Source organism: Vombatus ursinus, unplaced genomic scaffold (genome assembly GCF_900497805.2).
Source record: "Vombatus ursinus unplaced genomic scaffold, bare-nosed wombat genome assembly UNPS02000577.1, whole genome shotgun sequence".
Taxonomy (NCBI): Eukaryota; Metazoa; Chordata; class Mammalia; order Diprotodontia; family Vombatidae; genus Vombatus; species Vombatus ursinus.
Genome location: NW_020940355.1, coordinates 19,170,612 through 19,307,290, shown reverse-complemented (window position 1 = coordinate 19,307,290; position 136,679 = coordinate 19,170,612). Strand labels below are relative to the sequence as shown.

The 136,679-nt window shown below is 38.2% G+C and overlaps 2 protein-coding genes across 4 annotated transcripts; both read left to right on the top strand.

Moving 5' to 3' along the window:
* The first annotated feature begins 18,660 nt into the window (after positions 1-18,660).
* On the top strand, positions 18,661-74,231 carry DSP (desmoplakin). 3 transcript variants are annotated; one of them, XM_027837698.1, is made up of 25 exons: positions 21,926-22,462; positions 22,559-22,621; positions 38,443-38,548; positions 41,398-41,546; positions 42,926-43,100; positions 46,788-46,916; positions 47,815-47,865; positions 49,690-49,851; positions 50,873-50,977; positions 51,368-51,463; positions 52,111-52,236; positions 52,800-52,952; positions 54,104-54,258; positions 55,706-55,832; positions 57,657-57,858; positions 58,278-58,498; positions 61,248-61,414; positions 62,133-62,271; positions 62,663-62,856; positions 63,496-63,658; positions 63,986-64,069; positions 64,470-64,577; positions 65,229-65,327; positions 66,604-67,101; positions 70,213-74,231. In XM_027837698.1, exons 1-25 carry the CDS (start codon positions 22,356-22,358, stop codon positions 73,429-73,431), a joined length of 6,798 nt encoding a protein of 2,265 aa, XP_027693499.1. In that variant the 5' UTR covers positions 21,926-22,355; the 3' UTR covers positions 73,432-74,231. The 3 variants fall into 3 exon arrangements, with proteins under 3 accessions (XP_027693433.1, XP_027693364.1, XP_027693499.1); XM_027837632.1 differs by lacking the exons at positions 21,926-22,462; positions 22,559-22,621 and adding an exon at positions 18,661-18,794 and having other exon boundaries at positions 66,604-68,898; XM_027837563.1 differs by having other exon boundaries at positions 21,924-22,621; positions 66,604-68,898.
* Positions 74,232-83,426: 9,195 nt separating this feature from the next.
* Positions 83,427-108,627, top strand: SNRNP48 (small nuclear ribonucleoprotein U11/U12 subunit 48). Its single transcript, XM_027837461.1, has 9 exons — positions 83,427-83,639; positions 86,528-86,641; positions 87,074-87,134; positions 87,835-87,909; positions 97,923-98,111; positions 98,481-98,602; positions 103,235-103,353; positions 103,896-104,060; positions 107,343-108,627. Exons 1-9 carry the CDS (start codon positions 83,463-83,465, stop codon positions 107,380-107,382), a joined length of 1,062 nt encoding a protein of 353 aa, XP_027693262.1. The 5' UTR covers positions 83,427-83,462; the 3' UTR covers positions 107,383-108,627.
* Positions 108,628-136,679: the final 28,052 nt, after the last annotated feature.

Here is a 136,679-nt window from a genome sequence, read left to right as displayed (position 1 = left end):
AAAAGGAGGTGGTCCAGGCATTAGGTGAGAGGAAGGGTTAATAGATAGAGAGCTTGCATGCTCTACTGGTACCCAAGGAATATCACCAGACCCAGGGGAACACCTCCAGCATCTTGGGTACATCCTCTGTGGAGGTTCTATAGAAAAAAACATAGATGACTTGACAGTTGCATGGATTGAGGAAGGAACATGTGGACAAGATCATTGAGGTATTCAATATTTGGCTGCTCACATTTGTTGTGATTGGTATCATGTTTACATAATTTAAAAAAGTATTTTGAACTGTCATAATCCTTCTTCTGCTCTTTCTCACTATTCATATCCCATCAGACATAACTAATGTTGTAGTTTGAAGGGAAATTATGTAAGTATTGGGGAAGATGAGGGTAAGAATAAATTTTAAATCCAATCCTAATGAACATCTTCATTAATCACATTGCCATGATTACGGCAATTTTGGGATTGGAATCATTGGGTCATGAAAAGAACATCAGATTTGGTGTCAAGAGATATGGGTTCTAGTCCCAGCTTTAAAATTTAACTAGTTACAGGTAGGGAGAAATCATTTGACTTCTTAAAGCCTCAATTTCCTCATTAGTAGAGAAGACATTAAGATAACACTTGTACTATGTAATAATGTTATTGTAAAGAAAGTGGTTTGTAAAATGAAGTGTTGAACCCAACTCAGCCACTTACTATTTGTGTGATCTGAGGGAAATCACTAGATGTCTCTACCTCAGTTTCCTCTTACATAAATTGGACTGTGTGATATGCAAGGTTCCCTTCCTCTCTAGATCTTATTTTCCAGTCAGTGTTTTGCATAGTAACTGGCACATAGTGTTTATTAAATGCTTGTTGACTAACTGACTCTAGGACTCCCTCTGCTTAGTACTTATGAGTTATGAGATTTTTTTTTCCTCCTCTGCTTTTGATCTGTTAAGTTCACATGTAGTATGGCTAAATCTGTTTTCCATTGTGTATATTTACTTATCCTAACTTGGAAAGGTTTGAGCAGAAATGATAACTCTAAAGCCTCTATATTTGAAAAGCGCCTGTTCTGAATTATTTTAAAGAGGGAAAAGTCATACCGCACTGGTGAGCCGGCTATCCTGTGCTTTCTAGCTTCTAGTGTTTATGACACTACACTAGATACTGTAGCACCTGTGTCCTGCTGACCATGTGTGTGCAATCTCTGAAAAGCAAGGCACGGATAGGAAAGTAATAGAAGGGGCCACTGACTTTTCTTTAGGAAACAAAAGATCGTTTATTTATAATGGGTTGACCAGTATGTAGGCCATGTGTGGTAGGTATGGACAAGAGAGGAACCCCTCCTCTGAAATATCTCATTTAACACAAAGAGTGGGCATGGCAGGGGAATGAAGTGGTCACATGAATGTGACCTAAGATTTTCATCATCTAGATCTTAGAATATTTGGCTAATGGCTCCTGGGGTAGTAATTATCAGGAGTCTAGAGAATGGGAAAAAGATGGAGAAGCGCTCGTGGTATCAGTTAGCATATCACATGCTCCATGACAGCAGGGACCATCTCTTACTTAAACTCTGTATCTTCCTCAGGACTTGACACAATGTTGTAGACATAATCAGCATTTGATGAATGTTGTATGAATGAGTGAATGAATAAAGAGACTGGATTAAAAAAAAGAGAAAAATGAAGTGCTTTATAAATGAACTTTTTATTGTGTAGAACATGAGCTCCTTGAAAGCAACGATTGTCTCATTTTTCTATTTGTATCCACAGTACTTTGCACATAGTAAGTGTTTCATAATTGCTTTATTTATTTATTCAATCAATCATTTATTCATATAAATGATTTAGAGGTTGTTTTTATCTAGAAATAGCATGTATAGTGAATAGAGATGGTCGTGGACTTCTTCAGGAATAAATAAAAAATAATAGCTAGTATTTTTATAATACTTTAAGATGTACACAGTATTATATATGTATATGCATACATATATACATTTACATCTATCACACACATACATATATACATATGTATATATCTTATTTTCTTCTCATAATAATCCTGGGAGGTAGGCACTATTATTATCCCCAATTTACAGATGTGGAAACTGAGGCAGATGGAGGGTAAGTGACTTGCCCATAGTCACATAGTTGTTAAGTGTCTGAGGACAAATTTGAACTCATGTTTTTCTTGAATTCAGATTTAGGGCTCTATTCACTGTACCACCTAGATGAAGACCTGACTTCAAATCCTGCCTCAGGTTCTTACTAACTTTATGACCCTGGCTAAGTCACAACCTGTCTGAACCTCAGTATCCTCATTAGTAAAACAGAGCTAATGGCACCTACCTCATAAGGTTGTTGTGAAGAGAAAATGGGATGTTGTATGTAACTGAGCTTCTAACCTACATGGAAGGAGACATGACTCCAGATTGGCAGACAGAATGTTCAGGTTGTGTACCTGTGTTAAGTCCTATAGTTGGTTTGTTTTGTTTTGGGGTTTTTGGGGGGAGGGGTGGAGAGAGAGACATATGCGGTTCTAGACAGTCAACTGGAGGGATACAAAAACTTTAAGCTGCAGACATACAAAGGAAACTGGCTTCTTAACACTTCTTTTATTTCCAGTTTGCCTCTGAGACACTTGCAAGACTTTCCCTAGGATGAGATTAAGCCCTTCATCTTGGTTTGAGCTGAGATTTTATCTCACTTACAGCTAAAAAGTGTATTTTAGTGTATTCTTTGATATCTTCTGATAAGAATAACTTTTCTGATTTCTTTTTGCTGTTTGCTTGGGTAAATGGGATTATACTAACTGCTATTTGTTTTTTGTGATTGTGTCTTTTGTGGGAATGATTAGCTGGTGAATGTAAACTCAGAGCTACCAGAGCTCATACTACCTTAAGAGAGACGAAAGAATGTTCAGCTTGGAAACTCTTAATTATCATACCCCTAGACCAGAGAGAAATATTTGAGGGAGATAAATATAATCCAGTCTGATACCCTTTTCAGAGACTAGAGAAAAGAGCATCTAGTCTCACAGGGCTCCTGGGGTCTGCCTGTTCCTCCCCACCCTCTCCTCCCCATGCTAGCTTGCTGGTTCTATGGTTACCCTGGACTTCTCTGTGGAGAGGGGTGGTCCAGATTCCAGAGGTATTTATCTATGCCATTCGTGAGTCACACCTACACATTTATATAATCCATGAAGGCATATAGATATATCTTACATGACCACACATATCTTAAATGTATATGAAGTACATTGCAAAAATTAAGTGCCGTGTAAATATGGGCAATTATTATCTGATTTCCTATCTCATTCTATGATATCTTGTGAAGGCTTGACAGGCTCTTCATGAACACTTCCAGCACCAGGAAATGAATGACCTCAAAAAACAGTCCATTCTCCTTATTTTAGAAAACTCTTAATTTTTAGAAAACTTTCTTAAATAGGATTAAAATTTGTGTCCTTGTAACTTGGACTCATTATTCCTTTGAAGACTCCTAGAATAAGTTTAATCCTTCTTCCATGAAACTGCTATTCAAATATTCGAATGCAAACAACACTATCCCCATCCTCTAACCACCACTAAATGAAAGACAGGGTCCAAAAAGCATTATTTTGACATTTTACTTGTTTGTTTGTTTTTAAGATGAGAAGAGTTAGAACACTAGTGTGGTCAAAAAGGAAAGTGTGGAAAGGTGCAGAGAAATTAAAATGGTCAAGAAATAATGAGTTGTGATTGAACTTGGCAGCACTGGATGAAGGCTACTCTAAGAAGATGCAGTGGAGGTAGTTGATGGAAGGGAGTCACTTGGAAGGTTAGAATGTTGAAAGATTCTAAGGAGTGATTAAGAGTTCAAGTGTGTGGCTTGCACAAGCCCATAGCAAAAGAAAGTGGAAGGGCTATTTTAAGTAGTAGATAAAGGGGTATGTCCTGACTCTGTTACTTTCTAACTGTGAAACCTAGAACACGTCATTTCACTTCTCTAGAGTTGCTTCATGTATAAAATGAAGATGATGAAACTACATGACTCTAAGATCCCTCCCAACTCTACATCTATGAATCTAAGATTCTTTCTTCTCTAACCTGAGTAGGTTGCACCTGGAAACCTGTCTTCATTATTAATCAATTCATTCAGAATGAAGCATGTGTGCCTACAAAATAGTATGATTGTTTTATACAAGATGTGACACTAAGTATTAAATAATAAGACTTTAAAAGAACTTATTTAGTTTGGACTTGAAGGAGAGTTCAGTTTTGGAATGCCTCTTTGGAGGAGAAAACTTCATTCAGAACTAGGAGACAAGCCACAACATGAAAACTAGTTTGATCACTTTACTTTATTAATCACATCTCACATTTACTGAGTAACTCCTATGTGCTGAGGGAGAATACAAAAGCAATTAATGTAAGACATAGTCCTGCCCTCCAGGAACTTCCAATCTATTTGGGGAAATGATATAGGCAACCCATGAAACAGTGAGGAAACAATTGGAAGAAGTCTGATATAAAAACAAATGTGATAGTCTGAGTGATTACAGCAAGTAATAATCAGGAGATTAGAGAAAAGAGGTACCAATTTGTATACAATAGGCCTTGTGGAACAGATAGGATTTGAGCTGGACTTTAAACAGAAGGGACCTAGCATTCCAAACTGAGGGAACCATATGAGCAAAGGCTTGGAGGTGGGAATATGTATATTAACGGGTTGGTGAAAAGATTGATAAGCCTGGAGTGGAGAGTTTAAACTAGAGAGTACTGGGATAAAAGGTTGGATTAATAGATTGGGGACTGATTACGGAGAATCTAAAATTACAGGTTGGGAAGTTTAAATTTTGTCCACTAGATCATTGGCGAGAATTGAAGATTTTGGTACAGATGAGGGACACAATGAAATCAGTGCTTGAGGAAGAACATTCTAGGGTAGCATGTGAGATGCACTTGACAGGAGTGATTAGAACCAAGGAGATGTTAGGATGCCAGAATGTCTAAGATTAGAGGAGTGGTAGTAGGTATATAAAGGAAGAGATGACAGGGCAGCTGGGTGGCTCAGTGAATAGAGCACTGGCCCTGAAGTCAGGAGGACCTGAATTCAAAGCGAGTCTCAGACACATAACACTCACTAGCTGTGTGACTCTGGGCAAGTCATTTAACCCCTGCCTCACTTAAGAAGAAATAAATAAAGAGATGGATACAGGCTACTTTTAGAGAAAATGAAGAGGACTTGGTGGCTGACTTTATTTTTTTTTGAGAATCATATTCTGAGAATTATATTAATTACTATTTACATAGTGCTTTAAAATTTACAAAGTATTTTACATTTATTATTTCATTTGGTTCTCACAACAACTGTGTGAATTAGATGTTAACATTATCCCCATTTTGCAGATAAGAGAACCGAGGCTGAGAAGGGTTAGATGACTTTCCCAGGGTCACACAATTAGTTAGTGTTTGAGGCAGAATTTGAACTCAGTTCTTCCTGACTCCAAATCCAGCACTCTATCCATTATGGAGAGAAAAGTTAAACATTGTGGTCAAGTTTTAAATCCAGGTAAAATCAAATAAATGATGATGCTACTGACAGAAAGCAGGCACTTTGACTGCAAGTTTGGCTTTTGGGGAAGATGAATTAAAACAATTTTAGCACCAGAAAAATGGCAGTCAACTGGAAAGAATATAAAACTGAAATGATTAAGGGGATAAGACTGATGTCTAAATTTATAGAATTGTAGGAATGAAGGCAACCATGGGAGTCCATTTAGACTGTTTCCCTAATTCTGAGTGGGATATCTACCTCTTAGGATCTAGAAGAGACCTCAGAGACTAGCTCATCCAACTCCCTCAGAGAGTTGAAAAGCCTTCATCTCAGCCACACTGACTCGGTCCCAGAGGGTGACTCCTAGATTCAGTGCCGGGGGGGGGGGGGGGGGGGCAAAACTTGTCATGGGGGGGATGATAAAAACGGTTAACATAGTTCACTACTGTAAGTGGGTCAAGGGGGATGAGGACAAGGAAGAAACTGTTGATTTGGCAAGTAGAAGGTCACTAGTGATGATGGAGAAAGTTTTAGTAAGGTTTTGGGGTTAAAAGCCATGAGGTTTGAGGACAGAGTAGGCAGGGTGGAAGTAGAAATTACAAACCTTCAGTACTCTTCCTAGAGTTTTTTCATGGAATGGGAGAAGAGTTCTAGGATGAAGACTTGAGGAATTGAGAGGTCAGGTAAAGAATGTTTTATTTTTTAGTTTAGTTTAGTTTAGTTTTTGTTTCTTTTTTTTTTTAAGGCTAAAGGAGAATAGACCATGTTTGTAGGAAGAGGTGAAGGTGTTAGGAGAGTGGGAGAGTGACAATGAGAGAGATAGAGGGAAAAAAAAAGCATAGTAATATTCTCTTTGCCTATTCCACTGGGTTGTTGCTGTGAGAGGATCAAAGTGATAATATTCCTGAAACCACTCAGTAAATTATTATATTGTCATATGTTGGTTAAAGTTGGTTTTTAAAACTTAAAGAGATATTGTGACTTTAATAGACACTTTCAGAATACAATTCTAAAATAGAGTTTTAATGATGACTCTGTGATTAGTATGTATTTTATCTTAATGTGATTTTGAGAAGTTCCTTTCTAATTATCAGAAAGATTAAAAATTATCTATTTTTTACTATATATTTACTTAGGGATTCATGTCATGGAAATATTGACTGCTTTTTCAGAAGGAAGGTAATTCCAACAGTAAAGCATTACATGTATTTCTTCTTAGTCAAAATGGTAAAATAAAGAGCTATTAAGAGATGACAAATAGCTATCCCTGTTTTCCATGGTGGGAGATGAGCTAACTTATTTGACTCCACCTGAAGCCAAACTGCTAAGTAGCTGAAACTTCTCTAGGAAGCTGACAATCAGGTTTAACAAGGCTGCTGCAGTTCCCCACACCCTTCTCTGCAAGACCGAACATTTCTTTGGCTCACTGAAACTGTTCTCCCTCTCTGATTAGAACTATGCCCCCCCCCCCCCCGCCCCGAAATTTGAAAAGTTACTCCCTCACGTTAGTGCAGGCTAAAGCCTTCCTTCTGGAATAATCCAAGATAGTCACAAATGCTGGGATAGACAGTTCTTGGCAGAGTTCTATTACTTGAGATGACTATCAATTTAGACACCATTTGCAGAAAATTTCCTTTCCATCTTCTAACTCCTCATACTCAGAGATTGAAATGAAAGTCAACAGCCAAAATGCAGAGAGACAAATTTTTGGACATGACACTAATCACACACACATATTATGTGTATGTGTGTTTATGTATATGTATATATTATATATGTATAAACATATCTACCTATATTATATGTACATATATGTATGTATATATTATACGTTATATGTTATATATGTTAACATGTTGTTTCCCTCATTAGAATGGGAGCTCTTTAAGGCAGGGACTGTGTTTTTGTCTTTTTTATCTCTGGTACTTATCATAGCGCCTATAACCTAGTAAACACTAAATAAATGCTGTTAATTGCTTTCTCCAGTTCTTTGTTTGTTTGTTTCTAATAGAAGATGTAGTTGGGGGATAGGAAAGGAGGTGATAAACAAAAAGAGAGAGAAGTTCATTGAAAAATCTTTTAAAATGCACAGAAAAGAGAAGCACAGACAAGTAGGACAGTGTTTTGAAAGTAACATGTGGAATTTATCATATACCTTATATAAAATGGAGATTGACAGTTCCATGTACCCTTTTTGTTCTTTTTGTGTCCTGCTTTGTACATGAAAATGCTCATTATTTTGCTATTTAAGTTCAGAATAAAAAAATCATTATCATTATTTTTGGTGAGGCAATCAGGGTTAAATGACTTGCTCAGGGTCATACAGGTAGTAAATGTCAAGTGTCTGAGCCCAGATTTGAATTCAGATCCTCCTGACTCCAGAGCTGGTGCTCCATCCACTGTGCTATGTAGCTGTTTCTTAAAAATTAATTCTTTAAAAAGAAATGAAGCCTACACATGGAAAGTAGTTCATCTTTTTATACCGAAATAATCTTTTAGACCCTTCACCCAATTTTACTGAGATCACTGCTTTTATAACATATTATCTGTCCATTTACATTCTTTCTTCCTGGCATTGGAACTTTCTAGAAGTCATTGGGATGTTTCTTTATGGGATAGTGAGATCTCCAGCTCACAAAGGAGTTCCTGATTCCATTGGTTATTGACCCCATTGTCTATGAGCTTCATAACTTAGATGGTCCAGAGAAAGCTTTTAGGAGAGCATACTAAAAGATGAAAACATGTGCAGAGTGGGTTGACGTCAGTTGACTACTCCTCATCCCACACTGGGCATCTATGCATTTCTGAATCTGGTTCAGTAATTGTTTTAAAGGCCCTAATCAGGATGATTGCTGGCTGCCTCACCATTGCCTCAGCCTCTCCCTTTCTCAGCAGCCTCTCTATTCAGTACTGTGCATACCAGTCTCTCAGAGGACACCATCATTCCAATGAATCATTGCCCAATTGGGTGGAGATTTTTTGCTTTCTTGCTTGAGGCCCAGGATCTCATCAGTAGAGCTGTCATGTTTTGGTGCTTGAGTATGGAATAAAAAAATAAAATAAAATTAATTTTTAAAAGGAAGTGAAACCAGCACATTGAAATAAATCTTTTAGGCCCTTATGGTTTTTTTAGGGAAAAACAGACACACATTTTTGTGCTCTTAGTTGAAAGTACTAATTTGTATTATTATTTGGCATCTATTTGCATGCTGAATTCATAAGCCCCTAATTCTAGGAATAAAAAGTAAAAATAAAAAACCAACCAATCACCACCAAAAAAACCCCAAACAAACAAACAAACAATTAGTGTGACTTGTTATTTCCAAACCCAACATTAAAGGTATTTTATATAGGGATTAGGGAAAAAAGGATTAAAGCTGCAAATAGCTATTCACCAGTTCTTACTATGAGGGATACTCTGCTAGTATCTGCTCAATATTGAGGCAGCTTAGTAAGTGGAAAGAGCATTGAACTTGGGGTCAGAATATAGGGAGCAGCTGGCCTCTTACCAGCCAGCAGTGTGACCTTGAACAATCAGTCATGTAACTCTTGGAGCCTCAGTATCTTCATCTGTAAAATGGAGAATGATAATACTTCTAGTAATATTTACTAGGTGTTTTTCTGAGGATCAAATAGGATGATGTGGGTAAAGTGCTTTCCATTAGCAAAATTCTATATACATATTAGCTATTATTACACTGTAGATGTGTGTTTACCATTTTGTGTCCTGCTTTAGCTGTTAAGATCACTGAAGGCATGTACTATGATTTCTCTCTACCCATCCTTCCCATCACTAACATTGTTTTATATAGTGGTAAGTACACATGCAATTTTTCCCCCAATAAATAATAATCAATGTTGGTAATAGCAATATTAGTTGATGGACATCCTAATTTCCTACAAATGGTGAAGCTTCTAGCTAATCAACCACTTTGAAGATAAAAAAAAAAGTGAGGCTTATGCTGTGGAGAGAACACGCACCAGTGTCCTGGCCCTTTAATATGTCAAATCAATGAATTTATTTCAATGCTAAACAAGTTCTGCCTTTATTTCTGACTTAATGTCATGCAGTCCTGATATTCAGCTTTCTTAAAGAACAGAACGTTTAGCTCTTCCATAGAATTTCAGATTAAAATGAAATAAGCTACATGAACACAAGTAGGAGAACCACATGAGCTGAAGAGGAAAATCTGTGACCAGCTTTGCCCATGAACATGACTATAAAATAATGAGTCTGAATTTAGAATGTGGCTTATAGATATTCAGTCACATCACTTTATAGTTAATTAACCTATATGTTTCTACACAACTCAACATGCATTTATTAAGTATTTACTGTGGGCCAGGACTGGTGCCAGGAGCTGGGGATACAAAGGCAAAAATAAAAATCCCTACCTTCAAGAAACTTATATGTTACTCCAGCAGTTCCAACAGGTATGCAACTAAGTAAATATAAGGTGACTGGAGGAGAAAGAATTCAAAACTTGGAGGGGACAGGGATCAGAAAAGGTTTCATAAATGAGGTGGCACCTGTGCTGAGCCCCTAAAGATAAAGGTTTTAAGAGGCAGAGGTGAGGAAGAAGGCATGGGGGACAGCCTGTACAAAGGAACATACAAAGGAGATTGTTGTTGTTTGTCCATCATCCTCGAAGAGGACCATGACATGAGGAAGGTGATGCCAGGACTCACAAGTGAATTTAAGTGAGGGAGGGCTCTGCAAAGTCACCAGCCTCCTTCTCTCCTCTGGAGCCATCTGGGTCTAGTGACAAGATATAGATCAGGACCACTGGAGATGGCTCCCCACAAGGGAGATAGCATATTGAATAAGGTGAATAGAAGTAAATCAGTTTGATTGGGATGCAGATTGCATGGGAGGAGGAGCAGTAATGTGAAATGGAAGGAAAGAAAGGTTAAAGCCAGATAGTGAAGGGCTTTAAAGGTCTAACTAAGGAATTTGTACTTTATCTTGGAGGTAATAGGAGGCCACTGAAAGATTTTGAGTTGAAGAGTAATGGTCAGACCCATGTCTTAGAAATGGAAGAGAATGGAAGCAGGGAAACCAACTGGGAGGTTATTATAATAGTCCATGCCAGAAAGCCTGGCCTAGAGTAGTAGCCATATGTTTTATTTTCCATTAATCTATGACTGCAGCAATTTATTTCATAGTGTTTGGTTAGTGATCTTTATAACACTTTCTTATTATAGGCATATGTATGGGCTTATTTCTTAGCATTTTATAAATGTAAGTTGTATTCTTTACTCTGGGGAATGTAAACAAATTGATTTTGTTCACTAGAAACATACATATATATCATATACATTTTTATGCACACATACATATACACATTATTCATGACTGTTTTCAGAATTTGGGCCTTCACCATTTTAGGATCTTTGTGTATTGGAAGTTTAACCTACTTTTCCTATAGTATATGAGCTAGAATTCATATGGAGAAGAATCCTGAGGAGAAAACCACTAGGGCCTCCACAAAGTCTTTGATGCTTACTTGAGACAATAATTCAAGGCTATTCTTCTGGCATTGGCCAGACAATTTAAGTTGTAGAACTCCTCAAAAGACCCACATTCCTGTTAATTGGCTACCATCCATTATTCCTTTGTGGTATTAATTGTATCTTGCTTTCTTGTGCTTTCACCCCTAAAACAAGTCTGGAAGATCTCCTGGTTTCAACAGTTATAATTTCATAGATAATTGTCCTTTTGGGCCCCCAAAGGCTCATAACACCTGAGATCATAAATCATTTTCCACATTTCCACATAGCCAATTGAGAATTATTTCAATCACATTTCCTCATGCCCCTCAACCAATTACTATACTCAGAGACCCAGAAACATAGATGGGGAAACTGAGGTAATTAATAGTTAATAAAAAGGATGGATTACCTCTAACATATGTCAGAGATGAAACTTCCTTGTCAAAAGTGAAATCTGGGAAGCCATCTTGGAGATGCTGCCAAATCATTGTACCACTTCATTCTGGATGCAGAATTGGAAGACCAGAGCAGCATTCTTCCCAACTCCCTAACCAGATGTAAAAAAAAAAAAAAATAACCTCTAATGAATCTCTTTTGGACATATAAGTTTTAATGTGGGCTTCTTTCTTTCTAGTGTTGACACTGAGTTACCACCATAATCTCTTCTTTGGAGAGGTATTTGCTGCCAAATGTAGGAATTAAAATGGGTAAGAAAAAAATTGTCCCCTCATTTTAAGCTTCCTTGAATTCATACAAAGAGACCCTACCCCCAACAGTTGCTATATTTACTTTTTGGATGTAGAGAAGAGGTCAGGTATGAGAAGTGTTGTTTGTGAAAGAAAGTAATCACTTCCAAAAGGAAGTAGGTCTCTATGAGAGCAAGAAGATGGAAAGAAGGTGAAACAAAAAGACCTAAGATGAAGGGAAATTTGTCAAAAATAAAAAATATTCCAGAGGAATAATTCCTAGCTATTAAGATGCCAATATTTAAATAAGCTCCATGTCTACCATACTTATTTCTTTAGAAAGAAAAATAGCTACTGCTGGTTTCACATCTTTTTTAAATATTGGTATTTAAAATTGGGATTCGGCCATGTCTCATTTTATTAGTCTCATCATATCTGACCAAGTAAATTAAGCTCTTAGTGGAGAAAGGTCTTGATCCATTGACCCTTGAGTTATTGATTGAAAGTGCTTCTTCTCCACCATTCTGCTATAGGCTCAGTTATGCCATGAGAGTGAGGCATAATCAATGGATAGCCCCTATACTTAACTGGTATCCTCCTGACGTCAAGAAAAAGGTAGCACACCTCATAGACTTATGGAAGGATATGGACAAGAGTCACACAATAGGAGTAGACAATCTGTATTGTTTGATGGAACATTCACATTGATAAGATCACAGACCCTTTTAAGTATTTGAGAAAAATCAAATACAAATTCTGAACTGTTGCACTCTGGACTAAGTTGTTTAGTTGAGTTAAATCCATTGTTTCGTTCTTTACCTAGGTATTTGTCAATATTTTTAAATGTTAAATATCTCTGTGAAGAAATTTGAGCATAATTTGAGCAATAGCTGTCTGCTGTCCAAAGATCAACTTGGCACTGTGCCCAGGTGGTCATGACTAGTAGGTTGGCCACTTGGCCTGTAAGTTCCTCAAAGTGCTCCTAAACATGGAACATGACTTTGATAAGTCATCCTGTTTCTGCAAAGAATTAGCTGATTTGGTTCTTAGGTTGCATTTATTGTCTATATGAGCTCATGCTATATTTATCATAGGGATCATAAAATATGGAGCTGAAAGGAGTTTGTTGACAATACAATGTTGATCATTTAAAATATTTAAAATATTTTGTGTCATTGGGTATCTCAATTTGTTAGAACTTTACTAATACAGCCAAAGTATAAAGCAGAGATAATATGTGGACCAGGTAGCTTCATTCTATTTTACAGCCACAAACTTCATACTTAGGCCTAATTAATCATCTCACAAACTTGAACTATTGATTGAAAAGTAGAGGTAGGAAATTACTACAATTAAACAGTACAACAGTAAAACATGTTTGTCCTATCCATGGTAGGTGACTAGCGTCATTTTCATATGGGAAAGACAGAACATCCTAGTACTTGCTATATTGGCTTGTATCAGAACAGATCAGGAACACCCTTGCTCTGGCTGATGAGTTGTCCAAATCCACTGGATGAGATGATAAAGTATGGACCTTTGTTAGACTGAAATACCTCCAATGGAGTGGGCATGCACATTTGGCCCCTTCCTGAAGGACATGTATTTTTGCTAGGAGGGCATGGTGAGAGCCTCATTGATTTGATGAGTCCTCAAAATCCACTTGATAAAGCAGCAGGAAGTGGATGTTGTTACATTGGAGAATCTCCCATAGAGCTGGACTTGGCCTCTTAATTTGGGGCTTGTTTCTTATCTTGAGCTTTGACTGTCCCCAGTGACTGGTACTGTCTCCTGAGGTTTCAACAAATAAGCAAAAGACAGTTCAGCAAAATCAACTAGCATATTATCTCTGTGATTCATGGTTGACTGAGGTCCATGAAGACAGACTGGAAAAATTTGCCCTTCTCTGAGAAATACAAAGAGAAACAGCTATGTCCATTGTTGTTACATTTCTATGGTGGAAGAAATAAATAGATGTTCTAAATCAGATACTCAAATTGTACACTGAGTATCTTTTCTAGAGAGAACCTGTTACCCACATTCAGGTGAAATCACAGACATGAGCTATATCTAAATATTCTTTCAGAAATTTCTCTAGAGGGGTACCTAAGGGTATTGAGACAAAAAAAGAGAATCTTGCCACCACCCCTTTTGACAATCAGTTTCCCAAGGATCAAATCTGGGTCTACAAGTCTAGTCTCCTATGGGGAGCCTCTGGTCCACAGGGTACATTGTGGAGACTCATCTAGGGTATGACCTTGAAAATAAATGCAAGAATTACTCCTAGACAAATGATCTGAAGATAGGTGGAGCCATTTTTCCTTGGCTCTCTTACAGACCATAGAGGAAGAACTTCTCTGACAAGAGTTCCTCCTTCTTGTTCTCAGTCATCCAATCAGCAGAAAACAGCTCTAGTCACTAGGAACAATCAGAAAAGCTCAAGGTGACCTCCAGAAAGGCATATGTCCCTCAGTAAGGGGTCAAGTCCAAGATAAAGAAAAGACAGTAGAGATGATTAAAAAAATAACTGACATCTTTATTTGAATGGTAGGAAATATTTAAAGTCACTTTTTATAGTAGACATATTGTAATATTTCAATTTTGTACAATAACTTGATCAGTAAGGACACTTTAGTCAAAATATCCTTCATGGTACTGAGTCCTATGTGACATTCAAAGTTTCTCTTCTAGGCCTTTGCACAGGAAATGCCCTCTCTCCTCACCTCCTCCTCTTGGAAATGCTACCTCTCTTAAAGGCTCACCTCAAGAGCCACCTACTTTAAGAAGTCCACAATTGTTAGTGTTACCCTCCCCCCATCTGTTTTTTTTTTGGTTTGGGGTTTACTTTGTTTTATCATTAGATTTTATTGGTGCCTTTTGCTTTCATATCATTTTCTTCTCTGAATGACCCTTCTCTCCCAACCCAGTGAGCCTTCCCTTGTAACAAAGGTGATTGATTAAATAAACAAACAAAAAAATTCAACTATGTCAACCAACACAGAGACCACATCAGACACTATATGCTTTTTATTTTATTATCTATTCTATATTTATCTGTGAACATATTATATCTTTCTCCAGTAAAATATAAGCTCTGTGATGATAGGGACTATCCTTTTGTATTATATCCACAGTACTGAGGCATAGGAGGTACTTACTTAATGCTTGTTGATGGTTAATGATGGATTGTATTTTCTGGACCTGTGATTTCATTAGTGTAGCGAACTTACCAATGCAAATGGGTACTGTGTCAATAATTTATAGTCTTAGAGAATAACCTAAATAACTGAGAATATAAAGGAACTGACCACAGTCACATATATTTTGAAGTTGATAGTAGCTGTTAGAAGCGGGATTTGAATTGAGATCTTCCTGAAACCAATGCCAGCCTTCAATCCATTATTCCACGCAGCCAGTCAATGATGGAGGATATTCCTTGATATTATAGGCTTTTGAATAAAAGAGCTTAAGTGCTACTTGTGATCTAGTTCCTTCAAATCTCTAATTGCATTTCATACCTCTCCTAAGCAATTATTACATTCCAATTTGTAATATAGTTATGTGTCCCTCCCTATCTTATCAACCCAACTATCATTTAAATTCCCTGAAGACATTTTTGTATCTCTCATAGTGCCTCTTGCCTATAGTAAATGCTAAATATATGTTCCTTGAATTTTATTTTTCACCTTCTGTGTATGAACTAATTGTATGTAATCCAAAACTTCAAGATTTCTATTCACCTCAATTCACCTCAACTATTTACTTCTAAACAGTTACTTAAAAAACAAAATACCACATTCCTGTTGGAAACTTCAGCTAATCAAAGTTTATAAACTCTGCCAGCTCAGCTATAGCTTTTCTTTCTTCTTTCTTTCTTTCCTTCCTTCTTTCTTTTTTTTTTTTTAAGAAAAATAGTACTTAATTCTGATTGTGTTTCATCAGTAGTTTTCCATTTTGGAAAAAAAAAGTTATTTTTTAAATTAGTTTATTTATTTTTAGTTTTCAACAATCACTTCTATAAGCTTTTGAGTTTTAAATTTTCTACCCCTTCCTCCCCTCCCCTCTCCCCAAGATGGCATGCAATCTGATATAGGGTCTACATACACATTCCTATTAAACATATTTTCACATTAGTCATGTTGTAAGGAAGAATTGGAACCAATAGGAGGAACCACAAGAAAGAAGAAACAAGACAAAACAGAAGGGGGAAAAAAAAGCAAATAGCATGCTTTGATCTGCATTCAGACTCCATAGTTCTTTCTCTGGATGTGAATAGCATTTTCCATGAGACTTTTGGAGATGTCTTAGATCCCTGCATTGCTGAGAAGGGCTAAGTCTATCAAAGTTAGTCATCAAACAACATGGCTGTTACTGTGTACAATGTTCTCCTGGTTCTACTCACTTCACTCAGCATTAAAAGTTAACATTCATTATCAAGCTTGTTGACTTATGTAAAATCTTTTGATTCAAGCTTCCTTAACCTCTTTTTGTGTCATAGGTCCCTTTGGCAGTCTAGTAAAGCCTACGGACTTCTCAGAACAATGCTTTCAAATGAATAAAATACAATTTATAGGATTAAAAATGAAACCAATTACATTGGAACATAATTACCAAAATATTTTTTTAAAAAGCTCATGGATCCCATTAAGAACCCCTGCTTTATAACTAGTTTTAACAACGATAAAACGGACAGTTTCTATTTGTTGACATGTAAGGCTGGATTTTGTAATCTCTAGAGCACTTGAATTTATTTATAACCATGGGAGAATCAGAAGGTGATGGGGATATGAAATGTGCTATTAAATTCCTATTAAGCACATCATCATTCAATTGAATCTGACTCAACAAACATTTATTAAGGCATGTACTAGAAGCAAAGGCACTGACATTTTTATTTGGAAAAAAAGGAATGAACTTTTTCATCTCAATAGTTATTTGTCTTAAATTTCAATCCTTTGCCCCTAACCCTGTAATCTTGAAGTTGTGAAAATATTCACCACCCAGGCAGGGTGACTGTTCATTCTAAGGCCAAAAATTTTTCATCTGTGTAGAACAGAGACTATTCTTTATCAAGAAAATACAAAGCTTCCATGGAATTTTGAACAAATAAGGAATTCCCATGTTCAAGGTATGTTGTTTCTATAATAAATCCAGAATGTTTCTGATTCTTTTTTCCTGACTAGCAAGGTCATCTCTTCAGTCAGTCAGGGAGAGAGAAAGACTGTACCAGTGATTTGCTCTTATCAGCTTAAGGGGAGGTAACCATAAGTGGGTGGAAAAAATAGCTGACTTTAGTAGAGTGGCTTGTCAAGAAATGCTTAGCTTCAAACTGTGGATCACTGACTTTTAAAGCCACATGGTGAGAGATAGCTTGGCCCAGTGTCTTGGAATCAGGATGACCTGAATTCAAACCTGACTACAGGCATCTACAGTTTTTCAACTGCGGCAGCTCTGCAAGAGTGTAAGTTGCAAAACGCTTAGTAATCAATTTGCAATGGTAGAGGGAGTTTCCTAACCTGACTTTTCCTGCCCTGATGAAATCACACGTCCAGACCAAAATAGCAATAACACCCTAATATCTTATGCTGAGTAACTGAACACTCTTGGATCACTGAATCTGAAAACTCTGGATCTGAAGGAACTTTTTCAAATATGTTTTCTAAACCTCTTAGTTTATAGGTTTACAGGTTCAGTAGATAGAGGACCAGGCCTGGAGTCAGGAAGACCTGAGTTCAAATCCGACCTCAGACACTTGACACTTACTAGCTGTGTGACCCTGGGCAAGTCACTTAGCTTCTGTTTGCCTTGATCTACTGGAGAAGGAAATGGCAACCCACTCTAGTACCCTTGAAAAAGAAAACCCCATAGGCAATATTGTCCTCAGATACTCACTGTGTAACCCTGAACAAGTCATTTAACCTCTGATGGCCTGTTTTTTAATCCCATAAAATAGGGGTAATAATAGCAGTACCTACTTCCCAGGGTTGCTGTGATGATAAAATGAGAAAATGTTTTTATAAATCTTTTTTTGCACTTTGCAAACCTTAAGGCAATATATCAATGCTACTTATTACATTATTATTACTATAGATGAGGAAACTGAGGTCCAGAAAAGTTAGTCATTGATTCATCACATAGTTTCTATTGAGGCAGTTAAATGGCAGCGGATAGAGTACTGTACCTGGAGTCAGGAAAACTTGAGTTCAAATCCAGCTTCAGACACTTATTAGATGTGTGACTTTGGGCAAGTTACTTAACCCTATTGGTCTAAGTTTGTCCAATTGTAAAACTGTATCCACCTCATTGGGTTGTGGTGAAGATCAAATTAGATACTATTTGTAAGGCACTTAGGACAGTGCCTAGCACATAAAAGATACTTAACAAATGCTTGTTTCCTTCCTTCCTACTTAGTAACAACTAGGACTAGAAGTCATGTTTTCTAATTCTGTTCCTCTACTATTCCTTCCTGACTCAAAGTTAGGTTAAATATGGTGAACAGAGTGATAAATATAAAGACCCATGGAGTTTTTTATTTCTTTGTGTATGTGAGTTTTTAAAGGACATATTTTTGGGTGATAATATCTAGTTAAATGTTTTTACTTTTAATTATTTAATCCAAGGAATAAGAAAGCTAACAGAATACTGCTGAGTAGAGACACTCATAATTAAGAATCAAGAAATGAGCATTCTGATGTATATAGATATCACATTGAGAGCAATGCTTTTTTGAACTATGTCCATTTTATAGACCACAAATTTTTTTAAATTGTACCTGCCTCCCCCTTCCCCCCACCATTATAATGCCTCTGGTGTTGCTGATCTCTTTCTTATATCCTCTCATTTCTTACACCACTCTTGGCAGACATATAAAAAGCCTTTCAGGATCTCAGGGTCCTCAGCAACGCTTCCGCAGAGTCACATATTAAAGGAGACAGACCAGTTCCAAGGGAGGCAGTTGGAAATGTGATGAGCTTGGGGAAAGGATACAGAAGAACTTACAAGCAGGGAGATGTAGTGGGACAAGTGCCTGACCTGGATTCAGGAGACCTGGGTTCCTCTCTCAGCCCTGATACTTACTAACTATATAACTGTAAGTTATTTCACCTCTTTTCCAATTTCTTTTTATGTGTTGTCTTTACCCACTAGAATATAAGCCCCTTGAGGTCAAGGATTATCTTTCTACTTGTATTTGTATTTCCAGAGTTTAGCATAGTACCTGGCACATGGTAAATGTTTAATAAATGCTTATTGACTGGTCTTTATGAGCATTGGTTTCCTCATCTGTAAAATGAGGATGGTATTACCTAGACAACTTTCCCCCCAGGGCTGTGGTGAGGAAACACTTAAAGTAGCAAACTTTAAAGTAGTAAAGAAATGTAAGTTATTGTTAATTAACAAATATTTACGGAATGTCTTCACTGTGTAAGAGAATCCATTACTCTTTCTTCCTTTCTGTTCTTCTACCAATATACAAATATACTTTGGAAAAGCATAGACTGAAAAGACATTTGGGTGCTGGTGGTTTAAGGGTTGTGAGTAGCTCTTTTTGGTTGTAAATTAATTATTTTTTGATACCCCAGGATTTTCTAGAGATAAGAGGAAGTCACCTGTAAATAGTTATCTTTTTGCCAAAGTTTATCCTTTTTTTTTGTAGTATTGCCATTGCAAGCAGCCTAGCTAGTGTTCCTTCCTTTTCCTATTAGAATATTGAATTTAATAAATATAAATTCAACTACTTCATATTGTTGTCAATACTGGTTCACTTGCAGAGATATCGTACGCTAGTCAGTTGTTCAATATATTTCCTTTATTGCTTCAACACAGTTTGTTTGAAGGTTTCTATCCTTTAATGAAAACTTCCTTCTAAATCTTGTCCTGAGAATTGGGAAGCAGTGGGTGGAAGAGGCAGAGGCAGATTTAGGTTTGAATCATGTAAAGAAAAGCTTTCTAATAATTAGTGCTGGCTAAAATTGGGATGAGGTACCTCAGGAAGCAGTGGCCACAAATGAAGGGCCAGAAGATCACTTTGTTGTTGTTGTAGTTCAGTTGTTTTAGTCATGTCTAACTCTTCATGACCCCATTTGGAGTTTTCTTGGCAAAGATACTGGAGTGGTTTGCCATTTCCTTCTCCAGCTTATAGATGAAGAAACTGAGGAAAACAGGGTTAAGTGACTTGCCCAACAGTCACACAGATAGTAAGTGTCTAAGGCCAGATTAGAATTTAAGGATGTTGAGTCTCCCTGACTGGAGTCACAGCACTCTATCCACTTCAACACCTAGCTGCTCAGAAGATTACTAGAAATCTACAAATGAAGGAAGGCTAATCACTTGTTAGGAATGTTATAGAAGAGATTGTTGTTCAGGTATATGTTGGATTAGTTAACTCCTAAGGTTCATTCTAATTCTGAGAGCTCATGATCCTGCATTTAGCAACCCCAGACTTTTGGTTTCTAGGCTATATCCAGTAAGGGCTGTCCTGAGTGTGCAGAGTCTATCAGTGATACAGGCATTCAAGTAGCATTTTAATAGCTACACTACTGCATAAACATCTTCTGAGATTTGGCAGAGGAAAGGGACTCATTTTTTTCTTCATTCAAAGAAGCCCACAAAGGGACATATATCATCAGGAGAAATAACACCCACCATAACTATTTTCTTCTTGGAATCTAGATATTAACTAATGTTACTTGGGAGAGAGAGAACATTACTATAGAGATCATTAAATCTAGGGTTTATTACTACATGCTTAGGATGTTTTCCAACATACTAAATAAAATGAAACTACAAAACCAGAAGCTGCTTGTAGCTTGGACTGTCATATGGAAGGAAAAGAGGCAACCCAGAATAAAGTGGGGATTACCAGCCTGAGCTCAACTTTCACCAACTAGGAGAGTGGCCTTGGTCAAGTCATTTAATTTCTTTGGGCTTCAATTTCTTATTCTGTAAACATGAGATTAGACTAACATCGTTAAGATCATGGAACTTAAAAAAAATGGAAGGAACTTTACACCAACTAGTCCAACACTTTCAAAAGAAGGCGAAGAAGAAACAGATACTTTCTTACTCTAAAGTTTTGTGAATCTAACACTGTTGCTAGTGGAAAGAATACTTCTGCAGATCACTGTGATCACATACCATTAAGAAAAAATGGGCTTGGAAAAAGGCAGCTTTGGATGGAGAAGTATTGGTAGCAATAAAAGTGCCATAAGCTTTTTCAAAACTTGAAGAGGGTTTTTTTTTAATTCCTCCCTAAAGTCGATGCCTTTTCCCATTCCCCAAATTAAGAAATTGAAATTAACTTTGCATGCACTTTGTACTTACATATCTACCTAATATTCATCCAATAGTATGTAAGTTCCTGGACGGCTGAGACAACTTCGGCTGTCTTTGGCCCCAGCTTCCAGTTCAGTGACTAGAACATAAGAGCTTAGGAATTTTAGAATTAAATTCAACATTATTTATACTCAATTGATAACTTTCTTGAAGGATAAAAACCTTGCATTGTGTTCTTAGTGTATCTTATTGGGAAAAAAAAGTAAAACTCAAAGGAGATTAATTATTATTGCCAAAACTGATTGACTTCTCCAGGGACTGGTGTCCATCTTTCTAAAATAATCAAGGAAAAATAGACACATTAAGGAAGGTAGCTACCAGGATAATTTGAACAGAAGATCTCTCACCCACCCCACCGCCATTTGATAAACACTTCTTCAATTGGCATCCTCCCGTTTTGGAAAACCCTGGGTAAACCTCTAAAGCTGGGATATTCCATTGATTGTGTTGGCAGGAGAAAAGATGCCCCAGAAGGCGCGCTATGTTCTCCCCTCTTCTCATACCCAGCCAAGAGCTTTCTTGTCTTAGGATTTTTTGCTTCAGTCGTTCCTTCAAGAATCACCAGCTCAAAGGGCTGAGCTATTTGGGTAGGGCTTCAGGTGCTGAGAGGAACGGAAGGAGCGAAGCCAGGACAGGCTTGCAGGCTGGGCGGGCCTGGGAGAAACTGTGGGAAAGGACCTGAACAGCCTGCACGTCTGTGAGACCCCCAGGAGCAGGGGGAGGAGCTGGAAGAAGACTGGGCCAGAGTTCTGGGTTGCTAGGTGGGGGAGGCGCGGCTGGGCTAGGTCGCTCCACCGCGCCTGGGTGTGTTCATTAAAAAAAAAAAAAAAAAGACCGACGTAGAAGAAAAAGAAATCAGGCAGGTGTGGCTTCGCCTTTCCTGTGCCAGCGGGGAGGAGACTAGCCCTCCACCACCGACCAAGACCAACACCCAGCGCGCACCTAGCTTCTCTGCTCCAGCACCCACCCGAGAGCAACAACTTTTTCTCCTCTCTGGAAGCCAGCCCTCGTCACCACCACCGCTGGGTGCTGCACCTTTCCCAAGCTCTACCCCTACCCCGGCCCGGCCCCCCGGTGGGGTTTTCTTATCTCCCTTTTGCTCTCCCTTCCCCTCTTCGACCCCTGCCGTGTACCCAACACTGCCCCCGGAGCAGCTGAGAGGAGAGAAAGTCAGACTCAAAAGAGCTGCTGTCCGCTCCTGCAGGGGTCTTGGGAAACTTATTTTTTTTAATTGGTTAAGCTCCTTTGATTTCTTTCTCGCCCGCCCAACTTTCGCTTATGCCTCAGTCCTAAGTCGCTCTATTGATTTTTGGCGAAGATGAGTTGCAACGGAGGATCCCATTCGCGGATCAACACCCTGGGTCGAATGACCCGTGCTGAGTCCGGCCCGGACCTACGCTGTGAGATGACCTGCGGAGGAGGTGGCTTCGGTGGTGGCGGCTTCGGTGGTGGCGGCGGTGGCAGCGGCGGCGTCTGCGGCGGTGGCGGTGGCGGCGTCGTCTGCGGCGGGGGCGGGGGATCCAACAACAAGATGTGTTACGTGCGGAGGTGTACCATGAACGACCAGAACTCCGACGGCTATTGGTGGGTACCAGCAGGGCAAACTCTGGCCCTTCCCGGCGCTCGCTGGGGGCCGGGAAGGAGGGTTTCTGGGGGCTTAGATACGTGTTCCGAGAGGGGACAAGACATTTCCCCTTTTCCTAGGTAGAGAACAGGTTACACAGGGCCAACTGCCATTATACTTCCAAAGAGCCTTGATTTCATTCTTGTGGGTACTTTCACCAAAGACAGAGATCTCGATCTTTTCTATATCTTAAGAAACGGATTTAAATGCCCTAATTAAAAGAAAAAACAACAACAAACCAGCTTCCCCCTCCACACTTTAAAAAAAAATGAAATTAAAGGAATACTGAAAGAAGTAAAGCAGAGGTCACTTTTCCTGTAGAAGCCAGCGGAGTAGTCTAGCCTAGCCCGTACATTGCCAGGGTGACTGATGGGAATGGTGTGGGAGGCGAATGTATGTGTTTCACCTACAAACTTAGAGAGGAGAATGGTTTGGTTGGGACTCCTCCGCCTTTGCTCAGACACAGTGGGTGTTTGAAATTAAGAGATCAACTCCTCACCTACCCGCGAGAGGGGCGCGATCTGGGAATCCGCTTTTATTGTGGTTTAGAGGAGGAAGCTGGGGAGGGGCAGAGGGTACAGCTGTCATGTATCCAATCCGCCCTCATAACTAAACTACTTGGGGTCTATTGCGGAGGAGGAGAGGGGAGGGACTTGGTGGGAAAGATGTGGTTTTGCCCCTGGGTTGTTGTTGGAGCTCGTCTATCTCATGTTTGTCATTGTTTCCTAGTACCTGGCACGGTACCTGGCACTTAGTAGGAGCTTATTAAATGGTTTTTGATTGGTTGCTTTGTTAGGAGACCAAGATATGATGTTAAAATGAAACCGTCCTTCCATAAAATAAGCATAAATTTTAAAAAATTACAAAAGGAAAAGAGATTTCCTGGTCCCCCACCCCTGACCCCTCCGGCTCTGGTGTTTAGAATTGGGGTCGCAAATCTGCCATGAGCCTGGTCCCAGTATAGCTCAAATTTAGTTTTGTTATTCACAGGGAAAGCCCAACGAAGCCCCCTAGAGTGCCTTAGGCAGGGTCTCCACTACTGCTTTCCTGCAGAGCCAGTGTAGGAGACGAAGATACTGGCGAGTCTTCTCTTGGCCAATGTGCTAGGAATCCCTTCGTGTCATCCCCATCCTCTCCTTCATCCCCAACCCCGGGGCTCATCCAAACATCCTTTCTCCCTCCCAGCCCCTAGAATGGGTCAGGCGCTCCTCTCATCCCTTCCCCTACCAGAAGAAGAAACTGAACCTATTCACGGTTTCGGAGGCATGCACCAGAATGTTCAAATTAAGAGGGAATCGAACCTCTAAGGGACTTTCAGGAAAATTGGGAAACCCCGAAGTCATCTGTATCTCCCTGGCCCAAGCCCCCAGATGCCGCAGAGTTCCGCACTCGGAGGCAAGTTGCCCGATGACAATCGATGCCCCAGCCACCCCGGGAAGGTGATGACTTATATTCTCTTTTGCGATACTGATAAACCATAAGGAAAAGGGGAAACGCTTTAAATTGGTGAACAGGGTATCTTTTGCTTGGTGCCATAGATCCTGTACCATCAAGGGAAGGTTTACAGGGCAGTAGAGTCTCCCCAGCAAGTGTGGAGAGAGTTATTGAGAGATGTTTGTAACAGGCGATGGATGGGCCGCTGGCCCTTTCCGCCCACCTCCAGAGTTGTTGTTAACTCTTGGAATGGCGTCTGGTGACTCTGGGAGGGCCACTTCCAGAGCTGGAAAGCGACGAACAAGTCGGATTATATGTGGGGAAAGAGCTCAGCTAATGTGATTTTCGTGATCAGGTTTCTCATGTGTTTTTTGGAGTGCGGAGTTTATAGTATATTCAGTATTCTGTTAGTTTCTTCACTTTTACTAGTTTGACCTATCTCTTTCCCCCTTCCATGTCCTGGAAAAAGGAGGATCTGGGGTGCTTTGCTCCTTGTAGTTAGGCACTGTGACCTTAGGCTGGGGTGGAGCTGAACCAACCTGAAAACACTCTTTAAGATTTTTGGTTTGATAGTAATTTTAAAATATGTGTGGGATTACTAAAATTCTTAAACTGCTTTCCACTTGGGTCTAATTTCTTTTCGAAGTAACTTGTTTGTTCTAGATATTTTTGTGGTTGGCCAAAAATGTCAATCATATTAAAACTACCTTTGTCTGAATTAAATGAATCGGGGATTTTTCAAAGAAAAAGAAGCCAAGCAAAAGAGGAATGAGGCTGGGATTTTCCTGTAAACTTTTTTGTGTTGATTATTGAATTTTTAAAATAATTTTGCCAACTTTAAAAGTCTTGCTCTCACCCCCTTTTCCTCATTTTTCCTTCATGTTACCTATATTCAGGATACACATTCTTTTTCTTTATCCATGAATTTGCATTCAGTCAAAATTTATAGAGAGGTTCTTGAAAGTCTTTCAATATAGCAGGGTTATTTACTACTTAGCAAAGTTTTATTTCTTGAAAGACAGTGAATGTATTAATTTTCTCCTCTAGATCTAAAGCCCAGAAAATGCTTCCTTAAAATGAAAAAATAATCTCTCATGTTAATACAATATTTTTATCTTAACTGATTAAAATATTATAGAAAAATTATTTGTGTTATAAAATTCTTAATAGTGATTGATAGCCATTAGTTACTGATAAAATGTTCTGGGAGATAACTCGTGTTTTTTTAAACGCCTAACAATTTCTTTTGTCCTGTTTTTTTTTTTCCAATCTTACTCCTATTTGTGAATTCCTTTAATAATATCAAGATTTACATATTCTGTTGGTGGGGAAACAGACTTATATAAATAAATAACCTGATTTTCATGGAACATTGTTATTTTATCCATTGGCATTGATTTTTCTTTTTAAAAAATGATACCTGTAATGCAGCTTGGTTTGATGTTACTTGGCTCGATGTGCACACAATCACAGGCTTTATTTGACATGCATTAGCATGCTCTCATTCTTTTAGACCTTGTAATATAATTTTCTTAGACCTGTTCTAACCTGTATTTGTGAGAGTTTAGTGGGGATGGGATTATCTAGGAGTGAACAAGTGGATCATGGAAAATAATAACAAATAACAAAACCAATAATAATAACTTTTACTTTTTATGTATAAAATATATATAAAAATCATAAAAGTGAATATAGGCATTCACTTTTTTTATACATCTGTAAACAATGACTTGCACATTTGGGAAAGCTACTAGAGAAGCTATATGCAGTCTAAGTAAAGCTTACTCATACAGTGGGAGTTGACCATCTGAACTTAGTGTTCTAGCACTATATTGCCCTGGCAGTATCAATATCAGGCTTAAAAAAATCCTTTTCAAAAAAATTTTCTCCTCAAAACAGTAGGTAAAAACATATTGGAGTTAGAAGACCTTAATTGAGTTCCGAGCTTTAACTTTCACAAGGGTCATTTTTCACATACAAACTGTACTCTTTCCTGTTTTGAGTTAAATGCTTTGCAAGCTGTAGAACAGTGAATAAACATAAGCTATTGATTTTTGGTAAGGCTTTTTTCTGACTATTTTTTTAAAGTTTCTCCAAAGAAAAATATACATATATAGTTTTACATATTATAAACCACTTAAAAAACCAAGGGCTGAATTTGTTAAAAAGGCTGTTTTTAAGATTACGAGTTGTATGACTGAACTAAACTAGTGACTTTCAAAATAATGGGTAGCTTGACAGAATTTGACCTTTTCCCCAGTTTGGTTTGTGTAGAAGCAACTGAAATACACCTTTCCTTCCATAATACGTATAAGATAATTGCATTTTGTCTTCATTTAGTTTTCTAATGTCTATCAGATTTTAAAAGAGTATTTTTTTTTAATGGCAGCATATGTAAGTAATAAATCCTTTCCCATCTTTAGGTTGAGTAGAAGCTGTGTAAGCTGCATATAACCCTTTCTCTGCACGGTGGTTAGACAGTACATTGCTATAGTGCTCAGTAAATGTTCATTTAAAAAAAATTTGGACTACACCTAGAAAATTTAACTTTGAATTCCATTTACATGGTGGTGTTTGAATATTTTCTTCCATTTAAATAGAATTAACATTGTTTTCATCAAAAGAAATCACAATTATATGCGATGCAATTTTATCATAACAAAAACAAGATAGTAAAGTGAAATACCATCCAGGCTAGACTGAAAACTCAGTCAGATACTTATATCCCTCCTTGATGTCAAGATGGATTTGCCCAAAGATTAAAAGCAAAACAATTGAGACATGTGTAGTGTTAATAATTGTTTTGCCCTGTGTAGCTCTTTGATATTTCTTCTTTTAATTTCCATGGTTTCAAAATCCTAAGGTATGCTATTAGCTTGGTATATAAGTCATTTCAGCTTATTTATGAGACCTATAAGCATAGAGTCTTAGAACCAGAAGGGGTGATATAGATCATCCAGGTTCAACCTTCTAATTTAAAATAAAATTAAATAAGAAACTGAAATCCAGAATGGTTAAGTGAGTTACTAAAGTTTAGTCACATAGCTAGTCAGAGCTAGCTGAATCATAGGATAATAGATTCAGAGCTAGAAGGTATCTTAAAGGTCATCTAGTCCAACTCTCTCATTTTTATAAATGAGGACACCCAGGTCCAGAGAAAGAGTTTAAATGATTTATTTGTCCAAGGTTACTCAGGTAGTGGCAGAATTAAGATTCAAACTCAGGTTCAATAACAACAAGTTTGTCACTCTTGTATCACCCTGTCTAGCTTTAGATCTTCAGATAGGCAGTCTCTTAATTGCATAATTAGATGGTTTAAGTGAATATTTAAGTGAAATAGTAAAACCATAAATAGGAGAAACTGAAGAATTTTAGTGCTCTAACTCCTGAAATACAAATGCACAAGCATTGCGATTTTGTCTGTGTGTTCTCCCTCCACTGATGCAGACAGAAACCCCTCGGTGTTTTCCTAGACTATTTAATGAGTTGCTGTGGTCAAAACTATGTACCAACCCTTTCATGATGATCATGTACCAATTAGGTGATTACTAAGTTGAAGCTCAAAATATACTTTCAAAAATCAGACCAGTTGTTGGATTGTTTTTGTTGTTGTTGTTTTGAAAATAATGTTGTTACCTAATATTAATTTTAGCTCCTGTTTTAGCTGTTGTCTTCCTCTGGCTACATCCTTATTAAATATTTGATTTAAAAAAAATCCATTCCATTCATTCAGTTATCTTATTCTGTAGTCTCCACTTCTCTAGTCTACTTGACAGAAGTGCAATTTGTGTTTAATATGGTGTTACACAAGCATATTAAATTATGGGCTAATTCCATCTAATGAGTTCCACCAGTGGCTTTCCCCTCAGTATGGACATAATCTAATTGTTACTCAGATTATTTAAATATCCTGGGAAGAAAAGAAGAAGAAGGAGAAAAAGATTGCTGATGCCTCAGTGCCAAAATGCTGAGTTTTCAGGGTGGGGTTAAGGAGGGACTGGGTGTGACTTTGGGATTCCACCTCCCAAAGGTGTAAGCCAACCAGTCTTTCCAGACTAGGAGGTTCTAGAAGCACTGTCTTCAAGAGTCTGAGGTTTGGTTCTAAGCTAACCACTGCTGGATAGGAACATACCAACTATCCTTCCCATTTCTCCTTTTCTTCCTCCAGTATTTGGGGAGAGAGCCTCCAGTGGTCTTCGGGCTCAAAAGCAATAGTATTGCAGCTAAACTCAATAAACTATAAATGTTAACTCTCAGTCCATCCTTTCTTAAGCGTTTTGCAAAATATTTCTATTTAAAACTATTAAAAACTAGAGGTCAAGTCTTGATAACAACAAGCATCTCACTAAAACAAACATTTCCAAAGCTCAGACTTACTTCACTTGATCACTTATTTCTTGAGATAGTAAAATATCAATAGTTAATGAATTAAACACCATCTTGTATCTAATCATAATTTTAGGTCTTAAGGACTTAGAGAGGTGACCTGGAGTGCTTTATAATCTGACTCCAGCTCTCCTTTCCAGACTTATTGCCCTCTCCTTCATATAGTCTGAATTCTAGCCAGACTGATCCTCCTGTTCCTCCCAAATGTGTAGAATGTACTCCTTTCTTCTAACTCATAGAAACCTTTCTTCCTTCAAAACTAACTCAAATGCCACCTCCTGAAGCCTGTCCTGATTCCTCAAGTTGTTGGGGCCCTCCCCCAAATTATTTTGTATTTCATTTTTATGCATGTGTTTCTTCCCAACAAGAATGTAACTTTCTTAACAAGTTGAGAGATTTATTAAAATTGTATTTTCAAGTCATTGGTTCTTGAGCATAAGATACTTTTTTTTCAATTAATAAGCATTTATATTCTTTCTCTCCTATATCCCCCCACCCTCAAGAAATAAAAGGAAAACAAAACTTTTGGAATGAATATACAGTAAGGCAAAACAAATTGTCACATTGGCCACATCCATAAATGTGTGTCTCATTCTGCATATTTAGTCCATCACCTTTCTGTCAGGAATTGAGTAGAATTCTCCATCATTGGCCCTCTGGAATCATGGACTGGTCATTGTGTTGATCACAGTTCTTAAGCCTACATAGGAAGATCTTTCTAATAATTTATCTGGCACTTAGTACAATGTCTTATGTGTACTCAGTAAATATTTGTTGGATGAACTAATGAATAGCATCTGAAAAAAATCAGCTTGTATATAATTGTGAAAGAAGGACTACTGAAAATGTAAGTGTTTGAAAGCAATTTGAGTTCATGCAACAGAAGTGATCAGAAAGAGAAACTGATTTTAGTTGTGTTGGAGTTGACAACATCTAGTGAATAATTGTAGATTAGCCATAAAATAAAAGAAAGAAAACTCAATTTTCAGAGTTTTCTCTTTTCTTGTTTGTGAAACCTTATCCAGACCCTGACATTGAATCGATCTCTTTCATTAAATTATCTGAGTGGATTTGGTGTCTTGTAGATATTCTTGAGAGATAGCGTAGCAAAGGCTAAATAGAAAGCTGGTCTCAGAGCTAGGGAGACCTGGGATCAAGTTTCAGTTCTGACACAGTGACTATGTGACCCTGGGCAAGTCATTTTAACTTCTGGGTTTTGTAGGCACCTCTCGAAGGCTATAAATTGCTGAAAAGATGCAGGCCTGAATTGGTATGGGGAGTTTCTTCATCTGAGATTTACCTACAGCATTGATATCACAGGCCCAGTTCCTATCCCTAGGTATTCTTAGAAACTCCTGAAACTCTCGAAGGACAGGCATTTACTTGCTTTGTAAACCTCCCTAATGTTTTCATCTAGGATGGCCTTAAAATCATTTATTAAGATGAAACTAAAAAAAGCAAAACAAAATCTAACCAAATGAAAGCTTCAGGAAACTTGCCAAGTGCAAGCATATCCTTGTAATGCTAATTATTGTGATCAACCCTCTCCTTCCATTACCTGCTGCCCCTAAACCAATGAACCATGAAAAAAGTTACAAGCCATCACCAAACTAGGATTTATCCCTAGTGGAGGGATACATTTTTGGAGCCTCTAATTTTTTAAAATGGTAGAACTTTAAAAAGAGAATCAGATGAGGACAGTATTTGTGAAAATTGCTTTGAGATTTATAATTCATTAAATAAATGTGCTTTATTGGTTCTATTTTTCAAGGAAATACCTTATGTATTATATCATTATCATGATTACTATTATTAACAAATATCAAGTGCCTGTGACGTGGGCACTGTCCTAGGCACTCAGCATGTAAAGAGATATTGGACCAGGTCCCTGTATTCATGAAATTTACAATATAATTTGTGCATAAAAGAGAAGTAATTGGAACAGGCCAGAAATTCACATTATGCCCATTTAACAGAGAAAGATCCATTTTTATGCTTAACTACTATCTAAAATGCTGTGTTCCTCTTTAAAACAGTGATGTCTCAGTACCTTAAGTAGCTTTCTAAGACTTGTTATGGCATAATTGATAATCTGTAGTAGTGGAGGGAATTTCCATATCAGGACCAAAGAATTTTAGCTGATGTTTTTCTGCAAGTCTATAAATATTTATCACTTAGAATAGCAAACTTATGTTTGGATCAAGGATTAAGTCTAGCCAGACACTATCTATGCTAAGCACTTTACAAATATTATCTTGTTTGATCCTCACAACAATCATAGGAGGTAGGTGCTATTGTTATCCCATTTTTGCTGTTAAGGAAACTGAGGCAGACGGGTTAAATGACTTGCCCCAGGTCACACAGTTATTAAATGGCTGAAGTCAAATTTGAACTCAGGTCTTTCTGACTCCCAGCCCAGTGCTCTATCCATTGTATCACCTAATTGTCCTATTAGTTTAGAAAGGGCTAATTTAAAAAATTAATGATATTAAAGTAAATGGTTAATTTAAAAATAGAATTTAAAGTTACAGGGAACCACACACACACACACACACACACACACACACACACCCCCAAGTCCAACTTCCTTACTTTACAGATGAGGAAACTGAGAAGTTAAGTCACTTGTACAATATCACAGGTAGCAAGCAGAAGTGCTAGGCTTTGGACTCCAAATGAGGAGTCCTCTCTTTCCACTATACACCATTGTAGTTGCCAATATATGAATCTTATTTTTCAAACACAAGGGTGATGCATTTAAAGGGAGTAAAATAAAAAAGTAAAAACTTCTGAAGCAGTTAAAATTCACATGCATGTTCATTATCCATTTTGGATTTTGTTCCAGGGCAAGTTTTCCTTTTAGTAATTAGAAAAAGTACAATCATGGAACCTTGTTTAAACAAGTTTGAAGTAAACTTTTTTTATTTTAACACATATAGGCTGCTTGAAGTATGAGTCATTTGCTTTTGTGAGCCTGAGGATAAAATAGAATTCAATTTTTTTTCTTTCCTTCTTTTTTTTTTAACTTTATTTTTTAATAGTATTTTACCCAATTACCTGTCAAGACAATTTTTAGCATTAATTTTTACAAGATTTTGAGTTCCAAATTTTTCTCCCTCCCTTCCTCCACTCTCCTCTTCTGAAAATGGTAGGCAATTTGATATAGGTTATACATGTGCTATCATGTAAAACATTTCTATATTAGTCACAGTTGTAAAAGTATAGCTCAAAAAGAAAAATACTACAAAAAAGAATAAAGTAAGTGAAAAAAATATGCTTCAAGCTGCATTCAGAGTCCATCAGTTCTTTATCTGTATGTGTATAGTATTTTCCTTTGTATTTGTCTTAGTTTATTGTGTTGCTAAGAAGAGTTGAGTCATTCATAGTTGGTCATCACACTATGTTGTTGATACTGTGTACAATGTTTTTCTGGTTCTGCCCATTTCATTTCGCATTAGTTAGTACAAGTCTTTCCTGGTTTTTTTTTTTCTGAAATCTGCCTATTCATCATTTCTTATTGCACAATATTCCATTACATTCATATACCACAGCTTGTTCAGCTATTCCCCAATTGATGGACATCCCCTCAGTTTCCAGTATTTTGTCACCATAGAAAGGGATGCTACAAATATTTTTGCACATTTAAGTCCTTTTCTCTCTCTCTTTTTTTTTTTTTTGGTGTAGAATTCAATTTTTAAAGGAATATTTTTCCAAAGGGGGAAAAAAGTTATTTTCTTTAGGATAGCTATTTAATGTAATTTCTTTTGTTTTTAAGAGAAATTAGCATCCTCTTGTTTTCCCTGCTCAAATTAATGAATTGTTTTTCTTTTGATGTTAGGAAACAATATGATTTACTGGAAAGACTTCTGGAGATGGATTCAGAGGATCTATGTCAAAATCCCAGTTTTGCTGTGATCCTATAATCTAGTGTGCAGCTTGTTATTTCAAAGCACAAAACAGAATAATGAATTTAAAAATTTTCTCCAACTGAACAGCTTGAAGATTTTTATATTACCTTCATAGAGCTTTCAATCCATGTTCATTTCAACACCTACTTATTTACATAAGTAATAGAGAAAAATTTTAAAAAAAGTTTTCAAAAGGTATCAGCACATTTGTATGCTGTATAATTTTATTTCTGGAATCTTTAGGTATGAATAAGCCATCAAGTAGAAATTTTTGGCATCCACAGAGAAGTAACAGTGTAGACATGGTTCCTAAGATTATTGGGTACACAGTCCAATTGGGTAGACTTTTGGGGAAGCGATTCTGTTGTACAGAGGAAGAATAAGCACTGCATTTTTAATAGAAGAGGAAGGGATTTTAAAGATTATTTAGTCTAACCTCTTTTTTCTATGGATGAGGAGGTTTGGGTCTAGGGAAGTAAAGTAACTTGCTTGTGGTTATTCAGTAGTTTATTTCAGACTGGGGAGTGAAACCCAAGTGTCCTAACTCTTTCTGCCACATAGAGATCATGCTATTCTCTATAGCATCAGTCTTATGTGAATGCTAAAAACTCTAATGCATGATGCCTTGTTGATTCTAAGAAGCAATACATTCAAATGTGAAATGCATAAAGAGTTGATTGTTTTCTCCAAGATTTGAAGCTTTTGGTGCCCTTTATCAAAATCCCTCTTCCTCATTCCTGATTTAATGTAATAGGATCACATTATGTATCTAGTTCCCTTCCTGACCTTGGGTTTGTGTTTCCTTTCTTGTATGCCCTTTTTGGTATGCAACCCAGACTGTACTGGTATCCTTCAAGACAAATAAATAATGCAGTTGCATCTTCATTTTTGCAATAGAACAGTTCCTGAACAAGTGAATATAATTGGAATTTTGGTAAATATGATATCTTTTTTTGTAGATTTAACATTACATTTTCAGCAAGTCCTCTCATGTACTTCAGCTTTAGGTCTTCTGACAGTTTAGGTTGTTTTCCCCTTCTCCCTAAATCCACCTTCTACCCCTAATCCCTTAAATCAGACAGTTAATAATGCACCCACACTAAAGAAAACACAAACACGTAAGTTTGCTGAAGCGGGATTAGGATTACTCCTTATTTGAACCAGATGTTCTTAACCTGTTTTGTGTCATAGATCCTTGTCAGTTTCATGAAACCTATGAGCCCCTTCTGAGAATAATGTTTTTAAATGCATAAAATAAAATATATAGGATCACAAAGGAAGCCAATTATTTTGAAATACAGTTATCTATATATATTATATTATATATGCACACATATGTATTTATGTATATAGGTATGTGTGTATATATATGTGTATATATATATGAATATTTCACACTCTCCAAGTTAAAAACTGCTGCTCTAGAAAACCTTTTTTCCACTCTGAATTATCAGGTGCTAATATGATTGTTATACAAATTTATGTGTTCATGGTGGGATGGGGTGGAGTATGTTGTGTTTGGATTACAGTAGGGAAGATATAGCTGAATAGAGAAACAAACAAGTCTTTTGCTACTTATAAGCAATTTGAAAAAATACAGAAAGTTACAATAATTCTAAAAACAGACTGAGAATTGTTTTGTACATATTAGGTACACAATTTATGTTTAGGAGAAGGGAATAAGTATTTATATAGTGCCTACTATGTGCCAGTCATTATGCTAAGCACTTTTTTTTTTACCAACATTATCTCATTTGATCTTAACGATAACCTGGTAGGTAGGTACTATTATTATGTCCATTTTACAGTTGAAGAAGCTGGTTAAGTGACTTGCCCAGGGTCACACAGCTCGTAAGTGTCTGAGGCCAAATTTGAACTCAGGTCTTCTGGTCTCTCAAGGTCAGCACTCTATCCACTGCTCATCAACTGCCTTTATTTGAGGACTGATTTTTTTTCTACTCATCAGTTCATTGTCCTAACAATATTTTTCCTGGTAACCTGAGTTACTGCCCCCCCTTTTTTCTAGCAAATGGAAGTATTATCTAAATTTATAATCTTACTGGTGCATACACACGTCATTATTAGGCAGTAGATGGATCAGTGGTTAAAGCACTGGGCCTGGAGTCATAAGTCCTGAGTTCAAATTTGGCCTCAGACATTTACTAGCTGTGTGACCCTGGGCAAGTCACTTAACCTCTGTTTGCCTTGATCCACTGGAGAAGGAAATGGCAAATCATTCCAGTATCTTTGCCAAGAAAACCCCTGTGTGGTCCATGAGGTCGCGAAGGGGCAGACATTACTTGAACAACAACATGTATCATTGTATGTAGAGATGTACTTTTCAGGATTTTTTCTGAGCACTTTAAATTAAGGATTCTCAGATATAAAGTTTCCTTTCTAGGCACGAGGAATTTTTGGGAATTTAGGCATAAAGGTTGATAGAACTGTTTTTGTTTTCCCGTTTTTATTAAAGCCTCCTTAGTCTCTGATAGTAAATTAGTTGCTTAGAGAATAGCATTAACTCTTAGCTGACTATGGTACTTTGACAAAACTGACACGGTGCATTTCATGTTTATATCAAGTTTTATCAAAAGGGCTAGTCCACAGCAACAAAGTAAAAACAAACAAACAAAAAAAAGATTGAAACAAGAATCTGCTAATAGGTAAAACAAGACTTTCTTTTGCCCCCTAATCCTTAGTTACCTGAAAGAATACATCAGAATACCTTTGAAGCATTGTAATTGCTTCCAGTCCCCTTCTCTTTCCTTAATGTACCTGAATACCTGACTTTTCATCAGGGAGATAGAAATTGCACAATTTAAGAATTTTTCTCTTGGTAAAACAAATTAAAGAACATTAGGACACAGAGGGATCTTAAAGATCATTTTGTCTAGTTACCCTCTTTTTACAAATGGGAAAACAGAGGCCTGTTTCTGTTTCTTTTTCTTTTTCCTTTTTGTTTTCTTTTTCCTTTTTTCTCTCATAGAAGGGGATGGGTTTGTGACAGAGGATAGGGAAAAGATAACAAAAGAAAAAAGAAAAGAAGGTCATTGAGACATCTTAAAAAAAAAAAAATTAGCACACAGAAGAAAGGCCAGAAAGAAGCACAGACAAACAGGACAACTTTGAAGGCTACAAGTTGAATTTATCACATACTTAAAGAAAAACAACTTGTGCATGATAGAAGCCTGCAGTTTCATGTGTAATCTTTTTTTTTGTTCTACGATGTTCATGGAGGTGCCCATTTTATTTGGTGTTTGTTGTTTCGTAATTAAATTTAAAAAGAAAAAAGGTAACAGAGGCCCATAGTGAAGCTGGTTGGAAATTTTCCAAGGTTATTAGTGGTGGAGCCAACATGAAAAGCCAGCTGTGCTCTCCCCAAGTTCGATGCTCTGTCCACTAGCCTATCTGTACTGCAAAAACTTTTAGCTGTTGCATTCTGGTGCTTTACCAGTATTTGCACCCAAGTGAGGTGGTCTTCTCATATTTCTCTAGGAGGATTTTCTCAGTAGTAAAGTATTTTTGATCTACTAAGACACACAGACTTTTGCAGTTTATGAAAACCCCCTTTTGTTTCTCAGCATGATACAGTGGACAGACCTGTGGTCTGGCGTTGGAGGATAGATGGAAGCACCTGGAGAGGAGAGGCTGTTTCTTTTCTTTTTTCTTTTCCTTTTGGCCTTTGTGTCCTTAGTGACTGGTCAGAGTCTGACACAGAGCAGATGCCTAATAAATGCTTGTTGATTGATCAAAGCTATCTTACTTGGATGAGTCATTTAACTTCTCTACAACTTTATCTGTAAAATGAGGAATTATGCCTCAGAAGTCCCTTTCAGCCGTGATTGCTTATATTGTTAGAAATAGCACCTCTGGTATAATTCATTAAAAAATAATAAGGCAAAGAATTTAGAAATAAAGAGATTTCTAAAGGTGCTCCTTTATTCCCTCCCCACAGTTAGTAATTGATCAACAAGCATTTATTGAACTTCTACTTTGTACCAGGCACTGTAGTAGGCATTAGAGATTCATATATAAAAAGTGAGACAATTCTTGAACTCAAGGGACTCCCATTCTATTAGGGAAAGTAAGCAAATATTCTTTGACTTTTGAAATTACATAAATCCTTTTGGATTCCCACCACTCTAAGACAAGCTTCAACAGTTTTCTTTATCTCTGTAAGAACTAAAAAGATTCTTATGTGAAAAGTCTATTTTACTCTAAAGAACGGGAAGCATTATGATTCAGAAGTCAGTTGGAATTTTGTACAAGTTGAGACAGTAAGTGCAGACTTATTAGCTCAGGGCAGTGATAAAAATGTTCTGGCAGTTTATATAACTAAGAATACAGGAGAATGACTGCATTGATACAAAAGGATAATATAAAATCCAGTAGGAAAATAGAATGGGTGTAATTGTCATTTCAGTGTCATGGAACAATGTGGCTGATGTCAAGTTTTTTCATGGTTCTTCAGGACACTAAGGATAACCATTGTGATTGTGAAAAGTTTTTTTTAGAAACTAGCAGAAATTGCACTTAGACGTAGTCCGTCTTTAGGACTAGTAACACTGGATTATAATGGAATAGTGTTTCATTTTACATATTTTTTTCAATAGCTTATGTTTTATTAAGAAAATTGGGGGCAGCTAGATGGCGCAATGGATAGAACACTGGCCCTGAAGTCAGGAGGACCTGAGTTCAAATCTGGCCTCAGACCAGACACGTGACACTTACTAGTTGTGTGACCTTGGGCAAGTCACTTAACCCCAATTGCCTAAAAAAAAAACAAAACTGAAAATTGGGCTAAGCTAAACAGTTTATTCATTATCTGCAGAGAAGGAAGATCTGTAGAAGAATGCGGAACTTGGGATTAGGAAAACTGGAGTTTGCTTTTGACTTCAGTGTGACTCTGAGCAAGCCACTTATGTCTTCTAGGCTTCCAATAAAATAGGAGTAGTAATACCTGTCTCAAAGGGTTGTTGTGAGGCTCACATGAGATAATGTATGTAAAATATATTGCAAATTTTAAAGTAGTATTGAAATCTCAGTTATTAGTACCCCCTTCTGTTCTCCTGCATAGCACTTCACTAATGGAGCTTTCTTTTGGCTTTTATTGGTGAACAGTTGACTATGAGCTCAGTTTGAGCTTGCCTGGTTCTAGAGAGGTAGACTCCTAGGGAAAGGACAAAAACCTGGTGATGAAAAAAATAAAATCAGTCCTGTTTCTTTACATTTCCTATGTGATTTTTGTGGAAGGGTTAGGATTGGGAGTGTTGGAGGAGCAGAGTATAAACGAGAGTAAAAAGGAATAGCCACTACTGTTCAGATAGTGTTAATTTATGCACCACTAATAATATGGGATGCTACATTCATCTTGAGCCATTTTGGGGTATGCCTTACATTCCTCTTACATTAAACTATAGCAGATGCAGCTATTTCATGATGTCTTTTAACCGTTTTAAAAGTAAAAGCTCTATATTAGTCTATAGTTTTAGTTATGCAACAGGACAAAGAGGCCTCTTATGTATAGTGGTACATTTTACTAAAAGATATAGTTGGTAGCATCATTACCAGCTTATAATATATTCGGTCCCAAAGAGTGCCAAATTAGAAATATATGTATGCTTCATTGGGTATTCCCTTAAAAGAAAGATATTTACCCTACAATGAATCTGAAAGAATATATTATAATTTTTCTATATTAAGGACAAATTTAATTGGCCCGTGCTTTTCCCTGTGCTTTCCCATATTTTTTTTACCATTGTATTTTCTTCTGCCATTGTTGAATGAAAGCACTTTCTCACTCATCAGCCAGATTTTTCTTTAGTTCACCTTGTCTCTAAAGTAGTCATGCTGATTTATCATAGCCTAATCTCTTCCTGTAGTGGGATTTATGATGTGGATTCAACATTATGATTCACCACAGGGGAAAGTGATATCTAATCTCAAGAAGTGCTACATTATATGGGAATATGTGTTACATAATTTATAATGATTTTGTTGCAATTTTTCTTTAATGCTGTCATTCCTTTCTCCCTTTTTTATTGCTTCATAAGTCAAACTGGCGGCACAATGTCCAGGCACCAGAACCAGAACACAATCCAGGAGCTTCTGCAGAACTGTGCTGACTGCTTGATGCGGGCTGAGCTCATCGTTCAACCTGTGAGTTCTCTTCATTTATCTTTACCCAAGCCAGCAAAGGAACTTCCCTTACTCTGGCTCTTTAGATACTACCTTTGTCAGAGTTCCCTATATCAACAGACTTCTTGCAGAGGACCTCATAAAGGGAACTGCCCTTTTATGGAATAGACTGGAGTGGAATTTGTATCTTCTTAAGTGTTCATGTTAACTCCTTAAACTAAATATGGATTAAGCCTGATATATTGCCTAACAAATATTAGACCAGTCTCAGTTCACAGAATTTTATAGCTGGAAAGGACTAGAAATGAGATATTCATTTAGTTTAGAGAATATTTTGGTATTCTGATTTATTGGTTTCATTTATTTATTTACTTGAAAAAACCTTCATTCTTACATTATTTCACATCAATATATTAACCTCAGTGGACATAGGTTGCTGGAAATCAGAAGAAAGAGAGGACATTCATTCACCACATAAAATTCCAATATAAGAAGGAAGCAACGATGAGCTGGTTAACAAAGCCATTCTCGTGGGCAAGGTGTTGAGCAAAACAGTGTGAGATTTTTTTTTATATCAATAAAAACTGTTCATACAGAATTATATGTTTAACTAACAAATCCCCAAATATCTTGACCTTTTTTTAGGACATTGTGGCTAATATCCTAATGATTTTTTTCATATTTAACCTGTTATTCAGGATCAGGCAATGTCTCTGAATTCAGGAATTTTCAATTGAGAATTCTTTACTTCTTCTGGCTTATGTTAAATCCTAAAAAATACATTTTTAGACATCAATCTGGTTCATTAAGTATTTGAGTAATTCACAAAACATTTTATTTTTACTATTTCAGCTTCAGTTTTGCTCATAAAAGTATTTGGGTTCTGTTTGAAGTGCAAGCAAATCAATTCCATTGTGGGTTTTGATTTGTCCTTTGATTAATGCCTCTGCTTTGACAGTATGAAATGTAATACTATGACATAAAAATTCACCTCATGAATGTTATACTTTAGAAGGAGGAAATGTCCTTGGTATGGTTTAATAATGATACAACATAGTTTTAGAAATTCTTTACAACCACCATGACTATTACTGCTGTATTACTGTGTGTGGTACTAAAAATGTATCTGCCATCATGTCTTTCATGCTTTTCCCCCCAATCTTACTGGAGGAATCATGAACAGCTGTAGTTACTAATATATTTAAAGTTTAAGTTTGGAATAAAGATGCAAAAGTAAGGCTTAATTCAAAAAAGCAAAAAAGAGAAGATTTCGGAGTCTGAATTGTGCTATTTCCATGTATCCAGCTATGTATGCATATAAGCTTATCTTTCCTTAATAGTAAAAAAGAAGAGTATACAAGCAAACTGAGGTCTCCTTAGGTGCCACCAGTGATATTTACTTAGTCTTCAGTGGAAATCAATCACATATCCTTTGTGGGTGTTCTCTTTTCTATTTATGGACTTCAAGAATTTAATTTGAAAAAAAAAAAAGAATTTCATTTGCCTTCTCCCCCACCCCAAATCTATCATTGGTATGTGTCCAAAACATATGAATTAAAACAAGGCAGAGAATAATTCCAAAATAAGATCATTCATGGCACTGAAATGGCATAACTGCCCTTTTGACTAAGGACAGAGCTGGCTTTCAGTTTAAGAAGTAAAATGGCTGGTATAGGTGACAACATTGCATACTTCTTTTTCTTAGGAAAGCTTGTGGGTATGATAAAATGCAGCATGACTTCTTGATGGAGAGGGGGAAAAGTCATTCGGTAGGATGAATGGTTAGAGATATCAAAATAGAAATGTACTAAACTGTTTAATTATCCCCATTTGATTTGTGTATTGGTTTTGTATTACATAAATAGGGAAGCCACCCCATTGGAGTGGAGGTCAATAAACGTGATTTATTGGCATTTGAAAAATAAAAAGTGAAGTGGGATGATTTTGTCTGCTAAAGAGTCTGTCAATAATGCCTATTATTGATGCAATAGTAAGAACTTAGGATTTGGGGTCCGTGGCTGTGGATTCAAGTGCTGATGAGACCAACCACTAACTATCTGCATGACCTTGAACAAGTAATTCACCTCTTTAAGCTTAATTTTTCTTCCCCTTTGAATGCCAAAATTGGACTAGTTGAGTTCTAGGATCAGTAAAGAAAAATAAAGGAATAAATCTTGTGTTGAAGTCAGCATCCGTAGTCACAAAGAGGCCTTCGTGTTGTCTTCCTCCCTCCATTGTATTTGTTGTTCAGTGTTGTCATTTTTTTATTCAGTCATTTTCAATCATGTCTGACTCTTTGTGACCCCTTTTTGGGTTTTCTTGGCAAAGGCACTGGACTAGTTTGCCATTTTCTTTTTCAACTTATTTTACAGAGGAGGAAACTGAGGCAAACAGAGTTAAGTGACTTGCTCAGGGTCACACAGTATCTGAGGCCAGATTTGACGTCAGGAAGATCAGTCTTCTTGACCTCAGACCTGGCACTCTATCCACTTTTCCACTTAGCTGCCCCATCTTGTTCAGTGGGAGGTACTAATGAATGACAGATGAATCTTTAGCTCATTGACATGCAGAAAATACTCAAGTTATAAGTAGCTTTTGAAAAGCTAGTGAAACTTCAAGCAACTATCTAGAAGTAGCTGACTCATAAATTTTCATGGTGTAAAATTGGGTTTGTTCCTCTTCCTCCTCCCACCTGTCAGATTTCTAAGATTATTTTCTTTTAAGAATTTGGGGCAGTTAGCTGGGGAAAATGTATGGCATTTGCCAATACCTGTAAAAGAACAAATTAAGTAATGCTAACTGCTTAAATTGGCATGTATGAAGTTTCTTTTGGAAAGTTTTCTATCAATTACATGGATTCTTTCTCTCAGGAGCTGAAGTATGGAGATGGTATACAGCTGGGTCGGAGTAGAGAACTGGATGAATGTTTTGCTCAGGCCAATGAGCAAATGGATATCACTGACAGCCTAATCAGAGAGATGCGGCAAATGGGCCAACCCTGTGATGCCTATCAGAAAAGGTATTGCAAATGTTGAGCTTTCAGAAGAAGGCTTAGACTCTTTCATTTAAAAAAAAAAAGCAAAAAATTCTAGCAAGTTCAATTATATTGTTAATCTTCCCATGACACATGTTTTCAGTTAAAAGGAATGTTTCCTGTAAGGAAGCTAAAACCCCCAGCACACAGCTATTATGGCTGAAAGAAGTATTTTTGTTATATTTGTCTGATTTGGATGTCTTTAACATACGTCATCTGAAATGCCTCTAAGCTAGACATAGAATGGATCTGTTTTGGGGTGGAGTTGTGAAACTACTCTAAAGTGAAATTAAAATGACTTCTCTGAAAGGGGGAAACACTTGATCTTGTTTCAGGTGCCAATGGTAAAATCAGGTTTTTAGATTTGAAAGGTAACAACGGCTCACTTTTTTTTTGTTTAATTTTTAAATAAGAGAGCATATAAACATTTGTTCAGAATATAGTGGGTGCTGTTGACTCTGTACTTGACTTATTTACATTTTAAAAAATCTTTATTGGTGTATTTGTTTTTCCACCACCTTTATTTCCAAAAATATCCCTCTCCCTTCTGCTATCTAGACAAAGAAAAAAAAGAGAGAAAGCCATCCCTGGTAGGAAAGAACTTTTAAAAAGAGAGAAAAGAAAAAAAAAAATCACATCTGAAAAACTCATTGCACCACCAGAGCCTGATAACGTCTATTTCATCCTCGTAGTCTCTCTACTCTCCAATGAAGGGAGGGAAATGCATTTTTTTGGTCTCTTCTTTGTGGTCAAGCTTGATCATTTGTTAAATGGCATTCAGTTTCATTTTTCCTCCCTCCATTTACACTGTTGCCATCGTGTATGTCATTTTCCTAGTTCTACTTTTTCATTTTACATTAGTTCATATAATTCTTCCTATGTTTCTTTGTATTCCTCATTTATCATTTCTTATAGCACAATTATGTTCCATTACATTCACTTAACACAGTTTGTTTAGCAATTCCCCAGTTTATAGGCATACACTTTGTTTCTCGTTCTTTGCTTTTAACTTCTTGAAAGTGAAGTTTACAAAATGAGCTTCTTCTATTAGAAAAAAAGTCATTTTGGTGATTTATAGACTGACTTTATGTTTCATAAGAACAAGTAACCAAAGAATGAGTCCTGAGATTAAAAGAGAGAAAGGTTTTACTAGCTTACCCAATGACAATTACGTTTTCCATGATGTTGCTTCATACTTTATTATCTTGAGGGTTAGTTTTCCTTTGTTTTGGTCAAGATTTAGTTCAGGTATTTATGATGTGAAGCAAATTCAAGCATTGTTAGCTTGTGCTTTCAGACTTTTCAGAGTCAAAGGAGGCTGTAGGACACCTTCCTGACTTTCCATAATTTTTTTTTCCTTTCAGATTACTCCAGCTTCAGGAGCAAATGCGTGCTCTTTATAAAGCTATCAGTGCTCCCCGAGTAAGAAAGGCCAGTTCCAGGGGTGGTGGAGGATACACTTGTCAGAGTGGCTCCGGATGGGACGAATTTACTAAGCGCCTCACCAGTGATTGTTTGGGATGGATGAGACAGCAAAGGGTAAGCCTTTTTCTGGGAGAACTTATTAATCTGGTCCTTATAAACCACAAAGCAGGGACCTTCAATAGTATTCCTTTGGTAAAGGAGATTGAATAGGGTCTGAGACCACATTGTGTATGCATATATTATAATGAATTGTGAGATCATTAAGCAAAGTCAAGATTGCATACTGAAGCAGAGCTTTTAGGTGTTTTTTTATATGCCATTTATAATTTAGTTTAATTCATTTCCATTAATAAGAATATATTAATCCAGATCTGTCTTTTTTTTACATAGGTCAGAGATGTCAGACTCAATTCGAGGAGGTTTTTGTGCATACAAAGTCTCAGTCTTGTATAGTCCTATAGAAATGAACTTGTTTGACTGTTGATGTAGGAGGAGAGTAAACTTAAAAATCTGCTCTGGCCTTCTCTCTAAGACCTGCTTTACATTTATTTTTATTTACCATTAGCTTGACGCCATCTATAGTAGTTAATGATCACTTTTGCTCTGTAATGTTAAACCCTCCATTAAGTGCATATTTTATAGTTCAAAAGAATAAAGGTAGGGAATTATTTTTAAAACTTAGCTACTTAAATTGATCTAGCATCAGCCCACATTATTGTATTATGTATATGATATCTATGTGCCTAGAGAATTGGTACATTAACATAATATGAGAACATGGATTTCTGTGAATTGCTTAAGGAATCCCTGTCAGTATTTTATTATAATACTTAATGCATACTTAGCTATCACAACTTGTCGGATGGAAAAAAAAAGTTATAGGAGTATGCCCACTGATATCCTGAGGCATTTGTTTTTTTAAGAGTTTGCCTTACTTCATTTCTGTGATAAGTTTGGGTTTGCTTTTTAAACAGTTACAGAGGATTGTTTAGAATATTAACAAATTGGATGAGCTCAGCCTGCATTAAAACCAGATATTTCAGTTTGGGCTTGTTGGTTGGTTACCTTCTATTTATGATATGACATTGTCTTTTCATGCAGCCATTAAGTCACTAGAGTAGGAGTAAAGTAAAATAATGAAAATTAAAATACACTTAGACACATTCCCTAGACCTGCAATGTCTATAAAATAAGAGTTTTTAAACTCTCATTAGCATTTTGTTATTTTAAATATCCATTGCTTTCACAATTGTCATCAACCAAATGCCATAATGGAGGTGTGAGAGATTTTTTTCTTGGAAATCTACTGTTGATAAACTGTAATTCTCAGAAATAAGCGTATAATTGAGAACCAGTGGTTGGAGGGAGGAGATTGAGCATTTACAAATATAGTTCATCTACATGTAGAAAAGAGTTTTGTTACTAATCAGTGTCATAAATATATTCATATATAATATATATATTCATATATATATATATATATATATATATATACACACACACACACACACACACACACACATATATATATATATATAGTGATAAAGAAGGCCTTCCTGGAGATGGATGGCTATGACCCTGGGCTTGAAATTTGACTAGTGCATTAAGTCATCTACAGACTATAACAGCAATTTTAATGTTTTGATTATAGTTTTAGGCCACAGTCCCTGTAAAGTAGGTTAGTTATTATATTTTTTCTTAACCCATAATGGGCAGTATCATGAATAGAACTGAGAAAGTGAGCTTGAAACTTATGGAAATTTGATTTTCTGTAATCATGCTTGCTTGGCCCAGTTTTTTAGCTTTTAGTCGTAGTAGCTCTTATGCAAGCTATCTGATTTGACCTTTAATACCCTTGTAGCAAAAGTCCACCATTTTACAATCAGGAGAAACTTGGATTAGCAGATGAACATTGTTTCATCTCTTAAAGTGGCTAATGTCACAAGGGTTATCAGTAGACACCTAATAAGCCTATCAGTCTCTGAATAACTATTCAGACTGTTTCCACCTCCAAGGGAAAGTTATCTTATTATTTACTTGGTAGTTTACCCCAGCATTCTCTCTTACCCTGTACTTCCTTGCCTATCCCTTCCCAATCACACAGCTCTGTATTCTGCATTTCAGTCCCTAGAGACTGTTAATGCGACCAGTTTAAAAGATCTCTTTCTCTAACAACACAGTCCCTGGGAGATCTTACTTGGCTTTGTCACCTTTTTATTTTGTCTTTCCTTATTTGGTATTCCACTGATAGAAGACTCAGATTCCATGCGGCTGGGTTAAATTCCCCAAGGATGGCAATCATTGAGAAGATCAAGCTTGGAATGGTGCCACTGCATGACCATTTTGGTATATTACACAGCTAGACTCTTTTGAAGTCTTGTTCTAGCTAATTGAAAAAGGGTCAAAGTTCTTTGTAATGTTTAGATGTAAGACTCTGAAATGGCTCCACTTTTTGAAAGCTTGCCAGGACTATTGGAGCACAGGTGTGGCTTAGCACAGTGGGTATGGCAGTTGTTTTTACTAAATCCTGAAAACATCCCTCAGCTGAAAAGGTTTGCATAGGAAATGAGTAATGGTGACTTGACAATTTGCAAACAATGAATGCAAGCACACACATATTCATGCATATATTTTGTATATGTTTATGTATCCTATGTGCACATAATATTTGTGCACGTATATAACATTATATTTAATTATATGTGTTATTTTATATCGTTATATCCCTCACACCTCCATTATGGCATTTGGTTGATGAGAGTTGTGAAAGCAATGGATATTTAAAATAACAAAATGCTAATGAGGGCTAAAAACTCATATTTTATGGACATTGCAGGTCTAGGGAATGTGTCTAAGTGTATTTTAATTTTCATTATTTTACTTTACTCCTACTTTTATATTTCATAACATATATTATATACACAAGCAGCTAGGTAGGACAATGGATAGAGTGTTAGGGCCTGGAATCAGGAAGACTCATCTTCCTGAGTTCAAATTTGGCTTCAGACACTTAATACCTGTGTGACTATAGGCAAGTCATTTAACCCTGTTTGCCTCTGTTTCCTCATCTGTAAAATGAGCAAGGAAATGGAGAAGGAAATGGCAAACCACTCTAGTATCTTTACTAAGATAACTCCAAATGGGTCATGAAAAGTCAGACATGACTGAAAAATGACTGAACAACACACACATTTATAAATATGGTAGGGGAAGGAATTAGAATAAATCAGCTAAAATCCTGTATCTATGATGTGGTTTATCTTTTGGCCTGGTGCTGATTTATATAGCACAGGTACATAAATTAATTACTAGACAGCACCTTAAATTCCATGCTATAATGGAAAATTTCGTATTGTGCTTCCTGGTAATAACTGTAATATATATATATATCTATAATACCTGAACCAGTGGTAGTCTAAAAGAGTAGATTAATTAAAAAACAACAACAACAACAAAACCTAAGTTTTCTTCCTTGGAAACAATTTCATGAATGATCTCCCTGGGCAGTCCCTAGAAGTTGATACCATGTTTGCCTTAGGGAGTCCTACAGAGCCCCACAATAGCTGTGGAAAAATCCTTGGGAATTCTGGGATATTTGAATATATTAGTTTTAGAAATTATTTTATATTCTGAAGTATCTTGTCTCGAAGGATGAAAAAATGTATCTTATTTTATTTAAAGTTTTCCCTGTTACTGTAACCCACCCCTCCTTGTATTTTGAGACTTCTTGTAGTAGGGAAGATGCGCCTTTCATTTGAGGAGCTCGAGATGAAGGGATATATTCTTTTTTTTCTTTCATAGGTGGAGATGGATTTAGTGCAGTGGGGTGTCGATTCAGCATCTGTAGAGCAACATATCAATAGCCACAGAGTCATTCACAATGCCATTGGCGACTATCGGTGGCAGCTGGATAAAATTAAGGCCGATCTGGTACTACCTTTTACATGTTCTCTTTTTAAAACATGTTTATTGGGTGGGTGGGTAATTTCTCTTATCTCTAAGAAGTCTTGTAAATAATGTTAGCTTATGATTATTACCACTTCTGACCTGGTGCTATATGTGTAAAATCTTGTTTCACACATGGGGAAGTGGAATTATGTACTACCACGTAGCTCAAATAGCACTTAAACTGGAATTTTAAAAAAAATGTCATAAACAGGTTGCCTCTGTTGTATTTGGGCAAAAAGTTTTATGAGCAGGGAAGCACCTTTGGAAATGAAGTACATACAGTGAACATAATGCATTACTTCTGCATCTTTGGTAAATTATTTACTTAGTGGTGACTATAGTATTTATACTGAACAATCTCTTTTCCCAACTCCTTTCCATTATTCACTGAAAATTAGGAGAGACTAATTGGATAAAAGTGAATTAAAACAAATATATTTATGTGGTTCCATTTGACCATTTAAATCACTACCTTTTCTTGGGTAAGTGATACGAAAGGTTCAGCTTTTTACATTTTTTAAAAAAAATTCTAACGTTCCTGCCTATTATTTTACTCTACGGATATATGTCCATCTTCTTCCCTTACTTTCCTAAGATAGGAGGTGATGAGAAACAATCCTATTCATATTTTCCACCTTGGAAAAAATTAATCTGTTAAGTGCCTTATTGCATCCAGGATCATGAAAGTAATTTCAGGCAAATTATCTGGGTACAACTAATTTAACTGTGGTTGAAAGATTCTTTCACACATAGAACAATCGTTATGTTGGATAGAAATGATCTGAAGCCAGACCTGAGAAAGAGGAGATCAGGAACAATGCCAGGACTAGGTTGAATTCATAGGGAACATTGAATAGTAACTTTTTTTCTTTTCTTCAAGCGTGAGAAATCTGCAATATATCAACTAGAGGAAGAATATGAAAACCTTGTGGTAAGCACATGTATTTCTCGAGACCATGTCAATCACGTTTATGTTCAGTAAAGGGTATTGCTATTGGAAACACCATAAATGTTTTAAAGTTCTATTAAATTATCATTTGGTATTTGTTGAAGAATCCACTTCAGAAATTACAATTGAGGAAATTGCTCACACACAGTTCTCTTTGTAACTAGGTACTTGATAAGTGGATTGTGGCAATAGAGATTATTAAAACAGTTGCTAAACCCTGGTAGATGAAATAAAATTAATTAAATTTTTCAACCTTTGCGTTGCATTCCTAGTCCTTTTGTATAGAAAGGAAAAAATAGCTAAACACTTTGTATTTTCCATGTAGTTTATTTTACCATCACATGATAGCAACATGTTCCATAACGGTGAAGGGAGTAATTACATTTGATTCTCATAGTCTTTGTATAAGGTAATAATACCTACTATTCAGCATGGTGTAATGGATAGCATACTTGCCTTGGGGTCATAATAACCTGGGTCTAAGTCTAGCCTTCAACCCTTACTTGCTATGTGACCAATAGACAAGTCATTTAACCTCTCTATGCCTCAGTTTCCTCATCCATAAAATGGACCTGAAATAAAATCCAGCTGCAGATACTTATGATCTATCTATCCTTGGACAAGTCACTTAAAGCACCTCTCAGGGTTGTTGTGAGAGTCATTGAGATAATATTTGTAAACAGTGCTTGGCATGGAGTAGCTACTATAAAATGCTAGCTATTGTTCTTAAAATTTAGAGCTATGAAGATCATATGAGATAATGCAGACAAAGTGTTTTTTGTTTTTGTTTTTGTTTTTTTTGGGGGGTGAGGCAATCAGGGTTAAGTGACTTGCCCAGAGTCACACAGCTAGTAAGTGAGACAAAGTATTTTGTAAACTTTGAAGAACACCATAAAGTCAGCTACTTATTAATGGTGCTTTCATGATTACTTCCTCATTGGCAACAGTCTTCACCTTTTTTCATACCTGGCAAGCATTGTGGTTTTTGTGGCACCAGCATATCCTCTTTAGCAATGAGAAAGGATGGAAGAGATGACTGTAGGCCATTTTATGGCCATAGCAGGCCATATTCCAAAGCCTGTTCCTCTTTTTTGTTGTTTAAAACACAGTATTTCACGGAATAGCTGAATTTCACCAGTAGCTGAATCCAGCTACTGTTAAGAAAGGTACTACTGAACAGAAGTGTTTTGTAGCTTTTAAGAGTACAGCATTATTCCTTAGTTGAATAGTAGTAAGACGCTGGGAAGCATTATAGCATAATGGGTAAAGAGCTGGTCTTGTAGCCAGGACTGCCTGGATTCAAATCCTGCCATGGACACAAATGGCTGTGTGACCCTGGGCAGGTCTTAGTGCTCAAGGCAACTCTCTTAAGACTGTAAGTTGTAGAGGGGCAGCTAGATGGTGCAGTGGATAGAGCTCTGGCCTTAGAGTCAGGAGGACCTGAATTCAAATCCAGCCTTAGTTACTTGACACTTACTAGCTGTGTGACCCTGGGCAAGTCACTTAACCCTAACTGCCTCACCAAAAAGCCAAAAAAAAAAAGAGACAATAAGTTGCAGAAAAGGTGCCAATCTGAATTGGTAGAGGAAATTTCTTCTTCTGAGCTCCCCATGCCACTGAAATCACACATTTAGTCCCTATCCCTGGTATGACACTGCCTAGTAGACTTTAGCTTAATTTTTTAAATTAGCGAGCGAGGCCACAGTTATTTTTAAATGAGGTTTTGACCCAAAGAGGGGCATCAACTGAAAGGCTTCTATAATTCTGCCTTTGCTCACTGAATTGATGTGTTCTGAAATCTTGCAGAAAGCATCCTTTGAGAGAATGGATCACCTTCGCCAGCTCCAAAGCATCATCCAGGCCACTTCCCGTGAGATCATGTGGATCAATGACTGTGAGGAAGAGGAGCTGCTCTATGACTGGAGTGATAAAAACACAAATATTGCCCAGAAGCAGGAGGCTTTCTCGGTAAGTGCACTGCCTTCCTCCGTGTCTCTCCTCCCCACCCCCAACTAAATTTTCTCAGCGTTTCAGCATAGAAACTGCTGAATGGAAGGGTATGATAATAGATAATAATAGACACTAGATGCCTTTCCTCTCTGGTTAAGCTGTTTATATTCCTGTCTAATGGTTACCGAAAAGCTACTAGCTTGACATGACTTTTTGGTGACTTATGTAAAAAAGGTAGTGGTCAACATCGTGGTGGTCAGTTTAAGGTCAGTTTAAGAGCCAGCTAGGTGGTTTGGGGGATAGAGCTTGGAGTCAAGAAGACGTGAGTTCAAATCTAGAGTCAGATACTTAGTAGCTATGTAACCTTGAGTAACTTATTTAACTTCTGTTTGCCATAGTTTCTTCATCTGTAAAATGGGGATAATAATAGTACTTACCTTCCAAGGTGGTTGTGAGGATCAAATGAAATATTTGAAAAAAGAACTTAGCACATTGCTTGGCATATAATAAGTTCTATATAAATGCTATTTTTTTAAAAGAAAGATCCATTTACTCTTATGATATCTAGATTTTTTTTACATTTTTTTCCCTCAGTTATATGTAAACAAAAATTTTTAGCATTTCTTTAAAAGGAATTTTGAGTTAAAATTCTCTCTCCTTTCCCCTTTTTGAGAAGGCAAGCAGTTTCATGTAGATTATACATGTGCGGTCACACAAACCATTTCTGTATGAACCATGTTGCAAAAGAAAATGCAGACCAAAAAACCAAGAATGATAAAGAAAGTTTAAAAAGTATGTTTCCATCTGTATTCAGACTCAACCAGTTCTTTTTCTAGAGGTGGATTAAATGCTATTAGTATTATTAAAATTTAGAAAGAGCTTATTCAGAGTTCATTGATAACTCAGGATTTGTTAAGTTGCTAAGAAAATGCAGTTTGTCTCTACCTTGATTTAAAAAAACAGCAAGAGAAATGGAATGCTGATGGATGACGTGTTTTAAAGGGCTTGTTTGTTCTTGTTGGTTTTTTTTTCTTCCCAGATACGCATGAGCCAGTTGGAACTCAAGGAAAAAGAACTCAACAAGCTTAAGCAAGAAAGTGACCAGCTTGTTCTCAACCAGCATCCTGCTTCAGACAAAATCGAGGTAGACTTCTTATGTGACATGTATATTGTAGTGTCTGGGACTAATTGACAAGCTCCACAAAGGGGAAAGGTGGATATGTGGAGCTCTCTTGGCACTATCATTCAGCTCCATTCAGCATAGTCTAAATTCTAGTTTTATGCCAGTATATTATGCTTCTTTATTAAGCTTGGTTTTAAAAAATTAACTTCAACTTGGAGCCAGTTGGACTATTGGACAGTTCTTGTTTAGGTTTTAGGAGAAGCTCATTTAACCTGGAACTAAAATCATGAACAACTACCCAAGTTTCTAGTCAAACCAAAAAAGTGCTAGTTTGTTCCTTTGTCCACCATTAAGGAGAAATAGCTTTAGCCTGCTTAATGCCATTTCAAACAACTCCTGTTTTCTCTGCAGGCATACATGGATACTCTGCAGACACAGTGGAGTTGGATCCTTCAGATTACCAAATGCATTGATGTTCATCTCAAGGAAAATGCCGCCTACTTTCAGGTAAGGTTTTACTTCTGCAGTAGCAATTTACTTATTTTAGGAAGTCATATCTTGAATCTGTTTTTAAAGAGCAAAAGCAAAAAAGTCCACAATGCATAAACACATGTATTGTTCTTGATTTTGAAGAGTATGTGTTTCCAGGTCACCAAATGATTCTCAGGCAAGGAGGGTATCCTACCACATTAGGAGTAGGCAATCGAGATATGAAAAAATTCCCACCTTTGCTAATATTTTTATTTAGCTGCCTATTAATTGCTCTGGGGCACTTAGGTGATGCAGTGGTTAGAGTGCAAAACTTGGAGTCAGGAAGACTCATCTTTCTGAGTTCAAATCTGGCCTAAGACACTAACCAGCAGTGTGAACATGGGCAAGTCACTTGACTCTGTTTGCCTCAGTTTCCTCATCTATAAAATGAGCTGGAGAAGGAAATGGTAAACCACTCCAGTATCTTTGCCAAGAAAACCCCAAATGGGATCATGAAGAGTTGGACACTACCAAAAAGGACTGAACAACAAAAAAAAAATTACTTTTCTCATGCTATGAAATGTGTACATTAGCTTTAATTATACCCTATTTATTGGAAAGTATCTTTTCATTGACATGCTCTTTAAAAAGTATTTAACTATGATCATCATTCTCCTTGGTAGTTTTTTGAAGAGGCTCAGTCAACTGAAGCCTACCTGAAGGGCCTACAAGATTCCATCAGGAAGAAGTATACCTGTGATAAGAACATGTCACTGCAACGCTTACTGGAACAAATCAAAGAACTTGAGGTATCATCAATATAAAATCTTTGGCCATGGAAAAAAATTCAATGCAGTAGGATTTCTATTCATTTAGCCTACCACTCATGATTACTGGTTTATTAGTAATGTGTACAAGAGCCCAAGACAAATAAAATAAGATCTCTAATTATACATGGATTCTTGATCTTTCATAGATCAAATTATGTGAATTTCTCTGCATGTTCAATTTTTATCAAGTCATGTGGTTCAATATGTTTGGATCTTTTGCAACTTTCATGCCAAAATGAAAACAAAGAGAACAGTGATTTCTTAGCCTCAAAAATTCTTTAGAAAAGAATATTAATAAGTTTCAGCAATCCTTCCACACTGTGGTGTTCTTTTTTGCTCTTTTAATTCATAGGTAAGTAGCTTATATAATAGTTTATCTTGAAAGGCTCTCATTCTCCCCCCAAATGAATTTTGTGGCCTTATAATGAATGTAAATATTTTTGTCCAGTTATGATAACTTTATTTTAAAGTATCTAGAAGATTTTGCCAGAGAATTCTTCAGCTATTGCTTTTAAAAATGTGATTTAAAAACACAATTACAGAAAGAACGAGAGAAGATCCTTGAATATAAGCGCCAGGTGCAAAACTTGGTAAACAAGTCCAAGAAGATTATCCAACTGAAACCTCGGAACCCAGACTATAGGAGCAATAAACCCATTATCCTCAGGGCTTTGTGTGACTACAAACAAGACCAGGTATGTACTGACTGGCAATTATTGAGAAAGATTCAGAAGTTCCCTTTCCTATAGGCTATTCACATGTAAGAGGCCAACATTTAACTGAAGTTTCAAATAGCTTGATAATGGATGGTTTTGCTTTTAGAACTGGAAGAGTCATTTAGTAAATAAGCTCAGTAGTTTCACTTTTCATGCTGAGGTACATAATTATTGAACTTCTTAGGGAACATTAGCCTTGAATGTGTGTGTAGATATATCTTTTTTTTCTATATTACCTTAAAAGAGAAGTAATGGGGAGGTAGACTACTAAGCTGAATAAAAAGAGAATTTAGCACAAATTTTATGCAATAATTAAATATATTTGTTTTTCTATAGGCTACTCAGCATACCAAATATTGAGCAATTCCATGTTTTAATCAATTAGTTAGATAATACCTTCTAGTGGTTTTTTTGCATGTAAAATGTGATATCTAATAAAATAATGAAATTTAATACTAATCTATTAAATGAAAATGTCCTGACTGCTAAGTTGGAGATTAATAAGTGTGGTGTCCAGGGTGAGGAGCTGAAAGGAATGTTGAGATTGATATACATCAAAATAAAGCCAATTGTCATTTCTGCTTAAGGAAATAGGGACCCATTATGTGTTGACATTTGGTTAAAAGGTGGCATTTCTAGTGCTCTGACCTGAAACTGAATATATGTTGAGTTTTGGCTTTTTAAATTTCAAAGGGAGTTGATTGTGATGTCTTTAACTGATGAATGAGGCTCACTTTATCCCCACTCCCCTGCATACATACTTACAGAACATATAGTATAATCCAAACATTTTGTCCCCTTATCTCTCAACTCCCTCTTCCTCCCTCTTCCCCATGGCTTTGACAAGGTAGGATAAAAGTCATGTGTACTTAAGGACTACACAGAAGTGTCAAATTATGCCTGAAACATGCCTGAGTACAGCCTGAACTAAATTAAATTGCAGTTGGAAATATTTAACAAAATAAATAAAAATACAGTAAAACATGGATAATGTTAATTTGTGGCCCACAGGGATCTGATTCTACTTGAGTTTCACACAACTGGTCTAAATGACCTCTATGATCAAGTACAACTCTGTTTTTTATTATTCTGTGAATAGAGGCAAAAATACTTTTATGCTTTTGTGACAGAAAATAGTGCACAAGGGAGATGAATGTATCTTGAAGGACAACAATGAACGCAGCAAGTGGTATGTGACTGGCCCAGGAGGAGTAGACATGCTGGTTCCTTCTGTCAGTCTTATTATCCCTCCTCCAAATCCATTGGCAGTAGACCTTTCTTACAAGTAAGTTTTCAATGAGTCTCACTTATTAATGGTCAACTATTAGCTGGGAGTTGGGGAGTGTCTACAGAATGACTATTTCCCCAAAAGTTCAAAGACATTTTTTATAATGCTATTCTTTAGTTTAAAAAAATTAGTTTACAAAGACAACTCCACCTTTACCCTCAGGACTGTTTTACGTTGAAATTTTATAATACCTGCTATAGCAGGGTTTTGGAAGAAGATTTGAAAAAGGTGTTACACTACTAAAGAAAAATTCTCAGTCTAGCTGTGAGTGAAAAGAGGGGTCAGTCACATTTGTCATTTATTCCTTCTACTTTTTTCAATTTTTTTCTTTCTTTTAAAAAAATCATTATTTTTATTTTTATATTTTAAAACTCTATTCTTGAAGAAATTACCTATGAATGTTGCCAGAATATTAATAGTTTTGCATTTAACAGCAAATACAAGTGAAATGTTAGCCTATCAATCAATCAACAAATATTTATTAGATACTTACTATGTGCCAGGCTCTATGTTGAATGCTGAGAATACAAGTACAAACAGAAATAAAGATAGTTTTTGCCTTCAAGAAACTTATATTTTAATGGGGAAAGACAACATATAAAAAGAAGATGGAAAGGGAGGGGAGGAAAATGAAGGGACTCAGTGAGGGGACATGGTAGACAAAGTTCTGAAATATAGCCTGGAGTGGAATAACACGTGCCTGTCCTGGTTGCCCTCCTTAAATGGTGGTTCTGGGAGAAGCCATCAAAGCAGAGGAAAAGACCTCAGGGCTGGAGAGTCCTTCCAATGTGTGAATTCCAGGACTGGAATGATTATGGTAGAGAAGGTCCAGAGTGTAGCCTGGAGAGGAATGAGAGTTTGTGTTTAGTATTCACTTTGATCCAATAAGATAATGCATGTACAGCACAATGTAACCTGAAAAGGGATATATGAATGTCAACTGCTGTCATCATTTGTGTTTTCCATGGTAGCTGGTATAGTTCCTGGTACAAAATAGCTGTTCAACAGATGTTTGCAGCATTCAATTAATGGACTATCCTTGGCAAAATTTTAATCTACAGTTGGTTTCTCTCTGCTGTTCAGGATATTTCAAGGCCATCTTTCCCCATTGCCAGTTAGGAAAATCTGTTGACCAAAATACACACATATGAATACAGATATACAGTATATTTCAAAGCAAAGTGTTTTTGGATTATCCATGCGATGGCTCATCTCCTGGATAATTTGAGAATTTTAATGGCCATAGCCAAGTTTAAAAAGTGAGCTAAATATTCTCATATTTTGCATAAGATACAGATTTTTAGAAGTTTACTTATAGTCCCCCTTTCTACTGTTATTTTGATTTGGATCTTACTATATGGTCAATTATATGTCATTCCTTCATTTTCTCTGTTGCTATGAAATTTGAAAGTTTAACTTTAAATCTCTTTCTTTTTAATTCTAGGATTGAGCAATATTATGAAGCCATTTTGGCTCTGTGGAATCAGTTGTATATCAACATGAAGAGTCTGGTGTCTTGGCATTACTGTATGATTGATATCGAGAAAATCAGGGCTATGACTATTGCTAAGGTAAGTATCTTTGAGAGATTGGAATGGGACTCTAACCTTCTTAAGAGATTGCCCATTTTATCAGGCTGGTTGGAGAGCTATGGAAGCCAGTGCTGACTGGCTTTATTATGAGATGGACCAGGGTAGATGTAGAGGCTTAAGAATACTCCTAATGGGAGACAGGCAACCAGGTATCTGTGACAATACAGAGACTTAACATAAATTAATCTGATGAACCTGAACTACTAATAGAAAAAGTTTAAAGGCACTCATCACTGTGCTATTTTATGATTAGAAACCATTGTGCTCGTTGCCTTAAAATTATCAGATCCCTTTTGAGGACTAAACCTTCGCATTTACAGCTGCTAACTTTTTAAAAAAAGTTTCATTAATATATTTTATTTTTAGAGCACTTATATTTTTCAATAAATTTCTCTCCCCTTCTCTATCCAGAGCACCTAAAATGATAGAAGGGGAAAGTGACAAATGTTGGAGGGAATGTGGAAAAGTTGGGACACTAATTCATTGTTGGTGGATTTGTGAACTGATCCAACCATTTTAGAGAGTAATCTGGAATTATGCCCAAAGAGTTATTAAACTACCTTTGACCCAACAATAACACTTCTAGGTGTATTTCCAAAGATAATTAGGGGAAAAGGAAAAGAACCTATATGTTCTAAAATGTGCAAGAACCAAGAACACAAAAAGGAAAAAAGTAGTCCAGCAAACTAACCAACACATCAACTAAATCCAATCTTATATACCAAATTCTACACCCATAATTTGCCCTCATACATGCAAAGGAGGAAGGGAGATGCACCACTTCTATCTTTTCTTTGGGGCCAAGCTTGATTATTTTAATTTCACAGCTTTCAGTTTTGTTTGTTTAGTTGTTTTTCTTTCTATTTACATTGTTGTAGACATTGTATATATTGCTTTCCTGGGTCTACTTCATTTTGTATCACTTTTTATATCCTCATGCTTTTCTCTACTCATCATATTAATTTCTTACAGCATAATAGTATTCCATTACATTGATTACAATTTATTTAGCCATTCTCCAATTTGTTTCCAGTTTTTTTTTCTACTACAAAAAGTGCTTGCTAATTTTGGAATCTTTCTTTTTATCATTTACTTCCTTAAGATATAAGCCTAGCAGTAGAATTTCTGGGTCAAAGGATAAGGACATTTTATTTACTTTCTTACCATAATTTCAAATTGCTTTCCAGAATAGTTGGACCAGTTCATACTCTACCAATAGTATATTAATGTGGCTATCTCTTCATGACTATTCCAACATTAACTATTTCTGTGTTTTGTCATTATTGCCAATTTGCTGGGTATGAGGTGAAACTTCAGAATTATTTTGCTTTGCATTTCTTTTATTGATTATGACTTGGAGCAATTGTTGTTAATAGTTTGCAGTTTTTGAGGATTGTTTGTTTATATTCTTAGACCACTTGTCTTTTAAGGGGATAGATTTTTGTCTTATCTATTTGTCTTAGTTCCCTATACATCTTGGATAGCAGACAGTGTTGAGGCAATGTCCCCCCTCACTCCCAATTGGCCACTTTCTGTCTTATCCTATATGATTAATTGTGGGATTTTTTAAAGAACATCCAAAGCATATTATAGGGTAAAAGGATTCTTAGGATCAGTTATATCCACAGAATAATCTCTAAATCACCAAAGATCTCTTTCAGTTAAATTGAGCATACAAAACAGGTACCCCCCTCAGTTACAACTAGAGTGGGGCTGTTTTTCAACAGCCTCCTCTTTGGCTTGGTTGGAGTTGACCATGTACTTGATTGCTTGTTTAACAATTTCTTTCTGTTTTGTTTTCAGTTGAAAACGATGCGCCAGGAAGATTACATGAAGACAATATCTGATCTTGAGTTACATTACCAAGAATTCATCAGGAATAGCCAAGGCTCAGAGATGTTTGGAGATGATGACAAACGGAAAATACAGTCTCAGTTTACTGATGCTCAGAAACATTATCAGACCTTGGTTATACAGCTCCCAGGTCACCACCAGCATCAGACAGGTTTGCATTTTCTCTCTCTCCGTTATTTAATAGGCTGTTTACAAATGAAATATTTTGTATAACTTAGCCATTTGGACTCTTAGAGGCATTTGGGGACTTTGAAAACTTTTTTGGAAGGAATTTTTACCAAAAGTTTGTTTATGTAGCAATCTCAAAACCAGGCTCATTTAATTTGCAAAGAACAATGGATTTTTCAGTGAGCAAACAGTAAAATCCAGCTGCTTCAGTGGCTCTTGGATTTTGCTTCACATTTATTTATATGAGGAAAAACAAAGGTTTTTCATTTCCCTTTGCCAGAAGGGGGCAAAGGAGAAATTTCATGATGAAGATATACTTACTCTCTTCAAGTGATTTTATTACTTTTTTCCATCTTATGAATCTTTAAAGTTTTTAATTCCATGATTTTTTTTCCCTGTAAGTCACTACAACTGAAATCACTCATCTTGGTAAAGATCCAAACCAAAATCAAGTCATTGAAATCAACAGAGAAAATGACAAGCAAGAAACATGGATATTGCTGGAACTTCAGAAGATTCGTCGGCAGATGGAGCACTGTGAGAGCAGAATGACTCTTAAAAATATCCTTCAAGCTGACCAAGGCTCTTCTCACCACATCACAGTGAAAATAAATGAACTAAAGGTATATGTTTATTAAATTATATTAAATATTTGTCTATATTTTCTAGTAAATTCTAGTTGTACTTAAGCTTATTCAAAGACCAGGTCAAGTCTAGGTGTTTTCAGTGTGAATTTTTAAAAAATCTTAATTTTTATATCATTCTAGCTTTGTGTAGGAAGTGGTTTGCACTTCTGAAGTGCTGAAAGGAAAGAGAAATGTTACAGTAAATAAAACCTTTTATAGAAGTGTTCTTTTTCTAAAGTTGCCAATTGCAGAAAACAATTGGTATGGGAAACATGGTATGCATAATAAGACAGTGGAGTTTAGTGCTATCTAAAGTTAATGGCTCTTTCTTTCTACTATTTTTTCATTTTTTCCCCCCAACCACTAAGAGATAATTCTATCATTCTATCTATCATTCCTTTCATTCCTTGCTTCTTAGGCTTACAAGATGCCAAAGAGGCAAAAGTTCTCTTCTCTCCTTTCCAATCAGTACATAAATAAATATCTAGTAACATATTCTTATTGAGGGATCAAAGATATATAAGATGGTTCTTCCCCATAAGGGCTTACACAATGGATATAAGACATGCATGAAAACATAATGATTGTTGTAAGACAGTGTATAATAAGTGCCAATGGAGTAGTTGAAACAGTAAAGGCCAATAGGGTATAGAGAAAGGACAGGTAATTTGGTGCTAGGTTAGTCAGGAGGAGAGTTGTGGAAGAAGGAGGATTTGAGATGGTTCTTAAATGAGAGGTAGGATTTTGATAGAGAGGATGGGGAGGGCATTCTGAAGAGGACACAGGAAAAAGTGTTTTTATTCTCCCATGTTTTCTTTTCTGACCAGGTTCCCAACTTGGCCCCATTGTAGAATACTCTAGTCACTCAGGCATATGTGCTCTGGCTATACAGATACTAGGAGAGAGAGGAATAATAACTAAGCCTCCTTTGAAATTAACATGATTACTCAGCTAGATAATTTAGTGGATAGAACATTGAACTTGGAGTTGGGAAGAAATGCCTCTGACAGCTTGTAGTTACTAGTTGTGTGACTCTGAGCTAGTCACTAAACTCAGCCTCAGTTTCTTCATCTGTAAAATGGGGATAAAAATAGAATCTACCTCACAGGGTTGTTGTGAGGATCAAAAGATATATCATGTATGTAAAGTGCTTTGCAAACCTTAAATCACTACATAAATGTTAATAATAACTATTACTATTACTAGCATTATTACTCTTTTTGTGGGGACATTTAGTCAGGATGAGAGGCTGCATGTCAGGAGCACTAGCCTTATACTTCTATTGATTTGCTTTATGACAGATTATAGGAAGGCCATACCTTATTTTGAAGTATATAGTTTGGGGTATGTTTAGATATGGAGTACATATACTATGTACCCTTGTATTTGTGAGAGCTACTCTTTCTTCTTTCTCCTTATGAAGCCGCACAAGATTGTCCACTGTGTTACTGTACCAGTCTGGATTTGGAGGGCCAATATTTATATGATAGGGAGAGATGTCATTTTATATCTTCTAAATACTTACATATTTTATTAATAAATTTAATTTATTCAAAGGAACAATTTTTCCTTTTGCATGTTCCCCAGTTCCTGGGATGGTATAATCTATGACAAAGTTGGCGTGTTTTCCTCTCCAAAAAATGCACACAACTGTAATCTAAATTATAAGTAGCTTTCTTTTTGCCATCTTCTAATAAAGATGACACATTGCCACTTCTGAGGAATCAGGATGCTTTTGTCCAATGCTATTCCTGTTTCTGAACTCACTTAATATTACTAAGAGTTTTGAACCCATCTCTCACCATTTTTACATTGCTGCATTTCTATAAATAATGCTAGTTTTTGCTGACTAAAAAAAATGTGCTATTTAAAAATGCCTTCACTATCTGACTGCATTGTAAATGGTAGTTCAACTGTTCAGAGTTCTGCTTTCCATTTTTTGATCAAAATAATACTAAATATCTTAAGCTTTAGTAGCCTGAAACTGAACTATGACTTACATTCCATTTAAGATTGACAAAAGCACTTTACATACATTATTTCATTTGATCTTAATAGCCTTGAGAAGTAGATGCTACAGGTATTGTCCCAATTTTACGAATGAGGAAACTGAAGCTCAGAGAGTATAACTGACTTGCCTGTGACTGGATGACAATTAAGTGTGTCAGAGGCAGGATTCAGATCAGGTCTTTGCTGACTTCAGTTCCAGTACCCTTTCTGCAATACCACCATGCATATACCACAGATCTTTGCTGTGTCCATGTTAGCTGTCAAAGTACCAGCCATTCTCAGAGCCATCATGGTGACTGGGGATCAGAACGATAAATCCATAGTACCTGAATATGTCTTAGTGTTGTGTATAAGTTTATAATACTCCTCCAGATTCTCTTATTCCAGCTCTGCAGGGCACACGTCACAAGTAAGGGTATTCAGATAGAGAGATTAAGTGACTTGTATATGGTCACAAAGCTAGTGACAGAGCTGAAATTAGAACCAAAATCTTTCAACTCAAAACTCTTGGAGTTAGGCTGCATTCCACCAGTATAATCCCAATTACTTGTAGACTGACACATTTATATGCTATTTTTAGAGTTTTCTAGAAGAAGAAAGATGAAAAAGCCAACTGTTTTTCCAATATTGAGTAAATAATATTCAGTGAACTTTCTTTGAAGTAAAGATGGAACAAAACCAGATAGAGACACCTGGGATGTATTGACATAGGCATTCCTTCCTTTTTTTTTGACAGGGTGTACAGAATGATTCACAAGCAATTGCTGAAGTCCTCAACCAGCTCAAAGATATGTTAGCTAACTTCAGAGGTTCTGAAAAATACTGTTATTTGCAGAATGAGATATTTGGGCTGTTCCAGAAACTGGAAAACATAAATGGTGTTACAGATGGCTACTTAAATAGGTAAAGAACATGAAATCTATTAACTTAATAGACTGAGATATCTTCCTTTTCCAAAATAGTTTTTAACTGTTGTAATTAAAGTCTTATTTGCTTTCTATGCACAGCTATTCTTTTTCTTTTGTTCTTTAATGGAGGTTTACTTAACATTCCTTAGTATCTTCGGATTACATTTTCAACTCTATTATTTTAAGTTCCTAATGCATCTCAGAAGATGTCCTCTGAGATCATGCTTTAAGGATTAGGCCTCGTAATTCTGCCTGTGAATATGTTAGGCTGAATCACAATAGAGGGGGGAAAAAGAACTTAGTGCCTATATAGTTAAAAATTGTGTAAAATTGTTGTTGTTTTTTTTATCACTACGTTTCTTATTTATAGTTTGGGAGCAATGAAGAGGAATGGAAAGAATACTAAAGTTAGAATTGGAAATAGGTTTTGGTTCAAGTTATGATTCCCCATATGCTAGTTGGGTGATCTCGAACAAGGCACATCTCCAAGCCCTGAGTTTCTCATCTGCAACCTGGGACTAAAATCCTATTATTACTTACCATTTAGGATTAAGGTTTTTCTGATTACTAAATGAGAATTAATGTAAATGAAAGTGCTTTGTAAACTATAAAGCATTATGTAAATTCCAGCTATTAGTGATAGTGTTAAGACTCTGTTCACCATTAAACCACTTTGTTGGCAGTCTTGATTTTAACTCTTTTGCTTATTACAGCTTATATTCAGTGAGAGGACTACTTCAGGCTATTCTCCAGACAGAAGACATGCTGAAAGTGTATGAATCCCGACTCACTGAAGAGGAAACTGTTTCTTTAGACCTTGATAAAGTGGAGGCTTACCGCTGTGGACTGAAGGTATTTTGTTTCACTTTATGGAAAATGGCAAAGGCCCAATACCCAACTTATAAAGCTATATAGGCATGTATAAATTTACATGTATGTGTATAGATACACACACAAACACAAAGATAGCTAGAGGTAGTTTTACTAGGTTTCCATGGTTTTTTTTTTTCAGGATCATTAGATTCATTTGACCGTATTGTCTTTTCAACTCATTATTAGTAGGTATCTTTAGCAAATAAAAATTAGAAGACTAAATTATTTGAATTATTGAGGTATTGGCATGATTGCAAGATTTTTAGAAAGACAATTTTAAAAATTGGTTCCATTTTGATTTTATCATCAATGTTCAACAGCATGGAGTTGAAGGAAGAGATTCACTATTACTCATCTTGTTTTCTCCCAGAAAATAAAAAATGATTTGAACCTGAAGAAGTCATTGTTGGCTACCATGAAGACTGAGCTACAGAAAGCTCTGCAGATCCACTCCCAGACTTGCCAACAGTATCCACTTTATGATTTGGATCTTGGGAAGTTCAGTGACAAAGTCAACCAGTTGTCAGACCGTTGGCAAAGGATAGATAAACAGATAGATTTCAGGTTGGTCGAGCTTTCTTATGAGACCTTTTCCTTTGTTGAGTTTTTACTGAGATATTATTACTCTTAAAAGTGATGGGTTTTTTTTTAAGTGATTCTGCTTTGTGGGTGAAATGGGTAAGTAAATGCTGAAAATACTTGGTCACTTGTTAGTTTCTTTTTGTGGCCAGCTCTTCTTGAAGTGATTAGAAGGGAAGCTATCATAAATAAAGATATATCTAGACTATGAAATCTATGAGGGCTGGGATTACATCCTGCCTAAACTTTGTATCTTTCCTACTGCTTAGCATGGCACTTGGTACATAGTTGTTGGTTAATAACTATTTATTGAATGGAACAAAATTGAATGTCACACTCTAGCCTGTAAGGGCACAGGTCTTATTCTCCCTCATACCAAAATTGATCTGATACTTAGGAAGATATAGTCAGTCTCTGAGCTATTATTCAGCATAATCTTGTATTCTCTCTCAATTCTTAGTGTGACTGTTGGGATGTAGTAGGAAACTTGTGTAGTCTTTCCCAAAAAGCCTGTGTAAATGAAATCTAGTGCTAATTATCTTACTCAAAAGTTATTGGAATCACAAGTTAAGAGCCATTTTAATGAAGAAGTCTTAATAATTTCATTATTTCTCTTATGAACAGATTATGGGATTTAGAAAAACAAATTAAGCAGCTGAGAAATTACCGTGATAATTATCAAGCATTCTGCAAATGGATCTATGATGCCAAACGTCGCCAGGATTCTTTGGAATCCGTGAAGTTTGGAGATTCCAGTACAGTTATGAAATATTTGAATGAACAAAAGGTATAAGCCATTTTTATGTAATAGTTTTAAACAGTAATCTGTTCTGACAGGAATTAGGGTTCAGGGTATTTATTTTCTGTGGTTTGAAATATTAAACCTTCAGTATTTTTTAACATAATTAAAGAATCTTCAGGGCAAAATCAGTTGAAATAACTGCAAAGACATGCAAATATCTGTTGTGAAAAACGTTTCTTCACCTACATCCTGTAATTCTGAAAAGGCTGACTATTAAGAATGAGCCTGAATATCCTTGACTACTAATTAGGGAGGCTGAAGGATGATGACATCTGTTTCAAAATTGCCTTATAAATTACATTTCTTTTATAGAATTTGCACAATGAAATATCTGGTAAACGAGACAAATCAGAAGAAGTACAGAAGATTGCAGAACTCTGTTCAAATTCCATTAAGGTATGTTGTTCTTTATGACCATATTAATATTTCACTAAGAATGTTACTCGTGTTACATTTACCTACATTTTTAACATATATAAGCTTCTTAGGGTAGAGATTGTGGCTCTTATTCCTTATAGTAGAGAGAAAATGATAAATGTTTATTAATAAATTTGAATACATCCTCAGTTTCCTTGGGAATAATTCAATTTTATTTTGTACATTTTAGGGTGGATATGTACTACTTATGAGAAAGCAATGTCATATCACATATTTACATGCTTAGGACCTCCTATGGCCTCTGTTTTACATTTATTCCTAGGGATGCAAATTGCTAAGGAAATTTAGACCCAAATTACTTTTCTGAGATCTTTTAGGAATTTATTTTTCTTAACTTCTTCTTTTTTTTTTTTTCCAGGATTATGAACTTCAGCTTGCATCATACACCTCAGGACTGGAAACTCTGCTCAATATACCTATAAAGAGAACTATGGTTCAGTCCCCTTCAGGGGTCATCCTGCAAGAGGTCTATAATAATCTTTAAAATTTATTACATTAAATTGGGGAGTATGTTATAAACAACATGGTGCATTTGTTCCTCTTCACAATCCTTAACTCCTCTAATGGAAACCCTTTTTATATAAAGTATTTCAGTTAAGTTTGAATCTGTCATTCATAATATTGCAGTCTGAAAAAATGTATTTAAATTGGGGTGGTTGAAAAGAGTTTTGAGTAGTCTCCACAGGTAATTTATAAGAAATGATAACTGAATTGAATCTCTCTTCGAGAAAATCTTAAAGAACATACATCTGAAATAGGATAGCCAAGGGGTTCTTGTGCCATAAACCACTTTGGCAGAACTAGTGAAGGCCAGGGACCCTATCTTAGAATAATATTGTTAAATGCATAAAATGAAATACATAGGATTAGAAAAGAAATTAATTATATTAAGATACAGTTCATGGATCTCAGGTTAAGAACCCCTGGTTTAGTGGAAGCTACCTAGAGGTATAGGGTTATATTACTTGACCTTTTGCTACAACTCTGGACTTTTGTACCACTATGCTTACTATTCTAAAAACTAAAATATATTATTATTTCAGAAGACATAATGATAAACTTTTTTGTAAGGCTCTTTGGAAGATGATGTTTCATTTTTTATTTTTCCCCTCTTAAGGCTGCAGAAATTCATGCTCGGTACATAGAGCTACTTACAAGATCTGGAGACTATTACAGATTCCTAAGTGAAATGTTGAAGAGTTTAGATGACCTGAAGGTAATTTGTTTGGGTGACTTCTTTTAATATAAATAACAAAACACAGGAGAACTTTGTTATAATTGCCCCTCTATTACATAGAATTGGATAAGACATGAATAAAGTTTTATGTCTTTATCAAATGTAACCATATATGTAAAAAGTTTGACAAAATTCATTTCACCTGTTAGGCAGATGGTAATCTTGTGCTCTAATACCAGGGTTATGAAGGACATTCCATTTGTTATTCCTAGCCGAATTTTGGTGACTGAAAATGCCATTAAGACAGATTTTTAAAAACATTTGACTAAGGACATTTATTGATCTCTTTCTTTTAAATTTGTAGTCAGTATGCAGTAGACTGATAAAATTCTTCATATTGAGAGTACAATACATTTTCTTTATTGCTAGTGTTTCTGTCTGCAGTGGTAAAGGACGTTTCTCCTCCTCAGGAACTACCTTTCCCAATTCACGGGTCTACAGCTGGATAGCTTTGAAAGTTACATCCTGAGTTTCTTATATGCTTAAGGGAAGAGCAAGCATTACCTGAGGGACATGTATAGTCTCACGAGCAATCCTTGAGTTCTGTTTGGTTCTGTATTTGGAGATGTTAATTTGTTTGTAAGCTTCATGAGGTCAGAGATTGACTTTTGTCTTTTTATGTATTCCCAGTGCCTGGCATGTAGTAGGCACTTAACAGATGTTTATTGATTGACTGCTAAGTTCAAGATTTAAAAAGAATAAATTCACAATCTCCCCCAAATAAATAAACAAAAATTTGCTTACCTAAAGTGTGACCAATAGTTAGTAGAGAAATATACATATAAAACAAAGAAACAATTTTCAAATATCCTCCTTATTTTACAATTGCGCTTTTAAAAAAAGATGAATGATTAAAGTTCAAAACAAGAAAAATTTTACAACGTCAGATATTGTATATAGCTGTTCCCTGTCTACTTTATTTATGCAGATCTGGGATTTTATTGGTATATGGAGCTCCTAGTGAGGAAACTTCCTCATCCAAAGCAGATCAGCTAATTTTCAGTAATTTATGACCTGAGAGAGTTGTCAGGAGTCCATAAGAAGTAAATTGACTTGCCAAGATCCCATAGTTAGTAGGTGTCAGAGGTGAGACTTGAATCCTGGTCTTCTTGACTCTGAGGGCAGCTCCTTAACTACTCTAACATGATGTGCATATGCACACATATATATATATATACACACACAGAACAAGATATTTAAATCTTGTGTTAGGAATGCAGTTATTTAAACATGTTTTGTACTTTCAATCCAACAGCTGAAAAACACCAAAATTGAAGTTTTAGAAGAAGAACTTCGTCTTGCCAGAGATGCCAATTCTGAAAACTGTAACAAGAACAAATTCTTGGATCAGAACCTGCAGAAATACCAAGCAGAGTGCTCCCAATTCAGAGCGAAACTTGTGAGCCTAGAGGAGCTAAAGAGACAAGCCGAGCTGGATGGAAAATCAGCTAAACAAAACCTAGATAAGTGCTATGGGCAGATAAAAGAGCTCAATGAGAAAATCACAAGACTCACTTATGAAATTGAAGATGAAAAGAGGAAAAGAAAGTCTGTGGAGGACAGATTTGACCAACAGAAGAATGACTATGACCAGCTGCAGAAAGCAAGGCAGTGCGAAAAGGAAAACCTTGGGTGGCAAAGATTAGAATCTGAAAAGGCCATCAAGGAGAAGGAGTACGAGATAGAAAGGTTGAGGGTTCTTCTTCAAGAGGAGGGCGCCCGGAAGAGGGAATATGAAAATGAGCTGGCAAAGGTAAGAAACCACTATAATGAGGAGATGAGTAATTTAAGGAACAAGTATGAGACAGAAATTAATATTACGAAGACCACAATCAAGGAAATATCCATGCAAAAGGAGGATGATACCAAAGGTCTCAGAAGCCAGATTGATCGACTCTCGAGAGAAAACCGAGATCTGAAAGATGAAATTGTCAGACTGAATGACAGCATCTTGCAGACCACAGAGCAGCGGAGACGGGCTGAAGAAAATGCTATTCAGCAAAAAGCTTGTGGGTCCGAGATTATGCAAAAAAAGCAGCAACTAGAGATCGAGCTTAAACAAGTGATTCAGCAGCGCTCAGAGGACAATGCCAGGCACAAGCAGTCTCTCGAGGAGGCTGCAAAGACTATTCAGGATAAAAACAAAGAGATAGAAAGACTCAAAGTTGAGTATCAGGAGGAGGCTAAGCGCCGCTGGGACTATGAGAATGAGCTAGGTAAGGTAAGAAACAATTATGATGAGGAAATTATTAGCTTGAAGAACCAGTTTGAAACAGAGATAAATATCACCAAGACCACACTCCACCAGCTTACCAAGCAAAAAGAAGAGGACACCAGTGGCTATCGAACTCAGATAGATGATCTAACCAGAGAAAACAGGAGTTTATCAGAGGAAGTTAAGAGACTGAAGAACACTTTAGCTCAGACCACAGAGAATCTTAGGAGGGTGGAAGAAAATGTCCAGCAGCAGAAGGCGACTGGCACTGAGATCACTCAGAGGAAACAGCAGCTGGAGTTTGAGCTGAAACAGGTCACTCAAATGCGCTCAGAAGAGAGCATAAGATATAAGCAGTCGCTTGATGATGCTGCCAAAACCATTCAGGATAAAAACAAAGAACTTGAAAGACTCAAAAAACTGATAGAAACTGAAACAAACCAGAGAAAATGTCTGGAGGATGAAAACGCAAAATTACAAAGAACCCAGTACGATCTGCAGAAAGCAAACAGTAATGCCACAGAGACAATAAGCAAACTGAAGGTTCATGAACAAGAGCTGACACGCCTGAAAATTGACTACGAAAGAATTTCTCAGGAGAGAACAATAAAGGACCAAGATATTTCACGGTTCCAAAGTTCTCTAAAAGAGCTCCAATTCCAAAAACAGAAAGTAGAAGATGAATTGAACAGGCTGAAGAAAACCTCTTCTGATGAGTATTCTAAGAGGAAGAAGCTAGAAGATGAATTGGAGTCCATGCGGAGATCCTTGAAAGAGCAAGCTATCAAAATCACCAACCTGACCCAGCAGCTGGAGCAAGCATCCATTAGCAAGAAGAGAAGTGAGGACGACCTCAGACAGCAAAGAGATGTGTTAGACGGGCATGTGAGAGAGAAGCAGAGAACTCAAGACGAGCTGAGGAAACTGGCATCCGAGGTTGAAACCCTGAGGAGGCAACTGGTCCAGGAACAAGAGAATGTTAAACAGGTTCACCTGAGAAATGAGCACTTCCAGAAGGCAATCGAAGACAAGAGCAGGAGTCTGAATGAAAGTAAGATAGAAATAGAGAGGCTACAGTGTCTCACGGAGAACCTGACCAAAGAACATTTGATGCTAGAGGAAGAGTTACGGAACCTGAGACTGGAATATGATGATCTACGAAGAGGAAGGAGTGAAGCTGATAGTGAGAAAAATGCTACTATCTCTGACCTAAGAAGCCAACTACAGATCAGCAACAACCGAACCTTGGAACTACAGGGGCTGATTAATGATTTACAGAGAGAAAGGGAAAATTTGAGACAGGAAATTGAAAAATTCCAAAAGCAGGCTATAGAGGTATTATTCACAAATATTTGATCATAGCTTTGCTCTTTCTCAAATAATTAACTCACATTGTCTTCTAACCTTAATTAGTCTTTTGCTATTCCAACTAACTAATTATACTTACTTGCTATGTGTCTACTAAAGCATGACCATCTATCATAACCCAGAAAACTGCTTGACAAGAACTTTTGGTGCTATTTGTCCTTATGCCCTGACCCTTAGCCAAAATTTAATATGTGTATAACCTGCGTGTAACTCTTTGGAGTCCTCCAGAGCAGGTGGGACGTTTGGGATAATTTCCTATGAAGGCAGGACTGTGTCTGTCTTGCTTTGTGTACTAGAGGGTAGACCAGCAGTGGGAAACCTGAGGCCTCAGGGCCACATGTGGCCTTCTAGGTCCTCGGGTGTGGCCTTTTGGCTGAGTCCAAGTTTTACAGAACAAATCCTTTTATTAAGAGGATCTGTTCTGTGAAGTTTGGATTCAGTCAAAGGGCCCCATTTGAGGACCTAGAGGGCCACGTGTGGCCTTGAGGTCGCAGGTTCCCCACCCCTGTACTAGACAATACCTTTATTTGAATATAGGTTTTATATGTATAAATATATATATATGTATATATGTTTAGAGGGATCTTTAACACATATCTGTGTAATTTCAAATTTGCTTGAATTACAAATTATCCACTCAACAAAGCTGTTTTCTATGCAGGTTATCTTTTTTCCTTTTCTTGCTTATTGATTACTCTTTTCTTTTCACCGTTCTCAGCATGTTGCTTCTTTGCATGTCAGTTTTAGTGTTCCTGGGTTTGTTTTTGGGTTCAATTTCCTTTAACACCTAATTTTTAAAACTTCTAATATATTTGACTGCTATAGACAATATTTGTGTGGGAGTAGAACTGTGTCTATATCAGTGGAAGTATGTATATACCCATGTATATGACAATGTACAAATACCAAATATTTACATTGCTATATTAAATATTTTAGTGTAAGCATAATAGGTATGATCAGCTTTAACAAGACCGGAATTCCTTTAAACTCACATAAGAGATAAATGTAAGGTAGTTAGGGTTGCAACTTCCTCATTTCCTTTGAGGAGATAAGAGTGGTGAGTATGAAGCAATAGATGTTGGGTGGCAATGGAATAAACTTAAAAAAAAAAAAAACCAAATGTGTAGAATGACACATTTGCAAAAAGTAAGATGAGGACACAGATTGGAAGGGAAAGGGTGCGCACACATAAAGTGAAAATGTTAGCACCAAAGAGGTTTAATTATGAGAAATATAATCAATACTGTCCTTTCATTTATTTTTATTTTTTAATTTTAGGCATCTAATAGGATTCATGAATCCAAGAATCAATGCAGTCAAGTTGTGCAAGAAAGAGAGAGCCTGCTGGTAAAAATCAAAGTCCTGGAACAAGACAAGGCAAGGTTGCAAAGGCTAGAAGATGACCTGAATCGTGCAAAAGCCACATTGGAGTCAGAGATTAGGGTGAAACAGCGACTGGAGAGTGAGAAACAGCAAATTCAGAATGACTTAAATCAGTGGAAAAGTCAGTATTCCCGCAAGGAAGAGGCTATTAGGAAGATTGAATCTGAAAGAGAAAAGAGTGAAAGAGAGAAGAGCTGCCTTAGGAGCGAGATTGAAAGGTTGCAAGCAGAGATCAAGAGGATTGAGGACAGGTGCAGGCGAAAGCTGGAGGACTCCACCAGGGAAACACAGTCACAGATGGAATCGGAACGTTGTCGAATGCAGAGAGAGATTGACAAACTCAAGCAGCGTCCATATGGATCTCATAGGGAGACTCAGACTGAAGACCAATGGTCCATTGACCCCTCAAAACTGATGTTTGATGGGCTGAGGAAAAAGGTGACTGCCATGCAACTCTACGAATGTCAATTGATAGACAAAACCACTTTGGACAAACTGTTGAGGGGGAAAAAGTCAGTAGAAGAAGTTGCTTCTGAAATCCAACCTTTCCTTCGTGGAGCAGGTGCTATCGCTGGGGCTTCTGCTTCCCCTAAAGAAAAGTACTCTTTGGTGGAGGCCAAGAGGAAGAAATTTATTACTCCAGAATCCACAGTAATGCTCCTGGAGGCCCAGGCAGCTACAGGAGGTGTGATTGACCCCCATAGGAATGAGAAGCTGACTGTTGACAGTGCCATTGCTCGGGACCTCATTGACTTTGATGACCGGCAGCAGATCTATACTGCGGAAAAGGCTGTCACTGGCTTTGACGATCCATTTTCAGGCAAGACAGTATCCGTTTCTGAGGCCATCAAGAAAAATCTGATTGACAGAGAAACAGGAATGCGTCTATTAGAGGCTCAGATTGCCTCAGGGGGTGTGATAGACCCCGTTAACAGTGTCTTTTTGCCGAAAGATGTTGCTTTGTCCCGTGGGCTAATTGACCGAGACTTGTATAGGTCCCTTAATGATCCCCGAGACAGTCAGAAGAACTTTGTGGACCCCATCAACAAAAAGAAGGTCAGCTACATGCAGCTGAGAGAAAGATGTAGAATTGAACCACACACTGGCTTGCTTTTACTAGTAGTACAGAAGAGGAGTATGTCATTCCAAGGAATCAGGCAACCTGTCACAGTCACTGAACTGGTGGATTCTGGAATTTTGCGGCCGTCCACTGTAAATGAACTCGAATCAGGCCAGATTTCCTATGATGAGGTTGGTGAGAGAATTAAGGATTTCCTCCAGGGTTCCAGCTGTATAGCAGGCATCTATAATGAGACCACAAAACAAAAGCTTGGCATTTATGAGGCCATGAAAATTGGTTTGGTCAGACCTGGTACTGCCCTTGAACTTCTAGAAGCTCAAGCAGCCACTGGTTTTATTGTGGATCCTGTCAGCAACCTCAGGCTACCAGTGGAAGAAGCCTATAAACGAGGGTTAGTAGGCATTGAATTTAAAGAGAAACTCCTGTCAGCTGAACGGGCTGTTACTGGGTATAAAGATCCAGAAACAGGAAACATCATTTCCTTGTTCCAAGCCATGAACAAAGAGCTTATTGAGAAGGGTCATGGAATTCGATTATTGGAGGCTCAGATTGCAACAGGTGGAATCATTGACCCAAAAGAGAGCCATCGTTTACCAGTTGACATAGCCTACAAAAGGGGTTATTTTAATGAAGAGTTAAGTGAAATCTTGTCAGACCCCAGTGATGACACAAAGGGATTTTTTGATCCAAATACAGAAGAAAATCTCACCTACTTGCAACTGAAAGAAAGATGCATGAAGGATGAGGAAACAGGACTCTGTCTTTTGCCCTTAAAGGAGAAGAAGAAACCAATACAGACATCACAAAAGAATACACTCAGGAAACGCAGAGTGGTCATAGTAGATCCAGAAACCAACAAGGAAATGTCTGTTCAAGAGGCTTACAAGAAGGGTCTTATTGATTATGACACTTTCGTAGAACTCTGTGAGCAAGAGTGTGAATGGGAAGAAATAACCATCACTGGATCAGATGGGTCCACCAGGGTGGTCCTAGTTGACAGGAAAACAGGCAGTCAGTATGATATTCAAGATGCTATTGATAAAGGCCTTGTTGACAGAAAATTTTTTGATCAATACCGCTCTGGCAGCCTTAGCCTCACTCAGTTTGCTGATATGATTTCCTTAAAAAATGGTAGCAGCAATATTGGCAGTGGTAGTGGTGGAGATGAAGTTTTCAGTAGTTCTCGACATGAATCTGTAAGCAAGACCTCCAGCATTTCCACCATCCGAAACTTAACTATCCGGAGCAGCTCTTGGTCTGACACCTTAGAGGAGACAAGCCCCATTGCAGCCATCTTTGACACAGAAAACTTGGAGAAAATTTCAATCACAGAAGGTATAGAGAGAGGGATTGTAGATAGCATCACAGGTCAGAGGCTGCTGGAAGCTCAAGCCTGTACAGGAGGCATCATCAATCCCACCACAGGTCAGAAGCTTTCGCTTCAAGATGCCGTCTCCCAGGGCCTCATTGACCAAGATATGGCAACCAGGCTGAAGCCAGCACAGAAAGCATTTATTGGCTTTGAAGGTGTGAAGGGGAAGAAGAAGATGTCAGCGGCAGAAGCAGTTAAGGAGAAATGGCTCCCCTATGAAGCGGGTCAGCGCTTCCTGGAATTCCAGTACCTCACTGGAGGCCTCGTTGACCCAGAGGTTCATGGAAGGATAAGTTCTGAAGAGGCTATCAGAAAAGGGTTGATCGACGGCCGAGCAGCTCAGAAGCTTCACGACACTAGCAACTATGCCAAGATCTTGACCTGCCCCAAAACCAAACTGAAAATATCCTACAAAGATGCTATAAATCGATCCATGGTGGAGGATATCACTGGGTTACGTCTGCTGGAAGCAGCTTCAGTTTCATCCAAGGGTTTGCCAAGCCCATATAACGTATCTTCTGCTCCAGGGTCCCGTTCAGGGTCTCGATCTGGATCTCGCTCTGGCTCACGTAGTGGATCCAGGAGAGGAAGCTTTGATGCATCTGGGAATTCATCATACTCTTATTCCTACACATTCAGCAGTAGCTCCATTGGGCATTAGTGATCAGTTGGCAGGAGTTGGTAGATCTTAGATTGTATGAACCTACACTTTTATTAAATAAAAAGTTAAATAAAAAAAAAGAAAACATTTTTAGTGGTGATAACATAGTTTACTCTTAGGGTGATGGCCTACTAGAAGATGAAGCCATGTTTAAAATCAAATAGCAAAGCCATTTCTGGCTATTTATCTTCTCAGCTCATCTCAAATGAATATAATTTGCTTTGGGTATACTCTGTATGTAGTAGTAGCAATCATTTGTAAGAATATCACAAATTATGAGGTTAGAGTTATTTTTTCTCTTGTTTCCCATTTAGAGTTTTGAGTAATTCTTTCTGAAAAAGGTTTTGTTGTTGTTGCAGATACCTTACACTGCTACTCATCTTGGGAATAAAAAATTAAGTTGATAAGAGTTTTCAGATCACAGTTTATTCTGTTGCTTATCTAAATTTTTTTTCAATTTATTGTGTTACAGCCCCCAACTTGAATGTAGATTCACAACTGCAAAGTGAACAAATTAACAAACAAATAAATAGCCCAAGCACTGTGGAATGCGTTTTGTATTTTAGTTTTTCAGCATGGGCTCTGACCTAAAATGAAATATTTGGAGTTTTTTGTCACATGCATTTGGGTGTACTTTAATGTACTTGTTTGCTACAGCTGTAACTCGACAGGAAGTGCATGATTCTCAGTAGCCTTTCCTTTTTGTTACCTCACCTGAAATCTGTTAATCTTGTCTTTTTCTTTGTAATCTTAAAAAGGGGTCTTCAGCAAGTTTAGCAATAAACTTTTAAACTTTTAAAGTGTTTTGTGTTTTCATTTAAAAAACTGATTGTATGCCTGAGGAGAATTAGAGGTAGCTTTTTGATCACTTAAAATATATCTAAAAGTGGGCCATAAAAAAAATGATCAGCGATTTCTGTTTTTATGTTTCTCTCAGAAAACTGACCTTTTGGAGTCTAGCTGTTGAAGCACACATAGTAAAATTTCACGACCAGGTGATTTTTTTTTCAAGGCTAATGTTAAAAGGAAGAAGTATTTATTGAACACCTGCTATGTGCCAGGCATTGCACTTACATGCTTTATTGATGCTCTTAACAATCCAGTGAAGTAAGTGCTCTATTTTCTACACTTTACAGTTGAGGAAACTGAGGGAGTCAAAAGGGTAAGTGACTTGCTCAGGGTCACACAACTACTATGTGTTTGAAGCTGAATTTGAACTTGAATCTTCCTTGACTCTAGCCTAGCACTCTGTCCCTGTGCCATCTAGCTGCCTCAGGAAAAAATAAACTTGCTAGAGATGGTAGGGAGGAAAGAGGATGAGTATTTAGAAGTCTTTTAGTGCTCTTTTATTGCAGATTTTTTCAGTGAGAAGAGAATTTATTTTAAAAAGTGAGTTGTTGTTGAATAACAATACTTCATAGTAATAAGCATTTTCTGAGAAGTTTAAGACATTTTCTAAATTATGTACTAAGTCATTTTTCAGAATATCTATTTTAGATGTCTGAGTTTCTGCTTTTGTTTTTGTTATGATCCATTTGTGATGTAGGACAATGATTTTCAAACTTTTTAGTCTCAGCACCCCTTTATACTCTTAAAAACTGAGGAACCCTGACCTCCAAAGAGCTTTTGTTTAGGTGGATTATGGATCTATTAATATTTGCTACATTAGAAATTAAAACATCTTGTTTTGTGAAAATTTTGATCTCCTAGTATCTGGACTACACTTTGAGAACTACTTTGAGAACTTCTCTCAACTCAATTTAAATTTAGGAAAATTGAGGGAGAGTTTCTTGATCATATCAGAAGCAAGTAGAGTGACTGGAAAACTTTATTTTTTCCAGTTGTCTGGTAAAAAAATGCCAAGTATAGTATTACATTTTAAATCACAGGCAATTATGAAGGGACTCTGCATGAGTAAGGAAGGCATGAGTTAATATCAAGAATTAACCAGCAAACATTTATTAAGAACCTGCTATGTTCCAGGCATTGAATTAGGCACTGGGAATACAAAAACAAAAATGAAACCCCCTACCCTCAACACGCTTACATTCAGTCAGAGGAGACTATACACATAAACAAGGATATATAAGAGTCATACAAAGCAGATAGCAGATGTTCATGAATAGGATGATGCTAGCAGCTGAGGGGAGTTATTCTAGGCTAAAGAGATCAAGTTGTATATGTGTAATGAAAAATCCTTTTGAAAAATCACTCCACCTGGTTGGACTGTTTTAGGTCTCTTCAATTTGCATTGCCTACTTAGAGGTTTGGATTGGTTTTTACTTAAACTAGCTGGCAGGGAAAAAAAATTGCTTCTCTCCCACACCCCCCAAGTTGACACCAATCTGAATCTGACCTCTCCTGGGCAAGTAATCATTGGTAACTTGTATTATAATTATGTGTGTTCATAGGATCATAGATTTTGAGTTGTAAGAACCTTGACAGGTCATTTAGTCTAGTGGGGTCAAGACTAAATCCTTGCAGGCCCACATTTACTCAGGAAAAAAACCACACTATCTATGTTCTATTGTATTTTTATTGATTTAGTTAAATATTTCCCAATTACATTTTAATATGTTTGAACAGCACTGAGAAGAGTTCAGCTTCCCTGTTTGATGCCTCCAACTAGACTCTAGTCTAATCTTTAATTTTATAAATGGGGAAGCTGAGATGCATAAAGATACAATGATTTACCCACGGTCTCAGGTGCAAGTAACAAGACTGGGATATGAACCAAGAACCTCTGACTGCCAATCTCTGCTTTTTTTTAATTAAGCCCTATTATCTGTTTTACTAAAAGATAAACTCCTTGAAGGCAGGCATTGTCTTTAAAATTTTTTTTGCATCACCAGCACATTGCACCTACGAGATACAGAGCTTAAGCTTTTGGTAAATTTACCAAGTGGAATGGATTATAGCCATTGAATCCTCTGCTGAAATTGGTTCTTTGACACACAAAAAATGAATGCATGAAAATTTACAAGCATCCACAAGGGCATCCATGTCCTTGGACTCATGCCATCTCCCAAATCAGGTCTAGAGGAGAGTGAAGAAAAGGGTGAAGACCCCCAACACTGGCTACAAAAATGTCTGGCATTTATGCAACACATTTATACTTTTCAAAATACTTTCACATCCACAATCACATTTAAATTTTTTGAAGGGGGTGATTTCACTAGTGCTCAAGCTCCTCATGAAGAACTTGCTGCACTAATGCAGACTGGCACCTTTGCTGCAATTCACTTTTTGAGAGCTGCTTGGAGTCCTGAGATAGTCGGGGAGGGACCTGCCAGTTTCAAGGCTGCATCTCTAAAGGGCTTGCTTCTCAGGACAAGGCTAAGGGCACTGGGCTGAGGCAATGGATCCTGGGTTTTCTCCATCAGGGTCTGAGGGAAGATGGTGGTGGAGGGGGTGGAGGTTTGATTTGCCTGGAACATGCTGCTTCCTGTCCCTGCTTCAGCCTGCCTTGCTGCCTCAGCTAGGCTGGCTTTCCTGCCCTGTGGGGAGCAGCTGGTAGGTAGTGGGTAGGGATGGGTGGCCCCTTCTCCACAAGAGTTTCTTCCCTGGATGATTGCTGGGAAGGCTGGGCTGGAAGCAGCCATAGTGGTTTGAGGCGGGAGGAGGTGCTGAGGAAGATAGGCCCTTTCTCCTCTCAGTGATATTTAGGGGGGCTGGACTGGAAGCAGGTTTGGGGGACCCTGCTATTCTTAAGGCTCTTGGGTTCAAAGTCCTAGGACAGCTCCATCAGGGTCTGAGGGGAGATGGTGGTCAAAGTGGTGGTGGCAGTTTGTCTCACCTTGCCCATTGACTCTTCCATCTCTCCCTCAGTGCAGGTTAGCAGTTACAAGACCTGCATTTTAGCTCTGGTTCTGTCACTTACTAGCTATGAGAGCTTGAGCAAATAACTATCCCTCTTCGCAACTGTTTCCTCATGTAAAATAAAGGTGTTGGATTACATGAGGAAGGTCCCATACAGCTCTAAAATTATATAAAAAACAACTTCTGGAAATTCAGAAGTTCAACTGGTCCAAACCACCATCAGCAGCTCTACCCAATCACATCTTTAGCGCCATAACATAATATTAACATGATCATGCCACAAAGGACTATGGCAGTCAATGAATTAACAAGCCAACAAAAGTCTCCAATCAAACTGCACTGTGAGCCAGTTTCCATTCTTAGAAATCAGTAAAACCAAGTTAAAAAAAAAAATTCCAGCCTGCATCTCCACAGGGCTTGCTTCTCAGGATGAAGGTTAAGGGCACTGGGCTGGAAGCAATCAATCCTGGGCTTTCTTCATTGGAATCTGAGGGGAGACTGTGGTGAAGGGGGTGGAGGTTTGATTTGCCTGGAACATACTGCTTCCTGCCCATGTTTCAGCCTGCCTTGCTGCTTCAGCTAGGCTGGCTTTCCTACCCTGTGGGGCATCGTCAGGGAGCAGACTTTCTGTAAGTGGAGACAATATTTACTCATTCATAATATATACAAAATAATTACCAGATAATTTCAGGTTGGAGGCAATAGCAGGTGGAAGACGAGTTTAGTCCTAAGTAAGAGGATCAAAGGAAATGAAGAATTTTAAGGGGCAGAGGTGAGGAGGGCATATAATCCAGGCATAGGGTTCAGCCTATGCAAAAGCATGGAAGTCAGAGATGTATGACGAACTACAAGACGGTAGGTTTGGTTGGAACATAGACTTCATGGTGGGGAGTATACAACAAGCCTGGAAGGAGATGCTGGAGCTGAATTTTATATGATATACCAAATATAGGTGTTTTTATCTAGTCCTAAAAGTAACAGGAAACCACTAAGGTTTAATGACCAGGGGAATGACATAAGCAGACCTGTACCTTATATCGGATCACTTTGGCAGCTATGTGGAAGATGGATTGGAGAGGGGAGGAACTTGAGACAGGGAGATCAATTAGGACATTCTTATAATAGTTTTGGCAAGAGGTGAGAAGGGTTTTAACTAGGGAGTGGTGGCTATGTGACTGGAGAAAATAGGGATATGAGGTGTTATTTCAGTAAAATGGATAAGACTTATTAAACTATATGTGGGGTAAGGAAGACTGAGGAGTCAAGGATCATTCCAATGTTGCAAACCTGGGTGACTGAAAGAATCCTCAACCTTAACAACAACAACAACAAAAGAGTAGTTTGGAAAAAGGCTGGGTTTGGAGAGAAAAAAATGTCTTTTTGGACATGTTGAATTTGAAATGCCTATGGGACATCCAGTTAAAAAATTCTAAGAGGCAGTTGGCAATATAGGTCTGGAGCTCAGGAAAGAGAGGTATGGGTATATAAATTTGGAAATCATTTGCATAGAGATGATAAATGAGGTTATGGGAGCTATTAAGGTCACAAAGAGAAGAGGTCCAGCAATGATCCTTTAGTATTCCCATGTTAGGAGCCAGGTTTTGGATGATGATCTACTAAAGAACACTAAGAAGGAGTATTCAAACAGGTAGGAGAACCAAGAGAGAACAATGGTCCCAACTCTCAGAGTAGAGGGAATATACAGAAGAAGTGGTCACCAGTGTCAGTTCTACAGGTGAGAAAAGGGAAACAGAGGTTGAGACTTGCCCAATGTCGCAGAGGACAAGACTAGAACCTAAATCTTCTGACTCTCAGTTCTCAGCTCCCTATCCATGATATCCCTCAGGTTCTTGGAAGGAAATAAATTTTAAAAAGCCTTCTGAAATGCTCCATATTAAAAAAAAAATGAACAAGAATTTTTTCAGCTGGTAAGATATCAGAAGTAGATGTTCACCAAAGTCTTTAAAACTATATGCATATTCTGATGATAGACTGAAGTATGGAACTCAAGGAGACCTCAAGGGGTTAACTTGCCCAGTGTTCTGCCTTCAAACATATGAATTACTATGTGGTCTGTTCTCCTGAACCTTTCCCAGGCTAAATCTTGGACCTGGAGAGATTATGAAATATGTTTCCTGCCTCTCTTAGGGGTGGGGAAGTACTTCCAAAAGTACTCTACTACATTTTTCAAGATATTTGGGTGTTTTCATATAAATGCAACTAGAGATGAGTGATGCTATGGACATCATATAAATAAATGAAATTATACATAGGAGTTATTAGAAAAAAGGTAATATGTTAAAAGGGGCAGTTGGCTGGCAAAGTGGATAGACCGCTGGGCCTGGAGTTAGGAAGACTCATTTTCCTGAGTTCAAATCTGGCCTCAAAGATCAACTAGCTGTGTGACCCTGGGCAAGTCACTTAACCCTGTTTGCCTCAGTTTCTTCATCTGTAAAATAAGCTGGAGAAGGAAATGGCAAACCGCTTCAGTATCTTTGCCAAGAAAACCCCAAATGGGGTCATGAAGAGTCAGACATGACTGAAGTAACTAAACAACAACAAAATCTTTTAAAAGAGAACTGTTCATCTTAAGAGAAATCTTAGTATTTATATCTAATATCTTGGAGTATGTTCACTTAGCATGGAAACATACAGTGTTAAGACCTCAGTTGTGTTATAAAAATTAAGAATATTGTATACTTCTTTGAAGTCCTGAAACTTTCTTGAATAGGAGACAATAAAAATTGGGACTGTACTTAATTCCTCAAATAAGGCAGAGATAATTGGTAGCTAGCCCAACAGAAGTTTACTAAGAGTGGGAGGGCCTTGCTTACCACTGGCTAAACTAAAAGGGAATATCTTTTTATTACTTAAACCAAGAGAGGCTTCCCTTTCCTATGCCATTGAAAAGATCAAAAGAATGAGTTTTCAGGAGCAGCTTTTAGAAGACATTTTCTCCAAGGGCATGTTCCTATTGAAGATGTACTCTTTTCCCTCTGGCTGTAAAATTTTTTCAAACTTTAATTCATTATTAGTATAAAATGTGAATACTTTCCCCAGAATGGGTAGAAGAGAACAATTTGTTTAGATGACCATGAAGGCAGCTGAAGTAGGTGAAGTGAAGGGTTTAGAGCTTGGTCAGGCATCAAAGACACCAAGATAATCCACTACATCCCGGGTTATCACCAGTCATCTGGTCTTTTGTTCCAGCACTGGACTTCAATGACTCAGGATGAGAGAATGAGGCTGACAGCTTGTGCAACTCTGCCTCCCTTAAATCCAATTCACTTGCAAGTCAAGACATCACCTATGATGTCATTGGCCGAACAACAACAAGGACAAACAAACCCATACCTCTCTTTCCTGAGCTCCAGACCTATATTGCCAACTGCCTCTTAGAATTTTTTAACTGGATGTCCCGTAGGCATTTCAAATTCAACATGTCCAAAAAGACATTTTTTTCTCTCCAAACCCAGCCTTTTTCCAAACTACTCTTCTGATTTTGCAGGGGAAAGTTTACAGGTCAGAACCTCTTTCCAAGGAGAAGTGTGGCACGTAGCCCAACCTATGTCCGAGGCAGGGTTGGAAGGTCCCTGGAAGGACAGCTAATAAGCATTAGATAATGTTTCTTGAGGTCGGGGTGGTTTTTGTTTTCGTCCTCTATATCCCCTCCACCAACCCTTTTTGGTATCCTAGTACTTGGCACAGTGCTTTAAAGGCACCTAGTAAGTGCTTAATAAATACTTGCTGATTGATTTACTTAAGTGTGTTTCCCTGAGGTGAGAGGGAGTTGAGACTTTATATTGAGAGACTTGTGAGCCCATAAGATTTTAGACACCAGAGAGCAGTTTGAGAAAGAAGGTGTGACCTTAGGAATGATTAACAGGAGTTCCTTAAGCCTCGGATAGCTGGGTAAAGCTGCCCCACCCCCCCCCCCCCCCCACCCCCCCCCCCACCCCCACCCCCACCCCCACCACGTTCCTTGATTACTACAGCTGGCAACCCCAGAGCCGACTTAGGGTGGAATTCTCCAGCAAGGTTGTTTTCTCTTTCAGTTGAACTGAGAATTTTATCTCACTCCTGAGTTGAACGAATGAATAAACCACTTATTAAATGCTTACTATATGTAAAGCACTGTGTTAAGTGCTGGAAATACAAATTGAAAAATAAAAAACAGTCCTTGTTTTCAAAGAGTTCACATTCTAATGGGGAAAATAACACATGGGGAAGGTAGTGATGCAAGTCAAATGGAAAGGTCCCATAGTCCTTAGGGTGCAGCAAAACAGAAGGTAATGCCTCTTTAGTGTCATTTCCACTGATAAAATCATATTCGTTTTTGCTGTTGGACTCTTTGATGGTGCCCAAGTCTTTGGTGGCAATAATGCGGTCTGAGAGGTTGAGACCCCTCAAAGACCAAAGTACAGGAAGGGGTCGTCTGGAATGAATTCACAAACTCGAGCATTCTTTAAGTCAAGTTGGCAAAAAGTTTATTGTTACGCTTTTAAGCGGGCAAGGATTCTTAAGGAACCTCCAACCTTAGAGGGGTACACTTAAAGTTTATATAAGATAAAATACAATAAAACACATGCCAAATATGCTAACTAGGTGATTCAGGGTGGGATTAGGGAGTGGTTAAGGAGTGGTCAGTTCTTAAAGGAACATGAACTTCTCATACCTACTGCACAGGCGTTTTACCCAGAGTTCACTAGGAAAAGTCCACAAGGGAGGCCACGTAGAGGTGTGGTTTTAGGCCTGCTACGTCACTAAGTTAACTTGAGTTCAGGGGTAACTGAGAGTTGTCCAGTCTGCCACCAGTCAATGTCTTGTTTGACAAGATAGATGTAGGGAGTATACATATGTCTTAAGTCTAGAATACAGATAATAAGGAGTCCAGGATGTAAATAATGAGGTAGGGTGGCAGCATAGATAGTCCAGTGAGTAAGAATATCTTTATGACCCAGTGCAAAGCAAGTTCAAACTAATAATTCTTTCAGGTACTATTTGTAACTGCACCAGGGACAGAGAGATAAGGGTCTTGCTGGGGACCACTCGGGTAATTGCTAAGCACAGAAACCGTCAGGGATAGTGTTTCTGAGGCTAGGGAGAAATTGAGGTCTAAGCACAAGCACCCCATCAGCAAGTACTTTCCTCTCTGGATCATCAGTGACCCTGTCAGCAGCATCTGCAGGAGCAGTTGCCAAGCTGCATTTCCATAGGGGCTGCTTCTTAGCGCTAGGGTGGAAGGAATGAATATCCCTCTTAATGACTGAGGATGGCTATTACAGGTTGTGTATATAATATGGATGTAAACTTGGTAACAGCATAGATAGTTTATTTCTATTATTCTGCAAATGCATATATGTGAGGGTTTATGTAAATGTAAGCTCCTAGAGGGTAAGGAAGGGGCAGCTAAGTGGTCCAGTGGATAAAGAGCTGGGCCTGGAGTTAGGAAGACCTGAATTCAAATATGAGCTCAGACACTCACTAGATGCACGACCCTAACCAAGTCACTTAACCTTCATCAGCTTTAATCCACTGGAGAAGGAAACCCCCTCTTATATCCTTGCCAAGAAAACCCCATATGGGGTCATGAAGAATCAGACTGACTAAACATAGAAGGAAGGTGCTATTTCATTTTGTCTTTGTAGTCCCAGCAGCTGGCACTGAAATGTTTGATTGAGGACAGGAAACTGAGACCTAGAGAGTGACTTGACCAAGGTCATGAAAAAGGTAGTTCTCGGACATCCTCACAGCCCAGAGCTCCTTCCCACAGCCGATTATTATTCAGTATTATTTTTCTCTCTCTGCCCAAGGTCCTTCCCTTGAGCTTGATAATAGCTGGCAAACAGCAGGGCAATTGTCTCTAGCGGATGGTGGTCACATATTTCCCCCTCCACTTCAGTTTGGGTAGAATCAGGTACAGCATAAGGAAAATTACTGACAGAGTGCAAGCTCCTCCAGGGCCAGGAAGTCTAAGGCTTCCTCTCCCACCCCCGGTCTAGAGGCGCAACAAAAAGCAGAGAGTCAGTCCACGCGCTACGCCTGGACACTGAGATTCATTCATCCCCAAGCTGCTTTCTCTTCAAGAGCTCCCCCGCCTCCTCCTCATTGGCGCTCCCGGTCACGTGGGCGACACAGCTCTCCCCGCCCCCTTCCGATGTCCCAGTAGCCCTTGCGCTCCAGCAGGTGGCCGCCTCTCCCAGAACGGGGCTATGGAGGTAACGCCAGGCGTTGGGCCTCCGCCGTTGGAGGAGCGGCAGCACCTACAGCAGGAGCTGAGCGACTTTGTGGAGACTTGCTACAAGACGCTGGAGGAGGTGACAGCTTCTCTAGGCTGGAGTCTCGACGAGCTGGATCCCGGGGAAGGAGACAGTGAGGAACAGGAGCAGGTTAAGGCACCGGTCGGCGGGCGGGGCGGGGGCGGGGCCCACTAGGTTAGTCCATCGACCTTCCGGGGGGGTAGGGGGTGGAGACTTCTCGTTTTATTCCCTGGGCTGCTCTACGTGTAGTAAAAATCTGAAACGTAAAGAGGAGGGAACGCAGGGGAATTTTGTCTTTGTATCCCTAACACCTAATACATAGGTGGCGTTTACTGAATGCCTGAATGAAATTAGTAAGTTGTCCTTCCTCCTTCCTTCAGTGGTCGGCGCCGCTCTGGTCGCGTGACCGGAAGAGCCAATGGGAATGGGGAAGTAGGGCGAGTGGGACTAGGTTGGTCTTGCTAGTGGGGTTTGAATATTTGGGCCGTTGGGCGAAGGTCTAGTTTTCCTGCGTCAGGGAATTACACTCGAAGCTCTCGCTACCCTATTCCATCATTGCCCTAGGGATGTGTAATAATAGCATTTTTATAGAGCTTAGAGTTTGCAAGGCGCATTACACGTGTCTTATTTTGCCCTCTCAGCAACCCTGTGAGATAGGTGCTGTTATTAACCGTTTTACGGTGTGAAAAAACTGAGGCCGAGGTAAAGGTGCACACAGCTAGTAAATGTATGAGTCAGGATTCGGACTCAGGGATCTGCTTCATTCTGAGGCCAGCCCTTTGGTCACTAGAAGAGTCAGTAGATCCGTTCCTTGGCATTCTGCAGGAGTTGTAGGGTTAAGAAAATGGAGTGAGGGGGAAATGAGGAACAAAAAAGAAATGCCAAAGGCTGCTCTTCTCTTTTACCATCCCTGTTAGGTTTCCCAAGATACAGTTGCTGTACAGAAAAATTCACAAAAGAGCACATGCTGGGTAGCCCTAGCTATGTCACCAGCAAGATGCCTGACTTTCGGCAAATCATTTAGCTTTACTGTGTGGACAGACTTGAGAGTGAAAGAGATCTGCATTTGAATTCAGACTCTCATCTGAATTCTCTGTTCAGCCACCAAAGTGAATTTCCCGAAATGGAGGTCTACCACATCACCCGCGATGCAGTAAACCCCAGTGGCTCCCTATCACCTCCAGGAGCAAAAACAAAATGCTCTGGCCTTCAAAGCAATTTGTAACCTAGTCCTCTCCGATATTTCGTCATCACATACGCTTGGATCCAGTGACCCTGGCCTCTTACCTGTTCCACAGACGCTCCATCTCTCAGGCCTCAACATCTTCTCTGGCTATCCCCCATGCTGGTAACACTCCCTCCTCCACTCTGACTCCTGACCTCCCTGGCTTCCTTTAAGTCCTAACTGAAATCCCACCTTTTACAGGAAGCATTTCATAAAAACCCCCTCCCTGTAATTCCAGTGCCTTCCCTCTGCTTATTTTTTTTTCCTGTTTATAGGGGAGAGGAGGTGGGGGATTGGAGGAGAGGCAGCTACAGGGCACCTGGAGTCAGGAAGACTCATCTTCCTAAGTTCAGATCTGGCCTCAGACACGCTGTGTAATTCTATGCAAGTCACTTAATCCTGTTTGCCTCAGTTTCCTCATCTGTCAAATGAGCTGGAGAAGGAAATGACAAACTACTCCAGTATCTTTGCCAAGAAAACCCTAAAATGGGGTCATAAAGTCAGACACAACTGAACAACAAATTTATCCTGTGTATAGCCTGCTTTGTAGATATTTCTTTGTTCAGTCTTCCCCATTAGATTGTAAGCTCCTTGAGGCCAGGGGCTTCTCTTGCCTCTTTTTTGTATCCCCAACACTTAACATAGTGCCTAGTGCATAGTAGGAATTTAATAAATGTTTATTGAATTGAATTGAACCTTAGCCAAGTTACTGAACCCTTCTGAACCTTGGTTCCCTAATCTGTGAAATAGAGATAAGACTGTTTGAAATATTTACCTCTTAGGATTGTGGAGAGGGTACTTTGCAAAACCTTGATGTGATAACTGAAGTGTGAGCTATTATTTCTGGTAACATTTGAAGAACCTGCTTCTTAGTGTTAAAGAAAAGTGTTCCATATATTTGGACTTCATGATGATGACTTGCTGGGTTTCCTTTAAATCACCTTCCCAGTACATTTAAAATTCTTGATTTACATACATCTTTTCATCTTTTTTATCAAGCAAAACTTGTAGTTTTATACTATATATGAAAAATATGGTAAAAGTTTTTCAATTGATTGTTACTATTTAGGGATGTCATTCTCTTTGTGAAGGAAAAGGAAATGATTTATTAATGTGAATGTCATTGAATGGTACCAAAGGAAAACATGTTTCCTATACCATTGTTAACCCCATATTATAATAGCAGACACTAACTTGTCTCTCTTGCAGTTCAGTGATTGTGTATGTTATGTTATCAGGTGCACTTGAGAGTTTCTGAGTTAACAGCTTTGGTGAATGATATCCTTTAATGATCCCTATCATAAGTATGGCCAGAAAAAATGGAATCATAGAATCATAGAATTTTTTAACTCAAAGGTTAAAAATCACCTGATTGAAATCTTTCAATTTATAAATTACGAAGCCGAGATTCAATTCACAGGTAGTGACAGAACTAGATCTAGAATCAAGGTTTGAGGACCCCCCAGGACTTTTCTCAATATCATAGTACCTTTCATTTTTCTGCTGGCATGTTTGACTTCCTGATATGGAAGTTTCCACTTAATCATGGTGGAAAAATTGTTGAGTCCCAGTGGACTATTCACATCCTGTGATGCTGTATATTAATCTGCAGATAAAATTTTTTATTAAAATTTATTATTCAAGAAAGTTAGCATGGTGTAGTAGACAGAGCACTAAAGGTCAGAAAACTTCCATTCTAGTCCAAGGTCTTCTACTAACTAGCTGCATGCTCTGGGACAAGTTGTTTAACTTTCATCTCTGAATTCTATGATTATAATTATTTTCTTTGCAGAATGAAACCGTGGTATGCCCATATGATCCTAATCATCACATGCCAAAGTCATCCTTGGTGAGGCACATGGCATCTTGTAGGCTCAGGAAATTGGATTATACAAAAGAAGAAGAGGTATCACATATATATGTATTCTAGGTAGTAGTCAATGTATTTCTTATATTTTAGTGTAGTATGAAATTCCAAATTCTTTATTTGTGAAAAAATGAAACTGTATTGTTGCATACAATTTTGTTGCAAACAATATTGTTGTTTGCTTGAGGCTTTAACTAAGAAATGTGGGATTTTTAGGTTGAGCTACTCATCTTTCATCTAATGATCAATTTGTATTTCAAAAATAATTTTGCAGTTTATTAGTAGTACCTTACTCCCATTCTTTATAGGATGATAATATTAATGCTTGCTCAATTCTCAGATTATTATAGAAAGATAATTTAATCACACCAAACTAACATTTGCATATTTATAAAAACTTTAATGTTAAAATTTCTGATACTCAAGAAAAGCATTTTTAAAAGGTTTTTTGTTTTGTTTTTTAATGTTTAGGCTGAAATGTATGATTCTGCTTTTTTCTATGGGAATGCAAAGATACCTGTAGTTCACCTGGGTAGGTATCAAGTCATCAGTTTGTTTTTAAAACAAAAATTCTATAATAATTTCCACATATTCCCTAGTAGAACACACTCTACTTCTAAGTATACCTAGCAAATAGAGAAGAAATCTTTTTCCCATATGGGAAAATGGAATGAATGAGTGAATGAATGAAGGGTGTACCTGATTCTTTAGTCCATGGTTTGGAGAACAGGTTCATATTTATTTATGGCAGATGCTTTATGTGGTTTGGAGACTATGCTTGTCCTTCCCGAGGAAAATAGGACCACAGCACTACCTGTGCATGTGACTGGGGTAACAAAGATTGTTAAACACATGTTCACAATTGTTCACTGGTATATATAGTTACTCTTGCAGCGTGTTTGATGGAACAGTTCCTTAAATGGTTTTCTAAGCTCTTGACCACTGATGTGACTGACTTTGTCACCATTCAAATTGAATGAACTTGAGAGAGAGAATTTTTGTCTTTGGCCTCTAGAGCGTCTGTTTGTCTCCATGTACTATAAATGGTAGAAGTAGAAAATGGGGAAGACTTCTAAAATAAAACTATGCTAAGTGTAGTATTTAATTTTTTAAAATTGCTATGTGAATTGTGGAATTGAGTTTTCAGCATAAGGAAGCTGGAGTACATTTCATAATTTTTATACCTCAGCATTAAGTAAGCTTTTTGACAAATCCTTTATGCCTTTTTGCAGATAAGAATTTACAGTTCCAGATACTTAAACAAGCTAGGGCTTCAAGTGGAAGAGATGGTGATGTTTATAGTCAAAGTAAGTGTCATACATGGTTTAAGTAAGCTACTGACAAATGAAATATTGTCATTAAAGTTTTTACTTGTATCATTTTGCCATGGGGGGGGCAACCAAGGTTTTTTTTTTTTTTTTTTTGGTACATGTAACCAAAATTGCAGTTTTCTTCAGGATAATCATGTGGAAAAAATATGAGATGAGCAAAGCATAAGTTTTAAGTTTCTGAAATGATAATCTTGGTTTCTGCTTCATTTTGTATCTGTGACCATCTTTAGTATAGCAGAGCCTCTCTCTAATACTATCCTAGGGAATTTACTGTCCTCTATATTTTATTTATTTATATAAATCAAATTTCATAAGCACCTGTTGTGAGTAGAGCACTTTTCAAAAATCTAGAGAAGATAGAGTCGGGTTTTTGTTTTATTTTTGAAGTAGGGGAACCACTTTCTGTGTGAGACTGCCTTGTAAGTAGGTGCTTTTTAGCTTATGAAATAACTCTTTTGGATGAGGTCCAAGATAAATTTGCATTATACTGAATTTCATTTTGGTGAATAGCCGAGGCATTCCTCTAAGACAGGAAAAGGTCAACATTCATAGCACTTTCCAACTCGTTTCTGCTGGCTTATTTCTTGATTGGCTCTCCTAGAACCACAGAGCTTATTTGGTTTGCTGTTATCAAAAGCATACTTCGTATCTGTGGGTGTACGAAATCAGGGTAGATAGCGGTCCATTTCAAATGCCATCTTTTCCTTGAAGCCTTTCCTGATTCTGTCTTTTACTTCCTCTTTGTCTCTTATGCTCCTATCACATTTCATTCTGCATTATACTATTGTATATTTGTATATGTATCATGTCCCCTCCAGTATAAGTGCTATGATGTCAGGGGCAGTGTGTTAGTTACTTTTTCCCTAGTGTATCTGACTCTTCCTAACCCCATTTGGGGTTTTCTTCGCAAGGATACTAGAGTGGTGTGCCATTTCTTTTTCCAGCTTATTTGACAGGTGAGGAAACTGAGGCAAACAGGGTTGAGTGACTTGCCCACACAGCTGGTGGTCACATGGCTAGTAATTGTCTGAGGCCATATTCGAACTCGGGTCTTCCTGACTCCAGGCCCAGCACTCTATTCACTGTGTCTCCAAGCTTGGTTTGTCCCCTTCTCCCGGTGGCAGGCTAAACAAAGATATTCAGCTCTATAACCTGACTTAGATTGAAGTTGGCCCTGCCTCTAGATTTGGTGGGGTTCATAGTCCTAACTAGAACTTGTTTCTAGTCTTATTTCCCAGTGTGAGTACTCCAGGCCTTTAGTACCAAACTGCACTGAATTTCAACCTGACAGTTGCTCTAGTCTTGCAAAGCTCTGTCCTGCCTGGTCCCTGGCTTCCTAGATGAGTAAAGCACTATTACTGTCTAACTTTTAAAGATTTTTTTCCTTTGTGCTTTAGGCCAACCTTTCCCTTTCCTAGAAGTTTCTAGGCCTCTGGGAATTGAACACTTACCCTGACCCATTTCTGTCTGACCGCCTCATTTTATCTGAATCATAGCCTCTAGTGGTACTGTCCCTTGATGATGCTTGGCTTCTTTACCTGTGATTCTAAGCTAGTCTTTCTTTCCTTAAGACCTGTCTATCCCATATCAGGTCAATCTGACAGCAGATTCTTCGTCTCTTCTTGTTTCAACACTCTAATCTTTTTTTTGGGCCACTAAGTTCCTGTTTCTTTCCTGTGTACAGGATGCCTCTAGCTCTCAGCTCATTTGCAGAGCAGATATATAACTGACATGAATGACCTCAGCAAGTGTCTCTTCTGGTACAGGTTATTAGCTTCTCTCAAATCCCTTATTTATTATCTAATGAGTCATTATTTCTATGACTCACTGCAGTTGGCCTTCCAGAGAATTTAATCATTATGGGCATTTAATACCAACATTTCTTAAGTGTACAGCAAAAATTGGAAATAATTTCCTTAATTTCTACTAAAGGAAAAGATACTCACTCAGAAGCAGACATGGGAACTAACTAGCTAACTAGTTAATTAATCAATTAGTTTAAGGCACAAAAGAGATTTCTGGTGGGGGTACTATGACATTCCTGACCGTTGGCTGTGGCTATGATAATCGCATTGTTAGGCAGTTGTCAGTGAAGTAAAAGTGTGGATAATCAGAGGCAGGAATCTTGGTTAAGACATCAAAATTAGCCTCTGTTGATGTGTTGAAAGTTGATTCCTTTAACTGTCAACATTTTAATTTATTGGCTAAAAGGTAAAGAGGTTTTAGGAAATTGATTTTACCTTAACTTTGAACTAGGTAACTTAAGTTGATTCCCATGTCTGGTTTTGTTATAAAATTCCAGTGCATTTGTTTTGAAAGGTTATGTACAGTTGTCTTTAAGATTTGTGAATGTCTTTTTAAAGTATTTTTGTATCTTTTCTCATAGGATCTTCATGGTGGGACCTTAGAGATAATTTAGTTTAGCCCCCTCATTTTATAGATGAGGAAAATAAGGGCCAGAGAGGTGAAAGCATTTGCCTCAAGTCACACAAGTAATAAGTCTTAGGATTTCAAATGCAGTAGTACCAGGAGTGGCATCATGAAATAATAGAGAGTGGCAGACTGAGAGTCAGGAGACTGGAGTCATATCCCGCTCTGATACTGAAGTAGCTTTGTAGCCATCCTAACTTCATTTAACCTCTCTGAGTTTCAGTTTTGTCATCGGGAAAATGAGGATAATAATACCTGTTACACCTGGTTATTCTGATGTTCAAATAAGGTGACATTTTAAAGCACTTTGCAGACTATAAACATGATATAAATTTTGGTACCTCACTTCCTCTGTGAAAGATCAGTAAAAATTAGATCTTTGGGTCTTTGTGAGGAAGAAAATTTAAATTATGCATAAGAAGATCTGTCTTAACTTGATAGAAGCCCCTTTAATAAAGACATATAAAGAATATAGAACCATAGGAAATATTTCAATACTAATGCTGTGTGGTAGTATCAGAGAATCTTTCATGAAATTTCTGAGAAGTAGATAGGAGAGAAGGTATTACACTTGTTTGACAGATGAAGAAATTAAGGGGCCAAGTGTTTAAATCATTTGTCAAAGGTTACATAATTAATTAACAGGCTGAGCTGTGATTAGAACCTAGTGTTTCTGACTCCCAGCCCACATTCTATGTCTAGGGTTTTGTGCTTCTCCCGAAAAGCGAGATGCCTTAGAGAAATTAATGACGTAGGATTCTTCACCTCTAGGTGTTGCTCTAACCTAACTATAATAATTCAATCATATTGACTTAAAATTCATGGAATTCTGTTAATCATCTACATGTGTTTATAGATATCACTTTAAACACATATTGGTGCTATTCATGCTTCAGGCTGTTTGTCATACATTTAATAAATAAGACTTTAAACAAAAGATTCTGTGTAAAAGTAAGACTGTAAGTGACAAATGATAGTGGCAGATTCTCTGTGCCATAGTTTTTCTACTTGTGCAATAAGAGGATTAGAAGAGATGATCTTTGAGCTTCCTCTGGCTCTACAATTCCCTATTTCCAGCAGCATTCTTATACTTGGCATATATAGTACTAATCATACTCTCTCACCATTGATTTGTATGTAGTTTAGTGGTATTTCTAAGGGCTTTTATTTAAATTCCCATTTGGCCCTCACAACAACCCTCTGAATAGGGCAGGTGGTATTATCTCCATTTTATAGATGACAAAACTGAAGCTAAATAGTAAAGGTTGAGATTAGTCCAGTGTGTAATATAGTGGAAAGAATATTGCTTTAGAGCCAGTGGGCCTGTATTTAAGTCTTGGCTCTACCATTTGGTATCTCCATGACTTTGAATATGTCACTTAACCCCTAATGGTGTCTCTTCCTCATCTGGAAAATAAGAGGGTTGGACTAGATGATCTCCAAAGTCCCTTTTAGTGCCAAATATTTGATTCTATGATCTTTATCCTATTTCTAATACATCATAATGTATTTTAATTATTAAACTATGTAGGATACTTAATTGTGCCATAATATTTTGGAAAAGAAGCTTGAGAATTGAATGCCAACTGTGGGTTAGTAAAAGAAAGTGAAAGGTAGACAGAAGCCACCCAAGTAAAACATTCGAGTGTAATATCCTATGTACTGTGATGTTACAATGGAAACATTATTTATCCATGTTATGCCTTTCTGTAGTGGCATTTCATATCAGAAATGTGGTGTGTTTATATGTAATACATTTTTATTAATTAAATGCAGTTTATAGTTAATAATTTTTCCCCCTTCTTCTCTTTCAGTAATTGGGGTGAGTATAAGGAGGAATTAGGAACATCATTGTACTCCCTATTAAAAGATTTGCAGTATCCTTTTTGCAGATATCCTTTCAAAAGTATAAACATGTTACTAAACTTTATTTTGATGGGCTGCAGAACATTGTATATTTAACTTGTCTTTTTTGTTTTGTTTTGTTTTATTTAATTCAGAGAAAAGGAAATATTAGCATTCTTTCCCCTACCCTGCTTTACTAGCTCAGTATGAAAGAAATTAAAGGGAAGTGTGTCATCCCTCTCCCTCCCCTCTTCCCAGCCACATTAAAGAGTAAATTGTGTTTCTGTTTTTAAGAATAGTGAACATATGGACAAAGCTGATTATAGAGTCAATAGTTAAGTTTTCTAGTATTTGTGTTACATTCCCCAAATTTTCATTGCCCATACCCTAAATGATTAGGTATTGGACTGAGCGGACTCATTTTTTAATTTTAATTTACACACACACACACACACACACACACACACACTCTTTATATACTTTAATCATGCTTACACAAAAGCATTCTTTTTTGTGCCTACTAGTAGTATACTATAGTTTATTGACTTAAAATAGAGAAAGCCTACTAAATCAAACCCTTGAGTAGTAGATATGGCTAGGGTACTGGTACAGGAGCCAAATGAGGAATTGTTTTCCAAATAACTTTTGTTTTAATTCGCCTACAAACTGGTGAACAAGTCATTCTAGATTATTTAATTCTTCAGATGTTCTTTTAAGAGTTCTTTTCACCTCTACTTTTTGTCTAGGGTATCACTGAGATTGCTTCTTACCCAAATAAGTATCGGGGAAGAACCAGTGACTTGTATTGTATTTTGAATTAGGACATTAAGATAAAAATTACTCCTTTGAGTTAACCCAGTGATGATTAAAATAATTCTTTAGTAACATTTGGTATAGTATTATAACCAATGCACTTTCGAACCTGTTATTTGTATTAGTAAGTGATGAAGTCTGGAAAGAATGTAACTGTATTTATCTATAATCATATGGTTTTTTTGAGAGCCTTGAATCCCTAAATACTTCTGCTTACTTGTTAATTTGTCACTTCAAGGTACTGTGCCTATTCATTTTTACCATTAATGAATTGGTTTGGAAAGTTGCAAGTGTTGCTCGACATTGCTGTTAACTGGTTTTGAATTAATTTGGTATTTACTTTTTTGGGGATGCTACATGGTGACTAATGTAAGAAGAATTTGGCATATTTTGTTGGTTTATTGTTGACCTAGAAAATTCTGGAATCTCTGAATGTAAGCTGAGTTATTTTACCTAGCAAATTATGTATTTCATGTAGTTCCATGCTGATTTACACATCACAGATTCTGAATGATCCTTTAGATTAACTCTTGCCTGACCAAGGGTCCCATCCATACTGATTACCAACAGTTGATAATGTAGTCTATGCTTGAAGAGCTCTAGTGAGGAGAAACTTACTGCCTCCCAAGAGGCCCATTTCATTTTTAGACAGTTCTGATTGTTAGGAAATTTTCTTTTGTATCAGTCTTAAATATACTTCAGTGCAGTGTCTATCTATTGTGCTTCATCCTGTCCTCGGGGAAGAGTAAAGCAAGTCCAGTCCTCCCACTGACAGCCCTTCAAATACTGTGAAAACACTTTTAACCTTCTTAAGTAATCTCTTCTTCTGGCTAAACACCCTCAGTTTATTTAATCGATCCTTCATTGGCATGTTCTCTAATTCATCACCCTGGTTACTCTTCTGGTTATGCTTCTCTCTTTCTTAAAATTTGGCACCCAGAACTGAACACCAGGGCAGAGTATAGCAGAATGATTATCTTTCCTTGTTCTGAACAAAGTGCCTATCTCAATAATGTAACCTAAGATGTTATTCACCTTTCTAGTTGCTATGTCACACTGTTGACTCATTGAGTTTGCAGTTCACTAAAACCCTTCAATTTTTTTCCACAGGAAATGTTGTCTAGCCATGTCCTCCCATCCTTTATTTGTAAAGTTGATTTTTTAAATCTCAGTGCAGAACTTTATGTTCAGGAAGCAAAATATCTGAGCGAGTAATTCAACAAGTGGTCTTGTATCTATGTATGTGAATAGGTAACAATCAGAGTAAATTAGAAATCCTAACATAAGGAGGTACATTTGGCATCATCTGTATCTGGAAGGCTTGGTGGGATGAGACTGATAACTAAGACATGGCTCTGGAAGGGTATTCTGTGTTCAAAAGGAATATGGTGTGCAAATATGGAATTATGGGATGTATTAATATGTGGGATGGGGGTAGCATTATTTAATAAAAAAAATAATAAATAGCTAGCATTTATATAGCACTTTAAGGTAGATTATGAAGAGATACACATTAGAAAATCCAAGAACTAGAGAAGGGAAACATGGTGAAAATCATATGAATGAAGATCAACAGCGGCAGGAGTGATACTGTAATGATATTGTGCTTTTCTTCATGAACAAGGAGATTACAAGCCTGAGGCATGGTGACTTGTGATATAATAGTAGTAAGAGACCCTAATTATTCATGCATCTGCTGGAGCTCTGTTTCTGCCCCCAGAGATTAGCTAATAATTTTTTTAATTGCTTTAATGGTAATTTCATTCTTTTTTGTTTGTTTGTTTTGGTTTTTTTGTTTTTTGTTTTTTGGTGAGGCATTTGGGGTTAAGTCACTTGCCCACGGTCACACAGCTAGGAAGTGTTAATGTGTCTGAGGCCGCATTTGAACTCAGGTCCTCCTGAATCCAGGGCCGGTGCTCTATCCACGGTGCCACCTCGCTGCTCCATGGTAATTTCATTCTTAAAAAGGTGAAAGACCTAACAAAAGAACTGCTGCTTTAGATCTGATTGTCAACAACAAGGAGGAACTGGTTGCTGAGGTGGAAATAGTAGGAACCTTGGGTGAAGTGACTGCTCCAAGATAGTTTGTGAGATAGGAGAAAAAAGCCAGGCACGATCTTATGTGAACCTTGGATTTTAGAAAAGGAGCTTTCAAAGGGTTAAGGGAAAGGATCAGTAAGATGTTATGGCTTGAAATTCTGTAGGGAAAATCAGCCTAGAAAGGATGGGAAACCCTCAAGAACAGACATTCTGAAGAAAAAAGAGAAAAAAATACTACTGAGGGAAGTTGTTGAAGAAGACCAGTGTGGATAGAAAAGGAAATTATCAAACAAACGTACAGACATAGAGAGGGTTGGAACTAAGCTGAGAGCAGGTAACAGAATGAATATGAAGACGCGTTCCAGTGTTATGAGATTTGTATCAGGAGTGATAGAGAGCTGAGGCTGACCAGTAAAGCCAAGGACAAAAAAAGTTGACCTTGATTCATTAATGACTACTTTTTTAGTCCTGCCCTCCAATCAGTTCCAAATGAATTATAGTGTCTTAACGTTGTTTTGCCCATTTATCTTCATTTTTTCTAAAATTTTGGCATGAGATTTTTACAAATGCTTTGCTAAAATTAAAGTCTGTGTTTATAGCATTACTAGTTACTAGTCTAGATACCTTGTTAAAAAAGGACATAAAATTAGTCTGATCTGGCTGGTTTTTAATCTCATGCTAGATTTTTAGTCATTACTGTTTCCCTAAGTGCTTACCACATACCATCCCGTGATAATATGTTTTAGGATTTTGTCAGGAATAGAAGTAAGGCTTACTGGGTTATAGAATATAGATTCTATCCTCTCCCGTTTTGGAAAATTGGGACATTTTCACTTCTCCAAATCTGTTGCATCTCTTACTGTCCATGATGAGCCAAGTCTCCAATATACTGGGCACAGGGCTAAGTACTGAGGATAGAAAGAAAAACAACAAGAGAGCCCTTGCCCTCAAGGAACTTCCATTCCATCAGAGGTGACAACATGTACACTCATAAATCTTTACAAAACTGATACAAAATAAATACCGCACAATCAGGGAGGGAAGAAAGGCTTTGTATAAAAGGTGGTGCTTGACCTGAATGTTCAAGGAAATGAGGAATTCTTTGAGGCAGAGGTGAAGAAGTCCTGCATTCTAGGCATAGGGTATGGCCAGTGCAAAACAGGAGGTAGAGTGATGGGTGAGGAACTGAAAGCAGGACCCTGAAGTATAAGAAGAGCGGTAATATATAATGAGGTTGATAAGAAGTCAGGCTTGTGCTTAAAGAAAATCACTTTGGCAGCTGTGGAGACTAGATTGGGGAAGGGTGGCACTTGAGACAAAGAGATATATTAGGAGGTTGTTGTGCTAGTCCAGGAGAGTGGAAGATGTGTTAAAAAGGTGGACAGATTTGAGAGAAATTGTGGAAGCAGAAAAGACAAGATTTCGCTGTCGATTGGTTTTTGGGGTGAGGGAAAGGGAGGCATTGAGGCTGATGAGGTTAGGAACCTTGGAGACTGGAAGAAAGGTGGTACTCTCAATTGATACAGAAAAGTTTAGAAGAGAGGGGTAAGTTTTGAGGGAAAGTTCTGTTTTGGATATGTCGACTTTGACATGCCTATGGGACATCCAGTTTGAGATGTCCAATAGGCAGTAGATGCAGCATTAAAGATCAGAGGAGACACTGGCTGTGTGTATAGATCTGTGAGTCTTCTGCGTAGAGACAGGAGTTAAGTATCTGCTGAGGTGACGGTGCAAGGCTGTAGAGAGAGAAAAGTACCTAGGACAGAGCGTTGGAGCCCACTCCCAAGAAAGAATGCAAGATGGATGATGAGCCAGCAGAGTGGTTCATACGTCATATCTGCCAGTTCTTTTAATGCTCTAGGAGGTACTTTGACTAGAGATAGTGACCTGAACTTATTGAGGACAATGACTCTTCACTTATATTCGGTTTCTACTGCCTGGTCCCGTTTTTTGGTTTCTATTTCAAAGAAAATGAGATTAGAAATGAAAGGAATTGATTAGTTCAGTCCTTTTTTAGTTATCCATCATTCCATCCCTCCTTCCCCTACCACCCTCCCCATCAGCAGTTATAGCCTTTGTTCAATCCTAATACCCCTAACATAAGTAGAGAAAGAACCATTTTTTTTTTGTCTTTAGTATTAATTGCCAGGAACATCTCATTCTTGGCTTTAGTTCTCCTGATGGAATTCTTATGAGACTGTTATGCTAGCATATTCTCTGTTATTTGGCTTTGGTTTCATCTTCTATTCATGATTTAAAAATCTGAATTGGTTAATGAGTTTCCTGTGCATCTACATCAGCCTCTTCGTGCAGTTTCTGGTTCTCCCCCACCCCCATTTGAATAATTTGTCTTTATTGAGCTGAAGTGACTAATATACATGTACAGGAAACTCATTAACCAACTCAGAATCTACCATTCCCTTCCCAATTCACAAAGCTCCCTAGATTTTGGTATGTTTGGTATGTATGATTGGTATGGTTTATTTTGACAAAGCAGACAATTTCTGATATGAGTCATTTTGAAACTGCACAGTAGCAATGTCAAAAGGATCACCCTGAGGAGTTTCCTAAGTCATTGGTAAGCCTTTTGCTATAGTTACTGTCTTTGTCACTTCGGGGATCTGTCTTCCCTACTATTGTGAATTAAGCAAACCCTGCGCTATGGACATGGCACATTTAAGATAATTGAAAACATAAATACGTGTATTAAGTATTCAGGAGTTGCTTGATGAGGAGTATTGTCCTAGTGTCTTGTCTTTATTAATACGTTGCATTTTATGACATTTATGTGTTAATATCAGTCAAAAGTTTTATTCTACATTGTTTCATATAGTTTTCTTGTCACTGTGTTTCTACTTTAGGGATTTATTCTTCAGTGCCTATTGAAGTGCCTCAGAATCATAAGCGTTTCATCTGTGACCTGACCCAAGCTGATCGTCACGCCATCTTTGACTATGTCCTCGAAGAGACAAAGAAACAGCGGTCCAGGTCTCAAATCACTGAAAATGACAGTGACCTTTTTGTAGACCTGGCTGCTAAAGTCAATCAAGGTTTGAGATAAATACTGTAGTTTCAAATATTTGTTATATGGTATAGTATTAAGATTATATAGTCATTTTAAAACTTCTTTAAAATGAGCTAAAATAGTACAACTTCCTGATCGATGAAATTCCATGTATATGATTGCATAGTACTTCTGAACAATCTTTATGAACTTGAACCCCTCCCTCATTCCTCACCCCAGTTTAATGCAGGAGCTCTGCTTCTAACTTCATTGCTACTTGGCCTGTTTATGTAAGACAGAATCTTTTTCCTTCTAACGTGTGTACCACAGTTGAAATGTCATTTGATGATGTACCATGAATGCTGATTTTTTTGAAAAGCATGTTGAGGATATGATCATTGTGTTTCATTCTTAGATGATAGTCAAAAGGGTCCAAAATCTCATCTTGAAATTCTGGCGGAAATGAGAGATTATAAAAGACGACGTCAGTCCTATAGGGCGAAGAACGTTCATATAACCAAAAAGTCTTATACTGAGGTAAGTGATGACCAGAAAATGATTTGTATCCCTTGAGTCCCTACTTTTTAAACTCTCCATAGGACCCCAAGATGCTGCAGGGATATTTTGGAAGGTGAAAAAGTGTAGCTGAGAAGGACACTTAGTAGCATGTAGCATCTTTTGCCGTCAGAAAAAGACCTTTTAGCAGGGAATGGGTTTTCGGAATGTGTACAACAGTACAGAGGGATTTTATAGCCTTAAATAGTTCTCCTTAGTAGATGATCATAACTGCCTTTATGAACTCAGCTGATTAGTTGATTGAGAACTCTTAATATTTTACTACTTAGAGGAAAATTAGAGTTGATTTCATATTTTATTTTGAGAATCACTTTCTGGTAGCAGCAGAAAGTCTTTGGTTTATATAATTCTCTAAGCTAATGAGCTGATTTTTATTACCTCAAATAATTGTGGTTTTCTCCTAGCTGGACCACAAATATTTATTGATTGGCTTTCTGTTTCCTGCTTCCTCAATTCTAAATCTGGCATTCAAGACTCCTAATGTGGTTCTACTTTGATTCTCCAATGTGCTCTCTCTGCTTCATTCTGGCTGGTGTCCTTACTGTTTCACAGGCTTGCAAAGTTCACTCCTGTGCTTTTGCTCATTTTGCTGTCCTAAAACATTCTTTGTCTGTTCAGTCCACCCCCTAAGGGATTATCTCATAAGTCCCACCCACTCTATGCAGTCTTACTACCTCACTGCCTTTTTTTTTTTTTTTTTTTTTTTGCTTTTTGGTGAGACAGTCAGGGTTAAGTGACTTGCCCAGGGTCAAAGTGTCAAGTGTCTGATCTCAGACTGGATTTGAACGCAGGTCCTCCTGACTCCAAGGTTGGAGCTCTATCCGTTGCGCCACCTAGCTGCCCCTCTCACTGCTTTTTATTTTTGGAAAATTTCAACTCTTTGTTATGAGTGCCCTCATATCCTGTCCTCTGTACCTCAGAACCTCTCCGTTCATTTTCTTCTTGTCCCATAAAAAGAGATGTCCTCTTTGCCAAAGCTAAGTTTTCCATGTTGATTTTCCCTTTATTCTATCTTTAATTGATTGCATTCCTCTTTCTTTTTGTTCACTACTTTAAAAATTGCTTAGGTCTCCGAGAGCCTAAAAACAAAGCAAAACAACCAAAAAAACCACACTCCTTCCACTCCCTTAAGCAGTCCTCCAGTATCTTTTTTCATCCAATCCAATTCAATAAATATTAAGTGCCTATGCTATGCCATGTACTGTGCTAAGTGCTGGGGATACAATTAATAAAAAGAAACAGTCCCTGCCTTCCAGGAGCTTAGAATCTAAAAGGGAAGACATCACGCAAAAAGAGGCAGTAAAGTGGGGAGTTGAAAACAGGCGGAGCAACAGATACGGAGTAAAGTGAGCTGAATTTGGTTTCTGCCCTTTATAAAGGAAGATACTGGGAGGGATTTGTACTCTACTCTACAAGCCTCCAATTGGAGGGAAGAGGAGACTGAGGGAGGAGGTATTGCCAATCAAGGGATGAATTTAGAAGTTTATCCTGAGAGGGGCATCTTGGAGTCAAAACTGGGCCAAGCAGTGGATGCTGCTGAAGTGGAGTAGATGGTAAGATAAATGGTCCATCCGATGGTAGTGAGTAATCTTTCACTCCCTTATTTTTAGAAAGAGTAGTCTTTTTTCGATGCTTATTGTAGGATAATAGCTTTAGAACTAGGAGGGACCTTAGAGGTTATCTAAGGGCTAAGACTCCTCATTTTGCAGATGAGGCACTGGGGCCCAGAGAAGGCAAATAACTTGCCCAGGAACAAGGGGGTGAGTTGGAGTAAGTTAGTAGTAAATTGGATGTTTGGAAGTCATTTGCAAAGAAGCAGTAACTAAAAATATGGAAGTTTCCTGAGATTTCCAGTAGAGAGTGTAGAGAGAAAAAAGAAAAGGGCCAAAGACTGACCCTTGAGGGACACCCATACTTGGGGGGGCAGGAGGAAAAGAAAACAGCGAAAGATATAAAATCAATAGCAGTAATAGCTGCTAACATTCATATACTACTTTTAAGGTTTGCTAAGTGCTTTGATGTGTATGTACATCTTACTTGATCACCAACTGTGAGATAGTAGTTATTATTATCCCCATTATGTACATGAGGAAAAAGACTGAAAGAGATTTGCCTGGGGTCATGTAACTATTTAAGTGTCTGTCGGTATCAGGATTGGAATTCTAGTCTACCCGACTTCAAGAACAGCATTTTCCTCCAGGACACTGGCTGTAAGAATAGGATTTGAACCAATCGCTTTTAACTCCAAATCTCGCACTCTTCACACTGTACCAATCTTTCTCATCATTTACTCACTAATATGACTTTTATCTCTATCACTTTATTGAAACCTCTCTAAGGTCATCAAAGATTACTTCTTTTAAAAAATTGTTGGTTTTTACTGTGTAGTAATATTCCATTCCATTCATTTATCTCTAAGCTGAACTGATAATAGCTGCCTAATCGATCTCCCTGTCTCCATTATCATCTCTTTACATGCAGCTGCTAAAATGATCTTTCTGATACTCTTGTCTGACCACATATGTAGCCATTCCCCAAATGATGAGTGCCCACTTTGTTTCTAGTTTTTTGTTTTCACAAAAAGTGATGCTATGAATGTTATGTAAACCAACAATGGTTTTTCAGGCATTATCATAGTCTTGACTTTTCTCAGTCCCTTAGCATCTAGACCTTTCTACAACATTTAATATGCTTGATCACTGTTCTGCTTTCATGGCACCAGTATTTTCTGGTCCCTTTTCCTCCTGCCACCTGAGTGTGAGTGTCCTTCATGGGTCAGTCCTTGGCCCTTTTCTTTCTTCTCTATACACTCGTTCCTTTGGAAGTCTCATAAACTTCCATGGCTTCAGTTGTCACTTCTTTGCCAATGACTTCAAACATCCAACCCTAATTTCACCGTCAAGCTCTAGTACTACATTTCCAACCAGATGCTGGAACGTTTCTATTTGTATGTCCTGACAGTGCATCAAACTAAAAGTATGTTCAGAATGGAATAATCACTTGTCTCTCCAGGCCTGTCTGTCCTCCCAGCTTTTCAGTTTCTGTTCATTGCATCACCCTTCTCATAGTTTATACAGGTTCAAAATCTCTGAATCATCTTTAGTTCTTCCCTCTACCCTCAAAACCAGTCCGTTGTCAAGTCCTATGGATTCTGTTCCCACAATTTTTGTCTCATCCTAGTTCTGGCCCTCATATCTCTAACCTGAACTAGAGTGACAGATACCCAACTGGTCTCACTCCTCTAGTATGTACTCTCTGTGTAGTTGCTAAATAATGGCTTTCTGATACTCAGATCTGACCATGTCCTGCTCAGAAATGTTCCCTCCAGAGTAGACTCAGTCTGGTAGTTAAGGCCTTCTGCATTCTGGCTTTAACTCACCTTTCTAAACTTATTTCATATCTTCTTGGCATCGTACAATCCCAGTCATCTTTCTGCTCTCTGCGTCTCTGCCTCAGTATGTTTCCCCTGTGTGGAATATACATCTCTACATTTCTACTTCTTCAGGTCCTTTTCTTCTTTCAAGATCCAGCTCATGTGCCGCTTCAGTTGGCTCTGAGCCCAACCCCTTACCTCCCCCCCCCCCAATAATCTCTCTCTCTCAGATTTTCTTACAGCATTTTGTCTGCTTATCTCCTCTGCCCTTAACACATTTTACTTTATGTCTTACTTGTATATATGTCTTTCCTTCTACAGAAACTGTTATTTTTATGCTTTTGTATCCCTAGTACCTTGTACCCAGTAGATACTTTATAAATAATGTTTTTAATTGACTTGTTATATAGTATAGTTATAGCCCATACCACATAATAGTGTATTCTTTTTTACTTAATGTATTTTTTCATTAACTGTATTATCTCTCTGAGATCATCTAGCAATTTAAAATTTTATAGTTATTTCCCACTATGTTTAACAGAGTACTGAGTACATAAAATACACTAATACATTTGTTGATTTCTTTCCTGGTTTCATTGCCTTTCACTCAGCTTATGTGCCTCTTCCGATCATTTTTTCCTCTCAGAACTGCTAATTGTTTTATTTTACTGTTTAAAACCTTCTGGCAATTCACCATTTTTCTCTCAGCTAACTTTTAATCTTTGCCCTTGATCTTTTAGTCCTTGCAGTTGTGTGTATACCTTCTAACCCTTTTTTCCCTAACATGCCAGCTTTCTTTGATGCTGAGAACATGACCTCACTGTCTAACCTATATGAGACTCTTCCAGCTCTGAATTTATTTTCCATATTTTCTCCTGTCTTCCCCAACCTTCTTTTCTCAACTTCAAAGTACCTTCTTATCTTCCCTAAAACCTTACGTAGTTACAGAGTGGGGAAGAGTGGACTCCGTACAAATTGTCTCTAGTTTCAGAATCACTGTGGACACTAGTTGAAGGAGATTGAGAGAGGAAGATGAGGTATGAAAGAAATAGATCGATGGTCCCTGTTCTCAAAGAATTTCCAGTTTACTTAGGAAGTCACAATAAATACTTGTGAAATGACTGAATAATTCCATATTTTACATATGGCATATAAGCCCCTTAGTTATCCGTCTTCTCTCATTTGCAATGAACACCCTCCCATATCCTCCTCCTCCTCAGGTGATTAGAGATGTGATCAGCGTGCACATGGCAGAGCTCAGCAGCCATTGGCAGGAGGAAGTGGAACAAGCAGAGGATGATGCTGAAAATGCTTCAAACTCAGCACAATCTTTGGGAAGGTGCGTGCATCATTTTCTTGGCACTGTCACAATGTTCTTCTCTGAGCATGTGCTCATAAATTCATAAAGTTTGCCATAATTCTAGATTTTCAGAGCCATTTAAAACAATTTAATTTTTAAAAAAATGCTTTTTGCTTTTACTCAAAGTATTTTTTTCCTGGTATACTACTATAATAATACTCTTAGTTTCTGCTGTAGGATTGCTTTATAACCTGTTTTTTTCTGTTCTGACCCCCGAGAAGAGGAGTACAAGAAAACTCCGTTTGATTTTGAATTTTGCTCTGGAGTAAATTATATTACTTAGAGATTTTATTGTTTAAAATATTTTGCATGGGTATATGGTACCTGCTTAAGATTTACTGATGGAGCAGCTAGGTAGCGCAGTGGATAGAGCACCAGCCCTGGAGTCAGGAGGACCTGAGTTCAAATCCCGCCTCAGACGCATAATACTTCCTAGCTGTGTGATTCTGGGCAAGTCACTTAACCCCAAATGCCTCACTTAAAAAAAAAAAAAAGATTTACTGGTTAATATTGCTTTCCAGAAAGGAGGAAAGACGATCAGCTTCAGTAGATTCACGACAGTCTGGGGAAAGCCATAAAGACACTGACCACTCACGACACAGAAGAGACAGAAGTCGGAGCCCACGTAAACAAAAAAGAAGCAAGGAGAAGGAGAGAGATAGGGACTTAAGAAGAAAGAGAGACAGGTAAGTTTCAATGCTGTTCTCGTAAACGATAATCATTGTTAATCCTATCTTTCATTGCTGGAGTACTTAACTGGTGCCACCTGGCTGCCAGGTGGTGCAGTAGATAGAATTCTGTGCCTGGAGTCAGGAAGACTTGAGTTCAAATTCACCCGCCAACACTTACTAGTTGTATGACAAATCACTTAACCTCTTTTTGCTTCAGTTTCCTCAACTGTAAAATGGGGATATTATCGTTTACCTCTCAGGGTTGTTATGAGGATCATGAGATAATATTTGTAAAGCACTTAAGTAATGCTTGGCACATCAGTAAATGCTTCTTTCCTTCCTTCCTACCTTATTGTTCAGTCATTTTCAGTTGTGTCTGACTCTCAGAGACCCCCTTTGGGGTTTCTTTGGCAGAGATATTAGAGTAGTTTACCATTCCCCAGCTCATTTTACAGGTGAGGAAACTGAGACAAATAGGGTTAAGTGACTTGCCCAGGGTACTAGGTACTAATCAGCCAAAGTTAGGTAAGACACAGGCCCAGATCTCATGGAGCTTAGAGTCTAACAGAAGGCAGAGGGATGAATACCTAAAGAGGTGAAGACTGAAGGGAAAAGGAAGGATTCAGGGAGGATTCTGTGAGTGTGCGGGGAGAGCGTTTCTCATGCACCATCAGATAGGATTCATAGAGGAGATGGCCTGTGAAGGGAACCTTGAAAGACGACATGTGTGTGCATGTGTGGAGGTGGCTCTAGGCCAGGCATTGGGGATGCAACTGAGATGGCAGGTCAAGAGCAAGAGACCAGGAGCAGTGAGCAGTCATCCAGTGGCTCCAGTCATCCAGGACTTAGAGGATGACTTAGAGGATGTGAAGAGAAGGCTAGGCAGGGGGCTTGGAATCTCACGGCAGAGGGCCTTGATTTAGGAGCTTCTGTTTTATTGGGTAGGTCATAGGGAGGTGCTGAAGGTTTCTAAATAGAAGAATGATGTGATGAGAGGAAGATGATTTAGGCAGCAGTGTAGGAGATAAATTGGAGAGAGATTAGACTGGACACAACCATTTAGGTAGGTGGCTGGTAGAGTAATCTAGAGCAGGAAAGGAGAATGCTTGAACTAAATGGTAGCAGTGGTATGAGAGAAGAGGGCCAGATGTGGTGGAGGTAGAGGTGAGGAGCGCTGGCCGTCAAAGGGATGACGTGTGAGAAGGGTGATCAAAGGTGATGTCATGGCTTTGGGTTTGATGTGGCAGTGCTCGTAAAAGAAATGGAGATATTAGAGGGAATCAGGTTTAGGTGGGGAATTCAGGGGAATTGTTCACATCCTTTTTGCTTCCTTCATTTTGTTGTTTTTAGTGCTAGCTGTAGTTTGCAGGGCCAGGGTAAAGAACTAAATCTAAAGATTGGTTAATTTTATTCTATTATAATAGCTCCTATAAGGGTTTTAGTGATTGAATTCACTAACACCTGAGTGATGTTTTTATACTAACTGTGGATGTCAAGTATCTTTATTATCTGTGCTCCATTACCACTGAGGATCAAGAATTAGCTGTATTCAAACAATACCATTTTAGCTATTTTGCTTACCCTAAACCACATGTGGCCTCAAGGCCTCAGGTTCCCCACCCCTGTCTAAAGTTTTGCAGTCATTCATTTCTTTATAGGCTCAGATTTCATCAGATTTAATCCTTAATTCACAGAATTGAATGTTAACTTTGTGATCCTTTTTGGTTAATAAAATGGAAATATTTTGTCTTTTCTCTGGTCTGTTCTTGATTATTGCTTATTCTTGGATTGCCATCTCTCAATATTGCTCTTAAGTTTTTGTGATATGGCACCTACTGTGCTTAAGTAATACTTTGACATTTCAAATTTCTCTTTTGCATAGCAAGAATTCTTTAGAAATTAAATATATCACCATCCCCTCCCCCTTTCCCCAGATAATTTGAGAGAGCGTAAACCTGTCCTGTAGTGCAGTATTCAAACACTTGGCCCCCAAATGACCCACAACACCCCCAAGTGTGACCCAAACCAGATTACTATGTAATTAGGTAATATTTGACAAAATAAATACCACAGATGATACTACTTTTGAAAAGGAAGTCAATATGGGACCCTTAGGGATTCTTATTATCTGGTTTAGTGGCCCCCACTTCTATTGGAGTTTGACACCACTGCTGTAGTACTGGGCTAAATTCTGCAAGCTATTTCTGACATGGAATGGGTTGCAGGGTCAGGTGAGGAATGAAATAGGGATAGGGACATTAAAGAGCTTCTGTATTCCCATGGTTTCATTAAAACAATTCCTGGAAGATTCATACCTAAACTCACATATTCAGTGGTGAGGAATGGATTTGATTATTTGCAATTTTGGTGTTCCGTTTCTCTGTTTTTGTCCATTGCTATGATTAATAGAGAGTTGATTCTATAACTTTGACTACTCTAAAAAATTAAAGAATTCATAATTGCTTCATAAGATATGGAGTAGAAAAAGTTAAAATCTATACCTAAAAATTTTGTTTTATTTGCCTTCCTATTCATATATGTTGCATTATGTTCTAAATGCTGACCACAGTTTAACTTAGAGCACAGTTGTTTTTCCCTTGTTAGAAACAAGAGGAAAACCTGTGTGACCTGTTTTTTGCTGAAGAAAATGAAATCTGTCCATTATGTGCAAAGTTGTAAAGCTGGCAGAACTTGTTTTCTCAGATACCTCAGGTCATTGTCTGTTATTTCCTTTGGTTCTCATAAAAAGGTTGCCTTTCAAGAGTTGGGTCCCCAAGTCTCAGAAATGACTGACTCTCCCCATTTGCTCCTTACAGATGCCCTTATCTCATCTGGGCAGCTGAATTATATCCTTTTATCTCAAACCCCTTTCCTGCTCAATGCTAGCTCTTAGTCCTCAGGACTATGGCCCCTAACATGGGGGCCAAATGAATTCTTGAAACCCCCTGTTTGCTCCTCACTCCTGACCTCGCTAAAGCCCTTTCATTTCTCATCCCTGATGGAGCATCTATACGTCTATATCTGTATAAACATTTAATCATATTCACTAATACTCTGGGATCCATTACTCAGCTGTAGCTGTTCACATTAATCTTTGAACAATTTACCTGCTAACCAGATTGTGGTCTTTTGCATTATCAGGATGGTTAATTGAATATATCTTTGTAGCTATTTTCTGTTTTTGTTGTTGTTTTTAGTAACAGTTTGAATGTTAAGTGATCTATTTGTACTGAATTATTAATTTTTTTGAAACAAACATTAAAATGTTTAGTATCTTATAATATCTTTTTATTTCAGGGATGAAGAAAGGCACCATGGCCATAAAAGAAGAAAATAGCAAAGTAAGGGTCAGGAAAATAAGTGGAAATATTTATACATGTGTGTTTATTAATGGTGTTTATGTAATATAAACTAATGAAGATAGTTCAACTATCTCAGCTACTCGAGGGACCAAGGAACATAATGTACTTATTTTTATCGTAATGCATTTTGCTGGGACTATTTGTAATTAAAATATCTGTGTAATGCTCGGATTATTATTTTTTTTCAATAAACATTCATTAATATCAAACTTTGTTAGTTGCTAAAAACTGTAATTATATACTTTAATTTCCTTACCGTGATGGGATATAGCCAGTTTCTCATTTCTGAATTTGTTGGGGAATTTTATTCTTGGTCATTTATGACATATTTTATAAAATCCTTAACCTGGTCTAAATAAGGAAGCATATGTTAGAGCAAAAGCCTTAAGCCAAGAAATTTGAGACTTGGCAGTCAAAGTCCAGTTTTCTGAAGATCTCATAATTTCCTTGTGCTTATGACCATTCAGGTGAAAAATTGGCATAAATGTCAAACATCTGGGACCTACATGGCAAAATATTGGCCTTTCATCTGGTAGCTCTGGGTTAAAAATTCCAGTGTGCTTCCCAAGTAAAAATGCAGCTTAAAATCTTTCAAGTTAGTAGACAGTGATAAGATAACTGTAGAATTTGACTCACCAATTATCTTAGCTTTCTTCATAACAGATGTCCATAAGATTTATGAGTAGAGACCTTGAAGCACATCCATTTTACTTGCTGGATTTATGAACACCTGTAAACAGCCTTAGATTAAATTTTTAGGATTCCTAATAGCAAGAGTTTTCCTTTTAAATTTTGTTACAGGCTAGGCATGGTGGCTCATGCCTATAAGTAATCCCTGCTACCAAGGAGGCAGAGGCAGTCCCTTGAGCAAGAGACTCCTGAACTGCAGTAGGCTAAGCTGATATTGGGTGTCTGCAGTAAGTTCAACATTAATGTATTGAGTCCCTTGGGGCAGAGGGAGCACCAGATTGCCTAGAAAGGGTCAAACCAGCAGATCAAGGCTCCTGTACTGATCAAAATAAAACTGGGCCTAGGAGTAACCCCTGCACTACAGGCTGGGAGAGATGTGGAGACTAAGACTTTTAAAAAAAAATTGTCACATAATTTACTTGTGGGTCAGTACTGTTTTTCTTGTGTTTTGTTTTTGTTTTTTAGCTGTAGAACAATTATTTCTTCCAGCACAGAAATTACTTAAGATTAAAAAGATTGATATTAAAACATTCATTAGACTCTCTATTTTCTTGGGAGGTAAATGCAAGGTTCTGGGACTCCTTCAACAGCTGAACCTGACATTTTACATTTACTTCTGCCGAGCATGTCACAAGATCTCCTAGCTAATCAGGCATGGCTTTTAATTATTCAGTTTTCAAGATGGTCCTGTCAGTGGTCATCTACTTATTTTGAGACATGTGCTAAGATGGATGTGGCCCGCTGGGCAGCTGGCACTTGACTTCAAAACATCCATTTCTCAGAATCAGTATTTCTTGACCTCAGAGAGGAAGGAAAAAAAAAATCCAGAAAGACACCAGAAGCAAGCAGTTACTGAGTTGGGCTTGCCTTGGAAAGCGCATGTTCACGGTGCCATGTACTTGTAACTACCGTTGCCAGTGGGGGCAATGGAGATGGGGACAAGCGGGGGGAGGAAGATCAAGGGGAAAAAGCTGGATGGATCCCCAAAGTAGCAGGGTCCAAAGAGTCCATGCATTCATTTAAAGGGCATCATTTGAATTTCTTTCTCACTAGAATGTCTGTGTTTTACCAACTATAAAACAAAGTCTTTATGTAAAGGTTACATTATAAATAGTAAAACTGAATGGCTAAATGTCTTAGAAAAGAAAAAAATAAGTGGGAATGAAAAGAAGGGAGAGATGTGAAAAAAAAAAACCAGTGTAGAGAAGAGGAAACATCTAAAATGACACAAAATCCAAGTTGTAAACAGAGTATATATAAAAATGTCTGTATAAAATGGATGTCTGTGAAACATTTAATAAAATTAAAATTTTAAAGTATGTTCAAGAGGCTACCTTGAAAATATTAGTGCTATAGGGACAGCTAGGTGGCGCAGTGGGTAGAGCACCAGCCCTGGAGTCATGAGGACCTGAGTTCAAATCCTGTCTCAGACCAGATGCTTCACACCGTCTGTGTGACCTTGGGCAAATCCCTTGATTGCAATTGCCTCGCAAAAAAAGAAACAAAAAAAAAAGACAAAGAAAATATTAGTGCTTTTAAGCTGTTATCAGTCATTTTATATTCATTATTTAAAGAAAGATTGAGAATTCCCAGAATGTGGAGATTACAATAATTTCTATATAAACCCTACCACTGATATAAACATCAAAAAAGGTCAAATAATTTATTTGATAATGGGTTGAGTTTAAAACAATTTAAATTTAATTTTTCCTATAGCAATTAATTGTAATAGAATTTCATTTTTCAAAATAAAATAATACTCTGGAACAGGTACTTGTGATGTTTAATTCTTTATAAGAGCATTAATCTCCCTTTCCGATTAGATAATGGAAAGAGCACTTACTTGACTTTAAGAGTTAGGAGAACTGGGTTTGAGGCTCAGTGCTGCTTCTTCTTACCAGTTTGACGACCTTAGGCATATCATGTAACCTCAGAGACTCAGATTTGTAAAAATGAGAACAATGTGCTCACTTAGAGAAATTATTGTGAGGAAAATGCTTTGTAAACCTATATAAATGTTAGTTTTTTATTCCAGATCTAAAATTTCTGATCCTACTTTTAAACCCTCAACAAAAAAATCAATTCAAACAGAATAATATATATTTTATCATTCTGCTTAATAATTTGTTTCCTGTTGAGTAAAACTGATTTTATTTATTCATAAGAAATTTGAGAGGTTCACAGCATTTTAACAGTATAATATGGTGCAAAATGTGGAGTCTGTGGAGTGCTGTGCTTGAGATGATTAACCCTGTTACAGGAAGCTTTTTCTGATCCCCTAGCTCTTGGTGTCCCCCTTTTCTCCCCCCTCCCCCCAAAAATTTAGATTGTATTAATGTTGGATGTGTGTATATATACATATGTGTATATATATATATATATATATATATATATATATATATATATATATACACACACACACACACCTTGAGAGCAGGGACTTTCACTTTTTGTCTTAGTAGCCCAAGGGGTTTGTACCATGCCTAAGACATAGGAGAGACTTTAAAACATTACTTGCTGACTAGCAGGCACAGAGCCACAAGCACTGCCCAAACAATGCATGGCATTTCTTTGTCATGTTCTTTCCAGAACTGAAGTAGTTAACTTTCATTACTCCTAGATTTTACTTTCCAAGGTGAGGCAGATAATCTCGGAACTGTGGGGTTTCTGGAGAGATGTGGTGGAGACCAGTGTGAACTGAATGCCTGAATGATCTGACTGACAGCATCCACTATTTAAGGCTCATGTGTCAAAACCATCAACTTTGGTGTGGAAGGTGCTTGAGATAGGGTTGTCCCCACAAAGCAGAAAAAGGAGCCCTTTACTGACAGGTGCCAACCCTATCACTTAGGAAGGCAGAAAAGGAGGTGGGTGGGTCTCTTCCAAGGTTCTCCAACAATAGGAAGCTGTTTTACTGCTCCCTGACCTCTCATAGTTGCTCTTTGGTTGATGGTGCCATCAACCAATCAACAAGTGGCATTGCTTTTCTTATCCTTTTTCTTGCATCTTCCTTTGTTCTATTCCTTTTTTATTTTCTCTTCCTTGGTCTTAGGACTCCCAGCAGCACCTACAGAAGAGTGTAATTTCCCTGGTGGCACCTAGGATTAAATGGTTTGTTGATCATTGGAATAAGACCTGCTCCCTGGGCAACAGACTTGTCCTTTAATGATTCCCTGTCCCTGTGTCTCCTAACTCCTATCTCTGCTGCCCTTGGGCAGTGCCTACTCCCTACAACATAGTTTTAGGCTAAGTAAGTTATGGTCACCTCCAGGAATGAGGTAACTGCTTGCATAGGGCAGGCAGAGATACACTGTGTGTGTGTATGTATGTATGTATGTATATACATATATTTATGTGTATACACTATATATGTATTGGTACATATATACACTATATGCAAATATAAAAATATATGTGTAGATACATATATGTATGAGCAGTGTCACAAAAACTCAGGAGAGAGCATCTAGGAGGAAGGGTAGTTAACTGTCAAATGCAGAACTAAAGGCAATGTATTCAAAATAAAACCAAAAGTTGGAGAAAAATCTTTGTGCAAAGTTTATCTGAAAAAAAATCTGACATCTAGAATTTATAAGGCCCTCCTATAAATCTGTTAGCATCATGTTCATTCCCAAGACAAGTGGTTCAAATGACACAAATAGGCAATTGTTACAAGAAGAAACATATGTATATATGTGTTTATATGTCTAGGTATAGACATATATAGACACACGTACACAGAGTATATCTTTACTTGCCCCATACAGATAAACTGCATGTGTGGTTATATGTATATCCATACATATGTGTATGAGTATGTGTGTGTATGTATACATATATATGTATATGTGTGTATATTTTTCTCCATTTACATAGCTCCAGGTAAGAGGGTCTGAGGCCCCCTATCCCCCCTGCCAAGTCCTCCTCTCCAATGTCAAACTAGTCTAGAAAAGAGCCCTTCCTAAGAGAATGGTCCTGATTGATTAGTGTTCTTTTCACTGCAAACTAGTCCTGGCTTTGGAGCCACTCAACAAAATCAATCCTCAGCACATGGTTGTCAGGCTGGAGCCAGCTCCAAGGCATCTATGCATGCTTCAGTTAAAGTGCGCTATGCACTTCCATTACATGTTACCATGCCTTTTGGAAGTAGACCCCCCAGTCTCTTCCATGGAGCATTCCAATGGAGCATTACTTCAGTCAAGCACCCTGTACGTGCTCATAAGAACTGGGTTTATTGGCCACTCTCCTGTTCTGTACAGGTATATACTGGATAGACACAGAATGAACACAACATAGCCTTGAAAGGGAAGGCTTCCTATAGAAGGGGGCACTTGAGTCGCGAAGGAAGTCAGGGATAATGCAAAGGGACACTGGAGAGGCAAGAATGGGCCAGGTTGTGAAGTGCTTTAAATGACAGAGGTCTTTCTATTTGATTCTCAAGGTATTAGGGAGCCACTGGAATTTTTGGGGGCGTGGGGCATTTGGGGTCAAGTGACTTGCTCAGGGTCACACACAGCTAATAAGTGTTAAGCGTCTGAGGCCAGATTTGAACTCAGGTCCTCCTAACTCCTGAGCTGGTACTCTAACCTAGCTACCACCTAGCTGCCCCCCACTGGAATTTATGAAGGGGTTGGGGTAACATGGTCAGATGTGCGGATAGGGCTGTCCCAACTCAGACATGTATTAGCTGCAAGTCACGTAACTTCTGTGCCCTAGGTTCCTCATTTGTCAGAGAGGGCCAGACTTGACCTTTGGGGTCCATTCCAGCTCTAAATCTATCATCCTATGACAGGGTTGAAAAGAAATGCTTTAAAATGATGGGATGTATCTGCCCTTGCCAAGTCAAGTTTGCATTTTGACGTGGAAAATTATGAGGAAACAAAATCTTTCATTCCCAAGCATTATTTGCCAAATTTTTATCATCTTATGAGAAGCAAAATCCCTGTACTGTTTCCTCTCCTTTTTCTACTTAGTCATGGAACTTGTGACTTCAGGTACTCAGAACCCTCCTCCTTTCTCGATACCTCAGCCTGCTTTTAGGGAGCTCTGGTATCAATGGGAAATTAAGTAAATGTGATGTTCCTTCCAGCAATATTTGCCTCTTAAACCTTCTCTCTCATAGGGGAATAAGTGATTGTCTCCATTTAAGGGAATTTAAGAAATGGGGGAGATTTGATGGCAGCTAGTCTCCTGGAATGCTCCTTCTAGGATATACCCCATGTCTGAGGTTAAGACTGACCCTGGTAGAGGGGGTCAGGTTTGGGTTAGCACCCTGTATTTGAAATATACTTCTTATCATGTTTGTTTGTTTGTTTTTTTAAGGAAAATCACTTGTCTATGACCAATCTATAATATGAGGATAAAAATATAGTAATACCTGCCTCTCTTGAACCAGAATAAGAATTAACAAGGAAGTATTTGTAAAACATTTTAAGGTTTTCAGAGGCAGGGCACTATGTAAAGAACATTAGTATTTCATTTTGTAATGTAATTGACATCAAACCTTAAACCGTAACCTTATTTACTCCTGTATGACATCATTAGACTGAACCTGAAGTCACTTAATATTTATAGTCATGATGGTCTTTCTAGGAAAAGTAATGTCATTTTACTCCTCCCCCTCCCCTGCCCCAACTTGGGGACATGTAAATGGGAGGAGAACTTTATAATAAGACGTGTGAAGTCAGCTTTGGTAATTGGGGTCAGAAAAGCGAAAGGCAATGGAATAAGAAACATGTTTGTTCCAAGTTTAAAATTACGTTTATAAACATTTATAAAAGGGTTTCTCCGGTGTCTCCTGGAGGAAGAGGCAAACTTGACCTCACAGGACAAAAAAAGACTAGCTCTTTATTCAGCCATTCCCGAGTCATTGGACATAGAGACTGTTTCTAGTTTTTTACTATGACAAATAAAGCAACTACGAATACTTTGTACAGTAAGGTCCTTCCCCTTTTAATTGCAGCTAGGTGGCACAGTGGATAGAATGCTGGGCCTGGAGTCAAGAAGGCTTCATTTTCCTGAGTTCAAATCTGGCCTCCCTACTAGCTGTGTGACCCTGGGCAAGTCACTTAACCCTGTTTGCCTCAGTTTCCTTATCTGTAAAGTGAGCTGGAGAAGGAAATGGCAAACCACTCCAGTATCTTTGCCAAGAAAACATCAAATGGGGTCTTGAAGAGTTGGTCACAGCTGAACAACAATGTTAGGTTATCGTCCTAGCAATAGACAAATAGGGTCAAAGGATATGGACATTTAAAAACTCTTATTGCGTGTTGTCAGACTATTCTCAAAAAAGCTTTTATAGATTTAGTCCCATCAAAAATGTTAGAGTATTTGTTTCCCTGCAGCCCTCTCCCTTACCCACATTTAATCATTTTTAGCTGTTTTTGCCAATTGTCTTGCCTGGGCTTTAAAACACCTTAATGGTGTTTTAATTTGCATTTCCCTGATTATTAGAGTCTGAACAACTTTGCAGGTGCTTGTTAGCAATATGTTTCCTGTTTTGAAAATCGTACCATTTGAACCACTTTTCCTTTGGGAAATGAACATGATACTAATAGATTTGTATGAAGGCCTTATGGATTCTGAATGTCAGTTTTTGTTTTTGGTTTTGTTTTGTTTTTTTTCAGATAGACTGCACAGAGATTTTACTTCAACCTTTTTATTTTGGAGAGTATCTTTAGCTCTGCATCTGATACTACTAACAGACATTCCTTCTACATGCCCTCTCCTCTTGGTTTTTGTGACGCTGCGCTCTCTCCCTCTCTCTGTCTCTGTCTCTCTCTCTTTCTCTCAGTACTTCTACCAATCTGGCACTTCTTTGTTGGATCATCATTCGTGTCACACCCCCTAACTATGGCTGTTCCCTAAATCTCTGTCCTGGACTCTCTTCTCACTCTTTCTACAGTCCCTCATCAGCTGCCATGGGTTTAATTATCATCACAATACAAATGACTCCCAGTTCTATATATTCAGACTTTCTCCTAAGCTACACTCCTAGATCACCAGCTGCCTGTTTGGATGTTTTGAATTGAATATCCTAAAGTCATCTCAGACTCAGTATGTATGTAACATCCCCTCTGAATTCACTCCCCTAACTTACCCTAGAACAAGCAGGTTGAGTCCCTAGAGGGGCAGCTGTTACTTTGAGTTCTAGTTTATCCTCTAGCTCATGAGCCCTGCCCGGTGTGCTCCCCATTAACAATCAGCCAGTAGATCACACAATTCTTAGCAATTACTCAAATGGCATAGCAAGATCAATTGCTATTATAATGTACTCTCTCATAAATAGACACAGAAGGGGGCAGCTAGGTGGCACAGTGGAAAGAGCACTGGCCCTGGAGTCAAGAGGACTTGAGTTCAAATCCGGCCTCAGATACTTGACACTTACTAGTTGTGTGATCCTAGGCAAGTCACTTAACCTAAATTGCTTCACCAAAAAGCACACACACACACAAAAAAATACACACAGAATCTCTGAGGAATGGGGGGGGGGGAGGGAGAGTATGCACAGACTTAACATTGAAAGGGTAGTGAGGCACACATGTAAGAAACCTATGTGGCCAAGACAATACTGAGGCAGTAGGGCCTTGATGTTCTTTCTCTGGAAGGTCTAAAGAGCATTCACTGTAAGGCATGGGAGGATTGATGGATGAGGTTCCTCCAAAGGCCTGGCGTCTTGTTTAGACACATCCATCCGGTGCTGGACGGGAGCAAGCAGGTTCTAGACTGGCTCCTCACTTGGCCCAGCTGTTGCAGGGCTGGTCCTGGTAGATGGGCTAGCTCCTCCCTGGCTGCAGTCCCATCCAGGTGTGGCTGGCAAGGTCACCCGTGATCGGGTTAGCTCTTCCCAGAGCGTGCCTAGTATCTCAGCTAGTTGCACTGATCACCTGGATGCCTGAGTGGCCATAGGCTCTGCTTCCTCCAGCTTCTAGCCCAGCTTCCTCTAGCTTCTATTGCTGTGTTCTTTACCACAGAACTGCTCATGTGCTTTTCATTCTAGCCAGTGACCTTGAACCTAGGTTTGGCTGATGCCTTCTTCACTCTTGGACTCTCTCAGGGCCTTGGCTCTGAAGTTTATCACTTCCCAGGCAAGAGGCAGAAAAGACATCCTCTCCTTCTAAACAATTCTTCCTGGTTCAGAGGAGGCTTCTCTTAGTGAGGTGTCTCATCCTTACTTAGATAAAAATAATAGCTTGCATTTATATAGTATTTTAAGGTTCGCAAAGCACTTTACATAGGTTGTCTCATTTTATCCTCACAATGACCCTGTATTCAGTCATTTTTCAATCATGTCTGACTATGACCCCACTGGGGTTTTCTTGGGAAAGCTATTGGGGTGGTTTGTCATTTCCTTCTCTTGCTCATTTTTCATATGAGGAAACCAAGGCAAAGAGTGTTTATTGGCTTGCTCAGGGTCACACAGCTAGTAAGTGTCTGAGGCCAGATTTGAACTCAGGAAGATGAGTCTTCCTGATTGAAGGCTAGGTGCTCTATCCACTGTGCCACCTAGCTGCCCAAATCTGTGAGGCAGGTGCTGTTATTACTTCATTTTATATATGAGGAAACTGGAGCAGAAGAAGTGACTTACCAAGGTCACATATTATAATAGAGGCAGAATTTGAACACAGGTCATTCCAGCTCCTAACCCAGCATTCTACCCATTACACCCATGCTGAAGTATTATGAAAATGGGCCCTGCCTTTCTAGAGGAAGACTATCTGATCCTTCTTATGTGGTAGGAGTATCCCACACCAAATAACTAGTATATGATAAAAACAACAGTGGCTGCATCTTATGATTATATGATTTTTTTTAACTTAAAAAAGTATTTTCTCAACTCTTAATTTGGCTCGGTCATTCCTCTCCAGGCTTCATTGCTGACTCATCTCTATTGATTTTCCTCTCTCATGCCACAGAAACACCTCTTCACCCTGAATCTCACTGTACCCCAGGGCTACTTCTCATATTAGAAGTACTTTTTTTTTTTTTTAGGCAATTGGGGTTAAGTGACTTGCCCAGGGTCACACAGCTAGTAAGTGTCAAGTGTTTGGTCTGAGGCTGTATTTGAACTCAGGTCCTCCTGACTTCAGGGCCAGTGCTCTATGCACTGCCCCACCCAGTTGCTCCGAGAAGTACTCTTGACAGGGTTGAGAAGAAACTCTTTAAAATCATACAGTATGTCTGCCTTTGCCAAGCAATGTGGACAATTATAGGAAACAAAAATCTTTCTTCCCTAAGCATTATTTACTGATTATTATCATCTTATGAGGAGCGAGTTAACCTATTGCTTTTGTAATAGGTGTTTATAATGACTCTTGGAAATTTTTTAGGAGTGAGAGATGATTATTGATAACCAATAATTTGGGGAGATTCAGAGTTCTCTTCCTCTAAAGTCCTGATTTTAAAAAGTAATTAAGTTCAGTCTCTTAAAGGACATTACTGATAATGACATTGAATTAACTCTCCTCAATCTTGGTCAAATCCTATCCAAACTCACCAGGAATTTAATCTAATGTGGGGAAGCCCATTATGTTTTACTCAAGCTTGAATGGAGACAGATTCTTTTGTCTAGATAGCCCAAGGCCACAGGTGGACTGAGTATAGGAGTAGTTTCTCTGTCCAAGCGTAACATGATGTCACTCTCAGTCCCTTATTTTAATATAGCTCACCTCTCATTGTGTTATCCAATCAGAGGTGATTGCTACCCCTCAAGAACACCTATTCTTTGGAGGGTATATAAACTGTGAGCCTGACACCATGATTGTCTTTGGTCTAAGAGAGATGACCAAATGACCATCCTTTTATTAGTAATATGCTGGCCTTACTAATAAAATGATTAAGTTAACCGGAAACTCAGACCTTTTAATTGCCACATGAGAAAGAGACTGGTAAGACAATAAGGAAAGAATGAGGCCCAGCATTTTCCAACATGCTTAGGTTTCTTCTCTTGTTCTTGATTAGCTAATATGCGTATATTTTTAAAGTTTGTAAAGCAATTTACATGCTATCTCATATTATCCTTACAATAACCCTGGGAGATAAGTGCTGTTATTATCTACCTTTTACAGATCAGACATCTGAAGCTGAGAGCTATTGAGTGATATGCCTAGAGTCACCCGGTTTGAAGCAGGATTTTAACTCAGGTTTTTCTAACTACAAGCCCAGTACTCTATCCACTATGACACGTAGCTGCTTCCATGTTGTTCCTTCCTAGAACCTAGGAACAGAAAGATTACTGTGACTGGGAGCTTTTAGGGTGAGGGAGTTCTAAAAGAGTCCTAAAGGAGTCCTAAACCTGACAAAGTCAAGGACAAACTCGGATATATTCTAAAGAGCTACAGTAGCCAAGATGGAAAACATGGAGCTGAAATGAGGCCAAGGGATTGTAGGGAACTTGGAGCAAGACAGGAGTATAAGACAGAGTACTGTGAAACTTCAGCAGTTGGTGAGAGAAGCCCTGGAAACTGATCCCAGCCCCAGATGCCCCCACCTCATTTTTTCCCTGATTATTCGTGAATCCAGGGGATTCCTTTCTCCTTATGACCATTTGATTAATCTAAGAGTTCTTAATCTTTTTTGTCAAAGTTTGTAAATGCATAAAATAAAATACATAGGATTACAAAGGAAACCATTCATGTTGACACACACACACACATACATACATAGGAAGTTTACTGATTCCAGGTTAAGACCTCCACCTCCACTCGCATCAGTCCAAGTGGATGATGCTGAGTGCCCACACTAGAGAAGGAGAGGAAAGAATGTGGAGGTAAAAGGATCAGAGAAGATGATCTGGAGTATCAGAGGAGAGAACTATCAGGGGAGATGTCTTTTTTATGCCAGATGTTCTAATAGTCTTTGTGCAGTTTTAAGTTTTAATAAGTTCAGAAGTATAAATGCTACAAACTTATAAAAACATCATTTGAAAGTTTATTTAAATTTCTTTTACACTTATTCAGTTTTATGAATTAAAAAATTTTTTAAGTTTAATACAATTTTAATTTCAACTAGGCAGGATATTTGTATGCAAGTTTCTGGATAATACTTTCTTAGACTGGTAGATCTTGCTTGGCCCTCCACAGTCACCTGATCTGTGTGTGTTAGACTTTTTCTTGTGGGGTCATGTCAATTGTCCTGTAGTCATCAAAACCTCATTCTTCAGATGATCATAAGGCTAGAATTACAAACATAATCATTTCAGTCACTGAGTAATCACTGATTGAAATTTATACAAAGTTTGAAAATTAATGTACAGAACAGTGATTATGTTTACATTTAATAAGGAACACCCAAATGTTTTTAAAATTTGACCCTTCAAATGTTGTTTTTTGTAAGTTTGTAGCATTTATACTTATGAATTTATTAAAGCTTAAAACTGCGCTAAGGCTCTTGGAACACCCCTGCAGTATCCAACTTTTTTCGATAGTTTTGTTAGATCTTTTTACAGCTATTCACTTTACTGTCTTAATAAATTATGTGACCACTAAAAATCAATCATCTAAGACCTATGGATGAGGTTAGGGGACTAGGAACAGACTTCCCAAATGCAAAGTAGGTTGTGTAAGAGCCAAATTGAAATTACCAGAATTTTAATATTTTAGAACAATATTTCATTTCTTTTCCCTTAGGCTAAATTTTGAATTGTTCTGGCATTGTACTGAAGGCTCTGCAATCTTGGATTAGTGGAAGAATTTAGTAGTCTAAGAGTTTACGTGCCCTTTTGTGACTAGTGGGCATAGCAAGGCCTTTCAGAAAGCCAGGGCATATATCCTCTGGTGGAGCCATCTGGGGCTTGAAGGTAGCACCACTTGGTGGCCAAATTATTTATTACACTTCCTTGCTGGTGAATTAATTAATTAGAGTGACTGCCTTTTCTGTAGACTGAAGAAAGCAAGGAAAACAATTTTCAAATTTTATTAATGAATCACGTGTTTCTTCCGTAAAACTGAAGCAGTATGTGTAGGCACTGATTCATTTGTCCTCTTCATGGCTGCTTGATGTTGGTAGAAACAGTCAACAAGCATTTATTAAACACCTACTATGTGCCAGGCGCTGTGCTAGTCATTGAGGATACAAAGAAAGGTAAAAGACAGTCCCTGCTAAAAAGAAGCTTGAAATGTAGTGAGGGAGATGTTGGTACAGCAGAACAGAATGCTAGGATTGGAGTTAAGAAAACCTGAGTTCAAATCTAGCCTAAGGCATTTACTAGCTGTGTGACCCTGGGCAAGTCACTTAATGGCTGTTTGCCTTAGTTTCCCCCGCTGTAAGATGGGAATAACAATAACATCTATCTCACATGGTTGTTATGTGTATCAAATAAGATAATATTTATATAGTACTTATACAATGCCTGGCACATAGCAGGTATTTAAGATTTATTCCTTTCGTATAAATATAAATATATATACATATATACTTTCAATGATTTTATATATAAATGCTTATTCCTTTCAAATATATTTATATACATATACACTTTCAGTGATATTGATAAATAGATACTTGTTCCTTTCATATAAATATAAATACACACATATACTTTCAGAGATTTTATATATAATTATCCTTTTCATATATATTTATATACATATATACTTTCAGTGATATAAATAAATACTTGTCCCTTTCACACACACACATATCTTTTCAATGATATATATTTAAATGCTTGTTCCTTTCATACACACACACATCCATTCAGTGTATGTATATGTGTATATATGTATATACATGTTCCTTTTGCACACATATATAAATATTTATTCCTTTTATATATGTATGTATATGGGTATACACACACACACATACACATATATCCTGTGTCAGGTGAAAGGCGAAATGACTGAAGAAACAAAGATTTGAACTTCCGAGATTTTGATTTATTAAATAATGCATGGCAATTGCTCAACACCCCAAATACGAGGGAAGACAGACTTTTGTACATTAAAAACCATTTACTCAAACAAGGCCAATTAATTGAAAGGAAACAATACAACTTTAGTTAATCTGATTTCTTATTAGATGAAAAATTAGGGACTTTTCAAGTTGGGAGGGGGAGATTGAACAGATGCTATTCCCTGAAATAAAAAATCCTCTTAAGTATCTGTAAACAATTAAAAGAACATGGAAACAATAACTGTTTGATCAGTATGGGGCCAATTTTCACATAAGACACATGGGTTGCTTGAGATGTATAATTGTGAGAAAACTCCTTGCATCAATCTTCAGATCTGACTGGGTTTCTGGTCACCATAACCTAGGTCCTTAGTTAATGGTCTCTAAATAGCAGGTAGAGTTGGTCCAATTTCCCAGTCATGCAAGACTAGGTTCAAACAATACAAGGTTTTCTCACAATTCCCACAGTTGAATATAGTTTTCTCACAAGACAGAAATTGGACTAGACCCATAACTGAATAGAAAAGGAACTGAACTAACTCCAGAATTAAGTCATAAGATGGAGTCAGCGTGGCTCACATTATTGCCACAATGAACCACTTGCTGTTCTAATTTCCTGTATATATGTCTATATATCTATATATCAATCTATAGAGATAGGCAGGTAGGTAGATAGATAGACAGATTTCTTAGAGCCTTATGATAAATAGCCAAGATTAGAATAGAATCGCAGGAAGATAGATCTAGAGATGTATGGATAGTAGGGGCCACCTAGTGCAAGGTGAGAAAAGAGAAGCCCAGGTAACATGTGACTATACAGGTATTAAGCAGATCGCATGATCTGAACCTACAGCCTCTGATTCTGTTGTTGTTCAGTCATTTTTCAGGTGTTTCAGACTCGTGGCCCCATTTGGGGTTTTCTTGGCAAAGATTCTGGAGTGGTTTGCCATTTCCTTCTCCAGCTCATTTACAGGAAACTGAGGCAAACAGAGTTAAGTGACTTGCCCTTGGTCACACAGCTAGGAATTGTCTGAGGCCAGATTTGAACTCAGGTCTTCCTGACTCCAGGCCTGGCACTCTATCTACTGAGACACCTAACTGCCCTTCTAGCTAGTTCTATTTCCATTGTACCACACTGCCCCTGGCACCCTCAGTTCTATACTTTTCCCACTAGTTTGAGTAGGTTGTATACAGGGCTTCCACTCACTTTGTTAGTTGGCAGTTAGGTGGCCTGAGGGCATGCATATCACAAAGTGCGCACGCTTTGTGCTCAAAACCAAGGCTGTGTGAAGTTGCCCAATGCAGCATAGGCAAGTACTGCCAGAAACACCTCGGACTCATTATGCATTTGATTTTGAATTAATTTTTGGTTGTTGCACGTTCAGAAACCTTTTACTGTTCCCAAATTTTTTGAGACCTCATATAGGGTCATGATCCACAATTTAAGAAGCACTAGAAGAGGTCCCCCTTTCTACAATATTAAGACCTACTAAACTGGAAGGGAGCAGAAAACTACCAGTTAGAAAAGACCCTGGTGATCCCATCTAAGGAAACATATGTGTGAACCCTAAATGGTTTGTGAAAAGCAAAAATTAAAACCAAATTTCTAAGTCTTTGTAGGCTAATTATAATTAGTAAGAAGGAGAAATGTGGATAAGAGCAGTGCCTGGCCTGGAGTCAGAAAGACCAAATCTGATCTCAGATACTTAGTAGCTGTGTGACCCCACTTCACCCTGTTTGCCTCAGTTTCCTCATCTGTAAAATGAGCTGGAGGAGGAAATGGCAAACCACTGCAGTATCTTTGCCAAGAAAACTCCAAATGGGGTCACCAAGAGTCTGAAATGACTGAACAACAACAAACAACAGCAATGTGTGTGCAATTAGTCAGGGGAAAAGTTTTCAGTGATTCTGCTAATAGCACCACCATAAAAAGGTCGAAGGCCTTACTTTAACAGAAACTCCCTTTTCCTGCCTTACCCAGGAATTTCCCTCTTCTCAAGCGCTTTTATTGAGAACCAGCTGAAGCAAATAACCCTGTGCTCTCCCACTCAGTCAGAATCTGCTTAGGGGTAGGGGGCCGGGGGTGGGGTGGCGTCAGCTGAAAGCTGGCAACTCCCAAGGAGACCAAGAAATTGTTTGGCCTCAGCTGCTCTGTGACTATTCTCATAGCGGTGATGGGCAAAAATGTTATTGTTATATCAGATTGTGCTATAGATGGATGGCAAGAATGAATGAATGTATAACTTTTTGGCACGTATTACCCCCATTTGAAAACAAAGTAGATTTCTGAAAACCTTAGGTGATCTTTGAAGATTGTCTGACTCGATATTCACCTTCCTCAAGCGTTCTCCAGCTGAATGTTTTCAGGGGAGAAATAATCTCGCTTGATAAGCCCATCATCAGAATCTTTGATTCCATTTCATCATTCCTAGGACAAATACTTGTAGAGTGATCTTCCTTCTCAGTTCTAGGTTAGCATTTTCTAAACTATTCCATAGGACCCTGATAGTCCCCACAGTGGGTTGAAATAGGGGTTTGCTTAGAAAATGTCGCTAATAGTAACCATCTCCCAGATGTGGGAAGAAGATGGGAGGTTCTCTCTACCCTGAGTCCAAGGAAGAGAAAGAAGAAGTGGGGTGAGGACTGGGTGAGAGAAGGGGTCTTTTTCTCTGAATCAGAGTGGTAACTAGGAGGTCTGGCAGTGAGGGAGAGGGTGAAAGCTGTCAATAAACATTGGTTAAGCACTTACTATATGCCAGTCACTGTGCTAAGGCCTGGGTATACAAACCAAAGGCAAAAGATAGCCCTTGCCTTCAATAAACTCGCAATCTAACGGGAGAGGCAACATTCAAACAACTATGTAAGCAAGCTATATGTAAGATTTGTTGTTGTTCAGTTGTGTTGACAGGGTATATGCTCTGGAAACCCCCCCCAAAAAATCTCCTTGAATTTTCCCACTTGATCAAGTCTCTGGCATTCACCTGAGGCATCTACCCATCCCAGTTAACTGGCCTTTCATTGTCTCTGGCATTCTCATGAGGCATCCCAGTTCCCTTTCATTGTCTGCACCTGGTTCCACCCTCAACCTCCACTCCTGGATCCTTTCTAGACCCCATTTCTTCCTTGGCCACGTGGTCCAGGTCCCTGGCATTCCCAGCCCTTCTTTGTTACCTCACAGTCATCCCAGCCTATTGGCCACTCCCATCAAGATCCTCCCTAGACCCCTTCTCCCAGTCACCCCAGACTGCTTGGCCACTTAGATCCCTCCCACAGTCTTTCTGTATATAAGATCCATCTTGCCTCTGTTAAGGTGCTCAGATTAAATCTGGCCCTCTTGCATTAGCAATACAAATGCTCAGGATTCCTTAAGAGTTTAGCCAATATGGGGCAGCTAAGTGGTGTGGTGGATAGAGCATTGGCCCTGGAGTCAGGAGGATCTGAATTCAAATCCGGCCTCAGACACATAATACTTACTAGTTGTGTGACCCTGGGCAAGTCACTTAACCCCATTGCCTAGTCAACAACAACAAAAAAAAGTCTGGCCAATACGGCAGATTGTTAGAATCACACCTACACTCTACCAGTGTTTTAATAAACCTTGTCTTTCTTTTGGCTGAAACAAGGCTTGGGTCGAATTCATTCGGGCAGAACCTGCATGTCGATGTTTTGGGGTCCCAGAATCCCTGAACCTCAACAGTGTTTATTCAGCTTCATGACCCTATCTGGTGTTTTGTCAGGTTTTTTTTGGCAAAGATACTGGAGTGCTTTGCCATTTTCTTCTCCAGCTCATTTTACAGATGAGGAACTGAGGCAAACTGGGCAAGTCACTTAACCCAGGGTCACACAGTTAGTAAGCGTCTGAAGTTGTGTTTGAACTCAGGAACAGTCTTCCTGACTATAGGCCCTGTACTCTATCTACTGCCCCACCTAGCTGCCCATATATAGAATAAATAGGAAATAATCAACAGAGGGAAGGCACTAGAATTAAGAGAGATTAGGAAAGGTTTCCTATAGAAAGTGGGATCTTAGCTGGGACTTAAAGCCAGGAAAGCCAATGGTTGAGATGAAAAGAGAGAGAAATCTGGGCATGAAGGACAACCAGTGAAAATGCCCAGAGCCAAGAGATATTCAGTGTTTTGTTCAAGGAACAGCAAAGGGATTGCTTGTGTGTGTGTGTGTGTGTGTGTGTGTGTGTGTGTAGATGGAAGGTGTAAGAAGACTTGAAAAGTATGTGTGTGCATATGGTGTGGGAAATCTAAGTTATGAGTGGCTTTGAACACCAAACAGAGGATTACATAGTTGATCTCGGTGGTAATAGGGAGTCACTGGACTTCATTGAGTAGTGGGAAGAGTGACACAATTAGACCTACACTTTAGGAAAATCACTTTGCTGGCTGTGGACTAGAGTGGGGAGAGACTTGTGGCAGGCAGATCAACCAGCAAGCTATTGCAATAGTCTGTGAGGTGATGAGGGCCTATACCAGGGTGGTGGCAGTGTCAGAATAGAGAAAGAATATCTGGAAATGTCACAAAGGTGAAATCAACAGGTCTTGGCAATAGATTAGATATAGGAGAAGAGAGAAATTGAGGAGTTGAGAATGACATCTAGTTTGGGTCTCTGTAGGATGAAGTATGGTGGTACCCTTAACAATAACAGGGAAGTTTGGAAGAAGTGAGAATTTTTTGGGAAAAGATAAGTTCAGTTTTGGACATGTTGAGTTTAGAATGTCTAATGGACATCCAGTTTAAGATGTCTAGTAGGCAGTTGGAGATGGGAGATTGGAGTTCAACAGAGGTTAGAGCTGAATAATAATAAATAAAATATAATTATATAATAGTAAAATAAGTAAAATAATAAAATAATAAGTAAATTTGAGAATTATCAGCATAGAAATGGCAATTGGATCCATGGAAGCTCAGAACACCAAGTAAAACAGTATGTAGAGAGAAGAGAAGAGAACCCAGGACAGAGTCCTGTGGGATATTGGAAGTTAGCAGATATGAACTGATTGAAGATCTAGCAAAAGAGACTAAGAAGGAGCGGTCAGATAGATAGGAGGAGAGCAAGGAGAAAGTAATGTCACCAAAACCTAGCGAGAAGTGAGCATCAAGGAGAAAAGGGTGATTTATAGTGTCAAAGGCTGACAGAAGTCAAGAAGGATGAGGATTGAGAAAAGGCCATTGAATTTGGCCGTTGGGAAATCATTGGTAAGTTTGGAAAGAGCAGTTGCAATTGAATGATGAGGTCAGAAGCCAAACTATAGAGATTTAAGAAGACAATGGGAGATGAGGAAGTGAGCACCCATTTTACACAGTCTTCTCAAGGAGTTTAGTCACAAAAGGCAGGAAAGATATGGAGCAATAATTAGTTGAGATGGGTTTTTTGAGAATGAGGGAGACATGGGCATGTCTAGGCAATAGGGAAGAAGCCAGTAGATGGGAAGAGACTGAAGATAAAGAAGAGAGTGGGGATGACAAGAGGAGGCAATCTGTTGAAGAAAACATGATGGAGTGGTGAATCAATAAGTCAATAAACATTTATTAAATGCCTACTCTATTCCAGGCACTGTGCTAGCTGCTGAGGATACAAAAAGAGGCAAGACAATTTCTGCCCTTAAGAAGATCAAAATCTAATGGAGGAGACAAGTGAACACCTACACATACATACACACATACATATATCATATACACATATATAAACACATAGGTATAAATGAGTTTCTTATTTTCCCTGTATGTTGCTCATAAATGTGTATGTATTTACATAAATGTGCACATGTGTACATGTATATATACATATATACATATATATACACATATATATGTGACATGCAGGAAAAATAAGAAACAATAAATGAGAATTAAAAAGGATTGCAAAAGATTTCCTGTAGGAGATGGGATTTGGGAGACTTGAAGAAAGCCAAGGAAGCCAGTAGGTGGAGATGAGGGAGAATATTTCAGGTCTGAGGGACAGCTGAGAGAGGGGTATCTAGTTCACAGAACAGCCAGGAGGCCAGCTTCACTGGAATAAGCACTTCTGGAGTAAAGTGTAAGAAGACTGGTGAAGTAGGAAGGGGCTAAGTAATGAAGGGCTTTAAATGCTAAACAGAGTATTTGTATTTGTTCCTGGAAGCGAAAGGGAGCCATGTAAGATAGAAGTGAAGTTGTTGTTCAGTCATTTTTCAGCCATGTCTAACTCTTCATGGCCCCATTTGGGGTCTTCTTGGTAGATATTGGAGTGGTTTGCCATTTCCTTCTCCAGCTCATTTTACAGATGAAGAAACTGAGGCAAACTGGGTTAAGTGACTTGCCCAGGATCACAAAGCTAGTATGTGTCTGAGGCTGGATTTTAACTCAGGAAGAGGAGTCTTTCTGACTCCAGGCCCAGGACTCTATCCAATGTGCCATCTTGCCAAAACTTTAAGGTTTGCTAAATGCTGTACACCTGTTATCTCCTGGGATCTTCATAACAACCCAGCGAAGTAGGTGCTTTTATTATCTCCATTTTACAGTTGAGGCAACTGAGGCTGAGAGAGGTCAAGTGACTTGATTGGAATCACACACCTAAGTAAGTGTCTTGAGGCCAGATATGAAGTCAGTCTTCTGACTCTAGGCCTGGCACTCTATCCACAGTGCCATCTAGCTGCCCCAGCCACTTTGATTAAGTACCATCTTTGGACTCTTTATTGTCTACAGCATTCAATAAGAAACTGATATAAAAGGAGACAATGTCTGTAGTCTGTGCCATATTGTTTTTTACCATTGAATACAGAATTGGATGGTGAATTTCCTCCCTCTGCTGGGTTCAGTTGGGTATTAAGATATAAGATGGATTTTTTTTTTCAGCCCCCTAGAAGGGACAATGTATTTGATATCATGTTGCTGATTGCATAAAATTTTATATTAAGAAATATGTTCTCAGAAAACAAAATGTAATTATGTTTACATACTTCATGTTAATCTAGCCAAAATGGACTGCTAGCTATTGGCCAATTTTGTTCTCTTGTTCTCTTCCCTCCTACCATCCTACCTCCAGGCAAGCCAGAAGTATCAGAAATTAGGCCAACTGGCCCCTGCAGGCAATACTCCCATGTATGGCCAGGAGTGTTGCCCAATTAGATTAAAATGTAATTGGGAAATATATAACAAAATAAATAAAAATACAATATTACATATATAATGTCAATATGTGGTTTTCAAAGTCAATATGCAAGTCACAGGGATCCTTATATAAGGTTTATATAAGGTTAATGTCCTCTAAGTTAGTTTTTCTGGCTTCATTTAAGACTCAGCTCAAATTCCCACCTTCTGTAAGAGGGCATCTTTCCTGATTTTCCCGGTAAAGAGCCTTTGCTCTTAGATGACCTATTTGTTGCAGTTCTTTGTGACAGACCCTAGCTTAAGTGTTGAGGAAGCACTTACTAAGTGCTTGGTTGAGGGTAATGAGGAAGGCCGTACTCCATACCTGGAATTTACTCCTTCTTTATCCTTATCTATTGAAATCCTCTTCCTTTACTATTCAGGTCTGGTGTCACTACCTCCATTAAGCCTTCCTAGATTCTAATGCCCTACTATCTCATTTCCCCAACCCAACTGAAAATGATTTCTCCCTTTTCAATTTTCTTAGAGCCCCTTACCTAGAATTTTGTCCAGATCATAGTCCACATCGAAACATTTATTTGTGTATGTATCTAACCTCTCCCTCCCATTCCTCTCAATTAGATTGTAAACTCCTTGAAGGCAGATACCGTGACATATTTTATCTCTGTACCCCTAGCTCCTAGAACAGTGCCCTGCATATGATAGGGGATTGATAAATCCTTATTCAGTTTAATTGGGCCTTCAAAAAGCATATACATTGGTTTGGACTGCAGTACATTCTCTAGAAATGAGAAAACCTTGGGAACTGATGCCAGATGTTCTTTCTAAATGTTGAAATGAAAATGGTACCTCACTCTTTAGTGTGAGGCCTTTTAAGCTTCAAAATCAGGACTTGGGATTGCAAATTATGCTTGGCCCCTAGCTCTCTCAGCAGGAGCTTCCAAGTACTTTTCTGTGTGCAGAGTAGTTAAGAAATGGAATTTCATTGTCTTGAAAGTTTTGTCCAATCTTTTGTTAAATTCTTGAACCCCTGAAGCCTCAATTAATCCAGCACTATCGACATTATAAATGCTTCCTTGCAATTTCCTTAACTCAGCTATCTTTTGCCATGACATGATGGGTACTAGATTCTCTGCTTTACCAGTATTCTAAATTTAAATTCAAATTTTATGTAGGATGCTAGCTGCAAGTGGACCTAACTTAAATATACACATACGCATACTTACATATGCACACATATATACAAAACACATACATACACATGAGTGTATGTGTGTACGTATAAATACACACATTTTTTGTTCAATAGTTCAATTATGTCTGACTCTTTGTAAGTCCCATGGACTTTATGTCCATGGTACTTTCTTGGCAAAGATACTGGAGTGGTATACGTATGTGTGCATGTGTGTGTATGTATGTGTGTGTGTATCAGAGTCAAAGTCAGATAAACACACTGAAGATGATGAGGACCTGATTCCTAATTTTATTATTTACCCTTATTCCACACAGCAAGAATCATAGTGCGGCTTTGTACTTGAGCCTTGCAAACTCGTAGCAAGGTTTTATGCTATTAATCCTGTATGTAACAACCCCATGGATAAGCCTGTAAATGTGTGCTGAAGGATGAGAGCAGGCTTATGTGCCCTTTGAAGAGTAGGAACCCAAGGGCTGCCAATCAACTCTGGTTGGTCAACACATTGGGAGGTGGGCTATATTAAAATGAGGCCTTGAGTACCTGATTTAGCTCACTTAATCCTGATACAATACCTTTTCAATAGGAGCTGATGTCACCCAGATATCAGATAGAGGAAATACCTGTACCATTAGACCACCCTCCAACCAGACTACTCTCAGTGTTGGGCTATCTAGGCCGAAGAATCTGTCTCCACCCAAACCTGAGTAGATTAAATCAATTCAGGCCTGGGCTGGAGCTTGACCAGGATAAGACTCAATGCAATCTTATTATCAGTAAAATCCTTCTGAAGAACTTTTCTGTCTGGGTCTGGGGGTGGGGTGGGGTGTTGAGCGCTGAGTCTAGAAATCATTTTTCACGTCATATATACAAGCAGGGAGAGAGAGAGAGAGAGAGAGAGAAAGAGAGAGAGAGACAAACACACACGTAGATACACACACATTATATATCTATATATTTTTTTCCTTTTTTCTGGAGACTCAAATGTTAAACATTCACCAGCATACTCCTGACTACAATTTTGTGGTAGACTTTGGCCAGGCCCTACTGCAATCCCCACCAACACCTGATTGCTGTAGAGAGATAAGTCCCCCAGGGTGTTGGGCATAGAAAGAATTGAACTAGGTGGGAAGAAGTAAATATTGTTGTAAAAAGGATCTCTTCTAGGATAACTTGGGGCCAGAAAAAGTATGGAGTGTCCTTGTACTGACTGCTACTGTTATTGGCTCTGATTTCCCTATTTCTGTTAAAGGTGCTATCTTCCTTCCAGTAACTCAGGTTTGTAATCTCATTGGTGTACTGAACTCCTCAGTCTCTTACATTCCCTGTAGCTAATCAGTTGCCAGATCTTGCTATTTTTATCTTCACAACACCTCTCCCATCTGACCCCTTTGCTCCACTCACATAATTACCACCATAGTTAAGGCTTTCATTGCCTTTAGCCTAGATTATTACAGCAATATTTAGACATGATTGGGATTTTCATCTGTGCATGTGAGATTCCATATGATAATGTAACATTGGCTGTTTTGAGACTTTAATGCATGGCACTGGGAAGCAAGTATAACGATATTGCTTATTTCACCATAGCGAACTGTTCTGAATTTTTTTTTAATGCATCCCTCCCTGTTTGCTAGGGATGTCATATTTAAAATGGAGGAAATGTATAACCAGACTTGTCTGGGCTTGGCAAGTTTGCTCAACACGGAGGTGCCTGCGAGTGGCCTTTGGAGCAGTTCCAGATTCCCTAATAGTTCCCCTACGACAAGGGTTGGGAGCCTCTTTGATTGTCTGTCTTCATCTTTAACACTGACATCGAGTTGGTTATTATGTTGTATCAGGTGGGTAAAGATCACAGTTCACCCACAGCATGAGTGCCATGAACTGAATCAGTGACAGGAGAAGGACTTCCTTCCACTGCTCTGTCTCTTTTACCCCAGCCCTGAGAAATGGGTCTGGAGGTGTTTGTTTCCATACTGTGTCCTTTATCCTTGCCAGTTCAGGTACCAGCAGTGATTCCTCACTAGACCCAGGAGTTGGAGCCATGGTGACCTTGGAGCTGGGATTCCAGGAAGGATGGGATAGTAAACCCGCCTGGCATGGAAGCCCTGAGAAGCTAGGGTGGGACATGAGCCTGGTGGAGTGCAGTGAAGGGGTCTGGACTTAGAACTGGGACTATGCTCAATAGGAACCATGCTAAATTAAGAAGTTAATCCCCTTCCTCTCACCAAAGACTGAGGTAGTACAAGGAGGGGGTGGGGATTATGCTTCCCATGTGTTAGGGGAATAAGTTTATATATTTGTGATTATACCTTTTGAAGTAAATATTCCTTTGTTAAAGCTAACGCAACTATCAATGGTTAAATGGACCTGAGGTTCAGGGCAGTCCCCTCTACACTTGAGGGAACACCATTAGTGGGGGATGAAGCTATTTTGCAGAGAGCCTAGACATCCCCCCCAGTTCCTTTGAGGGTACCTGGGAGCCTTGGGGGAGGGGTAAAATCTAACACACCTGGCCTTCAGGCTGTGGGGGTCAAGGTAGTGGGCTGTGTTATATATTTACAGATGAGGAAACTGAGGCCCAGAGAGGTTGTGGCTTGCCCAAAGTCACAGATACAGCAAGTACCAGACCCCAGATTGACCCAAAGTCCTCTGGCTCCAAATCAAATCTTCTTTCTATTACAACACACTACCTCATCATGGCACCTCTAGTTAAGCATAATGGACCTTCTGAGATCTAGGGTTCAGTTCCTACTGTCAGTCAGTCAATAAACAATTTTTAAATGCCTACTGTATGCCAGGCACTGGGCTAAGCATTAGGGTCACAAATAGGGGAAAGGAAGAGGGTGCCTAGGGGCAGTTAGGTGGCGCAGTGCATAAAGCACTAGTCCTGGAGTCAGAAGGACCAGAGTTCAAATCTGGCCTCAGATACTTACTAGGTGTCTGACCCTGGGCAAGTCACTTAACCTCAATTCCCTTAAAAAGAAAAAAAAAAGAATAATACAAGAAAGAAGGTCCCTTATGTCAAGGAGCTTGCAATCTAATGGGGAAGACAGCCCACAAAAGGAAGCTGAAAAGGGGGTAGGGAGAAGAAGGTACTGGGCATGAAGGAGAAGTCCAAAGAAATCCAAGAGTATAGCAGGGTGGGAAATGAAGAGAGGATTGGACTAGGCCCCCTCCTTAAATGGTAGTTTTGGAGTTCTTGGCTCCACTGTCCAATCAGAGAGGCAGATGAGGTGGGAGGGTGGGAGTACCAAGGTAGATTGGATCTTTCAGGATGATGAGATTTGCCAATGATGAAGTTCATCATTGGGGGGGGGGGGTTGGGTTTCAGTTTTACACAAAGGCTAGGGGTTCCACATTCTGAACAGCCAATTTTCAAGTTGAAGGGGCAGGGGAGGGAGTGAACAAGCATTTATTAAGCACCTACTATGTACCATTCACCGTGCTAAGCTCTTTACAAATATTGTCTCATTTGATCCTCGCCACAACCATGTGAGGTAGGCACCATTGTCATTCCCATTTATAGCTGAGGAAACTGGACTGGGAGATAAATCATTTGCCAATAAATGGAAATCATGTAACAGCCAGGGATCCCAGAATGTATTACTTTGGTCCCCATGATTAATAGTGCTAGGACTAGAGGAAATTGGGGAGAAGAAAATGACATTCCTGAAATTGGGGCCCATTTTTCTACAGGAAAAGTCTCTTGGTAAAATCCTAGTGATTCATGACGTGGATTAGATTAGATTGAGACAGGAAGACTGAAAAGAGAAAGTGTTTTCCTCTTGAAAGATCAGTCTTGGAAAGAGGAATGGAACCCTACTTTAAAGTTCAAGAAATGTAGATGCTGTGTGTGTGAACTTATTAACCAGTTTAATCTCCCTTTTCCTTTTCCCCTCTCTATCTTGAATTTAAACAAACATTTATTTGATGGAGGGAAAGGGAGGGGAGGAAATGCCAAGAGATTAATGTACAAATCACTTTTAAAAAATCACTCAAGGAATATTTATTGAATTTAAGTGAGCTATTTTAGTAATGTATAGAGACAATCCTCAATTTAGCAAAATTATTTAGGAATTACCATAAAGAATAAAAAAAGGGATAATGAGAAACCTGTGTACATTTGTTCTCATCTTAGAATCTCCCTTTGTTTCTTCATTATACAAAGTTTTTTAATATAATATGAGGCTTTTATGCCATGGTAATATTCTGATCTCTTCTCTCCCAGTATAATGCTCTTTGTAGCAAAATATTAAGAAAAACTGATGAACACCATGATTGTGTCTTATAGTATATACGACATCTGCACTTGTGGTCTCCTTACCCCCTCTTCTCACCCTCCCCCCAGAACAAGAGGGGAGAAGTCTGTTTCCATCATTTATTTTCCATTACTAAGGCTGGCTATAGTACAGGGGAGTCACATCGTATCCAGGGGTTAGGTTTTACAGTCAGCTAGTATGGTAAAAATCCCATATAGTAAAAAAAATCCTTGAAAATTCCTTAAATGGGCCATAAAATATTGTGTTATTCTTCAACAGCTGCGTCTGAAAAGGTGATAGTGGCTTTTTAAAAGAAGGTGGTTTATATCAGAGGATAGTTGGATATGAGATAGTTGCTATGGAAACCATTGAAAGTAAATTTTATTTTTCACAATACCCAACTAAGCTATTGGTCAGAAGACAGTTGGAAACTGAGATTAGGATCATTGGACCGTAAATTTAGAGTTGGGAGGGACCTTAGAAGCTATTAAGTCCAAATCCCTTCTTTTACAGGTGAAGGAACTGACCATGAGAGAGGTTAAGGGTCTTGCCTAGGGTCATCTAGTTAGTGAGTATCTGAAAAAGGGTTCAAACTCACACCTTTCTAACTCCAAGTCTGGTGCTCTAGCCACTGCGCCACCATCTAGATGCCATTTCTTTTACTTAAGCAGAAGAAAACAAAAATAGGCAAATTAACTGGTGAAAAAACTGATAAGGTTGGGAGGAGGGCACTGAGCCAATGAGGAAATGCCCTTGAAAGGACTAGTACAAATGTGATTATGTTAGAGGATGATCACACCCATCACTTACCTCTTTCTTATACTTCACCTTGAGACAAGAGAGGATGTAAGAAAATCAAAGGGAACACAGCAAGGACTTTGTAGCTGACCAGTTATGTTCAGAATGCTAGCCAAGGCTTTCCCTTTCATTAGGCCTACTTAATATACTATCTGGGGAGATGACGAAGAGAATTCTAGAACCACCCTCAGCACATGGAGGCTATCACTCCGTGAGAGGATCTGAGTACTTAAACCAACCAACCTCTTCTTACATTTACTCTGGGTAAATTCTCCTTGATACAATGGCAGGAGGGCATCACTATTTAAATTGTTATTTTTCTTTTTGGGGGTCAAATATATTTGAATTTGTCAACTAAATGTGGCTATGATACCACTCTTTTAATCTGACTTCAGCTGCCTTTTAATTTCGATTTTGTTTACTTTTTCATAGTCGTTGTGAAGATTGCTCTCCTGGCTCTGCTTTCTTCATCTCCCTTCTTTTCTCTTTCTTTAATTAAGATTTTCTCATTGCCTGGAAACCAGTCTTGAATCTACATATTTCTTTGGCATGAAAAAAGAACAACATCTTGGATGGAAAGTCCACATCTGTGCATAAAACATTTCAGCATTCTGGCATGCTGTTGCTGTCACTAAATGGCCTTCATTTCTGGGGGTGGGTCTTTGTATTCCCCCATGCCCTTCATACTCATCATTCAACTTGAATGCTCTCCAGCATACAATTTTTGGCTCCTTTGAATAAAATGATGCCTGTGGGTTTTCAGGGACTGAGCAATTTGACAACAACCCAAAATATACAAGAAATATGTAGTACAGGATGCTAAAGGCCTACTGAAAAATCTCTTTGACAAATGAGATGTGAGCTCCTCCTTTTCTGGTATTACAACGATCTCTGGAAGTTCTGTGAGCTGGTGGCTTAGATTCAACTAGAAGACAGATTGCCATTGTTATCAATTAAAATTATTACCTAGAATCAATAATTATAAGAATCATCCTCATTGAAGTTCTATTCTGATATCTCTTCATGGAGCAGAGGCAGGGATGTGCTGGAATTAGTTTAAGGTAGGGGAGAGCTGGTTGTTAAATTTTCAGTGTGAGCATTTAAACCTCAGAAATTGGCAAATGCTACAAATCAGGACTTGATTTATTGTTTTTTTGATTGTCTAGAATTAAGAAAATGATGGAATGTTAATAATGCAGACTAAACTTAAAAAAAAATTAGAGAGCTGGTTGTTAAACATTTACCAAGCACATTGAGTTGGGGGGTGGGGTTGACCCTGGATTCTTGAAGGATTTTCCAGAGAACTACAAGCTTTGGACAGACACTACTAAGCTGGCAAGACTTTAGGTACAGGTCTAATGATAGACTATTTAGTGCCTGAGAATCAGCTTTGCTGTCATAGGAGGCATCCCATCTGCTGCTCTTCCTGGTTTTAATTCCCAGGGGTCAAGATGCCCCTCCCAGTATAAGTTCACATTTCTTATCTCATCATCAGGCTGCTTATTCTAGCCTTGATTGATACCACCTCCCTCAGCCTCCTCCCAATGCCTTCCTTTCTAGGTAGTTGAAACTAAGCCCTCTGCCCCTTCCACTTTGCATCTGTTGCTCTGCCTGGTTTCAGCTTAAGGAACCAGATGCCCCTGGGCTGGGTTCCCCCTGGTGTCTCCCTCCAGTGCCCCTACCATTTTTTGTCTCCTTTTGTGTGTTGTCTCCTCTTTTAGATTATAAGCTTCCTGAGGGCAGGGAGTGTCTTTCTTTTCTATATTTGCATCCCATATAGCACAATGTCTGGCACCTAGTAAACCCTTAATAAAGGTTTATTGGATTGAATTGAATAAGAAGTGAAGAGATTAGGCAAGTATAATGTTAGAAAAATCTGAAACAAAAATCTGCTACAGTGAGTGAGTGAAGGAAAGTATTACGCTTCTCTCGAGAGAAGTGGGCACAACACACTTTACTAGCACATGGGCATTGGTTCAGTGGTAGAATCAATTTTTAAACCATTAGTAAGATCCGTACTTCCCCCATCAGGGCTACGATTGGTCTGGTTCATCAGAGTTTCACCCTTCCTGGACAGCCCCTCGCGTGTTCACCCATGTTCTGTTAACTCCGCCCACTTCATGGGTTCCATGTTCAAAAATGGCGGCTATCTCTGCCCTTGGGGTGTGTCAGTTTATATTCAATAAGCTTATAAAGCAAGCACAGTGGAGAAAAGCCTTTGCTTTGTCAAAGCCCTGTCCTTGAACCCAGCTGGTTGCAACCGGTTTAGCCTCTAGGGTTCTTTCTTAAGCAACTAGTGGTTTACAGAATTTGGAGCACATTCTGATTGGTTGAG

Coding starts and splice junctions, on each gene's coding strand:
- DSP (XM_027837563.1), top strand. CDS start 22,356: ATGAGTTGCAACGGAGGATCCCATTCGCGGATCAACACCCTGGGTCGA. Junction 57,859..58,277: donor TCACCACCAGCATCAGACAG/GTTTGCATTTTC, acceptor TTTCCCTGTAAG/TCACTACAACTGAAATCACT. Junction 64,070..64,469: donor TCTGTTCAAATTCCATTAAG/GTATGTTGTTCT, acceptor TTTTTTTTCCAG/GATTATGAACTTCAGCTTGC.
- SNRNP48 (XM_027837461.1), top strand. CDS start 83,463: ATGGAGGTAACGCCAGGCGTTGGGCCTCCGCCGTTGGAGGAGCGGCAG. Junction 98,603..103,234: donor CCAAAAAGTCTTATACTGAG/GTAAGTGATGAC, acceptor CCTCCTCCTCAG/GTGATTAGAGATGTGATCAG. Junction 104,061..107,342: donor TTAAGAAGAAAGAGAGACAG/GTAAGTTTCAAT, acceptor TTTTTATTTCAG/GGATGAAGAAAGGCACCATG.